This window comes from Phyllobates terribilis, unplaced genomic scaffold, assembly GCF_046119375.1.
Source record: "Phyllobates terribilis strain yellow unplaced genomic scaffold, ASM4611937v1 Scaffold_9__5_contigs__length_417890890, whole genome shotgun sequence".
Taxonomy (NCBI): domain Eukaryota; kingdom Metazoa; phylum Chordata; class Amphibia; order Anura; family Dendrobatidae; genus Phyllobates; species Phyllobates terribilis.
Genome location: NW_027362769.1, coordinates 130180021 through 130324199, shown reverse-complemented (window position 1 = coordinate 130324199; position 144179 = coordinate 130180021).

Sequence of the window (144179 nt, the reverse complement as noted above, 5' to 3'; positions counted from 1 at the left end):
ATCTTTATAGGGAGTCTCGCCGGCTCTGACAGCGGCTCTCCGCTCCGGCAGCTGCACGATCACCACCTAAACCCCACATGGTAAAGGATGGAACTTTCCAGAGACACAACGATTAATATTAATGATGTAAATGATTTATCACTTAGGTCACATATCATTAATTCTTCTATAGTTTTTAATAGTAAACTCTGCAACCAGTGAGTTAAATGTTCTATGGTGAAAAAAAAATACATGAGATACTCAATATATACAATATTCCCCATAATATGACAGAGTATATCATTAGTGTATGTTCAACATTGTCGCTTTTTCAGCATTAAGATTCTATCACAAGATTCCGTGATGACATCACTGATGATGGTCACCCATTATGACATCACGGCTCACAGTCCCTACTTATACAATGTACGCTGGGTCACGGGTGCCTTTGTTGGCTTCATAGTGATTGAGCGCACTTGCAGTTTCTCGCTATTTCATAGTGACTGATCGCACTTGCAGTTTCTAGCTATTCCATAGTGATTGAGCGCACTTGCAGTTTCTCGCTATTCCATAGTGACTGATCGCACTTGCAATTTATAGCTATGGCTGAATTACTTCTGGACAATCTTCAGGTACAAGCCCTATGGGGGATTGTTATCAATAATCGCCCTGACATTGAGCTTCTACCACCCGATGGCGTCCTTAGCTTCACTCACCAGCTGATGGTGGAGCTAGTAAGGGACTGCCTGTCCAAACACCGACAACGTCGTCTGACCTCAGACTATCTGACGGATTTACAATACAACATCAGGACATTACTACACCAGGTAAATGGCGGACACTCCGCACAAAACTTCTCGATAATAATAGATAATAATGGTGGGATAGAAGCTTTTTCTTTCCTCCAGTGTAAATTATGATGAATCCCCAGATATGTAGACATTGTATCTGCAGACACAGGAGCAGATGTCACATACAATGGCCGCCTCCATTGTGCCCTTTCTCATAAACTCAGGATTTTACTTTTTCTTTTTTTCTTTATAGGCTGAAGAAAAATCTCAAAATGGTGATTTGGCTTTTATAAAAGAGCTGGCCCAAGAAGTCCTGTCTGTACTGGAATGTACGGCCCCCTCATTGGAATGCCCGGTAAGTACCCATCCAGGGGCATGCATAGCAATCATGGGGCCCCATAACAGAAATCCCAATTGGCCCCCCAAAAATTTAAAAAACGGAATAATCAGAAGGGTCACATAAGAGCACAACCCACAACGGTGTAGCCCTTACATAATGATTTTCCTCCATTTGAAGCCCCTTAGTGTTCCTATGCATTAAGATACCACTTTCATGGCCCCCATAAAGTATGATGCCAACAAAAGTGCCCTCCAAACACAGTGTTATACCCCGCACAGTGAGATCTTTCACAGCAGCCTCTAGACGCATAGTTTGATGACCCTACATTACCCCGAATCCCGCAAAGTATGATACCCCCACAGTGACCCCAACACAGTATGATGGCCCCGACACAGCCCACGATACAGTATAAAATCCTCCATACAGTTTTATGACCCTTACTCCCCTCCACACAGTATGGTGGCCCCTACACAATCCTATACACAGTATGGTAGCCCAACACAACCCTCCACAATGTAAAATGGCCCCCACACTGTATAATGAACCACACTGGCTCTCCAAACTGTACAGTCACCCCACCAAGCCTTCCAAACAGTCTAATGGCCCCCACATAGCCCTCCAAATACTATAATGGCCCCCACATAGTCTTGCATGCAAACTGCATAATGGCGTCAACATTGCCCTCCAAATAGTATAATGGCCCACTCCCATCCATTACATTATAATGGCTCCATATAGCCTTCCAAACACTTTTAGGGCCCCCACACTGCTCTCCAAACAGTATAATGTCCCCATTGGTTTACAAATAAAAGAAAACGAAAATACTCACCGCTCCTTGTACCGCCGCTGCTCCGGTCTCCTCAGCGTGTGTGTCCCCCGAAATGTAATGACGACACAGCACCTTCTGCGCTGAGATGTCAGAGCTCAGACGCAGAGGGAGAATGATGGCGGAGAGATCGTCAGTTGATAGCTCCCTCTTCCATCATTGTTTTCAACTATATAGGCATCCTCTGCAACCGCAATCATTCCGCCCCTGGGTGTAAATGTCCCATCCAGCATTATCCCCCATATCACCATGAGATATCTCTATCCTAAGGGTAGATGACACTACTGTGTTACAAATTACAAATTAGGTTTTATATTAAAGGGAATCTGTCACCAGGATTTTGCTTCCCAATGTGAGAGCATTATTATGTAGTAGGGGCAGAGACCCTGTTTCCAGCAATGTGTCACTTACTTACTTACTACTGGTTGCAACAATTGTGATAAAATCACAGTTTTCTCTGCTGCAGATCTAGCAGTGCTTTGAATGCTGACCTCTGTATTACTCCGCCTACACCACTGATTGGCTGCTTTCTGTGTAAACTGTGCATAGACACAAACCAGCTAATCAGTGGTGGGGGTGGGGTTACACAGAACAATAGGACTATATGGCATAAGACAGCTAGTCCTTTAGTGACATTCTTCTGCTGATAAAACACTGATTTTATTGAAACAACAGCTCACAGCCTAGTAAGTGACACATCTCTGGACTGAGGGTCTCTGCCCCTACATCATGCAGCTCTTAGATTACATAGCAAAAACCTGCTGACAGATTCCTTTTAAGTTCTCCCCTGTGTGATCTTGCGTATTATCCAGCACTATACAATGATACCGGTGTATAGAGGATCCCCTTTATATTACATCCATGCGGAGCGTCCTGCTTGTATCGTCACCTACATCGGATCAGTGTAAATCAGCCGGGACATAATATAGGAGAGAGAAGATTTTACGTCCTGAGATGTTTTCCTGCAGCTTCTATATCTTAGTGTTATTTCTTATTCTTTTTTAGGACTTGATCAAATCATTGGTCCCGGCAGGAGAGCCGCACATGAGTGACTATGAGACATCTAAACTGATCAGCAGTGGAGCTTTTGGGTGAGATTTCTGCTACCATAATCCACATTTCTCAGGGTTCCCTATGACAATGCTTCTGCCTCTGTGCTCGGCCATTCAGTGTTATCATAGGGAAACGATATGAGTCCATATCACTGCCCACATCTAAATGTCACTATGCAGGTCTTCTATATAGAGATGACCAAACTGATGTGTAACAAATCAAACTGTTAAGGAAAGAGATGACAATAATACATTACCCTCGCCTGTCCGAGACCCTCATCTGTCCTTATGCTGCCCCCTCCATCAGAGCTTTCCGCTCCTCTGGCCGATCTTCACTTTTTTCGGGGCTCCATTATGAAGCTGATAAGACTGATTGGCTGGGGTGAGGGTCCCGGCAGACGTGGCATTGTGCCCACCTCCCATAGGTGATCTATATAGTGATATTTCATGGATTTCTAGATGTGGATTTCTAGTGACGGCCGGACTTCTAGTATTAAAGTATTAAACATTAGGACAGAAGATCATATAATGACTTCTATAGACGGACTGTTAATAAGGATTTATTATAACCCATGGATTCTCCTTCTCTCCAGTGCCGTCTACTTAGTGCGCCATAAAGACTCCCAACAGATCTTTGCTATGAAGAAATTGGCTAAGCAGAATCTGGATACTCCACAGAAAGTGGAATGGGCCTTTCAGGAGAGGGACATCTTAACATTCGCAGATTGTCCCTTCGTGGTCTCCATGCTCTGCTCATTCCCTACTAGATCTCACCTGTGTATGGTCATGGAGTATGCAGGAGGTAAGACACCTACATTGTATTATATTCAGCCCATGTCTGCTTTCTTCTTATCACCTCATATCATTAAGACTTGTCCATGTGAACAGTTACATCCCCACAGAGCATTTACTATAGGTGATCTAATACCCAGATGGCCGGAAAGTCATTGATCTGTGTGATCTCCTCTGTATGTCCGCACTGAGTATGTCCATATCTCCAGCTGTAGACGTCACATCACTTTATGTTATTAGTTACATGGAGGACATTTCACCATCACTTCAGACTAATATTATGACACTATACATTATATCTTTCTATATTCTCTCCTGCCCCAATGTCGCCGCTCACTTCTCATTATACATCATGGTGATCTGCTATATTAACCCCTCACCGGTCATATTTCCTTTCTTCTATAGGTGGAGACTGTGGGACCCTTCTAAGCACCAGGGGTCATTTATCTGTCCCCTTGGCCCGTTTGTACTTTGCAGAAGCGGTTCTTGCTTTGGAATACCTGCATAGTTACGGTGTGGTGCACAGAGACCTGAAGCCGGAGAAGTAAGTGCCCCCTGTATTATAATAAAGGGAGTAAAGTTATCACTTAATATCACATTGTGTGTGAGGCTAAAACCATCTTCTCTTTCACAGCCTCCTGATAACATCTTCGGGACACATTAAAGTCACCGATTTTGGGCTTTCAAAACTTGGTCTAATGATACCAAAAACCAACACCTATAAGGAATTAGCACAGGACATCAGCAGAGAGTTCCAGGATCGAGAGGTTGGTAACACTTACAAGAACTCAGCTTGTTCTTTACAAATGTCATTGTATTGTCTTCTCTCTACGTTCTTTATTTCTAGAGAACTTTTCCTCTGATTTCATTTTCTTTAAATTGCGATTTTATGGCGAGAACTTGTCATAATTATAGTTTCATCAATCTCATCCTTTTTCTATTGGTTTCCAGGTCTGTGGCACCTTGTATTACACAGCCCCAGAGGTCCTCCTGAAGCAAGGCTATGGAAGACCTGTTGACTGGTGGTCAATGGGCATAATCCTATATGAATTTCTTGTGGGATGTGTACCTTTTGATGGGGATTCCCTTAATAGGCTTTACAAAAATGTTGTCATTAGTAAGTAGAATTATTTGATCTTTACTTTGACTAGTTACATTGGTTTAGTTATTTCTTTTGCTTTATAGTACAGTCCATTAAAAACATGTTATTTTCTATACAACAGGAGACATAATTTGGGATAGTGATCCCGCTCCTCCCCAGGATGCTCAGAATCTCATCACTGAGCTGCTAAGAACAAATCCTGTGCATAGACTTGGGACAGGTAACATATATAATCTAATATATATAATTGTCTTATCCCATCGAGCGCCGCTCCCCGGTCCTCACTAATACGACGCTGATTGGCCGCGACCAATCAGCGATCTTGGCGCCAAATTTAAACACCGCTGTGCTGATTGCGCCTGGTCGGCCGCATACATGTTCTAGAATACCCGATGCGTTAGAATCGGACCACCATCTAGTAGTATTAATATTCCCTTATAACACCAAGGACATATCACTCATGTCCATGAGGACCAGCACTTCTCGATCAGCTTGTCCATTTCTAGTTCTCCATACTAAGACTTTCAGTCTATTTTCTTCATGTCGGCTCAGTTATATCTTGAGTTCAGATTAAGATATACTCGTCAGATATGGAGAAATCTCTGAAAATATCCACCTCACTTTTATTTTTATTTTTCCAGGAGGAGCATTTGAGATCAAGGGTCATCCATTCCTTAGTGACTTGGACTTTGACAACATTCTAAGTCAGAAGCCGGAGTACATTCCTCAGCTTGAGTCAAACGTGGACACCAGCTTTCTTATCAGTAAGTAAAATGAGACGTCATCTAGACTAAGCGACTGTTTGTCTCGTCTTCCCCAATATGTGATCATTGGTTCCCATTAATATTAGTGATAAATGGTGACTGTATTATACTGACAACCTCTAATAATCCTTCATTACGTATGTCTTGCAGATCACTCTAATATAAATAACCATCTGGTCTCAGAGGATAAGGAGGGCACAAGTGAGGACAGTGAGACCTTTGACATCCTAAATTTCACATCATCTTCTGAAAGGCTTCCTAAAGTATGTATGTGATCAATAAACCCAAGATATTCAGAAATAACCCCTCTAAAAGTAAAAAAAAAATAATAACTTGTTGTTGTCTGCATTTAGCTCTGTACCATCACAACCGGGATGATGAACAATGAGGATGCCAAGTCCCCTCCAGAGTCTACCCCAGCGTCAAGCACAAACATCTCAGAAATGTGAGTAGATTAAGGGGTCATTACTTGGCGCTCTAGGCTGATAGATGTGCACCAGACCAAATATAGGACATAAATACCATAATTTTAAATGCAGCATTCACTGCCCCATGATTATCGGCTATTTTGCTTTTGGCTTTAGAAATCACTGGTGCTTACAGACCATAAATATGGCCGGTCATGCATTTTTAATTCTGCCCACGGTGTAGGAGAGATGTAGTATTGAATGCCAGATATTCTTGGTGGTTGTTTTCTGCTCCGCTCTATAAAAGGTAGTTTTGAGCAGAAGACCTTCCCCACCACGACAGTCATATGTCCTATTAGCCCTTATAGTCAGTGTTATTATAGTGAGATAGCCCCTTTTATACTGCGTTTACTTGTGATTTACAAGTTTTTCTTCTTTGAAACAGGCAGGAAGAATCTATTCCTGTAACTAATACAGACGATGATATTACCATCTTGCCAACCTCGTCCTCATTATCAGGTATGTACAAGTCTTCAGCACCAACAATGTGAATGTTGAATTCAAGGCTCAAACATTTCCACATGGTTTTTCTGCAATAGGTCTCCTATGTTATCAATGATTCATGGATCCCAATTATGTTGACCAGGGGCCCATCCTCTATCCCTATTTCCCTAATTTTATACAGGAGTTTTTGTTATAGTATTCTGTGATTTATGTTGCAGCACCAAGTAATCTAGTGATAAATGGTGATTTTATTATACTGACAACCTCTAATAATACTTCATTACCTATGTCTTGTAGATCACTCTGATAAAATCAACCATCAGGTCTCAGAGGATGAGGAGGGCACAAGGGAGAACAATGAGAGCTTTTTCTCCCTAAAAATTACACCATCTTCTGAAGGGGTTTGTAAAGTAAGTATGTGATCAATAAATCTAAAATATGTAAAAAAAAAGACCTCTAAAAGGAAAAATAAATAATTCAAACCTTATTATTGCCCTCATTTAGCTCTGTACCAACACTACCGGGATGATGAGCGATGAGGATCCCACGTCCCCTCCAGAGTTTACCCCGGCCTCCAACACAAACACCTCAAAAATGTGAGTAGATTATGGGGTCATTACTGGGAGCTCCAGACTGATACATGTGCACAACACCAAACAAAGGACATAAAAACCATAATATCAAATGCAGCATCCACTGCCCCATGGTTAGCGGCCATTGTGCTTTTGGCTTTAGAAACCGCTGGTGATAACAGCCCACAATTGTGACCGGTCATTAATTTTTTACTGCTGCCCACGCTATAGTAGAGATGTAGTATTACATGCCAGATATTCTTGATAGTTATTTTCCACTTCGCTCTATAAAAGGTAGTTTGGAGCAGAAGACCTTCCCCACCACGACAGTCATATGTCCTATTAGACCTTTTAGTCGTTGTTCTTATTGTGAGACAACCCCTTTTTTTACTGTGATTATTTGTGATTTACACGTTTTTCTTTTTCTGAACAGGGAGGAAGAATCGGTTCCTGTATCTAATACAGACGATGATATTACCATCTTGCCACCCTCGTCCCCATTATTAGGTATGTACATGTCTACAGCACCAACAATGTGAGTGTTGACTTCAAGGCTCCAACATTTCCACATGGTTTTCTGCAATAGGTCTCCTATGTCATCCATGTTTCATGGATCCCAATTATGTTGACCATGAACCCGTACTGTGTCCCTATTTCCCTAATTTTGTACAGCAGTTTTTTGTTCATGGATTCTGTCAATTTCTTTGTAGTATCCAGTTACCTACGTTATCATAATGTAACATAATCTCCTATAGTAGAATATCGCTCATTAGGGATGCACCACATGGCGGCACACAAAGAGCTCACTGCTCTATATTAGTGACACATCTAATGCCCCTCAGATGAGGTCTTGTGTGGTATATAGGACTTATTATGCCCTATTATGATGTAATACCAGATTACCAGGACTATAGGAGACAGGACTAGAGCAATTTTACTATATACAGGAAAGATACAAAGCAGATCCCATAAGAATATATCATTAATGAGTTTTTTTTTTCACTTTCTGATCAGAATTTCCAGCTCAGGAAGAAGGAAAATCTGCAATAAATCTGAGTAAAGAGCAAAAAAAATCTGAAAATGTAGAAAAGGGGAAAAAGAGACGAGGTAAGTGTGAGAATCAGCTCCATGTTGTGTGATGTCAGTGAGAATAATTCATGTGGAGCAGATGTCATCTGTCAGTGATGTGATTGTCACATGTATGATGGCTGACAATGATCCCTGACCTCCGTATGATAAGATTCCTCTGCCGTCCGACCACAGTGACCGCATAGTAGCATCATGTAATATGGAGTCCCATCACTTACATTATATTTACTTCTCTTCTCATAGGTTCCATCTTCCACCGGATCTTATCATCCTGCCGGCGTGGATTATCCAGGGCTGCTCGTGCTTTTGCATGTTGTCACTGTTGCCCTAAAACCATCTAAAAGACAGGACACCTCCGCATCCAGCGCCCTGAAGTCCAGCAGATCCACCATCACTGCTGGACCAGTATAGAAGGACCTTCACCAACTAACTGTGGCCTTCAGACTGTTACATCTCTACCCGGACATGTATCACCTCTGTCACCAGGCTCCGCGGTATTCATACTGCTCGCCTGATGTGACTTTTACTATCACCTGGTATCTGGCCCTCATCCTTCTATCCTTTTTTTATTTTTTATTATTAAAAAACTATTGCAGCCATCACTTACAGCAATGAAATAAAACATCATATTATATCACTTCTGGATATGGCATGGACCCACATTATTAGCACATGAACCAAAACTACATGGCCTAATAGAAAACACAACACGTTATTTTTTTGGGTGTCAAACAAACAAAGGGGTGGGTGGGAAATTCTTCTGCCATCTCTTCTGGTAGGAAAAAGAGGAGGAGACAGTGAGACAAGAAGTTATATTTTTCCTAATCTCCTACCCCCCAACAGTAATAAGAAACCAGGCACACAACCGGACTCAATGTAAATATAGATAATAGAAGATCCAGAAGTTGAGGGTTCCCCCCTTTCTACAGTCATGTGTCACCTTTGAATAGTACTCTGGGGAGTTCAGTAACATTATATGGCATCAAGCAATTGGAACTACATTTGTCCCTCAAAAATATGATGAGGGATTTATAATATAAGTGAGGTTCTTTAACAAACTGATTAGTCTCGCTTGTTTTCTCTTTTTTAGGGAGAGTAAAAATCTAAAATAAAAATTAGAAGCAAGAGAGAGAGATGAGAGAGGAAGGAGAAAAAAACAAAGCGAAGGGAAGGAGTGGTAGGGGACTGTAATATGCAACCAATCAATAACAATTAAGAGGTTAAGTCAGGGAGAGGTGCCTGAGAGCGCTAGGTTTCCATATTCTGTGGAGCGTTGAAACTAAATCCACTTGTACCATGTTTTGCAAAAGGCATCATATCTGTTGTAAAGAGAAGCCGTCAGGTCCTCCATATACATTAAGCCACTGTCCTTGGAAATCCAGAGGGACATATTAGGAGGATTTGTTGTCTTTGAAAGTAGAAGAATGCAGGCTGTGGCAGCCATCACTAAGAATCTTAAGAATGGACGTTTAAAGGAGGAAGCAGGAGTCTCGCAGAGCTGAAGGAGAAACAGTTTAGGACCCATCTCTGAAGTGTAACCAGTGACTAGCCTAATTATGCTTTTAAAATCAGTCGAGAAGGGTTGTAGAACTGGGCAGGACCAAAAGATATAGCAAAAATTGCCCCATGAAGTCTACATCTCCAACACACAGGTTGGATCGAGGGGAACGTTTTATTTTATTTAGTTAGAACCTTATACCATCGGAACAAAATTTTATCATTCGATTCTTGAAGATGTGAGCTTATTGAAGATTTTTGAGCCAAGGAGGACAGTACCTTAACCCTTTGATCAGGTAAAAGAAGTGCCCAAATCATCCTCCCACTGGGGCAAGAATCCAAGAGGTGGCTGATCCATTGGATTAACAAGCAAGAAACAGACAATAGATAATGTATGGCGGATTATACCTTCTCCCACAAAGATGTTTTCAAATGCAGTTGTTTTACGTACATATTGAGCCTAATTTGGAAGAGAATGGCTCTGTTAAGCTTGGAGGAAACTCAGGAGAACCAACAATAGGAGAAAGAGGTGATGGGATGGGTAAGAGAAGTTTTCATATCTCTGAATTGGAGCAGCAATGGAAGGTGGTACTAATAGTAAGATGAGACTTCAATGAGGGAAAGTTAATGTTGGCTGGCGAAGACAAAGCTGATAAAGAGACTTCTGAAAAACTGTGCTCTATTTGCCCCCACGGCTTCAAGGAAGCATGTCTACACCAATCTAATACTCTTGACGCATGGGTAGACAGATTTTAGCCCCTTAATTCCAGAAGACCCAACCCGTCCCCTTTTTTAGGTCTACAAAAAAAATGTATAATCTGTAATCTGGCTGGTTTGTTTGCCTAAATAAAGCCAATAAATCCTATCTGCAGAGAATCAATGTATTTTAAAAAAGAATTTAGAGATTTTAAAAGGGCGAGTTTGGAGAAGATATAAAACGCAAGGGAGGGTATTTATTTTGAATATTTCACATCTCCCAAACCAAGTAAAGAAATGTTTAGACTATTTTGCACAATCTTCTCTAATAGCCTGGAGTAGAGGTAAAAAGTGAAGTCTAAAAGTGGAGCGTAGATCTGCAAGAAGGAAAATACCCAGGTATTTTAAAGACTGTGATGACCACCAAAATGTAAAAGTATGTTGTAATGAGGAAACGGTCTTATTTGGGAGATTAATATTCAGAGCTTCGGATTTGGATAAATTAATCTTAAAATATTCAAAGATGCATATCTTTTGAATTCCAACATTAGATTAGGAAGCCAGATGATCGGATTAGTGATATAAATAAAATAGCAAATTGCCAGCATAAGCAGCGATTTTATATGATTAATCTTGGATCTTTAAACCGAAATGTCAAGATTAGCTCTAATGGGACAGATGAAGGGTTCGAGGGTAAGAATAAAGATAAGAGGGCAAAGGGCACGACCTTGGCGGGTGCCATTTCCCACTGCCCCATATCGCTGCTCCCATTTGCCTCCAAACTACTTGAGCAACACGTTCACACTGAACTTTCCTCCCATTTCTCATCTAACTATCTCTTCGACAGCTGACAATCCGGTTTCCACCCCCACCATTCCACCGAAACTGCCCTTACCAAAATCACCAATGACTTACAGCCAAAGCTAACAGACAATTCTCTGTACTCCTTCTTCTTGACCTGTCCTCTGCTTTCGATACAGTTGACCACTGCCTCCTACTACAGATCCTCTCTTCCTTTGGCGTCAAAGACCTTGCCCTATCTTGGATCTCCTCATACCTTTCTAACCACACATTTATCTTTTCCCACTACCACATGACCTTCTCACCCCGCCCCCTCTCTGTTGGAGTCCCTCAAAGCTCTGTACTAGGACCCCTACTCTTCTCAATCTATACCCTTGGCCTGGGACAGCTCATAAAATCCCATGGCTTCCAGTACCATCTGTATGCTGATGACACCCAGATCTACCTCTCTGGCCCAGATGTCACCTCTCTGCTGTCCAGAATCCCAGCATGTCTAGCAGCTATATCCTCCTTCTTCTCCTCCCGCTTCCTCAAGCTCAATGTGGACAAAACTGAACTCATCATCTTTCCCCCATCTCACATATCTTCTCCATCTGATCTTTCTATCACAATAAATGACATCACACTTTCCCCTGTACTGGAAATCCACTGCTTTGGAGTAACTCTTGACTCTGCCCTGTCCTTCAAGCCCCACATCCAAGCCCTCGCCACCTCCTGTCGCCTGCAGCTCAAAAATATTTCCAGAATCCATCCTTTCCTCAACCCTGAATCTAGTAAACTGCTTGTGCATGCCCTCATCATCTCCTGCCTCGACTAGTGCAACATCCTCCTCTGTGGCCTTCCTGCTAACACTCTCGCACCCCTCCAGTCCATCCTTAACTCTGCTGCGTGACTGGTCTATCTCTCGCCTCACTACTCCTCTGCTAACCCCTTTGCAAATCCCTTCACTGGCTCCCAATTGCCCAGCGTATCCAGTTCAAACTACTAACACTGACCTACAAAGCCATCCATAACCTCTCAACTCCATACATCTCTGAACTAATCTCCCGAAACATTCCCTTACGTAATCCCCGGTTCTTCCAAGACCTACTTTTCTCCTCCACACTTATTCGTTCCTCGCCCAATTGCCTCCAAGATTTCTCCCGAATATCCCCCATCCTCTGGAATTCTGTGCCTCAACCAGTCCGATTATCTGCCACACTTGGATCCTTCAGACGGAACCTGAAAACCCATTTCTCCAAACAAGCTTACAGCCTGCCATGACCTTGCCCTCTGCCACCTCAACAACACCGGAGCTATCGCAACCCCCAACCTACTGTCTCCTTCCCCGTTCCTACAGAATGTAAGCCCGCAAGGGCAGGGTCACCTTCCCTCTGTACCAGTCTATCATTGTTAGTTTGTTTGCTGTAAGTGATATCTATATTTGGTATGTAACCCCTCCTTATGTAGAGCGCCATGGAATCAATGGCGCTATATAAATAAATAATAATAATAATAGGAAAGCCATCGGAAAGGAAACCATTTACCCGGACACAGGCTGTAGGTGAATTATAAAGGGACCCTTATCCATTTTAACACGGAACTCTGTAATCCAATTATCTTTAGTAATTCTTCCATGATACCCAATTAACTCTATCAAATACTTTTTCAACATCCGAGGAGTGCAGCATCAAAGCGGTATCATCTGATTTGGCTCTAGGAATAAGGTTCAGGGCTTTGGTAGTGTTATCTCTCGCCTCTTTGTCAGCCATGAAGCCAGCCTGGTCATGGTGAATGATGCCTCCTAGCGGAGGTGCCAATCTAGTTGCCAGGATCCTGGTATTAAGTTTAAGATATACATTAAGTAGAGAGATTTTGCAATAACTAGAGCATTGAGCAGGGCCTTTTCCTTCTTTGTGTATAACAGTAATATTGGTATTTAATGCGTTTTTAGGTAATGGTGACACCAATCAGGTAGTTATGTTATTGATGGCAGAGAGAAGGGGAGTAAGTAGTGATGAGCGAGCACTAAAATGCTCAGGTCGAGCACATTTGTAAGTGACGCGCCCCCTGGGCCAGTGCTGTTAGGGATACCCGGAGCCGGATCAGATGGGGGTTGTAGTCTCCGAGTGGCTGTGACCCGGTCCGTGCCCAGGGTGTCAAACTCAGTGTGTGGCAGTCCTTATAGATGTTACTAGATGTTCTTTTATGTCGACTACGCCACCCGTTGATTTGCGGTCACTACGGCCGCCGCTGCAGCAGGGTCCGCTGAGGCTGGTGGTGTGTGTGCAGCTTTGGGTAGTATAACCCCCAACGGGAGGGGTATAGCCTCAGGGGGTCAGCCGTGGAGGATGGTGGTTGTGAAGGTGCAGCAAAGAGACTCAGAGGCATAAAATGCAGTTCCTGGGTTTTACTTACTGGTGTTGCTCGGGTCACTGTGTACAGCAGTGACCACCCGAGCCGTGCTGCGTCCACCAGGTCCTGGACTCGGTCAACTCCCAGGCAACTCCGGAGTGTGGTCCTGAGCTCCTTTCTGACTCTCCCTTCTTCTGGCCGTTCCCACCAGGGATCCACCTAAGTCCGGCTCCCTCGGGCCTCTTGTTGGGAAACCCTTGTCTCTGGGTTCCCTGACCCTATTCTTGGTCTGCCTTCCGGGTGGATTTAGTGGGTGGTCGTGGCAGATCCTGCCCACGACCTCCGGTCTCTGGCTGAGGATTAGTGCTGTAGCCTCCACCAGCTTGGGATCCGGCACCCTGTCGCCGACCCCCCACCCTATCAGCTCTCTTATGGGCTCCTGGGGTCCCCTCTTCCTGCGCCTCTGGGTCCCTCTTCCTCCTCCTCTGCTCTGCTTCTCAGGCTCTCAGACAGACTGTCTGACTGACTGTGGCTGACTGACTGACTGTGGCTGACTGACTGACCCTGATCTAAGATGGTGCCCACCTTATATACTCCCTCTATGTGTGAGCTCAGGTGACCAGCACCCAATGAGCTCCTAGCTTTACCCAGGCTGCTCCCCCTATCTGCCCCTACACTACTGGGATGTTCCACCCCCCTCCCACTCCAGCCAGGAACAGACACTGTCGTACCTGCACATTTCTCTAGTGGGAGTACCATCGGTCTGTTCCCCGGAAATGGGATGTGTGTAGTGCATGCAGCTAACTGAGCTCAGTTCCACACTCCATCCTTACCCGGGAGTGGAATACCACACCTCTGGGTTAAGGTGCAATACCCCTGTAGCAGCCGAGTCCTCAGGGTGCTACATTCCCTCCTGGTAAATCACAGCACGTCCTCGGGCTGTAAGAGAATAAACATCCAAAAACATACAAATTTTTTTTTTTTTCATAAACATCAACATATAAAACATCATATATATTATCATCAGTAATAAACTTTTCATATAAAACTTTTCATAAATAACATTCTTGCTTCTGGTTCCTCCGGTCACTGTGCAACTTGTGACCGGGTAAAGTGCGACAGTCTCTCTTGGAAGAAAACAGTTTCCTATAAAACCGGTAGAGGGCGCTTTAAGAAGCGCAACTATATACAAATGGGATATGGCCGCTCTCAGTCCTCGACCAGTGGGATTAAGGACGGCTGTTCACAGTCCTCAGCCTGTTAAGGGATGGGGGCACACGGGTACAGTTCACTCTTTTGTCCCAACGGGGAACATATTTTAAGCAGCAACAGTTTTTTTTTTGGTACCCCTACGGGCAACTATATACAGTCTCTTCTCTACCGTACTCAACGACGGCGTCCTCCTCCTGCTCTTTCTTTGGATTCAGTATCTGTTTCAGACCCGTCCGGGTCCTCTTGCTCCTCCTCACACCGCAGCTCCTCCTCCGTCAGGCGATGCACATGGAGGGCGTAGGGTCCTTTGGCACACTTGTGCCGGGTGAAGGTGACCTCGTCCCCTAGATACAGGTCACGACCTCTGTGTCCCTCCGGCAGATGGCTTTCTACGTCTCTGCGGGTCACAAAGACGTCGCCGGGGGTATGATGGTCTCTAATGAAGCCCCACCCATGCTGCAGGTTGAACTTAATCACAGTCCCGATGGTGCGGGGACCATGAGCTGCACGGGGGTTCCTCCGGGTCCGGCTCTTCTGTTCAGCGCTCTGTATTTGCAGCCGCTGCTCACGGACCCGCCTCTCTCTCCTTTCCCTGTCAAAGACTTCCAACTGCTGGCGGCAGCACTCCGCACGCTCAGCTGCGGCTGCCCTTGTTTCCTGAGTGAACCCCATGAGGTCTCCTCCGATGGGGTCCCACTCGAACTGCGCTTCTTCCAGCGGGAGCGGGGTCATCTTGACAGGCGCCGGAGGCGGTATCAGGGGCTCATCCAGAGGCCGTTCCCTCCAGAGTCGGGGATTGACGAACTCCGGAGGCCACACAAAGGGCTGCCCATCCGGGCACGTATGCTGGGCGAACAGGTCTTCACCCAGGTGCGGCGCTCTAGAGGTTGAGGGCGCTGTGGTGGTAGCGGCGCCCAGGTTTACCAGGCCTTGCGACCAGGCTTGGGGCACCCTGAATGTGAAGGGCACCGTGAAGACGGCAGCGCCCGGGTGTTCCTGGCCTTTCGACCAGGCCGGCGGCTCGGCAGAGGTGGAGGGCGCTGTTGGTACTGCGGCGCCCGGGGGCACTCGGCCTTGCGACCAGGCCGGTGGCGTCTCCTGCTTGGCCGCGCTCTGGATTGAGGCGCGTGACGTAGCAGGGGGCGTGGCCGCGGCTCCGGCCGCTTGAGGCCTAGCTTGGAGCGATGACACAGCGGCTACGGGAACGGTGAGTGGGGCTTCAGGCTCTGCGACGGGGAGCTGGGGCAGGTTTACGGCTTCTGGGCACGGGATGCTGTCGTCCCCATTACCTGCCTTCATCTCTTCGGCTCCCTCCGCGGCGCCGTCTCCGGCCGTCGTCCCTCCTTCGCCGTCCTCAGAGGTGGACTTGCTCCCCGCTGCGGGTGGCATGCTTCGCTGGCGGGCTCCAGCCTGCTGGGCCATCTCTCGAGTCCACTCCGCCAGTGTTTCCTGCTGCACCCGGGCCATCCTCCGTGCGAGGCCCTCCAACGCGGTCTGTGCACGCTCCCGATCTCCGGGGAGCTGCGCCAGGATCTCCAGCAGGCCTTCTGGAGTGGCGACCTGCAACAGGCTCCTGACCACTGGGTCGGTGCTGCCTGACTCTCCCTCCATCTCCGGGTGTGTTCTCTCTGGACTCCCCTCCAGACTTCTTGTCTCCGGGTGCGCTCTCTCCAGACTGCTCCAGGCGACACCCATCTTTGTTCTCTTGTTCTGTCTCCGCCCACATTGAGGGTGGTCCCGGGGCAACTTAGTGATTGTCAGTTCCAGGGGCAGTTCTCTTACGCTGATGGACACTTCCAGCATCACAGTCTCTGTTGGTGGGCGCGGTTTCCGCTTTTGGCGCCATTCTTCGACCTGGCCCACGATGGGAGGTGGCCTTTTGCCACCCTCTGGCACGCCCATAATGGCGTCCGCTCCCCCAAGGCGGGAAATCCTTGGAAATGGCGGGAATCGTCTCCCAGTGGCGGGAAACTCCATGGATGGCGGGAAAAAGCTGCAAATGGCGGACAACCGGCGGGAAACGACCTGTGATGGGGTCCGTTGGCGGGGACCCTACGGAACCGGCGGGAGACTTCTTTTTGAGGTAACGGTGAACTTTTCTTCAGGCACGCAGTACCCGGTTGTTGCGGGCACGTTATCCTGCCGACTACGCCAAAGTTGACGCGCCCCCTGGGCCAGTGCTGTTAGGGATACCCGGAGCCGGATCAGATGGGGGTTGTAGTCTCCGAGTGGCTGTGACCCGGTCCGTGCCCAGGGTGTCAAACTCAGTGTGTGGCAGTCCTTATAGATGTTACTAGATGTTCTTTTATGTCGACTACGCCACCCGTTGATTTGCGGTCACTACGGCCGCCGCTGCAGCAGGGTCCGCTGAGGCTGGTGGTGTGTGTGCAGCTTTGGGTAGTATAACCCCCAACGGGAGGGGTATAGCCTCAGGGGGTCAGCCGTGGAGGATGGTGGTTGTGAAGGTGCAGCAAAGAGACTCAGAGGCATAAAATGCAGTTCCAGGGTTTTACTTACTGGTGTTGCTCGGGTCACTGTGTACAGCAGTGACCACCCGAGCCGTGCTGCGTCCACCAGGTCCTGGACTCGGTCAACTCCCAGGCAACTCCGGAGTGTGGTCCTGAGCTCCTTTCTGACTCTCCCTTCTTCTGGCCGTTCCCACCAGGGATCCACCTAAGTCCGGCTCCCTCGGGCCTCTTGTTGGGAAACCCTTGTCTCTGGGTTCCCTGACCCTATTCTTGGTCTGCCTTCCGGGTGGATTTAGTGGGTGGTCGTGGCAGATCCTGCCCACGACCTCCGGTCTCTGGCTGAGGATTAGTGCTGTAGCCTCCACCAGCTTGGGATCCGGCACCCTGTCGCCGACCCCCCACCCTATCAGCTCTCTTATGGGCTCCTGGGGTCCCCTCTTCCTGCGCCTCTGGGTCCCTCTTCCTCCTCCTCTGCTCTGCTTCTCAGGCTCTCAGACAGACTGTCTGACTGACTGTGGCTGACTGACTGACTGTGGCTGACTGACTGACCCTGATCTAAGATGGTGCCCACCTTATATACTCCCTCTATGTGTGAGCTCAGGTGACCAGCACCCAATGAGCTCCTAGCTTTACCCAGGCTGCTCCCCCTATCTGCCCCTACACTACTGGGATGTTCCACCCCCCTCCCACTCCAGCCAGGAACAGACACTGTCGTACCTGCACATTTCTCTAGTGGGAGTACCATCGGTCTGTTCCCCGGAAATGGGATGTGTGTAGTGCATGCAGCTAACTGAGCTCAGTTCCACACTCCATCCTTACCCGGGAGTGGAATACCACACCTCTGGGTTGAGGTGCAATACCCCTGTAGCAGCCGAGTCCTCAGGGTGCTACATAAGTCTATGGGAAACTCAAGCATTTTTCTGGTGGTCCCCCCCCGGCGGTCTGCAGAAGGCCAAAATTGCTCAAATCGATGGGAACGGTGCTCAATTAAACATCAGGCAGGCAGAATATATAGGCAGACAGGCAAGCAGGGTATATAGGAGGGTGCATGAAAAACATAGTAGGGCACTTGGAACACACTAGTGCCCTCCGATTTTCATGCACCCGTCTCTTTAAAGAAGCCGGCCGGCAATTCATCAGCGGCATACACCGGTACCCAACAATTTAGAACAGAAAGAATAGAGCATCACATATAGATTAGATAGATAGAAATATGTCAGTCACATATATAAGAAGTACAGTGACAGTATTGGTTACTGTACTTGTCATTTAGTGTTAAAGGATTTATTAAAAAAAATAAGTGTTTTCATGCACCGTCTCTTTAAAAAAGCAATTCAGCATCGGTACCAGACAATTTACAACAGAAAGAATAGAGCATCACACATAGATTAGATAGATAGAAACATGTCAGTCACATATACAGTGGTGGCCAAAAGTATTGGCACCCCTGCAATTCTGTCAGATAATACTCAGTTTCTTCCTGAAAATGATTGCAATCACAAATTCTTTGGTCTTATTATCTTCATTTAATTTGCTTGCAAGAAAAAAACACAAAAGAGAATGAAGCAAAAATCAAATCATTGATCATTTCACACAAAACTCCAAAAATGGGCCAGACAAAAGTATTGGCACCCTCAGCCTAATACTTGGTTGCACAACCTTTAGCCCAAAGAACTGCTTTCTCCAAACAGCCATTTTGAGATCTCTCCACAGGTGTTCTATGGGATTCAGGTCTGGACTCATTGCTGGCCACCTTAGAAGTCTCCAGTGCTTTCTCTCAAACCATTTTACAGTGCTTTTGGAAGTGTGTTTTGGGTCATTGTCCTGCTGGAAGACCCATGACCTCTGAGGGAGACCCAGCTTTCTTACACTGGGCCCTACATTATGCTGCAAAATTTGTTGGTAGTCTTCAGACTTCATAATGCCTTGCACACGGTCAAGCAGTCCAGTGCCAGAGGCAACAAAACAACCCCAAAACATCAGGGAACCTCTGTCATGTTTGACTGAAGGGACCGTGTTCTTTTCTTTGAATGCCTCTTTTTTTTCCTGTACACTCTATGTTGATGCTTTTTCCCAAAAAGCTCTATTTTTGTCTCATCTGACCAGAGAACATTCTTCCAAAACGTTTTAGGCTTTCTCAGGTAAGATTTGGCAAACTCCAGCCTGGCTTTTTTATGTCTCGGGGTAAGAAGTGGGGTCTTCCTGGGTATCCTACCATACAGTCCCTTTTCATTCAGACGCCGACGGATAGTACGGGTTGACACTGTTGTATCCTCGGACTGCAGGGCAGCTTGAACTTGTTTGGATGTTAGTCGAGGTTCTTTATCCACCATCCGCACAATCTTGTGTTGAAATCTCTCGTCAATTTTTCTTTTCCGTCCACATCTAGGGAGGTTAGCCACAGTGCCATGGGCTTTAAACTTCTTGATGACACTGCGCACGGTAGACACAGGAACATTCAGGTCTTTGGAGATGGACTTGTAGCCTTGAGATTGCTCATGCTTCCTCACAATTTGGTTTCTCAAGTCCTCAGACAGTTCTTTGGTCTTCTTTCTTTTCTCCATGCTCAATGTGGTACACACAAGGACACAGGACAGAGGTTGCAGTTCAAGTGAAGGTCTGGGGTGCTGGGTTTCTTTTTATACACTCCCACTAATTAACCGATCCTTTACTGAGCACTGGTGAGGATGTAAACTAGGATTGGGTGCATTATATGACCAGGCGACAAAACTTTTGTCTTGCCAAAATCTGACCATTCCGTGTTCATTAAATGATCAATATTTCAGCATTGATGGCAATTTATTTTCTTAACCTAAACCAAATTTGGGAGGGTTTCAGCTTTCAAAAGAGTAATTTATAAAACCAATGGATGAATTTAATGTAAGGTTATAAGCTTTTATTTACATAACATGGATAAGCGACATAACTTCTGTCAGGGAGTGTATAATAAGTACAGTGACAGTGTTGGCTACTGTACTTGTCATTTAGTGTTAAAATAAAGGATTTATTAAAAAAAAAAATTGGCGTGTGGTTCCCAGTAATTTTAGTCTCTAGCGGAGGTTAAGCAGACGGCTGGGGCAGATGTTTGAAGCCTGGGAAGGGGGTAATACCCACGGAGCTTCCAAGGCTACTAATATCAGCCCCCAGCTGAATACCTAGCCTTTACTAGATATTAAAATGGGGGACCCAAAAAAAATGACATGGGGTCCCCGCTATTTTAATAGCTAGCAAAGGCTAGGCAAACAGCTGGGGGCTGATATTAATAGCCCAGGAAGGGTGCCATGAATATTAGCCCCCTCCCAGGCTAGAAACACCAGCCGCCAGCCACCCCAGAAATAGCGCATCCATAGGATGCGCCAATTCTGGCACTTAGCCTCGCTCTTCCACTGCCCTGTAGAGGTGGCAGTGGGGTAATAGGGCTGGGGTTGATGTCATCTTATAATGCCAGCTGACTTCAAGCCCAGGTTAATAATGGAGAGGCTTCTATAAGACATCCCCATTACTAACCCCATAGTCAAAATTAACAAAAAAACACAAACACCCAGAATAAAGTCCTTTAATTGAAATAAACACACAATTCTTTATTGTTCTAAATTAAACCATACTTACCATCACGCCCATTCCAGCTGAAGCCAATGTCTTCTGCAATACAAGTAAAATAATAAACCAACATCATCCTTACCTCTCCATGGTTCCCAGGACGGCTCCAGCTCTGCAACATTCACATGACAGGCTGGATCGCAGCAGAACGCTGCCATCCAGTTTGCCATGCCGCAGACACTGAGAAGCGCAGGCATGCTTGCGCTCCTCAGTGTCTGGCTGTGACGGCATCCAGATGAGCCGAGTTCATGTCCAATGAACTCAGCTCACCTCATGCACGTCACTGACAGCGTGGGAGAATTCTCCTGCGCATGCGGTGAGCGCAGGGGAATTCTCCCACGCTGGGATGGCATTGAGATGACAGGCTGGATGGCAGCTGAGCGCTGCCATCCAGCATGCCATCCTTCATAGACACTGCAGAGCGCAGGCCTGCTTGTGCTCTGCAGTGTGTCTGAAGGATGACAAGCTGGATGGTAGCGCTCAGCTGCGATCCAGCCTGTCATCTCAATGCCATCCCAGCATGGGAGAATTCTCCTGCGCTTACGGCATGCGCAGGAGGATTCTCCCACGCTGTCAGTGACGTGCAAGAGGTGAGCTGAGTTCATTGGACATGAACTCGGCTCATCTGGATGCCGTCACAGCGAGACACTGAGGAAGCTCCCTGTTTAGTGGCTGAGGCTGATGTGAAAGAGGTCAAGGTGGCAGAGTCACTGTCACGTGCCCAAAAGCAACAGTGCAAAGAGTTGCTACAGCGAAATAAAGACCTGTTTTCGGAGTTGCCAGGACTCACTCAGGTCATAGAGCATGAGGTTCTCACAGAGCCTCATGTTCGCGTCAATCTAAAACCATAACGGATCCCCGAGGCCCGGAAAGAGGTGATCTCAAAAGAAGTGAGGCGGATGCTTAACCTGGGAGTCATTGAAGAGTCCAAAAGTGGATGGTCCAGTCCTTTAGTCTTAGTGCCGAAACCAGATGGGGAATGGCGGTTTTGCAACGACTATAGGAAGATGAACGAGGTCTCGAAGTTTGATGCCTACCCAATGCCTAGGGTAGATGAGCTTATCGAAAGGCTAGGACCCGCTCGGTACATCACCACTCTGGACCTCACCAAAGGATATTGGCAAATTCCCCTGTCCAAAGAGGCCAAGGAGAAGACAGCCTTCTCAACGCCAGACGGATGTTATCAATATGTCAGGATGTCGTCTGGGTTGCAGGGAGCTCCGGCCACCTTCCAGAGAGCCATGGACCGGATCTTAGCACCCCACAAAAAGTATGCAGCGGCCTACCTAGAGGACATCGTCATGTTCAGCCAGGACTGGGAAAGTCATCTGGACAAAGTTCAAGCGATACTTGATGCCCTCAGGAAGGCGGGCTTTACTATCAACCTGAAAAAATGTGCCATGGGGATGGAGGAAGTCAAGTACCTAGGGTATGTGGTTGGTAGGGGGGAAATAAAACCACAAATAAAACAGGTCGAGGCGATCTTGAACTGGCCACAGCCCCTCTCGAAGAAGCAGGTCAGGGCGTTTCTAGGCATTGTTGGCTACTATTGAAGATTTGTCCTTAACTTTGCCCTGATAGCAGCCCCACTGACGGATCTTCTGAAAGGGACAAAGTCGGCTATGGCCAAGTGGTCCCCGGAAGCAGAAGCATCCTTCCAGGAATTGAAACTGGTCCTCTGTAAACAGCCAGTCTTGGTGGCGCCCAACTTCTCCAAGGAGTTTGTGGTCCTGACGGATGCATCGGATGTCGGGCTGGGAGCAGTCTTGTTCCAGGAGATTAACGGAGAAGAACACCCTGTAATATACCTCAGTTGGAAGCTCTCCACTTGTAAGAAGAACTACTCCATTGTAGAAAAAGAATGTTTGGCCATTAAGGGGGCGTTAGACACTCTGAGGTATTACCTGTTAGGTAGAAGGTTCAGGTTAGTGTCGGACCATGCCCCACTGAGGCGGATGCGAGAAAAGAAGGGGAACAATGCCAGAGTGACTAGGTGGTTCCTGGCTCTACAAGATTTTAATTTCCGGGTAGAGCATAGGCCTGGGAAACAACATGGGAATGCTGATGCCTTGTCAAGGGTTTATTGTATGGTGACATAAGGTGCCAAGCCCCCAGGCTTTGGGCAGAGGGGGGGGGATATGTAAGGTGGCTGCTGGACAGTTCGTTGACGGGAGGCACGTGTCGCGCCCATTGGATGGGGAGGACTCGGCGCCCAGGCCTCGTTGTTAGTTTTGTAGGGGATGTCGCGGTTGTCGGCTCCCGGGCCCGTACCATGGGCCTCTCTTTTAAAAGGGATGGAAATGATGTGGAAGTTCGTGACGCCACCTGTGGTGTCTGGTGAGGACCACCAGCGCTGCGGCAGACCATTGAGGCCGGTGTTAAGGCAGCTTGGGTGGTATAGCACCCCACAGGCGGAGCTAGGCCTCAGGGCAGCATAGGAAAAGGGATGCAGGATGGAGGAGACCCAGCTGGGTCTGCAGAAGGATAGGCACACGCACAGTTCACTTCAGTACCTTTTATTGATGGAAGCTCAGGCACATCCCGGAGCACTGTAGGGTGAAGGGTGCATATCAGGATCCTCCCCAGTGAGCGGGTATAGGGCCTCCTGTTTCTTGCCTTTGTGTAGTAAGTTTCTGACCTGTTTTTCTGTTTTTGTTATTATGTATTATTAAAAATAACATGTATCACCTTTGCATAAACTGACTCCACAGTTTAGTTAATTCTCTGTGTTTTGAGACATATTGCTGTTTATATTAGAGATTCGGGAATGACAATTTTTTCTTGGTATACTCATTGATTTGGGTTGTGGTCACCTTGAGTGATGCTTTTTATAGGTTTATAAGTTTCTGACCTGCCTGGAGCTAGGCCTAACTTTGTCGCTATCCTGCACCGGCTGACTTTGTGGTAGGGCCTTCTCTTGGAGTACACGCTCCCAGCTTGCGGGGCCTCTGTGACTCCTGGCTCTGGTACGTATCAGCTCTTGGGTGATCCTGGGACCTGAAGTCTTCCAGGGGTCTCCGGTTGTCTCTACAGGGGGTATACGACTCTGTAGACACGGACCCAGTGTCCGGTATATGCTTTCTGGGGTGAGCTTGTACAGCTCCTCTGCCCCCAACGCTACTCACTCTTCTAGCCTTCGGCCTCGCTCGAGGCCCTCACTAAGCTATACACACTAGCGGCAGGTTGCCACGCTTCACCACTCTTATGGCGTGGGCACGCCTTTGGCTCACTAACCTGAGCTCAATGAGTCTAGCTGGCAGGAGCCTTGTGCTCCACTGCGGAACTCTTCTCAGACTCCAGACCAGACTCAACTGCCTAGCTCCACCTTCCCTATTTATATCCCTAACGGGCTCCCTCTGGTGGGCTGAGGTGGAAGGTGGAGGTGTGTGTGTGCTATGAGGGCCTCTTGTGGAGGAATCCGTCCATGCACCCCTCTAGGATCTGTGGCACCAAGCGCAGCAGGGCGCCACACATGTGTCCCCAAAGTGCCAAGCTTCGGTGATGTAGGTCCCGGAGAAGCAGGCTCCAGCACACATAGCGCTGAGAGGAATTTAAGGGCCCCGGATTATAGGGCCGGGTTTTACGAGCAGCTGAAGGAGCTGGGGGGGGGGGAGGGGGGACAGCTGCTCACTTACCTCCAGTCCAGGTCTTGGAAGGCTGATTTAAGACATATGCGCCTGTCTCTGGCAGTTTGTGTGTGTTGGGCAAGGTGAGCAGACCTTGCATGTGTTTCTCAGACTCTGCAGGAGGCAGAGGAAGGCACTCTGTTTAAACGGCTGAGGCCGTGCTGCATGGACTTGTTATTTTGAGCTTTGTTCTATTATTCCTTTTTGTGCCAGTAAAAGGCTGTTACTTTTGCTTCTTCACTGGTGTATGGACACTAAATAAACCACCAGTTTGTTTGAACCCGTGGACTGCATCACTGTGGGAACCTGTGCCTACCTTCAACGCTGCTCAGTGAGTACAAATCCCTACAATATATATATTTTTTTTTTTTCAAATTACTTTCTACATTTGAAAAAAAAAAAAAATAGAAATCTTGTAATTTTCACGCTAACAAAGAGGCTTAGTATTAGACTCATACTTCCTTTCTTTTCAGCAGCAGCCAGAGGCCTCGGCCCGGCCCCAGCCCCAACCAGATGCCCCGGCCTCAGCCCCAGCCAGAAGCCCCGGCCCCGGCCACAAGCCCCAGCACAGGAACCGGCCAGGCTAAGGGCCCAGCCAGGCACAGGCCCCCGGCCCGGCACAGGCTCCAAAGCTTCTCACCTCTTCTGCTGAAGCCGTCGGCTTTCTGATGGACTCTGCCTCCTGTGACCCTCGCTCCACCGCCCCCCAGGTTAGATACCGTACCTATTCAGACTATAACACGGGTCCCCATCTTATAGAAAATATTTATTTTCTATTTTCCACCTCAATATTTGGGGTGTGCCTTATGGTCCGAAAAATACAGTAGCCATTTCACAGCACTATATCCCTAAAAATGAAAACGTTGCAGGTCTTGAAAAATGGGGACAAAAGCAATTTTTTTTTCTTTACAAGTTTCTGAATTTTTTTCAGCACTTACTCGTACTCCACTGACCTGCAGAATCATACTGACCGGTCAGTTTCAACATATAGCGAATATGGTAAACAAAAAAACAAAAAACAATTGTGGATTTACACTTTTTTTTCAATTTCAAAGCACTTGGATTATTTTTCCCATTTTCCAGTACACTATGTGGTAAAATGAATGATGTCATTAAAAAGTACAACTCGCCTTGCAAAAAACAAGCCCTCATACGGCTATGTGGACGGAAAAATAAAAAAGTTATGTCTCTTTGAAGAAGGGGAGGAAAAAAAACTAAAAAAATGGAAAAATCACACGGCGGAGAAGAGGTTAAATAGAAAGGATAATAATGGTGCGATAAGAAATAACAGGGGGTAATGAGATATTCCAGATGGATGAAGGGGAGTGACAGTCTGTAGCAGAGAGAGGAAGACAGAGCAGAACCGACAGCTAAGGATCATGGCCCTGTGCTGTGAAGAACGTGTGACCCTGACCCCGCCAGCCAAGGATTTTATATAGTTTCATGCTCAAATTCAAGGTTATGACACAAATTTTACTACAGATTCCAAACTGAAAACCTTGTTAGCACAGATGACAATCTGCAAACTATGTATGTGAAGGAGTCTTTGGCAGTGAAATTCATATGGGATGGAAAATATTAGTTAGATAAAGCAGCATTTCTACAGAATCTGCACAGGAAAAGCAACTTGAAAAACCTGACACAAATTACCCCATTGATTGACCTGCGGCTGTTCAAATTGTGAACTGTGGTTCTTACGATATGATGCGCAAATCCGACATGTGGACGATAGTGGTTATGGCAGGAAAAAGGTCAGTAGCCGGCTGAAACGTCGCCATTATCGCACTTTATGTACTTTTAGGTGGAGACGCAATGAAAGGGCCATTTTAACATCACCCTATTTGAGCTTAATTTATTTGAGTGCTTGATTCAATCCCAGTGGAAGTGGAGCCCTGGACCACACTTGCAGAATCTACACAGCTTGGTGCTAGGGGATCTGACCACTTCTGCCAGCCTGCACCACCGGCCAGCAGATAACCACGTTGCTCCAGCCCAGTGGCCCCTGTGTAAATCCAGATTCCTACGCATTGGTTAAAGGGTGAAGGACAACCACTGGTATCTGGTAAATGGAGTGGTAGGCATATCCGAGGAAGCCATTTTTATAGCTGCCAGGTGACCACTTTATATTCATAAGTATACTTACCTCACAAACCAGCACTGCTTCTCTGCTCCAAGCCCTGTGTGCTACACCGATCTCATGACATTGTTTATGTCACGTGAGCGATGCAGTCAATCAGCAGCCGTTGATGGACTGCAGTGCTCACAGTTAGTCAGACGTAACTGCTCCATCTGCAAAAATGGGAACTTTGAAGGGTTACAGCACTTGTGTGACATAATAATACCATAAGATCACGGGGGGACACAGACCTCGGAGCGGAAAAGAGTCACCTATCCAGTAGACTTGTATGCGCTTTTTCTCCTTTAAATTACGAAAAGGAAAAACACTGGATAAAACAAAAGCACAAATAGGGTCTTATCTGGGTAACAAAATAAATAGAAATGCACAAAATGTGCTCAGCTGATTTGCTTGTGTGCACACAACCACTTATAGCGCTTAAGGCTGCTGCAGACCCACGAGGAGATGAATGCAGAAAAGAAGGAGCAAATGGGTTTTTCTGCACTGCTGTGAAAGAATGGAGGATGCCAATCCAGTATAAGTGGTTTATTAGTCCTAATTAGTCCTTAGACTAATAAACCTCTTACTACTGGATTGGCATCCTCCACTCTTTCATGGCAGAGCAGAACAACCCATTTGCTCCTTCTTTTTATGCATTCTCCTTTAAATTAAGTCCAGTGATGGCATTCAAAAGGAGATGTACATCAGTGAATAACCCCTTTAAAGGGGTTGTCTGGTCTAAATCGATAAGTCTACAGTCACTCTGTGTGACTGCAGTATCATGAATCCCCCCAGTGCATGCACTGTGCACTGCGGGGATTCGCCGGTTTCTGAGCTGGGACAGGAGGGTATGGATGCGTTATGCACACTCCCAGCCAGAGCCCGACTAGTGGACAACCATGTCACTAGACAGGGAGCAGCCTCGCTCCATACAAGTGTATACATAACCATACGTACCCGCCTGTCTCGGCACAGAAACTGGCGAATCCTCACTACGCACAGTGATTGCACTGGGGGGATTCATAAGTCTGCAGTCACACAGAATGACTGCAGACTTATCGATTTAGGCCGGACAATGCCATCAGTGGGCTTAATTTAAGAAGAATGCATAAAAAGAAGGAGAAAATTGGTTGTTCTGCGCTACAATCAAAGAGTGGAGGATGCCAATCCAGTAGTAAGAGGTTTATTAGTCTAAGGATTAATTAGGACCCATAAACCACTTACTACTGGATTGGCATCCTCCATTCTTCACGGCATCGCATACAAACACGGTGACTGATGGCTGCCAACATATATATTTTTCATGTCAAAGAGCAGAGTAATAACACACTGCAGAAGCAAGGAGACGCAAGTACTAATGACATACACGGTGGCCACCATTTCAAAAGACTGGGGGCCCTTGACCCGTTAAAAGGAGTCTGTCACCCCAAAAATGAAAATTAAACAATTAAGTAGAAGACTTAGCCCTTATAAAAATCATATGAGGAGTGTATATTTCATTGCTGTAATTACTTTTAAAACTCGTTTTACTCCATAAGCAAATGAGGGGGATTGACTGGACCCTTTCAGTGGCCAAGAGCTCACTTTTACACCCCTCAATTTCCATTTTGAGCAGTTCCCCTGACTCTGATTGGCATCACTCGCCTGCCCATAGAGAACGCTGCCTGAACCCCCACATCAGTGCTGTGTGTGCACACAGACTATGCAGGAGTCAGCGGAGGGCACACAGCAGCCACCACTCCATACACTGATGCACCCAGAAGTGTAGACAGCGGCTTCAGAGAGGAGGAGAGCGTCAGTTACGAGCTCCTCCTCCTGTCTTCAGTGCATCACACAATTGGTCAATGTCAGCGGTGATCCTGACCTATTCTGTGATGCACTGAAGACAGGATCCTCTCCTCCGCTCTGAAGCCGCTCGCTACATTTCTAGGTGTATCAGTGTAATGAGCGGAGGCCGCTATCAGGAGGCAATAATGAAAGGGGGGACCTGAACCTGTACTGGGTGAGTGCCGCTGACTCTTTCATGGGAGCCTCTTTAACTGTTTCTTTTGTGTACCATGATAACCAATGAGTTAATATAACTCTGCAGTCCTATGTAAAAATACCAAGGGACACATTCTTATACTTTAACAAAACAGCTTGTTTTGTGGCACAGCTTATGGCAATACATTTGCATCAGACTAAAAAAAGATAACTCTCAAACCACTTTTTATTGGAGTTATGTTTTACTTAAAAAAAATGAATAAAATAAATTAGAATAAAAGTGTCTCTCTATGATGAGTCTATGGGGTGGAAATAACTTCAGGGGAGGCCTTTAAATAATTGCGCTCCATGTTGCCAAGATAATCAAATTACCAGCCAATCAGCTACCAGCATTTAGTGGAAGATACCATATTTTACATCATAGGGGGAGGAGAATGTCTTCTATTTATTTAATTATGTAATACTTTGATGAAGAAACATGTGAAAGTCAATACATTCTTCATCAAATTATACAATATATCATTATTATATGTGACTGCATGCAAAAACAGTATTTAGAAGACAGGGGCACTTTAAATAAGAGGTGAATACGACCCTGCAGCAAGTAGTGGTGACCAGTGAGCGATGGCATCACAAACTGCCTCATGATGCAACAATCCAAACATTCCATCTCTATGGCAACCGGACATTCCGCCAGTAACCGCTTTACTGACACAGTGAAAACGCGACATTTCATATTCGCTTTCTGTGAAGTGAGAACCAAAATCGAGATTGTTATCCCCAATTATGACTGAAAGAAGGTCTACCAGAGCAAATAAAGGGGCCAGATACAAGGAATTTGTAGCTGATGGCCTGCTCAACTTTTTCTGGGAAAAGGAAAAACCATGTAAGTGTAAAATGAAGACCTAAAATAGCTGTACAATAAAGTTCCTTTAACAAGAACCCCGGTCATTAGATAAATACTTCCCGAACTATGGGCAGCATGAGTCTGAGCTTGGTGCACGACTGCAGCCAGGTATGTTTTTTTCTGAAATGCTCCAGTGGCTTTTCCCCGCACCACTCTAGTTGATTGATAGGACTCTCAAGTGTGAATATAGGGAGCGATCGGTCAATCAACAGCAGGGATAACCCAGGATGGTCACTGGACGGTGGCAGGGAGACGGACGACTCCTTAAATTATGTTTTCTCTGAAACACAACAGCATTTTTAGAGAAAAACATACCTGGCTGAAATCGTGTAACCAGGCTCTGATTTATGCTGTCCGTGGATTGGGCAGGATGAATTGAGTCACAGGTCCCCTTTAATATGGTATTAGAGCAGCCTGACAAGTGCTGGATTAACAGATATTTGCTGATATTTATTATCACCAATATCCATAGTAAAATAGATCTAAATTATTGATAAGGGGAGAAAACCTTCAGGAAGGAAGTTCAACGTAAAATTTAAACCCCAAATCGGCTGTTATCATTTCCTAAGGAGATAATTCTCCTAATAATCCCCATTTTCTCCAATAGTAGTTGTTCGTCGTCTTGAAACAGTATACCCAAGAAAGGGAAGAACACTAAAATACATCTTGGAACAGACCGCCGTACTCCCTGAGATCGGAGATCCCGATACAGAAGTAGACGGCAGACTGTACACAACGTAAGTCACCATTTGTATAGTACTGTACCTGCCGTGTCAGAGGGTCATTAACTTTTATGTCCATGTATCAGGGGTAGAAGGGGTCTTGTTTCTTTATACATTAAGTGCAAAATCTCACAGTTCTAAATGCATTCATTGTCTTCTCTAAATAGAGAGGAGATTGACGCATCGCTCGCTCTTGTGGAAATGTCAAGACAATTTGAGAAGAAGAGAATCCCTAACCAGTGAGTTACACTCAGCGATGGCCCCGGCCTCACTCTATAACGTCATCTGAACTTCTTATTTCTTCTCCGTTACACAGACTCACTGAGAAAGGGATAAAACGTAACTTATAATCATCATAGCATTAAACAACCCCAATAAATAACTACAATTAGAGCAGTAAAATATAACTCCTGATTCCCCCATATGTCACTCAGGAGATGACTGAGACATAAATATACAAAATACATACAAAAACCCGACGTCTCTTAAGCCTCATAGCTGGTGTACGTCAAAGCAGCAACTCTCTCCCATCAGACCCATGACTGAATGCGACTGGCTGCATCTGAGCCAAATGCACGGCTAACCCTAATGTATTCATTGTCTAATCTAAACAGAGAAGAGATTGATGCAGCGGTCGCTCTTATGGATTTATCAAGGAATTGGGAGGAGCGCAGAGCAACTGAGCAGTGAGTTACAGCGATGGCCCCGGCCTCACTCTATAACCTCATCTCAAGAGCTTATTTCTTCTCCGTTACACATGTAGAACGTCAGGACCTTATATTCATTTTCAGAGCTAAAAACACAAAAGAGGAAAAGAGCTCAAGGAAAACTCAAGGAAAACAGCAAAAAACTCAAAACTCAAGGAAAAGAGCTAATAAGACCAGCAAGCCGCCCCCCAAGAAAAGAGCAAAAAAGAATAGTGATGAGGTAAGGCAGAGCGCCGCTGCCTTCATTTCTCTGTGGGGGAAGGGAGAGGAGGACCGAGCGATTGGGAAACACATAAGATAATGACATGCAACATATTGTAACAAAGTCCGACACATCACAGTGGCCAGGAATGGTGAAAAGAACCATAATTATATGTTTGCTGCGACTGAAGATTTCACTAAACTTTGGTTTTCTTTTTGTTTCTTGTTCTAGGTGGTGACTGCATCACCAGCTATGACCACCAGCCACTCCAACCATACAAGAAAAGCTGCCACTAAATGCCAAGATCAACCGCCAGCTGCCACCATCATTTAGGATATTTCTATTATCTATTTTATTTATAGGACTAGTTTTTTCTTATTCATCCATTGATATTTTTAGATTTAATTAATGTTTGAGCATTTATTTTAATAGTTAATGATTTTTATATTTTTTATTTTATTTCTATTTTTGTATATTATATTTATTATAAATAAGAGATCTATATTTTTTATACCAAAGTGGCTAACATCCATCTGCCACCAACAACCAGCCAGTACCATCAATGCCGAACTACCACCAGTCAGTACCATCAACGCCTAATTACCACCAGTCAGTACCATCAACGCCTAATTACCACCAGTCAGTACCATCAATGCCTAACTATCACCTGCCAGTATCATCAACGCCTAACTATCACCTGCCAGTACCATCGGCTAACTACCACCTGCCAGTACCATCAATGTCTAACTACCACCTGCCAGTACCATCGGCTAACTACCACCTGCCAGTACCATCAACGCCTAACTACCACCTGCAAGTACCATCAATGTCTAACTACCACCAGCCTGTACCATTTAAGCCTATCTTGCGCCTGCCAGTACCATCTATGCATCATTTTCACCACCTATTGTTATTTTTACTGAGTTTTATATTTACTTTTATATTTTTACTCTATTGATATATTTTTTTATATTTTGTACATAGTGTAAATATTGTAAATAAGAGATATATATTTTTATACCAAAGCCCTGGTGTCGATTGTGTTCTTTATTCGTCTACAAAAATTCTCTGTTCTAAGAGATGATGAATTGATGATCCTTTACTTGCCTAAAACGTGTTCCCATTGTTAACACGACGGCTGACAGGTTAGGCTATTAATGTCGTGTGCCACGATGCATTACACAATTTGTGCAGTGTGGCCCCATACACCGATAGTGGTTTTCCACAGAAATTAATAATCCTGCCGATCCCTACTGATTCTGATCTCTATTGTTGCTTCCCTGCGCTGCTCTCAACACAACATAACAAAGCTCTTACACTAACTCCGGCAGGAGGAGAGAGCAAGAGAAAAAGGTATCAGAGGGTAAGATGGGGTTGTAGGAAATAACCAGAGGTGACAGGGGGCGATGGGGAATAACAGGGGGGTAATGAGAGATAAGAGATGGGAGTCACATACGGTGGCAAAGAAAAAAAATACGGAGCAGAACCAACGGCTAAGGACCACAGACCCTGGACTATGAATAAAGTGTGACCCTGACCCCCAACAGCCCAGAACATAAATAGTTTTTTTATAATTTTTTTTTGCAAATTACTTTCTACATTTGAAAAAAAAATAAATAGAAATCTTGTAATTTTCACACTGGCAACGAGGCTTAATATTAGACTCATATTTCCTTTCTTTTCAGCAGGAATAGACTGACTGACCCTATTGACCTGTATAGGAAAGCTTTCTATGCATGCTCTGACCTAGGCAAAGGTCATTGCGGAGGGAGGAGGAGTAGGTGAGCTGTAATATCACCTATTTAAATGGTGGGTTCTGAGTTATTTATCTTGCATCAAGGTGACATTTGTCATGTAACCCTGTCTGTGATGATAATGAGACTGCTGTGAAGTATTACAGAACAGAAAGGATGAGTCTGCTTTTAGGTTTAGCGGCCAATGTGAAAATTGAAAGAAGTTTTTTTAAACGTAGAAATTAGCAACATAGAAAATTTGAAGGAGGGAAAAAAATAGCTTTTTTAACACAGAAATAACACAAAATCAGGTTTTTCAGTTTATTGTGGCTCTTGAAAATGACTCTAGCAAAAATAAAAAAAATATATAAGTTGAATTTAAAGGAAAGAGCAGCCAGTATACAGCCGGCCGGTCTGAGCACCGACACCAGAAACAGTGCAGAGCGGTTTCTTCTCTTACCTCGGGAATATTTCCTTCTCTGCACAAGTAATGAATCCCCAACATCCTGATGGCTTCCAGGTTATGGCTGTCCTTGTGTAGTAACCTATGGGAGAAAAAAGACAATGTCAGATTTTTATACATTATCTGTCTGGGAATAGTTTATATTTTTTACCATCCATGTACAGAGACAGATATATTAGAAGAACTGTGCATGTGATCAGATGAAAGCAGCGGAGAACAGTAAACAGATCTGTCACCAGATTTCACAATATAAACTGCACACATTATTTAATCTTCGTCCTGATGAGGCTGATGTACTTACTTTGAAAAGCCACATCAGAATGGCTGTATAGTCCTGAGTACAAAATCAGTAGTTTATGAGTCCAGCCACAAAAAGAACTCATGAGTCCAAGTGTTTTCTGTCTCTGCCCAACCACTCAGTCAGCCTGAGAACTGCAGATTGTACTGAGTAGTGTAAAAATTCAGCAGCAGCATGCAGGAGGGACACTGAGGAGCTGTCAATCAGACCAGTTGGGCAGAGATTGAGTTTAGACTTTCAAAAAGTATTGTATACCATTCTGACGATTCTCAAAGTAAGTACACCAGCCTCATCGGGTTTAAGATCTATTGAAAAAATGTGTGCAACTTGTACTGTTAAAGCCGGTGACTGATTACATTTTATGTAAAAAAAAAACAAATAAGCAATGTCCTGTCAGCCAATGCTTCACAAATATCTCAGATAACGTGTGATGTAGCTACAGGACAGCTACATCCAACTTACTGTTCGGTGAGGGTCCGACAACTTATACCATCACTGATCAGCAAAACAGGGAATTTTATCCCTAATGGGGCATTTTACCCCCTTTACAAAATGGAGCAGCAGGTCGGACACCCAACTGACGATCAATTTACTCTCTATGGGGTTGGCGGAAAAAGCCGAGCAAAGCGCTTGTCAGCCCCAGAGAGGAGTTAACGGTCCCAGCGGTAGGACCCCATTGATCAATAAGTTATCACCTTACCTACGGATTGGTGATCAGGGGTTTCTTGGATGAACATAAGTTAAGATATACAGTGCATTGTGAAAGTATTTGGCCCCCTTGAACTTTTCTACCTTTTGCCACATTTATGGCTTCAAGCATAAAGATGTAAAATTCTATTTTTTTTGGGGGGGAAGAATCAACAACAAGTGGGACACAATCGTGAAGTGGAACGAAATTTATTAGATATTTTAAACTTTTTTAACAAATTAAAAACTGAAAAGTGGGGCGTGCAATATTATTCCGCCCCTTTACTTTCAGTGCAGAAGTTCAGTGAGGATCTCTGAAGGATCCAATGTCGTCCTAAATGACTGGTAATGATAAGTAGAATCCACCTGTGTGTAATCAGGTCTCGGTATAAATGCACCTGCTCTGTGATAGTCTCAGGGGTCTGTTTCAAGTGCAGAGAGCATCATGAAGACCAAGGAACACACCAGGCAGCGCCGAGATGCTGTTGTGCCGAAGTTTAAAGCCGGATTTAGATACAAAAAGATTTCCCAAGTTTTAAACATCTCAAGGAGCAGTGTGCAAGCGATCATATTGAAATGGAAGGAGTATCAGACCACTGCAAATCTACCAAGACCCGGCCGTCCCTCTAAACTTTCATCTCAAACAAGGAGAAGACTGATCAGAGATGCAGCCAAAAGGCCCATGATCACTCTGGATGAGCTGCAGAGATCTACAGCTGAGGTGGGAGAGTCGGTCCATAGGACAACAATCAGTCATACACTGCACAAATCTGGCCTTTATGGAAGAATGGCAAGAAGAAAGCCATTTCTCAAAGATATCCATAAAAAGTCTCATTTGAAGTTTGACACAAGCCACCTGGGAGACACCAAACATGTGGAATAAGGTGCTCTGGTCAGATGAAACCCAAATCGAACTTTTTGGCCACAATGCAAAACTATATGTTTGGTGTAAAAGCAACACAGCTCATCACCCTCAAAACACCATCCCCACAGTCAAACATGGTGGTGGCAGCATCATGGTTTGGGCCTGCTTTTCTTCAGCAGGGACAGGGAAGATGGTTAAAATTGATGGGAAGATGGACGGAGCCAAATACAGGACCATTCTGGAAGAAATACTGTTGGAGTCTGCAAAAGACCTGAGACTGGGACGGAGATTTATATTCCAACAAGACAATGATCCCAAACATAAAGCAAAATCTACAATGGAATGGCTCAAAAATAAACGTATCCAGGTGTTAGAATGGCCAAGTCAAAGTCCAGACCTGAATCCAATCGAGAATCTGTGGAAAGAGCTGAAAACTGCTGTTCACAATCGCCCTCCATCCAACCTCAATGAGCTCGAGCTGTTTTGCAAGGAAGAATTTGCAAGAATTTCAGCCTCTCGATGTGCAAAACTGATAGAGACATACCCCAAGCGACTTGCAGCTGTAATCGCAACAAAAAGTGGCGCTACAAAGTATTAACTCAAGGGGGCCGAATAATATTGCACGCCCCACTATTCAGCTTTTAATTTGTTAAAAAAGTTAAAAATATCCAATAAATTTCGCTCCACTTCACGATTGTGTCCCACTTGTTGTCGATTGTTCCCCAAAAAATTAGAATTTTATATCTTTATGTTTGAAGCCAGAAATGTGGCAAAAGGTAGAAAAGTTCAAGGGGGCAAATACTTTCACAATGCACTGTAACTAAAAAAAAAACTTTCAATAGAATAAAAATTCTGAAAATGTATAATATTACTGTTGGGTGGAAAATGCTTTACGTTACTCCATCTTCCCATGACACATTGCATGAGCATCATAAGAATAAGATGGTCTGGGTCACCCCAACACTGCAACTGTGACCTTCTTCACAGCATAACTGTCCAAATAAAGGAAAGAATGAACCTGATTCCTCCCACAGAGGAATAAAAAATAGCACAGGGTAATTAGATTCACATTGACTCTCAATACTGCCACATCTGTCACAGTGACAGGTAGATCCTATCATTTAATATGGGGTTGTTCTATAGATATTAGCAGGCGGGAGATGAATAGTGATGTTTGCATGTTATCATCCAGGAAGGTATAGAGTGTGCTGCCCATCTCATCCTGTGCACTGTATATACTATGACGCTGGATCTATATATCGCAGTGTCTGCATTGTTTATAGGGATGGAAGGAGTCAACAGAACATACAACACTGCCACCCAGTGGACAAGCATTGCCATGCAGCTATCAAAGTAGATCAGCTTTCGATATTTTTTATCTCTGCCGATTCTTTGTGTTGAATTGGGGACGGGATGGTATAAATGTTATATTTTTCAAATACATTTTTAATTAATTTTCCCTAGAAAACTTGAATCCGTGAGGAACTACTACAATAATCGACATCATAGGCGCACCAAGATGGAGGCGATAGGTTCCTTGTTAGCCCAGTGGCTACACTGACTACCCAACTGATCATTCAGCTACTAGAGATGAACAGTTGCATCCAAATAGTGAAACAGCAGCAACTGCAGCGTTCTCTGGTCGTTGCTTTAAAAGCAAGTATTGGCTGAAAAAAACAGTATATGGAGCAGGATCAGCTCCGGAGACCACCCATACACCCTCACCCGCCATAGGACGCCCATACAACCTCACCTGCCATAGGACGCCCATACAACCTCACCTGCCATAGGACGCCCATACACCCTCACCCACCATAGGACGCCCATACACCCTCACCTGCCATAGGACGCCCATACACCCTCACCCACCATAGGACGCCCATACACCCTCACCTGCCATAGGACGCCCATACACCCTCACCTGCCATAGGACGCCCATACACCCTCACCTGCCATAGGACGCCCATACACCCTCACCTGCCATAGGACGCCCATACAACCTCACCTGCCATAGGACGCCCATACACCCTCACCCGCCATAGGACGCCCATACAACCTCACCTGCCATAGGACGCCCATACAACCTCACCCGCCATAGGACGCCCATACACCCTCACCTGCCATAGGACGCCCATACACCCTCACCTGCCATAGGACGCCCATACACCCTCACCTGCCATAGGACGCCCATACACCCTCACCCGCCATAGGACGCCCATACACCCTCACCTGCCATAGGACGCCCATACAACCTCACCCGCCATAGGACGCCCATACACCCTCACCTGCCATAGGACGCCCATACACCCTCACCTGCCATAGGACGCCCATACACCCTCACCTGCCATAGGACGCCCATACACCCTCACCTGCCATAGGACGCCCATACACCCTCACCTGCCATAGGACGCCCATACACCCTCACCTGCCATAGGACGCCCATACACCCTCACCTGCCATAGGACGCCCATACAACCTCACCTGCCATAGGACGCCCATACACCCTCACCTGCCATAGGACGCCCATACACCCTCACCCGCCATAGGACGCCCATACAACCTCACCTGCCATAGGACGCCCATACACCCTCACCTGCCATAGGACGCCCATACACCCTCACCTGCCATAGGACGCCCATACACCCTCACCTGCCATAGGACGCCCATACACCCTCACCTGCCATAGGACGCCCATACAACCTCACCCGCCATAGGACACCCATACAACCTCACCCGCCATAGGACGCCCATACAACCTCACCTGCCATAGGACGCCCATACACCCTCACCTGCCATAGGACGCCCATACACCCTCACCTGCCATAGGACGCCCATACAACCTCACCCGCCATAGGACGCCCATACACCCTCACCTGCCATAGGACGCCCATACAACCTCACCCGCCATAGGATGCCCATACACCCTCACCTGCCATAGGACGCCCATACAACCTCACCCGCCATAGGACGCCCATACAACCTCACCCACCATAGGACGCCCATACAACCTCACCCGCCATAGGACGCCCATACAACCTCACCTGCCATAGGACGCCCATACACCCTCACATGCCATAGGACGCCCATACAACCTCACCTGCCATAGGACGCCCATACACCCTCACCTGCCATAGGACGCCCATACACCCTCACCTGCCATAGGACGCCCATACAACCTCACCCGCCATAGTACGCCCATACAACCTCACCTGCCATAGGACGCCCATACACCCTCACCTGCCATAGAAATCCCCATACACCCTCACCTGCCATAGGACGCCCATACAACCTCACCTGCCATAGGACGCCCATACAACCTCACCCGCCATAGGACGCCCATACAACCTCACCTAACATAGGACGCCCATACAACCTCACCTGCCATAGGACGCCCATACAACCTCACCTGACATAGGACGCCCATACATCCTCACCTGACATAGGACACCCATATAACCTCACCTGCCATAGGACACCGATACAACCTCACCTGACACAGGATGCCCATACAACCTCACCTGCCATAAGACGCCCATACAACCTCAACTGCCATAGGACGCCCATACAACCTCACCTGCCATAGGACGCCCATACAACCTCACCTGCCATAGGACGCCCATACAACCTCACCTGCCATAGGACGCCCATACAACCTCACCTGCCATAGGACGCCCATACAACCTCACCTGCCATAGGACACCGATAAAACCTCACCTGCCATAGGACGCCGATAAAACCTCACCTGCCATAGGACGACGGTACAACCTCACCTGACATAGGACGCCGATACAACCTCAACTGCCATAGGACGCCCATACAACCTCACCTGCCATAGGACGCCCATACAACCTCACCTGCCATAGGACGCCGATAAAACCTCACCTGACACAGGACGCCCATACAACCTCACCTGCCATAGGACGCCCATACAACCTCACCTGACATAGGACGCCCATACATCCTCACCTGACATAGGACACCCATATAACCTCACCTGCCATAGGACGCCGATACAACCTCACCTGACACAGGATGCCCATACACCCTCACCTGCCATAGGACGCCCATACACCCTCACCTGCCATAGGACGCCCAAACAACCTCACCCGCCATAGTACGCCCATACAACCTCACCTGCCATAGGACGCCCATACACCCTCACCTGCCATAGAAATCCCCATACACTCTCACCAGCCATAGGACGCCCATACAACCTCACCTGCCATAGGACGCCCATACAACCTCACCCGCCATAGGACGCCCATACAACCTCACCTAACATAGGACGCCCATACAACCTCACCTGCCATAGGACGCCCATACAACCTCACCTGACATAGGACGCCCATACATCCTCACCTGACATAGGACGCCGATACAACCTCACCTGACACAGGATGCCAATACAACCTCACCTGCCATAGGACGCCCATACAACCTCAACTGCCATAGGACGCCCATACAACCTCACCTGCCATAGGACGCCCATACAACCTCACCTGCCATAGGACGCCCATACAACCTCACCTGCCATAGGACGCCCATACAACCTCACCTGCCATAGGACGCCCATACAACCTCACCTGCCATAGGACGCCCATACAACCTCACCTGCCATAGGACGCCGATAAAACCTCACCTGCCATAGGACGCCCATACAACCTCACCTGCCATACGACTACGATACAACCTCACCTGCCATAGGACTACGATACAACCTCACCTGCCATAGGATGCCCATACAACCTCACCTGCCATAGGACGCCGATAAAACCTCACCTGACACAGGACACCCATACATCCTCACCTAACATAGGACGCCCATACAACCTCACCTGCCATAGGACGCCCATACAACCTCACCTGCCATAGGACGCCCATACAACCTCACCTGCCATAGGACGCCCATACAACCTCACCTGCTATAGGACGCCCATACATCCTCACCTGACATAGGACGCCCATACAACCTCACCTGACATAGGACACCCATATAACCTCACCTGCCATAGGACGCCGATACAACCTCACCTGACACAGGATGCCCATACAACCTCACCTGCCATAGGACGCCCATACATTCTCACCTGACATAGGATGCCCATACAACCTCACCAGCCATAGGACCCCCATACAACCTCACCTGCCATAGGAAGCCCATACAACCTCACCTGCCATAGGACGCCGATACAACCTCACCTGCCATAGGACGCCGATACAACCTCACCTGCCATAGAACGCCCATACAACCTCACCTGCCATAGGACGCCCATACAACCTCACCTGCCATAGGACGCCGATACAACCTCACCTGCCATAGAACGCTCATACAACCTCACCTGCCATAGGACGCCCATACAACCTCACCTGCCATAGGACGCCCATACAACCTCACCTGCCATAGGACGCCCATACAACCTCACCTGACATAGGACGCCCATACCTCACCTGACATAGGACGCCCACACATCCTCACCTGACATAGTACACCCATACAACCTCACCTGACATAGGACGCCCATACATCCTCACCTGACATAGGACACCCATATAACCTCACCTGACATAGGACGCCCATACAACCTCACCTGACATAGGACGCCCATACAACCTCACCTGACATAGGACGCCCATACAACCTCACCTGACATAGGACGCCCATACAACCTCACCTGACATAGGACACCCATACAACCTCACCTGACATAGGACACCCAAACAACCTCACCTGACATAGGACGTCCTGGTTCTGATATTGAGATGAAAAGTTTATTGTTCCAGATATAATGTGAAACCTCATGGATCCAAGTAAATTCAGTCACTACCCACCCAACTTGACTAACAGCTGCAACTTGTTCTGAGCAGGGTGAGATCTCAGCAGGGGAGAGGGACAGTGAGGAGTTGTCAATCAGGCACATTGAGATAAAATTTCATGAAAGATTATACTGCTATTCAGCTATAGATATACAAAAGAAGCACACCAGCCACATCAGTCTCAGGGCCAATAATAATGTATGCAGTTTGCATTGTGAATTCTGGTGACAGATCTGCTTTAAATGTAGTACACTGACAGGAGCAAGTGCTCTTAAGGAGACGGTGACAATAGATAGCGATGTTTTTATATGCAACTCGCACACAATCTACAAGGTTTCCGGTAAAAAAAATGTTTAAACTACTGATGACTGTCAGATTCAGCCATTTACTTCCATAATTGCTTCTTCTCTGTTTTCCTAGCAGCTGAAATGCCGGCAGCCCACACAATTCCCAATATCTGTAACGCTCTGCTGGCGGTGCGAGCGCTGCGTACTGAACCTTAGTGCCGTCTCCACTGTCTGGTCCCAGTCCTGCAGAGCGAGCTGGAGACTCATTTCGTTAATGAGAGCCGGGGTGAAGCCCGGATGGCTGGCCAGGATTTTGTTCACGACTTCCAAGGCTCCGGAATAATTCTGTCGTAACTCGTAATAGTGAGCCTAAAATAAAGCCATGTGCATGCATTAAATGCTCTATGTAGCAAAAGCCGTATACTGCTTCTGAATAGTAATTGTGAGAAAAGCATACATTGGACGAGCACTTATGGTCTCTTACAGGGGCAGGAAATTAGATATTGATCACCTATCCTAAGGAAAGGCCGTGAATATGTAATCAGTGGGGTCTGACACCCGGCGTCCCACCGATCAGCTGCATGCGGCTCCCATGGAGGTCAGATTTGCAGTGTGATCAGTGCAGCGCCGTACACGTGTAGTGGCCGTACTTGGTACTGCACCTTGGGCACTATTGAAGTGAGCTGCTTCACCCAAGAACAGCCACTCCACAGAGCCACTGTGGGATCCACGGGTGACAGACCACCTCCGGTATGATACGTCATCAATATACAAGTCCTGGACAACTGCTCCCATTTACCTGGTCATAAAGGTTCTCAAGTATTAGATAGACTGAACAGTCAGTGCTAATAGCGGCATTTTCCATGTTATGAACGATTCTTCTCATGGACAATAATGAGTCTTTTTACATTGCTATCTGTGTATATTTTTCAAGGGAGGTTTTCCAGCTGACAACAAGATCTAGATCTGATAACTGGACCGGTGTGATCACGTCATGAACAGAACAGATCACATTCCCTTGAAATACACCGTGACAGCAAGCAGAGATCTCAAGAAGCATGAAGAATTCCTACAGAAAGTCAATTCTAAAATGGCAAAACGTTTAACTGCACAAAGAATTAGGTTTGTGGGAATATTCCCCAGAGACGACCAGTCAACTGCAATAAATGTATATGTGATATTTTATCCTGGTGTCAATCCTGCAATGCTCCTGAATTTATTTTTTATTTATTTTACTCACTTATATGGCGCCATTAATTCCACAGCGCTTCACAGACATCATCACTGTCCCCATTGGGGCTCACAATCAGTCACTGGGCTATACCGGTGGGGGGGGGGGGTCACTGGGCTATACCAGGAGGGGGAGGGGGTCACTGGGCTATACCAGGAGGGGGAGGGGGTCACTGGGCTATACCAGGAGGGGGAGGGGGTCACTGGGCTATACCAGGAGGGGGAGGGGGTCACTGGGCTATACCAGGAGGGGCAGGGGGTCACTGGGCTATACCAGGAGGGGGAGGGGGTCACTGGGCTGTACCGGCGGGGGGTCACTGGGGGTTGGGGAGGAAGTCATTGGGCTATACCGGGGAGGAAGGTCACTGGGCTATACCAGGGGGGAAGATCACTGGGCTATACCGGGGAGGAAGATCACTGGGCTATACCGGGGAGGAGGAAGATCACTGGGCTATACCGGGGAGGAAGATCACCGGGCTATACCGGGGAGGAAGTCACCGGGCTATACCGGGGAGGAAGTCACCGGGCTATACCGGGGAGGAAGTCACCGGGCTATACCGGGGAGGAAGGTCACTGGGCTATACCGGGGAGGAAGTCACCGGGCTATACCGGAGAGGGAGTCACCGGGATATACCGGAGAGGAAGTCACCGGGTTATACCAGGAGGTGCAGGGGTCACTGGACTACACCGGGATGGGGGGGGTCACTGGGCTAAACCGAGGGGTAAGCCACTGGGCTATACAGGGGGGAGGGGGTCAATGGGATATACCAAGGGGGGGGGGGAGTCACTGGGTTATACCAGGGGAGGGGGGTCACTGGGCTATATCATTCCCTGACTCCCGTTTACTTCTATGAGAGTTCTGGAACTACAATAGTAAAGCTCATCTCCGTTCACTCTTGCGGCAGGACGTGGCCAGGGATCATTGTTCTAGGGATAAGTGGGACCACATCTATGAGACATTTATGGGCCGTCCTATGAGCATGGGAAAGCCTCTTTAAGTAGGATTTAATGACGTTTCATAAGGATCTACTTATAACTTAGACGGTTTCACATGTCCAGCATTCACGGTCTGAGTATGGACCGCTATGTCTGGACCGGCCGCGGGTCTCCTGACGCCACTTTACAGACTCCTAGACATATATAAGGCTCTTAAGTTCATACATGGAGACTGCGTCCAGCCCGGGTACTGCGGTTGGTGCTCGGACCGTTAATGTCGGACGTGTGAAACCACCTACGCTGTAAGTAGATCCTATGTGAAGCGTCAGAGAAGCCTACATTTATAGTACTGGTACTCATTTATGTAGAAGGACTGATGGGGCCTTTCAGCATCGCCAATATGAATGCTGCTGCCCAATATTCAGTAATGCACCTACATCGGTGAGGATCGGTCGGTCAGCTGTTTGTAGCTGCAGCCAGCTGTATAGGAGCAGAGGAGCACAGCTCTATGCGCTGCTTTATGACCACTCTCGGGTGCGGAAGCTCCTATAGAAGTGAATAGGAGCGGAGCTGCAGCATCCAAAGATGGTCACTACACTGTGCACATCTGTCAGTGAAGAGGACAACAACTGATCGAAGGGTGCACTGAGGAACAGACCCCCACACATCCAATATTGATCGATAGGTCATCAATATACAAGCCCCCCTTAACTCCCCTCCTTTCTGGATGCTCCTAATAAACTTTACCTTTATGACCAGATTATCTACAAGATTATCCAGATGTAAGTTAAAGGGGTTTTCCCACTAACAAAGTTAATTTTAAAGTTGATTTTAATCAATAAATCTTGGAATAACAATAATTTCCACAATTGGATGTGTTTAAATAAAATGTTCCTGTGCTGAGATAATCTTATAAATGTGCCCCTGCTGTGTACTGTGTAATGGCTGTGTCTGACCATGCGGGAACATGGTCTGATCATACCACAGCTCCTGGGCAGGGGAGGAAGCAAAAGAGTATACAGACATTACAGCACGGGATCACACCTGATTCTTTCTGTGAGATAAAATATTTCTCTGCATCTTTTTAAAAAATGTTTTATCTCACAGAAAGAATCAGCTGTGATCCCCTGCTGTAATGTCTGTATACAACTTTGTTTGTGGAAAAACCCCTTTAACCCCTTAAACCCCGAGGGTGGTTTGCACGTTAATGACCAGGCCAATTTTTACAATTCTGACCACTGTCACTTTATGAGGTAATTACTCTGGAACACTTCAACGGATCCCCCTGATTCTGAGACTGTTTTTTCGTGACATATTGTACTTCATGATTGTGGTAAAATTTCTTCGATATCACTTGCGTTTATTTGTGAAAAAAACGGAAATTTGGCGAAAATTTAGAAAATTTTGCAATTTTCAAAATTTGAATTTTCATGCCCTTAAATCAGAGCGATATGTCACACAAAAGAGTTAATAAATAACATTTCCCACATGTCTACTTTACATCAGCACAATTTTGGAATCTAATTTTTTTTTTGTTAGGGAGCTATAAGGGTTAAAAGTTGACCAGCGATTTCTAATTTTTCCAACAAAATTTACAAAACCATTTTTTTAGGGACCACATCACATTTGAAGTCACTTTGAGGGGTCTTTATGACAGAAAATACCCAAAAGTGACACCATTCTAAAAACTGCACCCCTCGAGGTGCTCAAAACCACATTCAAGAACTTTATTAACCCTTCAGGTGCTTCACAGGAATTTTTGGAATGTGGAAGAAAAAAATGAACATTTAACTTTTTTCACAAAAATGTTACTTTAGACCCAATTTTTTTTATTTTCACAGAGGTAACAAGAAAAAATGGACCGCAAAATTTGTTTTGCAATTTTCCCTGGGCACGCAGATACCCAATATGTGGAGAAAAAACACTGTTTGGGCGCACGGCAGGGCTCGGAAGGGAAGGAGCGCCATTTGACTTTTTGATTGTAAAATTTGCTTGAATAATTAGCGGATGCCATGTTGTATTTGGAGAGCCCCTGTGTGCCCAAACTTTGGAGCTCCCCCACAAGTGACCCCATTTTGGAAACTAGACCCCCAAAGGCACCTATCTAGATGCATAGTGAGCACTTGGAACCCCCAGGTGCTTCACAAATTGATTCGTAAAAATGAAAAAGTGAAAAAAACAACACTTTTTCATATTTATGAATCAATTTGTGAAACACCTGGGGGTTCCAAGTGCTCACTATGCATCTAGATAGGTGCCTTGGGGGGTCTAGTTTCCAAAATGGGGTCACTTGTGGGGGAGCTCCAATGTTTGGGCACACAGTGTCTCTCCAAACGCAACATGATGTCCGCTAACAATTTGAGCCGACAATTTGTTAGCGGATACCATGTTACACGCAGTAGCTCTCCAAACGCAACATGGCGTCCGCTAACAATTTGAGCCGATTTTCCATTCAGTTTGTTAGCGGACACCATGTCGCGTTTGGAGAGCCCGTGATGTGCCTAAACAGTGGAGCTCCCCCACAAGTGACCCCATTTTGGAAACTATACCCCTCAAGGATTTTATTAAGGTGTATAGTGAACATTTTGAACCCAGAGGTACGACACAGAATTTGTTTACATTAGGTCATCATATTGAATAAGTTGTCATTAGTCTTGAGCGCAAGTGCTCGCTACTTGAGTTTGCATCGGGTACTCAGGTATGCACCATGTACAGCGTGTGCTCGAGTGACATGCTCGAGTCCCTGCTCCGCATGTTTCACGGTTATTAGACACCCAAAAAAAAACATGCGGGGATCGCTCGTGCATGGCAGGCAATCCCCGTAAAGTTTTTTTGGCCGCGAGCATGTCACTCAAATACCCACGATACTCAATGCATACCAGAGCACCCGATGCAAACTCAAGTAGCGAGCACTTGCGCTCAACACTAGTCGCCATATCGTCATCTTTTTTCTTACTTTTGAAAAAAATCCCAACCCCATCACAACCCTAACCCCAACCCCAGCCCTAACCGTAGCACAACCCTAACCGTAGCACAACCCTAACCGTAGCACAACCCTAACCGTAGCACAACCCTAACCCCAAACCCAGCCCTAACCCTAGCCCAATCCTAACCCAAGAGTTTATTTTTTGCGCCTTTCCTCGTGCGGTATAAGTGATTAGATGACTTTATTCTTCGGGTCGGTGCGATTACAGTGATACCAGAATCATATCGGGTTTTTATGACCGACAGCTGTCACACACAAAAAGACGCATTTTTTGTAAAATCTAGTTTTTGCATCGCCATATTTTGAGAGCTATAATTTTTCCAGATTTTGGCAGACAGTCATGTGACGGCTCGTTTTTTGCGGGATGAGTTGACGTTGTTATTGGTGCCATTTTCAGGCACGTGACATTTTTTGATCGCCTTCTATTCCGATTTTTGGGAGGCAGAATAAACAAAAACCAACAATTCAGGAATTGTTTTTTTTTTTTTTATTCTGTTCCGCGTGTGGTAAAAGTGATAAGGCAGCTTTATTCTTTGAGTCAGTACGTTTACAGCGGTACCACATTTATATCGTTTTTCTATGTTTTGCAATTTTACATAATAAGAGCAATTTTATAGAAAAAAATATTTTTTAGCATAGCTTTATTCTGAGAGCTATAACTTTTTTATTTTTCGGCTGATGGAGCTGTATGTCGGCTTGCTTTTTGCGGGACGAGATGACGTTTTCAGCGGTACCATTTTTATTTATATTTGTCTTTTTGATCGCGTGTTATTCCATTTTTTATTTGGCGGTATGGTGATAAAGCATTGTTTTTTGCTTCGTTTTTTTTTTTTTTTTACCGTGTTCACTGAAGGGGTTAACTAGTGGGACAGTTTTATAGGTCAGGTTGTTCCGGACGCGGCGATACCAAATATGTGTACTTTTATTGTTTTTTTTGTTTTTTTTTTATAATAATATTTATTGATGGGTACATTATATTTTTATTTTTGGTGGATTATTTTATAGTTTTTTTTTTATATATTTTTGCAATTTTTTTTTTTTTTTCACTTACTGACAGTTTTTATACTTTATTACTTTGTCCCACTCTGGGACTTTCACTTTTTTTTCTCTGATCGCCTGCATGGCACAGGAATGCAGCACCATCCCTGTGTCATACAGGCTATCAGCGCTGCACAGTGAGAAGATTGTTTGGAGATGCACTGCGCATGTCCAAACAATCTTCCTGCTGTCTGGTGACCCGGATGCTGTCATGACGACATCGGGTCGTCATGGCAACACCCGGGAAGCCTTTGCAGACAGCGCTGGAAGCCGGAAGAGGAGGTGAGTATCTGCACATAGTACCGGGTGTCAGCTGTGACAATCAGCTGACACCCGACGGCGATCGCGCCCGCACAGCCTGTGTGCGCGCGCGATCGCGATGACATACTAATACGGGTCTGGCTCTTAAGTCCCAGGGCACAGACGCGTATTAGTACGTCAGATGTTATTAAGGGGTTAAGTAAAACTGCATCGATAGCAAGACATTTACTAGAACAATGAACTCGGCATTCACGCCACCATTTTTGATGATCTTACCCTTCCCATCATTGTGAACACGTCCGCGTCATCGCTCTGTCCGTCCTCAAAGTACTTCAGAGCCTTTTTAGCATTGGCTTCCCTCCCGCAGGTCAGATCCAGCCACCCTTTCAAAACCAATCCCTGCAAGACCAGAGCTCGACATTTCATTTCATCTTGTCAGACAATAAAACAAGGCGTCCATGCTGTTCAGGACTAACGTGATGACGGTGCTCGGCTTCAGAGAACCATCTCTCCGTCTTTACCCACCACCCACCCTGTAAATACCTGGATAAGCCAAAGCTGGGAAAATTACTTAAGGCATAAAACACAAGATTTGATTTATATAGATGCAAAACGTTTGGTTATAAATGTTGTACTCGTGCGCTCTCTGTGTACAAAGTCCATAGACAGAGAGCTGCTTATCACAGGAGGGGGCATTGCCGGACTAGTGTAGTCCCAATGTTAATCCCTTAGTGATAAATCCTTCACAGTTAGTAGACAACAGCACGCACTTTGTCAAGTGACACATCCCTGAATTCTGTGTTTCAGCCTCTATCTCTTGCATAGTAAAAACCTGCTGACAGTTTCCCTTTAACACTTTCCCATTTTTTTGCTTTTAAGTTTTTCTTCCTTTTCTTCCAAAAGCAAAATTATTTATTTCTCTGACCACTTGGCCACATGAAGGCTTGAAGTATAGGGGGGCGAGCTGTAGTTTTGAATGTCGCCATTTTTCTACCATTCAATGTGCAAGAAAACAAGAAAAACAAGATTTCAAGTGCGGTGAAATTGCGCAAGTAGAAAAGAAAAAAAAAAAAGATGCAGGTTCAGCTCCTGAGCCAGCATACAAGAAGGTGACTTGTCAGATGTCGCACTCGTATGTCAGATGTCGCACTCAGGCAGTGCGACCTTATATCTCCACGGAGCACGCTGCTGGTTCAGTTTCTGTAAGTAACATGATATGTTGCGGAGGACTGTAGATTGTGAAAACTGGTAAACTGATGTATAAAAAAGAAAAACATAAGGGCCGATTCATCAAAGCTTTTACGGCAGAAAAGTGACGTAATAAATTCAGCCCCTTCTACTGCAGTAAGACTAGCATGGGCTACTCCAGTCTTGATGAACCGGACCCATTATTTTGCAGGTTGCAGTGCACCATAATGGCGCACAACCTCATTCAAGCTATTAGGAGAATATATCAGTCTGAGTGGCAACGAGCATAACCCTGAATATAAGTTTGGATGGGGCTGGCTATAGTTCCTTGCATATCGGCGGACGGCAGGAAAAACTTAGAAGGGGACTCAGTGGTAACGTGGTCTCTTCATTCTCTGGAAATCCCACAGAGGTCGCACCTTCACTGATCATAAGGTGATACCAATCCCCACTTTATGGCACGGCATACTGCCCAGTGAGTGTATGAGGGTATTGTTGTATTATGGCGCTGTGTTACTTACATCTCGGTCTCCGTTTGATATCTTAATCATCCTGTCGACATACTCCCGCGCTTTGTCATGACGCTCCACGTGCCACAGGAACAGCCCGGCGTAGTATAAGGCTCTGGGCGCCGCAGTCTTTCGCTGCTCTTTCATCCTCGTTTCCAGATCCTGAATCGCTTCTCTGTCTGCACAAAAGTAAAAGGAACTTTATTGTCTTTAGACACAGAAATATAATTAACCGTTTAAAATAAGAAAAGAAAGAGAATATTGATATAATGTCAGGGGTCTCTATATGTATGTTATAGATTCCCAAAATATCCATGTCCTAGTGAGGCTGTGTCCCAGAGGACCAGGCTGCTACACAAAAATAAACGTCCATCCTAATTATCTGTCATCTCAGTGGGGACGATATTGGACTGACTACATGACCTGTAGGAAAATTATACAGGTGTATTCAGTCTCTGCCCACCCAGCCTGACTGACAGCTGCAGCTTGTACTGAGCAGTGTGAGATCTCAGTAGGGAGGAGGGACAGTGAGGAGCTGTCAATCAGGCCAGGTGGGCGGAGATTGAGCTAAACTTCATGGAGGATTATACAGCCATTCTGACATGGATTTTCAATGTAAATACCGTACAGCAACCTTATAAGGTCACATAGTGTTGCATATATTTCTGATATTAAAGAAATCAGAACAACAATGTATAAGCCTGACGTCAGTATAACAATATTAAGGGAAAAATAAAATATTAAAATTATTAATGCATTTAATTTAAAACAAATAAATGTAAAAATTATGGCAAATGTTGTGAATGGATTAAAATGTTTTTCCAGCATTTGGAGGGAGAGAGAAGACGAGAGAGAGAGAGAGAGAGAAGGCGAGAGAGAGAAGACGAGAGAGAGAGAGAAGGCGAGAGAGAGAAGACGAGAGAGAGAGAGAGAAGACGAGAGAGAGAGAGAGAAGACGAGAGAGAGAGAGAAGACGAGAGAGAGAAGACGAGAGAGAGAGAGAGAAGACGAGAGAGAGAGAGAGAAGACGAGAGAGAGAGAGAAGACGAGAGAGAGAAGACGAGAGAGAGAAGACGAGAGAGAGAGAGAAGACGAGAGAGAGAGAGAGAAGACGAGAGAGAGAGAGAGAAGACGAGAGAGAGAGAGAGAAGACGAGAGAGAGAGAAGACGAGAGAGAGAGAAGACGAGAGAGAGAGAAGACGAGAGAGAGAGAGAAGACAAGAGAGAGAGAAGACGAGAGAGAGAAAACGAGAGAGAGAGAAGACGAGAGAGAGAGAGAAGACGAGAGAGAGAAGACAAGAGAGAGAGAAGACGAGAGAGAGAGAGAGAAGACGAGAGAGAGAGAGAAGACGAGAGAGAGAGAGAGAAGACGAGAGAGAGAGAGAAGACGAGAGAGAGAGAGAAGACGAGAGAGAGAGAGAAGACGAGAGAGAGAGAGAAGATGAGAGAGAGAGAAGACGAGAGAGAGAGAGAAGACGAGAGAGAGAGAGAAGACGAGAGAGAGAGAGAAGACGAGAGAGAGAGAGAAGACGAGAGAGAGAGAGAAAACGAGAGAGAAGACGAGAGAGAGAGAAGACGAGAGAGAGAGAAGACGAGAGAGAGAGAGAGAAGACGAGAGAGAGAGAGAAGACGAGAGAGAGAGAGAAGACGAGAGAGAGAAGACGAGAGAGAGAAGACGAGAGAGAGAGAGAAGACGAGAGAGAGAGAAGACGAGAGAGAGAAAGAAGACGAGAGAGAGAGAGAAGACGAGAGAGAGAGAGAAGGAGAGAAGACGAGAGAGAGAGAAGACGAGAGAGAAGACGAGAGAGAAGACAAGAGAGAGAAGACGAGAGAGAGAGAAGACGAGAGAGAGAAGACGAGAGAGAGAAGACGAGAGAGAGAGAAGACGAGAGAGAGAGAGAGAAGACGAGAGAGAGAGAAGACGAGAGAGAAGACGAGAGAGAAGACGAGAGAGAAGACGAGAGAGAGAGAGAAGACGAGAGAGAGAGAGAAGACGAGAGAGAGAGAAGACGAGAGAGAGAGAAGACGAGAGAGAGAGAGTAGACGAGAGAGAGAGAGAGAAGACGAGAGAGAGAAGACGAGAGAGAGAGAGAAGACGAGAGAGAGAAGACGAGAGAGAGAAGACGAGAGAGAGAGAAGACGAGAGAGAGAAGACGAGAGAGAGAGAAGACGAGAGAGAGAAGACGAGAGAGAGAAGACGAGAAAGAAGACGAGAGAGAAGACGAGAAAGAAGACGAGAAAGAAGACGAGAGAGAAGACCAGAGAGAGAGAGAAGACGAGAGGGAGAGAAGACGAGAGGGAGAGAAGACAAGAGAGAAGACGAGAGAGAGAAGACGAGAGAGAGAGAAAAGACGAGAGAGAGAAGACGAGAGAGAGAAGACGAGAGAGAGAAGACGAGAGAGAGAAGACGAGAGAGAGAGAGAAGACGAGAGAGAGAAGACGAGAGAGAGAGAGAAGACGAGAGAGAGAGAGAAGACGAGAGAGAAGACGAGAGAGAAGAGAGAGAAGAGAAGAGAGAAAAGAGAAGAGAGAAAAGAGAAGAGAGAAAAGAGAAGAGAGAAAAGAGAAGAGAGAAAAGAGAAGAGAGAAAAGAGAAGAGAGAAAAGAGAAGAGAGAGAAGAGAAAAGAGAGAAGAGAAAAGAGAGAAGAGAAAAGAGAAAAGAGAGAAGAGAAAAGAGAGAAGAGAAAAGAGAGAAGAGAAAAGAGAGAAGAGAAAAGAGAAAAGAGAGAAGAGAAAAGAGAAGATCGAGAAGAGAGAGAAGAGAAAGAGAAAGAAAATATCTAATTGTATCTAATAAGCCATCGACCTTGGTATTTCAGCCCAGATTAATTCACTTGGGGAAAGGGCTGTGGAGTCGGTAAGTCAAACCTTCGACTCCTCAATTTCCATGACACCGACTCCACGACTCCAACTCCCTCATACATGGCTCATGTTTAAGTGATAAATTTACTGTATCACAGGTTCATCTCCACTAAAAGTCTAGACCCTTAGATCAGGAATAGGACAGACATTTATAGGACATTACATAACTTTCTCAAATTCTTTTGAAAAAATATTCCCCACAAACTGCATTGAACTACTGTACCCAATTTATTATATGTTTTAGGAGTTGAAGTCGGTCCATTTTATACCAACTCCAACTTCACCAAAATGGACACCGACTCCACCTCCACAGCCCTGCTTGGGGATCAGCTGCAATACTGCACACATCCTATGACCAAGAGTGGTGCTGTTTTCTTTTTAAAAGTCCAAATCTTACATATTCAGTAAGTTGCTTATTCACTTTCCACAGTATGACCACTAATAAGACTATTCATTCTGGGCGAGGATTACCAGGGTGTGAGCTCTTCTTGTGCGCATAGATCAAGGCCATTACAGCACACAGAGACACATCCGCCTTGTCTTTCAGCGTTTCCAGTTCCTGGATGGACTCGGACACTTGATCTGCGGATAAAGAGAATAAAGCAAACATGGGTTAAAAGGAGGGTTCAAATGGAAAGGGTTAACCGGGAGTTTCAGCTAAAATCCATTACCTTCCATTAACATCCCAAAGGCCCGGAAAAAGAAGAACACCGGATCATTCCCATATTCCTTCAGCCCCTCATTAGCGGCTGCCTGCACGTGATGAAAGTACTTTTCCTGGCAGTAGTAATTGATTAATGCCTGAAAAGAGGAAAGAATTACAATTGTAGGCGCTTTCTAGAAATCCCCAAAGAACATTTCCATGAACGGTCATGAAAAACACAATGTTGACTCTTAGGATTCTGGAGAAACACAGGCTAAAAGGAAAGGTGTGAGAAGATCTGCAGGCTGCATCCAGCACAAGATCGATGGCCATTACTGCTCTTCTGGTGATCTGCATTCTCTCTCTCCGCCAGGTGATGGCGTCCTATGGCTACACCTCTGTAGGGACCACCCTGGCACAGCAGAAGTGCCGCCTAGGCTTCTGCAGTAGTGATGAGCGAGTATGTTTTGTTAACCCTTTCGGCGAGTATGCTCGGGCCGAGCACAGAGTATTTATAGCGTTCTCGGTGATATGTTTGAATCACTCCCGTGTGCATGATTTGTGACTTTTTGACAGCTATGATACATGCGAGGAATGTCTGCTTCTTACACATTCCTCACATGTATTAAAGCTGTCAAACAGTCGCAAATCATGCACACGGGAGTGATTCAAACATATCACCGAGCACGCTATAAATACTCAGTGCTCGGCCGAGCATACTCGGCGAAAGGGTTAAGAAAACATACTCGCTCATCACTATTCTGCAGACTTCTACAAATTTCTGCTAGAAGCCACAGGAACATGCGCAGAGGCAAATCCAGACAAAATCATATGGATTTTGGAATAGATTTAGAATAAGCAATATAAAAAGAAAAGTAATCACTGGTAACAGCCTGTAGAGTTGGCGCGTATTGATTGGCAGGAACCTGTCCATTGGCCAGTGATCTGTGGCTGCTAGACGGTAGCCCTGAGAACAGCCTCTTACATAATGGCATCGGCGGCTCTTCTTTTGGCGTGATGTCATATGTGTTTCACACCGCGATGATAATGTCACGCCAGGTCGGCTAATCAGATGAAGAGCGGCAGATGCTGTCAGGTAAGAGGCAGGTCCCAGGGTTCCTGTCGTGGCCATCAGACTGCGTCCTGTGGGGCGATTTGCACCACCTCTACTAGCCTAGTCTCTTGAGTTGTCATCGCAGCAGACTGCGCTATAGAGACCGGCAGGGAACCAGGGGAGTTTTACCAGGGGAGTTGAGTACAGAATATTTGTTTTTATCTTCGACTTACTGAAAAGTGATTTTCCTTTTTATTTTGTACATTTTTTATTTTTAAGAAGTTGTGGATTTTCAGTAATCTACAAAAAATGGGATCTGTTGATATATTTTTATTTCAATGGGAAAAAAATCAGCAAGTGAGACAGGCAGCAGCTCCATGAGTCATTACTGACCCTAATGGATTTTGTTTTACTCCCATATCATCCACTATGCTTCTTAGACCACATTCACAAATTCAGTATTTGATCAGTATTTTACACCAGTATTTGGAAGCCAAAGCCAGAAGCCAACGTTCGCCGTCGGCCCCCCCTCCCCCGACGTTCGCCGTCAGCCCTCCCCCGACGTTCGCCATCAGATCCCCCGATGTTCGCCGTCAGGCCCCCCATCGTTCGCTGTCAGCCCCCCCCCGACATTCGCTGTCAGTCCTCCCCGACGTTCGCCGTCAGCCCTCCCCCGATGTTCGCCGTCAGGCCCCCCATCGTTCGCTGTCAGCCCCCCCCCGACATTCGCTGTCAGTCCTCCCCGACATTCGCCGTCAGCCAATAGTGAACTATAAAAGACGATACAATCTATTCTGAGGCATTCTCCGATCCCTGGTACATTTTTGGGTCCTTTTGCTTTGGGAATGGGGTTTTGCTTTTTTCTGCCATTTCCACATACGTGCAAAAAAAATTATGAATAAAATGAACAAAAAAAAATACTATACAAGTGAAAACTGCAAGAAAAAAATCACAAACACCTAAGTGTGAAGGAGGGAGCAGAGCTCGACCCCCTCTGACTTATATGTGACAGACCGAGGGCTGATAATAAACGCATATTCGCTCTTATTCAGTCGCCATCTACACTATAGCACAGCCAGTAAGTCGCAGCCGCTCCCACCTGAGCACTGGAGGCGGCAGCATCTGCAGCCATGTTCCCGGAATGCCCGGATGCTGCCTCTCTCCACAGCGGACACCGCTGACACTAAGGACCAGTCCTGTAACCCCGCCCACCGGAAGTACAAGGCCGGTGCGGCTCCAAGTTCTCGGAGTCCTTAGTAGACAATATTTACGTGATGACGTCACCAGCGCTTTACGTTCTCTCATAGTCAGTGTAATCATTCCTGAACACTAGAGGGAAAGCAAAGTATAAACTGCACGTTATAATATGTCGGCCTTTGTGGTGTGACGGAAGTGTTAACCAGTTATATGCCGCTGTCGATCGCTGATGACAGCGGCATTTAAATGAGAGTCGCGCATGTGATCGAGAGCACCAGCTCCCGTCTGCTCCCCCGCAAGGCGATCGTGGGGCACCGATGGCTTACAATGACGGGGGGAGGGGCAGCTCAGAAAAAGAGACAAAAAGAGCTACAACTCATTCTGCAGCGAGCAATTAGGGAAAAAAAGCAGTAATGGTGGACAACCCGTTAACCCTTTAAAGATTTAGTATTTTTTTTTATTTTTGCGTTGTTGTTTAGGCCCAACTATTTTCATTTAAAGGGAATCTGTCACCTGAAAAGGTTCACAATGCTATTAACCTGCAGATCAACCCCATGTCTGCCAGTTAATCTAATTTTTTTCAGGTGACAGGTTCCCTTTAAATAATAATAAAATGTCCCCAAAAGAGGAAAACCCCTTTAAGGGCCAATTTTTTTAACTTAAAGGTGTTGTCCTATGAAATACAGTTTTTTTGACTTATGAAAAAGGCTACATGGTACGTGTATTATTGCTGGCGGTCCAGCTGCTGAGACCCCGACCAATCCGGAGAACAGGGGGCTCCTATAGTCAGTGAGTGGAGCTACAGCCACAGAGGGAGCTAAGTGACGGAGGGGACGTTTTCATTTCTGCCTCCTCATTTTGCATCAGCTATATATTTTTTTTACTTTAAGGCTTTGTAGCTACTTAGGGACTTTATTTTTTTGGGAAAGGCTTTATATTGTAAAAGCTGCAAAAAAATATGTATTTTATGGCATCCACTAAGGGGTATTTCAGGCAAAAGTATTGGTTGCCTCCCCACTGGCAGGTGATAAATGGTGGGACCTGATCTCCGCGATCAGTGCAGTGCACTGGAGTTTACATGGCCTTATGTAGGAATCTGGCTGTCAGTCACTGGTGCCCTACTGATCGTACAGGCAGCTGATCCGGATAATGCTCATCTATAGCACGATGCAGGAATTATCTTCCGTATTGCTGATCATATTGTCAGGCTACTCTTGTGTTATTGATGAGGAACAACAGTTTTGATGCAATTGATTTTTTTTTTCTGCAAAGACCTTTCAGTGACTGCGTCGGTCAGGGGGTTCATTGACCATTTATTTTAACATTTGACTTGGTGCCGGGTCAGAAGTTTAAAGTGGATCTGTCACCAGACTTCACAATACAAGCAGCATACAATACTAAATAGATCTTTTACACCTGATGAGGCTGGTGTATTTACTTAGAAAAATCCAAGTCCTTTGTTTCCCTCCTTAATATTAAAGTGAGCATTTTAGGAGTCCAGATCTCAGCAGGACTCATAAAATGGACATTTTACTATCCGGATTATATAGCCGTTCTGACAAGGATTTTCATTGTAAATATACCAGCCTCATCGGGTCTAACAGATTTAATTTGTATATTCAGTTTTTATTTTGCATTCTGGTGACAGATCCTCTTTAACCCCTTACCGACATGTGATGTGTCAATTGCCCCTGTCTATGGCGGGGGTTCAGGATCTGAACGTGCACCATACCTGGGAGAGTGAAAATTTGAATCACCCCCTTTTTCCATAATTAATAATATTGAAATACTGGCAGATACTTTTCCATCAGCGAGGCGTCTGATTAGCCCTTAATTTATTCTGCAGCCGGACAATGACCCCCAAACATACAGCCAATGTCATTAAGAGCTATCTTCAGCATAAAGAAGAACAAGGAATGATGATTTGGCCCCACAGAGCCCTGATCTCACATCGTCCAGTCTGTCTGGGATCACATGAAGAGACAGAAGGATTTACACAATCAACATCCACAGAAGATCTGTGGTTAGTTCTCCAAGATGTTTGGAACAACCTCCCTGCCGAGGTCCTTCAAAAACTGTGTGCAAGTACCTAGAAGAAGTGATGAAGGCACAGGGCGGTTACACCAAATATTGATGGGATTTAGATTTCTCTTTTGTTCATTCACTTTGCATTTTGTTAATTGATCAAAATAAACTATTAACTCTGATATTTTTAAAGCATTCTTACTTTCCAGCATTTTCCCACACTTGCCTAAAACTTTTGCACAGTACTGTATATGTCAGGTGTATTTCCCGATGACATGCACTGCAAACCTACTGTGAATTCAACTTTGCCAATACTTTTAAGAAATATAAAAAAAGACATAGAATAAGGTGTAAATCACATGAAAGTAACATGTGAACATGTGGTCAGGTGGCCACAGTCTTGAAGAACTCAACTAGTGACCCCTATGAAGGTCTGTTACACAGTTCTTCTGCACAATGGCACTTCTGGTCACCTATTGTCACCATCAGGAAACTGAACACGGCTCCAGAGCTTATTTTAAAAGGGGACGTCACCACTTTGAGACATGTAGATCAGGAGAGCAGACTGTCAGTCATTACATGTCTCTTTCATTTATAATAAGTTCTGGAGGCAGATTCTTGGGGAGATCTGTGTCCGGCTCATAGATCTTAACAGCTCATTTACATAGTAAAAAAAAAGGTGGATTTCTCTAGAATAAGATATCAGATCATCGATATCAAGGTATCATTTTATTCAGCTTCCTATGACCTACTCGAGGTGGGCACACTTGGGGAGGAGAAAGTGACATTGCTGAATGCCTGTGGTATCTTCCCCTAGCCACAGGCATTCAGCACAGTGACAGCCGTGGCGCAGGCACACAGAGGAGCAGTGTCCGTCAATGACACTTCTCGCCCCTCTCTCTGCCTGTGCACCAGCCATTTTTCCCTTCCTGCACTCACGTCTGTCAGACATGCATACAATTGATGTCGGCACTGCCCGGAACAGGAGCAGAGGAGCTGTAATCAGCCCCTTGCTCCTCCGGGACCTCCACCTGAACACAGGCCACTTCCGGCCTGCGCACTGAAGGAGATGGCGCACACAGGGGACGGCGCGATGCTGTGACATCATCACGCCTTTCAGCGTCCACTTCTGCACGAGACAGAAGAGGAGACAGATTAGGTGAGTATAAGCTTTTTTTTACATTTTTCTTATTAGTTTGCCAATGAATGGGGGACATAGCAAGAGAGGCTGGCTGTGGGGATCTACATGGAGCTAGCTGTGGAGCTGGCTGTGGGGACCAATGTGAGGCTTGCTGTGGGGAAATACGTGGTGCTGGCTTTTGGGACCTACGTGGTGCTGACTTTGGGAACATAACAAGAGGGGCTGTGGGGGACATCATATTATATGGGAAACAATATACGGGGAGCTGTGGGGACATTATACCTAGGCTGTGGTTACATCATACTCTGTAGGATATGTGGGGAGGCATAATACTGTATAGGGGGCCAAGGGGGACATTATACTGGGGCTGTGGAGACATCATACTGTATTGGGGGTTTTGGTGACCATACTGTATAGGGGGCCGTTGAGGACATTATTTTGTATATGGGGCTGTGGTGGACATCATACTGTATATTGGGGGGTTCTGGTAAACATCATGGTGTATATTGGGGGACTGTTGTGGATATATCACATGGGCCGCTGTGGTGTCTATCATACCATGTAGGGCAGTGTTCCTCAATTCTACTATATACAGTATGATCCCCCATTTAGCCTCCTATATACAATATGAGCCCCCACATAGCCTCTTAAATACAGTATGAGACCCCACATAGCCTTCGATGTACAGTATGACCCACACACAGCCCCTCTACATACAGTATGAGCCCCCACATAGCCTCCTATATACATGTAAAGTCCCCATACACATATGAAAAAAACCCGACATACTCGCCTCACTCCCGTTCCCCCGCTGCTCTGCTCCGGTGCACTCACTCTCGGCACAGCAGATGCGATTAAGTGACGTCATCGTGTCAGCTGTCTCACATGGTGATTGGTGAAAAAGGAGCCGGCAACCCTTCCTCCACCAATGTATTCACCGCTGTCTACCCCTACGTCCTGATGATGCGGATAGCAGTGACAGCGGGTGGCTGAGGGCATGGTGCGGCCGGTGGGCCACTGTTCCAGCCCTTTGGCTGTCTCGGTTCGTGGGCCGGACTGGGACAGCCAGAGTGCCGGATGTGGCCACAGTTTGACCAGCTCTGCTCTAGTGGCTGCAGTAATAGAATCATCTCACTTGATTCTTCATATTGGATCTCTGAAAAATAAAAATGTAGCTTTGCATACTAGAGAAATCTTATACCGAGTAATGGTGTTCACGGGTGTTTTTTGCCACCTTATATCACTAATTTCCTTGCTAAGATAGCATTCTCTGGAACGTTTTCATTATCCTGACGCCTCTGTTATCAGTGCTGGCACATTACGGGTGCTATAAGCAATAAACCCCTCACTTTTGTGGCTTAAAAGTAGTTTACTGGATGAGTGGTGAATGGAAGACCCCTGTAACAAATGCATGAGAGACACGCGGCGAACATTTCCCTGTACGTCACCTGTAGCAGCCGATATAGAGCTTCTTATCTTTCCTGTGCTGGAGATATACCTCAGCCATTTTCTCCTTGGTCTGGACAAAATATGGCTGCTCTGGAGAAACATTTCGGAGCATGGACAAAGCTTGTTCCACGTCCCCGTGAGACAGGGTCAGCTCAGCGTTGGGTATCATGAGGCGCAGCTCCTCCGCTGTCCCGGAGAATTCATTGATTGCATCTTGTAAGACTTTGGCAGCTTCGTGCTGTAGACATAAAAGGGAAAGTGGAAAAGATTTATTATAAGAGGCAGGACAGATGCAACACACTCGCTAGAAGAAAAATATTCTGGAAATTAAAGGTGGTTGTCTCCTAAGAAAAAACAGCTTTCAGAGTGCAGCTCCTGGGGGAGATCTGATAATCCGGCACCCGTGGCCACAGTCGGCTGACTGCAAGGCAATAATAATGACCACTATGAGCAAGATATGGGGGTCCGACCTCTGGCACCATCACAGAAGACTGTGAATGAGAATGAAGAGGCCATTTCCCCGTTCTCTGGATGAGTGGGGGGTACTAACGGTTGGACCCTCAGCAATCAATATGTTACTCTAAACAGTGGTGGCCAGTTTCAGCGGTGCAGGGAAAGAGTTTAGAGGGACTGCAGAGCTGAAACACTTTCTCCATTTTTATGATCTATGATTGTGGGGATCTTACATTTAAAGTGTAAAGAAACTTTTGTAAATTTTTTATACATATTTTACGCCCTTTAAATCTGAGCAGATAGGTGGGGGTCCAGGTCCTGAAACCCCCCGCCAATTGCTTAAAAAAACTTTTAAGAGTGTGCAGCTCAGGTGACAGGAGAGCAAGTGCACAGCAGAGTATGGATTAATTAAAAAGTCATAGGAGCACAGAACTACTGCCAGATCGTAACCCCCCCCACCCCCCCGGCTGAGCGCACAACCCCCTGACTGAGCACACAACCCTATTGAATGATGTGTGGGGGTCTCAGGACTCAGTCCCTCACCAATCTGCTCAGAATTAAAAGGCCTAAAACATATACATTTTATTTTTTACTCTTTAAATGTGCCAATAAATCCTTTTTTACTAATACTCTGCAGGTATACAGTTCTTATTACCGGATTACAGAGAGGAGTGATGTTTTCTATGCAATTGCAAACCTGACATGTAACTGTAAAGGCGGCTTTATACGTCCGTATGTAAATGATAGCAAAGTATATTTCTTACAAACAAGATACCAAGTTCTCTAGTAGTGATGGGACCGGAGTGAGTGGACGCTTTCCCTCCGTTACCTGCTCCCCGTTCATGCTATGACAATCGACGAGCTCCAGGAAGATGGACACTCGGTCACTTGCTCCGATTTCTACTTTTCTTCCTTTTGCCTTTAGAGAAGATCCGGCCTTTTTCATTCCCGGTAAGCTCATTGCCATCTGTAGTGTTTTAATGGCCTCCTGAATTTCTCCCATTCGTTTCTGGGTCTGCGCTTTCAGGAGATTGTACAATGGATATTCACTAGTGTTGAGCGAGCATGCTCGACACTGCTCGGTACTCGCCCGAGCATCTCACTACTCGGGATGTTCGGCGAGCACCGAGCATTTCTGGGTTACTCGGGCGGGAGCTCCGGTCTCCGCTCTGCATGTTTGGCGCTCTTTACAGAGCCAATGAACATGCAGGGATTGCCAGCCAGTCACTGTAATGCCGCAGCCATGTTGTGGGCATTACAGTGATTGGCTGGACGCACAGCGTCACCTCGAGTATTTAAAACCGTGCGCCGCCATCTTGGACACAGTCGCCCGGGATCAGACAGTGTAGGATCAGTGCTGCTGAGTTAGGGAGAGATATATAGTGCAAAATAGGTAGTGTAGGGTCTATAAAGCCTGCCAAATCAAACAAACAGTCCTTCTGAGGACTAATATCCATCCCAGATATCAAGCAGGCAGGCTGTATAGGAGACGCAATGGTTATACCAACAAACACTGCATTACAGTCCTGTGTGCTGCTGCTGGTCAAATTACTAGACTTAGCTCCCGGTCTCCGGGGCCAGGAAAAATCCTTTTTTTTTCATCTAAATCCTCTTTTTTTTCTCTCTCAGTCAGACTGTACAAATACCCGTCTCATTAACCTTTTGGTATTCTCCCCCCCCAAAAAAAAAAATAAAATTGAGTGTGTCTGTGAGTGTTCAGACACAAATATATCTGTTTAAACGAGTCTGGATTCGGCTGGATAACTAGAACTGTGGTTTTGCAGTTCCACGGTTCAAATTTCTGTATTACCCACTTTTTTGCCTTTTTTACATAAAAAAACAGTTTGAGTGTCTCGCTGACTGTTCAGACACAAATATATCTGTTTAAAAGATTCCGGTGTAGGCCAGAGAACTAGAACTGTGGTTTTCCTCTTCCACGGTTCTAATCTCCTTTTTATTACCCTTTTGCCATTGATAGTGCGAGTGTAAGCTATTTTAGTTAATTTACAATGGGCAAGGCACGTGGCAAGGGACGTGGAACTGGACGTTCTGGTGACGGTGTGTGCAGAGGACGGGGCCGTGGCCAAGGTGAAAATGTGCCGCAACCAACAGCCACATCTTCTCGCTCCCAGTTCTTGACCGAATTACTAGGGAAGCACTGTCAGGCAAAATGTATTTTTGTCCTAGTTTTAAAAATGAGAGATGTCCTAAATTTCCACCCCTCTGTCCATTTGTAAGACATAGGACTCACTGTAGCTTCCCCCAACCCTCAGGAATTTTTATGACGCCATAAAACCTCAGCCCAGAGCAAGTATACTGGTATACCCTGGATCTTTCCCTCCAAAAATCCTATTGTTTAAAAGTTTGTACAATTAATGTAGAATTTAATAAGGCACATGACTGTCATAAACCCAGGGACCACATTTTTGGAATGCTCACTTTTTTCCGGTTACAATGGTATATCTTGCATGGCTGGGAAACCGCCGGAAACGTGGGAAATGGTTTCTTAGCTTCTGAGCGTCATAGAGATATCATATTTGATAGCCATCCGCATGAATATTAGTGACGGCAAACATGATGTCTCCATCTTGGATGTGGGACCCCCCCACACCAAGATATGAAAGATGGAGGATTTTTATGTCTTATGCAGCTGGGTGGGTTCACAAAACCGAGCCCCCGTGTGAGGTAAGCGATATGGGTGTCTCCTGGTGTTTAGGCCCCATACTAAAAACCAGAACGGCCATAAACCAGCAGATTCTTCTCAGGGACGTCAGACGCATGCCCTACACGCTGCGTGGAAGAATCACATCTAATTTCCGGGGAGCCGTCCCCCCCACAGAATCTGAGACCATCACCTTGTGAAGCAGGTTTTGCTATTACTTATCCCTTTTATTTTAATAACTGTTTTATGCATATATGTAAATTGTCTCTTTTATAATATCTTGTATATATTTTGTAAACACTGCCCCCCTTTCGGGAGTAAATCATTATTATTTACCAGTTTCGTTCTTCTTGTCCTATGTCGAGCAAACACGTTCCTCACCCGCTAATTCACGTTACCTAACGGGTACCCGATCCACCTGTTAAGAGATCGGTGGTGGCAGTATACCAGTATTTATGTGATATTGTGGTTTGAGGGTGGCTGGTCGGAGGTATATATACGTTCCTGGAAGGAACTGGTGGTATATATATGTCCTGTCACATCACGTGACGCAATAGTCGACATAAATTAGAGCAGCTGCACCCGTGCTTATCCTCGGTCAATACCGTGTTTGACCAGCAGGATAAGGGGGCGATAGAGAGCGGCAAGGTCTGACCCAAAAGTGGGTGTTGTTTCCTGACAAGCACATAACAACACCAGTATTGCGAACTGATCAGTGTGAACAGGTTATTAATTGGATAGCAGATAATACTTCCAATCACCTGGGCACCACCACCTCCGGTCTGTCTTCCACACGGTCAAGTGTTAGTAGCTTTGAGTTTCGACCGCATACTCCTCCTCACCCTGATGCTCCTTCCTCCCACCATGCCGAGTGTCGTCAGACAGCAACTGATCCCACACTTGGACACTCTGAAGAGCTGTTCACTGGTCCATTTCCATATTTGGGCCCCTCGCCTGCTCCGCTTGAAGTGGTGGAAGAGGAGATTCCATGTAGCGATGGCCAAATATTTGAACAGCCACGGCCACAGGAAGGCGACGCTGGCAATTTGTCACAAGAGGTGGACGATGACGAGACACAATTGCCACGAAGTGAGGAGGAGGACCGTGGTGCGGAAGTGGAAGAGGAGGAGGTGGTGGATGATCTAGTAACTGACCCAACGTGGCAGGAGGACACGCAGAGCGAGGCCAGCAGCACACAGGGGGAGGGAGGCAGAGTACCCCAACAGGCTGGAAGAAGCAGTGTGGTGGCCGCAGACAGAAGGCGGGCAACCGTTCCCCATAACACCAACACGAGGGACGTTGCCAGTACAACCGGTAGGTCTTCCAGAGTCTGGAATTTTTTTAAAGACTCTGCTGATAACCACAAAAAGGCCATTTGTACCACCTGCCAGGCCAGCATCAGCAGGGGTGACAAAACTACCAGCCTGACCACCACCAGCATGATCAGGCACATGTCAGCAAAGCACCCGACTTTGTGGGGCGAACCCCAGGGTCCATGACCAGTGTCAGCGGGTGTCACCACTGCTTCTTCCGCTGTTGTGCATGTAAGAGAAACCCCTGTTGTGCGTGCAAGGCAATCCCCTGTCCATACTGCATGCAAAGATGCCCCCTCCTCTCAGTCTTCACTTGTTATGGCAGTTTCTCAAGAAACAGCATCAACGTCCACGTCCACGTCCCACCGCAGCGTTCAATTGTCCATATCGCAGACCTTTGAATGAAAGCGCAAATTCGCAGCCAACGCCCCACAGACCCCTAAATTCGCACATTTCACGACTGCTTGCGTTGGAAATGCTGCCTTTTAGGCAGCTCCTGTGCATCCTCCTCCTCCTCCTCATGTTCAGCCTCCATCTCAGATATCACCACATCAGTTACAAGCTGGAAGCACTGCAGTACTGCCTCAGCCAAGCGGCAACAGGCTGTGCTGAAACTCATAAGCTTAGGTGATAAGCCTCACACTGCTTATGAGTTGTGGACAGCTATGAAAGAGCAGGCAGATCTGTGGCTGAGACCGCTGAACCTACATCCAGGCATGGTCGTGTGTGACAATGGCCGCAACCTGGTGGCGGCTCTGAGGCGAGGCGAGATCACACACGTACCATGGCTGGCTCATGTGCTTAACCTCGTGGTTCAGTGGTTTCTTAAATCGTACCCCGAGTTGCCAGATCTGCTCATCAAAGTACGCCGCCTGTCAGCTCATTTTCGGAAGTCAGCTACAGCTTCCGCCGCCCTTCCTGTGTTGCAGCAGCGTTTGCAGCTTCCGTCACACCGACTGGTTTGTGATGTCCCCACACGTTGGAACTCTACCCTCCACATGTTGCAAAGGATTTGTGAGCAGAAGAGAGCATTGTGGAGTACCAGCATCAACAATGCCATCGGTATTCAGTTCAGACTCCACACATAAGACCTCAGGAGTGGACCTGGATGTCTGACATATGTACCATCCTGACAAACTTTGAGGAGTCCACCAAGATGGTGAGTGGCGATGACGCCATCATTAGCATCAGCATTCCACTTGTCTGTCTTTTGCAACGCTCTCTGCAGAGAATTAAAGAGGAGGCATTGCAGCCAGAGTATGATGAGATGGATCAAGAAGCCGTAGCGGGCGATTACACACAGCCCAGCCTCATCTCATCCCAACGTGCATTGGGGGACAATCAGGGAGAGGAGGAGGAGGAGGAAGAACAGGAGCTTGTATCATGCACTGTAGACGGTAGTACCTGTACAACTGTCATACCGTCGGTTCAGCATGGCTGGCCTGAGGACAGGTGGGAGGAGGACGGAGGACAGCATGGTGAGGACACGGAAGTCTTGCCCATTACCAGTCTGGTACGCATGGCTGACTTTATGTTACATTGCCTTAACCGTGACCCTCGCGTTGTCAAAATGTTGGGTGACAGTCATTACTGGTTGGTGACACTTTTAGACCCCCGCTCCAAGGAGAACTTTCACTCTCTTATTCCTGAGGTGGAGAGGTCTACAAAAATGGGGCAGTACCAGAAGGCCCTTGCTGTAGAACTGTTAAAAAAATTCCCATCTGAACACGCTAGCGGCAGAGGTCACAGTTCGTTGCCCAACCAAGGTGTACAGGAGAGTCGCAACTCCAATCCAGCAGAGGCAGGGGAACACTGTCAACGTTCTGGAACAGTTTTCTCAGACCCTCCCTTCGGACAGACCCTGAGGCGTGGGGTACTCTCACAAGGAGTGGAAAGTTTCAAAAGATGGTGAGGGAGTACTTTGCCGACCGTACCAGCATCCTTCGTGATTCCTCTGTGCCTTTTAATTATTGGGTATCCAAGCTGGACACTTGGAATGAACTTGCTCTGTACGCCTTGGAGGTCCTGGCCTGCCCTGCCGCTAGCGTGTTATCGGAGCATGTTTTTAGTGCCGCTGGGGGAATTATAACTGATAAGCGAACTCGCCTGTCAACTGACAATGCTGACAAGCTGACCCTTATCAAAATGAACAAGGGCTGGATTGGGCCAGACTTCTCATCACCACCAAATGACAGCAGAGTAACATAAAGTCAAATCCACTGTGTTATTTCGGGAGGTGTATTCACATGCACCGCTTCACACCCACACATGGGTATACGCTTCCTCATTTTGGCTGTTTTATGTTCTTCTCCTTATCCTCAGCCTCCACCACCACTATACCACCAGGGTGACCGTGGTCCGTGTTGCCATTATTGAAAGTTCCTCCGTCCTTATTTTTGTCAGCTTTTGCTTGGAAGGCATAAGCAAAGACAGTGGGAGACCCACTCCCCAATAATGGGAATAATATTTTTAAGATGCGTCTTGTTAAGCTACTGCGACCTCCACGTCTCTTCCGAGGGGCAATAAAACTGTCTTGTTAAGCTACTGCGACCTCCACGTCTCTTCCGAGGGGCATTAAAACCATCTTGTTAAGCTACTGTGACCTCCACCACTTTTCCAAGGGGCATTAAAACTGTCTTGCTAAGCAACTGCGACCTCCACCACTTTTCCAAAGGGCATTAAAACCGTCTTGTTAAGTTACTGCGACCTCCACGTCTCTTCCGAGGGGCATTAAAACCGTCTTGTTAAGCTACTGCGACCTCCACGTCTCTTCCGAGGGGCATTAAAACCGTCTTGTTAAGCTACTGTGACCTCCACCACTTTTCCAAGGGGCATTAAAACCGTCTTGTTAAGCTACTGCGACTTCCACGTCTCTTCCCAGGGGCACTAAAACCGTCTTGTTGTAACATCCCTGGTGGCATGCTTGCATGGTGCACCACCTCCCAACATGCAAGACCGCAATCTTACCCATCAGTCCAGCCTGTAAGCCGTGCTCCAGTTCTTGCCGTGTGCATGCCTCTTGACTGTCTGCTTAGGGCGGCGGCCCAGTTACTTCCTGGTTCTTATAGCTGCTGTGGGCACACCCCTAATGTGTCTCCAGCCTATTGCTATGAGTCACTGGATATTTAAACCCCCTCCACCCAGTAGGAGGTGACTGAACAACACTTACATTCAGTGTGCTCCTTTACTCTGAAGTTGCCAGGTCCAGTCTGCTTCTTGCCTGTTTCCACCATCTCCGGGGGCTGTATACCCAGACCTGTTTTCTGTGACTTCTAGTCCGTCTCCGCCACTCTGGGGAATGCCTTCCCAGACCTGTTATCTGTGACTTCTAGTCCTTTCCGCCATCCCTGGGGGCCGTATACCCAGGCCTGTTCTTGTATCTCTTGCAGTAGCAGTTCCTATCTGAACTGTATCCTAGCCTGTTATCTGTTTGTCTCTATGTTCGTACCTTCCCTTTTCCTGCAGTGTCTGAACCAGCAACTAACTCCTACTCGTTGTCTCTGTACTTCTGTTTGTGAGTTTTGTGTCCACTCGCTACTTCAGTGTAAGTACCTTGTGTGTATTTGGTTCTGCTTGTCCCTTTTCCCTTCTTCCGTATCTACCTCCTGTGTCCTAGCCATCTTTCTGTATCCTTCAGTCTGTTCCATGTGAACAGAGCCCTGTCCTCTCTGCCTGCACCGTCAGCCCTGTTCTGCTCTGCCTTGCTCACCGCTCCGGCGGTTCCCCTCTGCTCTGCCTTGCTCACCGCTCCGGCGGTTCCTCTCTGCTCTGCCTTGTTCACCGCACCTGCGGTTTAGTTCTGCTCTGCCTTGTTCCCCGCACCTGCGGTCCCTCTCTGCTCTGCCTCACTCACCGCTCCGGCGGTTCTTCTCTGCTCTGCCTTGCTCACCGATCCGGCGGTTCCTCTCTGCTCTGCCTTGTTCACCGCACCTACGGTTTAGTTCCGCTCTGCTTGCTCACCGCTCCAGCTTTTCCTCTCTGCTCTGCTTTGCTCACCGCTCCAGCGGTTCCTCTCTGCTCTGCCTTGTTCTCCGCACCTGCTGTTTAGTTCTGCTCTGCTGGCTCACTACTCCGGCGGTTTCCCTCTGCTCTGCCTTGCTCACCGCTCCGGCGGTTCCTCTCTGTTCTGCCTTGTCCACCGCTCCAGCGGTTTCGCTTTACTCCGCTTGTCTACCGCATCTGTGGCTCTGTTCCTGTCTCCAAGTCTGTACTGGACTCTATCCAGCAAGCGCTCCAACTTGCCAGTATTTCCCTGTCTGCACTCCAGCCGTGCTTGTCAGCACCCACCAGTCTGTACACCAGCCGTGCTTACCAGTACCCCCCTGTCTGCATACAAGCCGTGCCTGCCAATACCCACCTGTCTGTGTGCCAGCCTAACCTGCCTGTTCCTGCATTCCCCGGTGTGGGTCAACAGCTGTGACCGGGGTCTGACCTGGTGTAGCACCTGGTCCCTCTGCTCGGTTCCTCCTTGGTTCACGGAGTCGTTAGCTGCCATGCGACTTAGTTACACCTCTCCAGGCACTCCTCGGTTCATGGTACAGTGGGATCACTAATCACGCTCACGCCAGTCAGTCCGGGCGCAAGCGTAACACTTGTTAAGCTACTGTGACCTCCACCACTTTTCCAAGGGGCATTAAAACCGTCTTGTTAAGCTACTGTGACCTCCACCACTTTTCCAAGGGGCATTAAAACCGTCTTGTTAAGCTACTGTGACCTCCACCACTTTTCCAAGGGGCATTAAAACCGTCTTGTTAAGCTACTGTGACCTCCACGTCTCTTCAAAGGGGCATTAAAAGTGTCTTCTTAAACCACTCTGAACTCCACAGCTCTTCCAAGTGGCATTGAAATGTTGTTTTTAATTACCTCTAACCTCCACGACTCTTCCAACGGTCATTGCATTTCCTTCTAATTTTAGTCAGCTTTTGCTTTTCAATGCAAAGGCGAAAACTAAGGGAGACCCACTCCCCAATAATGGGTAGAAGGTTTTTAGTATGCTGTAATCTACGTCTGTTTCAAGGGGCATTGCAGTTCCTCATAATTTTTGGAAAGCCTTCCATTCACTGCTTAAGCCAACAGTGTACAGGAGACCCAGTTGCTATAAATGGAAAAAACGGTTTAGTTAAGGCCCTCTGACCTCCATGTCATTTCCAAGGGGCATTGGAGTGCCTCAAAATTTTTGGTAGGCATTGCATTCACTGAATGCTCTATAACTGTGTAGCCGAACCGCTCCTTTTGTTACAGAAAGATATCCTACAAGACATATGTGGTTGACTGGCCTGATATTGATGTGAATGGTCCCTGTTCCTCCTGCTCTTTCTCCTTTGCCACCACCTCATCCATCATTTATCACCTGAAGCTTTGTTTTAACGGGAGTCATAGAACTGGGATAGTAGCAGGAAAACATCCAGCAATCCTCGGAGGAGGTAGGATATGCGCCAAAACGCTGACCACCTCAGGCCTAGCCACTACTACATACAGTTAGGTCCATATATATTTGGACAGAGACAACATTTTTCTAATTTTGGTTCTAGACATTACCACAATGAATTTTAAACAAAAGAATTCAGATGCAGTTGAAGTTCAGACTTTCAGCTTTCATTTGAGGGTATCCACATTAAAATTGGATGAAGGGTTTAGGAGTTTCAGCTCCTTAACATATGCCACCCTGTTTTTAAAGGGACCAAAAGTAATTGGACAGATTAAATAATTGTAAACAAAATGTTCATTTCTAGTACTTGGTTGAAAACCCTTTGTTGGCAATGACTGCCTGAAGTCTTGAACTCATGGACATCACCAGACGCTGTGTTTCCTCCTTTTTGATGCTCTGCCAGGCCTTCACTGCGGTGGTTTTCAGTTGCTGTTTGTTTGTGGGCCTTTCTGTCTGAAGTTTAGTCTTTAACAAGTGAAATGCATGCTCAATTGGGTTGAGATCAGGTGACTGACTTGGCCATTCAAGAATATTCCACTTCTTTGCTTGAATATTCCAGGGTTGCTTTGGCTTCATATTTTGGGTCATTGTCCATCTGTAGTATGAAACGACGACCAATCAGTTTGGCTGCATTTGGCTGGATCTGAGCACACAGTATGGCTCTGAATACATCAGAATTCATTCGGCTGCTTCTGTCCTGTGCCACATCATCAATAAACACTAGTGACCCAGTGCTACTGGCAGCCATGCATGCCCAAGCCATCACACTGCCTCAGCAGTGTTTTACAGATGATGTGGTATGCTTTGGATCATGAGCTGTACCACGCCTTTGCCATACTTTTCTCTTTCCATCATTCTTGTAGAGGTTGATCTTGGGTTCATCTGTCCAAAGAATGTTCTTCCAGAACTGTGCTGGCTTTTTTAGATGTTTTTTTAGCAAAGTCCAGTTTAGCCTTTTTATTCTTGATGCTTATGAGTGGCTTGCACCATGCAGTGAACCCTCTGTATTTAATTTCATGCAGTCTTCTCTTTATGGTAGATTTGGATATTGATACGCCTACCTCCTGGAGAGTGTTGTTCACTTGGTTGGCTGTTGTGAAGGGGTTTCTCTTCATCATGGAGATTATTCTGCAATCATCCACCACTGATGTCTTCCGTGGGTGTCCAGGTCTTTTTGCATTGATGAGTTCACCAGTGCTTTCTTTCTTTCTCAGGATGTACCAAACTTAAGATTTTTCCACTCCTAATATTGTAGAAATTTCTCTGATGTTTTTTTTCTGTTTTTGCAGCTTAAGGATGGCTTGTTTCACCTGCATGGAGAGCTCCTTTGACCGCATGTTTACTTCATAGCAAAACCTTCCAAATGCAAGCACCACACCTCAAATCAACTCCAGGCCTTTTATCTGTTTAATTGAGAATGACATAACGAAGGGATTGCCCACATCTGTCCATGAAATAGCCTTGGAGTCAATTGTCCCATTAATTTTGGTCCCTTTAAAAACAGGGTGACACATGTTAAGAAGCTGAAACTCCTAAACCCTTCATCCAATTTTAATGTGGATACCCTCAAATGAAAGCTGAAAGTCTGAACTTCAACTGTATCTGAATTGTTTCGTTTAAAATTCATTGTGGTAATGTCTAGAACCAAAATTAGAAAAATGTTGTCTCTGTCCAAATATATACTGTATATACACTGCTCAAAAAAATAAAGGGAACACTTAAACAACACAATGTAACTCCAAGTCAATAACACTTCTGTGAAATCTACCTGTCCAGTTATGAAGCAACACTGATTGTGAATCAATTTCTCCTGCTGTTGTGCAAATGGAACAGACAACTGGTAGAAATGATAGGCAAATATCAAGATACCACCTATAAAGGAGTGGTTCTGCAGGTGGTGACCACAGACCATTTCTCTGTTCTCATCCTTTTTGGCTGATGTTTTGGTCACTTTTTCATTTTGCCATTGCTCTCACCCCTAGACGTACAGTAGCATGAGGCGGTGTCTACAGTACAACCCACAGAAGTTGCTCAGGTAGTGCAGTTCATCCAGGATGGCACATCAGTGCGAGCTGTGGCAAGAAGGGTAGCTGTGTCTGTCAGCACAGTGTCCAGAGCATGGAGCAGATACCAGGAGATGTGGAGGGAGCCATAGGAGGACAACAACCCAGCAGCAGGACCGTTACCTCCTCCTTTGTGCAAGGAGGAACAGGAGGAGCACTGCCAGAGCCCTGCAAAATGACCTCTAGCAGGCCACAAATGTGCATGTGTCTGCACAAACGGTTAGAAACCAACTCCATGAGGTTGGTATGAGGGCCCGACGTCCACAGATGGGGGTTGTGCTCACAGCCCAACACCGTGCAGGACGCTTGGCATTTGCCACAGAACACCAGGATTGGCAAAGTTGCCACTAGCGCCCTGTGCTCTTCACAGATGAAAGCAGGTTCACACTGAGCACATGTGACAGACGTTACAGAGTCTGGAGATGCCATGGAGAGCGATCTGCTGCCTGCAACATTCTTCAGTATGATCGATTTGGCAGTGGGTCAGTAATGGTGTCGGGTGGCATTTCTTTGGAGGGCCGCACAGCCCTCCATGTGCTCGCCAGAGGTAGCCTGACTGCCATTAGGTACCAAGATGAGATCCTCAGACCCCTTGTGAGACCACATGCTGGTGCGGATGGCCCTGGGTTCCTCCTAATGCAGGACAATGCCAGACCTCATGTGGCTGGAGTGTGTCAGCAGCTCCTGCAAGATGAAGGCATTGAAGCTATGCACTGGCCCGCCCATTCCCCAGACCTGAGTCTGATTGAGCACATCTGGGACATCATGTCTCGCTCCATCCACCAACGTCATGTTGCACCACAGACTGTCCAGGAGTTGGCGGATATCCCACAGGAGACCATCCGCAACCTCATCAGGAGCATGCCCAGGAGTTGTAGGGAGGTCATACAGGCACGTGGTGGCCACACACGGTACTGAGCCTCAATTGTTTTAAGGACATTACATCAAAGTTGGATCAGCCTGTAGTGTGTTTTTCCACTTTAATTTTGGGGGTGACTTCAAATCCAGGCCTCCATTGGTTAATGAATTTGATTTCCATTGATGATTTTTGTGTGATTTTGTTGTCAGCACATTCAACTCTGTACAGAACAAAATATTCAATGAGAATATTTCATTCATTCAGATCTAGGATGTGTTATTTGAGTGTTCCCTTTATTTTTTTGAGCAGTGTATATCTCCGTTAGGATTCGGTTCTGCTGGTTCCAGCACAATCATACTTGCAGTCAAGTGACAGCTAGTGTCAGTGACTAGAACACTGTAGGACGTGGCTGACTCTCTAGTTGGCACATGACAGCAAGTGTGCAAAGTGCATCCTCGTGGTTACGTGATTAATGATGGAACTGGCAGAGCCTAATCAAGTATATATTATATTATATTACATTATATGTCTGGTATCGATACCATCTTGTATCTGGTCGAATTCTACAAATTAAAGTATGGAATATTGTAGTACGCTGCATTATTCCATACAATGGTATCCTGTAAAACTCGTACTTAAAAGATTGACATTTTTTTTAACAGTGGATGTTGAAACCACTGTATGGCAGGTGGGAGTGGATGGGTGTCACGGGTGTGTCAGATGCAGCAGACAGTCGTTCCGCAGCTGGTTGCAGAAGGTTACTTTGTTTGTTTATATTATAATAAATATATCACTTTGTGTCGTGCATTTTTCGTCTTTTTCTGATTTGATTGTCAGTCCTCTGTAATAAACCATCTTTATAGGGAGTCTGGCCGGCTCTGACAGCGGCTCTCCGCTCCGGCAGCTGCACGATCACCACCTAAACCCCACATGGTAAAGGATGGAACTTTCCAGAGACACAACGATTAATATTAATGATGTAAATGATTTATCACTTAGGTCACATATCATTAATTCTTCTATAGTTTTTAATAGTAAACTATGCAACCAGTGAGTTAAATGTTCTATGGTGAAAAAAAAATACATGAGATACTAAATATATACAATATTCCCCATAATATGACAGAGTATATCATTAGTGTATGTTCAACATTGTCGCTTTTTCAGCATTAAGATTCTATCACAAGATTCCGTGATGACATCACTGATGATGGTCACCCATTATGACATCACGGCTCACAGTCCCTACTTATACAATGTACGCTGGGTCACGGGTGCCTTTGTTGGCATCATAGTGATTGAGCGCACTTGCAGTTTCTCGCTATTTCATAGTGACTGATCGCACTTGCAATTTCTAGCTATGGCTGAATTACTTCTGGACAATCTTCAGGTACAAGCCCTATGGGGGATTGTTATCAATAATCGCCCTGACATTGAGCTTCTACCACCCGATGGCGTCCTTAGCTTCACTCACCAGCTGATGGTGGAGCTAGTAAGGGACTGCCTGTCCAAACACCGACAACGTCGTCTGACCTCAGACTATCTGACGGATTTACAATACAACATCAGGACATTACTACACCAGGTAAATGGCGGACACTCCGCACAAAACTTCTCGATAATAATAGATAATAATGGTGGGAGAGAAGCTTTTTCTTTCCTCCAGTGTAAATTATGATGAATCCCCAGATATGTAGACATTGTATCTGCAGACACAGGAGCAGATGTCACATACAATGGCCACCTCCATTGTGCCCTTTCTCATAAACTCAGGATTTTACTTTTTCTTTTTTTCTTTATAGGCTGAAGAAAAATCTCAAAATGGTGATTTGGCTTTTATAAAAGAGCTGGCCCAAGAAGTCCTGTCTGTACTGGAATGTACGGCCCCCTCATTGGAATGCCCGGTAAGTACCCATCCAGGGGCATGCATAGCAATCATGGGGCCCCATAGCAGAAATCCCAATTGGCCCCCCAAAAATTAAAAAAACAATAATCAGAAGGGTCACAGAAGAGCACAACCCACAACGGTGTAGCCCTTACATAATAATTTTCCTCCAGTTGAAGCCCCTTAGTGTTCCTATGCATTAAGATACCATTTTCATGGCCCCCATAAAGTATGATGCCAACAAAAGTGCCCTCCAAACACAGTGTTATACCCCCCACAGTGAGATCTTTCACAGCAGCCTCTAGACGCATAGTTTGATGACCCTACATTACCCCGAATCCCGCAAAGTATAATACCCCCACAGTGACCCCAACACAGTATGATGGCCCCGACATAGCCCTCGATACAGTATAAAATCCTCCATACAGTTTTATGACCCGTACTCCCCTCCACACAGTATGGTGGCCCCTACACAATCCTATACACAGTATGGTAGCCCAACACAACCCTCCACAATGTAAAATGGCCCCCACACTGTATAATGAACCACACTAGCTCTCCAAACTGTATAGTCACCCCACATAGCCCTGCAAACAGTATAATTGCCCCCACATAGCTCCAAATAGTGTATTGGCTCCCACATAGTGCCCAAACAGTATATTTACTCCCACATAGCCCTCCAAACACTATAATTGCCCCCACATATCCCTGCAAACAGAATAATGGCCCCATATAGCGCCCAAACAGTGTAATGACCCTATCTATATAGCCCTCCAAATAGTATATTAACTCCCACATAGCCCTCCAAATAGTCTAATGGCCCCCATATAGCCCCCTGAATACTATAATGGCCCCCACATAGTCTTGCATGCAAACTGCATAATGGCGCCAACATTGCCCTCCAAATAGTATAATGGCCCACTCCCATCCATGCAAACATTATAATGGCTCCATATAGCCCTCCAAACTCTTTTAGGGCCCCCACACTGCTCTCCAAACAGTATAATGTCCCCATTGGTTTACAAAAAAAGAAAACAAAAATACTCACCGCTCCTTGTACCGCCGCTGCTCCAGTCTCCTCAGCGTGTGTGTCCCCCGCAATGTAATGACGACATAGCACCTGCTGCGCTGAGATGTCAGAGCTCAGACGCAGAGGGAGAATGATGGCGGAGAGATCGTCAGCTGATAGCTCCCTCTTCCATCATTGTTTTCAACTATATAGGCATCCTCTGCAACCGCAATCGTTACGCCCCTGGGTGTAAATGTCCCGTCCAGCATTATCCCCCATATGACCATGAGATATCTCTATCCTAAGGGTATAAGACACTACTGTGTTACAAATTACAAATTAGGTTTTATATTAAAGGGAATCTGTCACCAGGATTTTGCTTCCCAATGTGAGAGCATTATTATGTAGTAGGGGCAGAGACCCTGTTTCCAGCAATGTGTCACTTACTTACTTACTACTGGTTGCAACAATTGTGATAAAATCACAGTTTTCTCTGCTGCAGATCTAGCAGTGCTCTGAATGCTGACCTCTGTATAACTCCGCCTACACCACTGATTGGCTGTTTTCTGTGTAAACTGTGCATAGACACAAACCTGCTAATCAGTGGTGGGGACGGGGTTACACAGAACAATAGGACTATATGGCACAAGACAGCTAGTCCTTTAGTGACATTCTTCTGCTGATAAAACACTGATTTTATTGAAACAACAGCTCACAGCCTAGTAAGTGACACATCTCTGGACTCAGGGTCTCTGCCCCTACATCATGCAGCTCTTAGATTACATAGCAAAAGCCTGCTGACAGATTCCTTTTAAGTTCTCCCCTGTGTGATCTTGCGTATTATCCAGCACTATACAATGATACCGGTGTATAGAGGATCCCCTTTATATTACTTCCATGCGGAGCGTCCTGCTTGTATCGTCACCTACATCGGATCAGTGTAAATCAGCCGGGACATAATATAGGAGAGAGAAGATTTTACGTCCTGAGATGTTTTCCTGCAGCTTCTATATCTTAGTGTTATTTCTTATTCTTTTTTAGGACTTGATCAAATCATTGGTCCCGGCAGGAGAGCCGCACATGAGCGACTATGAGACATCTAAACTGATCAGCAGTGGAGCTTTTGGGTGAGATTTCTGCTACCATAATCCACATTTCTCAGGGTTCCCTATGACAATGCTTCTGCCTCTGTGCTCTGCTATTCAGTGTTATCATAGGGAAACGATATGAGTCCACATCACTGTCCACATCTAAATGTCACTATGCAGGTCTTTTATATAGAGATGACCAAACTGATCTGTAACAAATCAAACTGTTAAGGAAAGAGATGACAATAACACATTACCCTCGCCTGTCCGAGACCCTCATCTGTCCTTATCCTGCCCCCTCCATCAGAGCTTTCCGCTCCTCTGGCCGTTCTTCACTTTTTTCGGGGCTCCATTATGAAGCTGATAAGACTGATTGACTGGGGTGAGGGTCCCGGCAGACGTGGCATTGTGCCCACCTCCCATAGGTGATCTATATAGTGATATTTCATGGATTTCTAGATGTGGATTTCTAGTGACGGCCGGACTTCTAGTATTAAAGTATTAAACATTAGGACAGAAGATCATATAATGACTTCTATAGACGGACTGTTAATAAGGATTTATTATAACCCATGGATTCTCCTTCTCTCCAGTGCCGTCTACTTAGTGCGCCATAAAGACTCCCAACAGATCTTTGCTATGAAGAAATTGGCTAAGCAGAATCTGGATACTCCACAGAAAGTGGAATGGGCCTTTCAGGAGAGGGACATCTTAACATTCGCAGATTGTCCCTTCGTGGTCTCCATGCTCTGCTCATTCCCTACTAGATCTCACCTGTGTATGGTCATGGAGTATGCAGGAGGTAAGACACCTACATTGTATTATATTCAGCCCATGTCTGCTTTCTTCTTATCACCTCATATCATTAGGACTTGTCCATGTGAACGGTTACATCCCCACAGAGCATTTACTATAGGTGATCTAATACCAAGATGGCCGGAAAGTCATTGATCTGTGTGATCTCCTCTGTATGTCCGCACTGAGTATGTCCATATCTCCAGCTGTAGATGTCACATCACTTTATGTTATTAGTTACATGGAGGACATTTCACCATCACTTCAGACTAATATTATGACACTATACATTATATCTTTCTATATTCTCTCCTGCCCCAATGTCTCCGCTCACTTCTCATTATACATCATGGTGATCTGCTGTATTAACCCCTCACCGGTCATATTTCCTTTCTTCTATAGGTGGAGACTGTGGGACCCTTCTAAGCACCAGGGGTCATTTATCTGTCCCCTTGGCCCGTTTGTACTTTGCAGAAGCGGTTCTTGCTTTGGAATACCTGCATAGTTACGGTGTGGTGCACAGAGACCTGAAGCCGGAGAAGTAAGTGCCCCCTGTATTATAGTAAAGGGAGTAAAGTTATCACTTAATATCACATTGTGTGTGAGGCTAAAACCATCTTCTCTTTCACAGCCTCCTGATAACATCTTCGGGACACATTAAAGTCACCGATTTTGGGCTTTCAAAACTTGGTCTAATGATACCAAAAACCAACACCTATAAGGAATTAGCACAGGACATCAGCAGAGAGTTCCAGGATCGAGAGGTTGGTAACACTTACAAGAACTCAGCTTGTTCTTCACAAATGTCATTGTATTGTCTTCTCTCTACGTTCTTTATTTCTAGAGAACTTTTCCTCTGATTTCATTTTCTTTAAATTGCGATTTTATGGCGAGAACTTGTCATAATTATAGTTTCATCAATCTCATCCTTTTTCTATTGGTTTCCAGGTCTGTGGCACCCTGTATTACACAGCCCCAGAGGTCCTCCTGAAGCAAGGCTATGGAAGACCTGTTGACTGGTGGTCAATGGGCATAATCCTATATGAATTTCTTGTGGGATGTGTACCTTTTGATGGGGATTCCCTTAATAGGCTTTACAAAAATGTTGTCATTAGTAAGTAGAATTATTTGATCTTTACTTTGACTGGTTACATTGGTTTAGTTATTTCTTTTGCTTTATAGTACAGTCCATTAAAAACATGTTATTTTCTATACAACAGGAGACATAATTTGGGATAGTGATCCCGCTCCTCCCCCGGATGCTCAGAATCTCATCACTGAGCTGCTAAGAACAAATCCTGTGCATAGACTTGGGACAGGTAACATATATAATCTAATATATATAATTGTCTTATCCCGTCTGTCTGTCTGTCCTTCTGTCCAGGAAATCTCGCGTGGCTGATTGGTCCGGCCGCGGCCAATCAGCGACGCGGGATTTCAGAAAAAAAATGGCGGCCCTTAGCGGCTCATCTGCCGCACGGAGGTCAGCGGTGATGCAGCCGGGAGATGAGCGGCGCTAGCCGGTCATCTCCCGGCAGCTCGCAGCAGAACCACCCTGACCGGCGGCGATGCTGACCTCCATGCAGCTACCATCGGGAGATCAGCAGCTAGGACCGCTGATCTCCCGACGGCAAGTGTGAACGGAGGACAGGGGAGCGGCGCCGCCGGTCGGGATGATTCTGCTGCGAGCAGCCACTCATCTCCCAGCTGCTCGCAGCGGAAGTACCCACACAGGCAGCGCCGCTCCCCGGTCCTCACTAATACGACGCTGATTGGCCGCGACCAATCAGCGATCTTGGCGCCAGATTTAAACACCGCTGTGCTGATTGCGCCTGGTCGGCCGCATACATGTTCTAGAATACCACATGCGTTAGAATCGGACCACCATCTAGTAGTATTAATATTCCCTTATAACACCAAGGACATATCACTCATGTCCATGAGGACCAGCACTTCTCTATCAGCTTGTCCATTTCTAGTTCTCCATATTAAGACTTTCAGTCTATTTTCTTCATGTCGGCTCAGTTATATCTTGAGTTCAGATTAAGATATACTCATCAGATATGGAGAAATCTCTGAAAATATCCACCTCACTTTTATTTTTATTTTTCCAGGAGGAGCATTTGAGATCAAGGGTCATCCATTCCTTAGTGACTTGGACTTTGACAACATTCTAAGTCAGAAGCCGGAGTACATTCCTCAGCTTGAGTCAAACGTGGACACCAGCTTTCTTATCAGTAAGTAAAATGAGACGTCATCTAGACTAAGCGACTGTTTGTCTTGTCTTCCCCAATATGTGATCATTGGTTCCCATTAATATTAGTGATAAATGGTGACTGTATTATACTGACAACCTCTAATAATCCTTCATTACGTATGTCTTGCAGATCACTCTGATATAAATAACCATCTGGTCTCAGAGGATAAGGAGGGCACAAGTGAGGACAGTGAGAGCTTTGACTTCCTAAATTTCACATCATCTTCTGAAAGGCTTCCTAAAGTACGTATGTGATCAATAAACCCAAGATATTCAGAAATAACCCCTCTAAAAGTAAAAAAAAAAAAAAAACTTGTTGTTGTCTGCATTTAGCTCTGTACCATCACAACCGGGATGATGAACAATGAGGATGCCAAGTCCCCTCCAGAGTCTACCCCAGCGTCAAGCACAAACATCTCAGAAATGTGAGTAGATTAAGGGGTCATTACTTGGCTCTAGGCTGATAGATGTGCACCAGACCAAATATAGGACATAAATACCATAATTTTAAATGCAGCATTCACTGCCCCATGATTATCGGCTATTTTGCTTTTGGCTTTAGAAATCACTGGTGCTTACAGACCATAAATATGGCCGGTCATGCATTTTTAATTCTGCCCACGGTGTAGGAGAGATGTAGTATTGAATGCCAGATATTCTTGGTGGTTGTTTTCTGCTCCGCTCTATAAAAGGTAGTTTTGAGCAGAAGACCTTCCCCACCACGACAGTCATATGTCCTATTAGGCTTTATAGTCAGTGTTATTATAGTGAGATAGCCCCTTTTATACTGCGTTTACTTGTGATTTACAAGTTTTTCTTCTTTGAAACAGGCAGGAAGAATCTATTCCTGTAACTAATACAGACGATGATATTACCATCTTGCCAACCTCGTCCTCATTATCAGGTATGTACATGTCTTCAGCACCAACAATGTGAATGTTGAATTCAAGGCTCAAACATTTCCACATGTTTTTTCTGCAATAGGTCTCCTATGTTATCAATGATTCATGGATCCGAAGTATGTTGACCATGGGCCCATCCTCTATCCCTATTTCCCTAATTTTATACAGGAGTTTTTGTTATAGCATTCTGTGATTTATGTTGTAACATCCAGTAATCTAGTGATAAATGGTGATTTTGTTATACTGACAACCTCTAATAATACTTCATTAACTATGTCTTGTAGATCACTCTGATAAAATCAACCATCAGGTCTCAGAGGATGAGGAGGGCGCAAGGGAGAACAATGAGAGCTTTTTCTCCCTAAAAATCACACCATCTTCTGAAGGGGTTTGTAAAGTAAGTATGTGATCAATAAATCTAAAATATGTAAAAAAAAAGACCTCTAAACGGAAAAATAAATAATTCAAACCTTATTATTGCCCTCATTTAGCTCTGTACCAACACTACCGGGATGATGAGCGATGAGGATCCCACGTCCCCTCCAGAGTTTACCCCGGCCTCAAACACAAACACCTCAAAAATGTGAGTAGATTATGGGGTCATTACTGGGAGCTCCAGGCTGATACATGTGCACAACACCAAACAAAGGACATAAAAACCATAATATCAAATGCAGCATCCACTGCCCCATGGTTAGCGGCCATTGTGCTTTTGGCTTTAGAAACCGCTGGTGATAACAGCCCACAATTGTGACTGGTCATGAATTTTTTACTGCTGCCCACGCTATAGTAGTGATGTAGTATTACATGCCAGATATTCTTGATAGTTATTTTCCACTTCGCTCTATAAAAGGTAGTTTGGAGCAGAAGACCTTCCCCACCACGACAGTCATATGTCCTATTAGACCTTTTAGTCGTTGTTCTTATTGTGAGACAACCCCTTTTTTTACTGTGATTACTTGTGATTTACACATTTTTCTTTTTCTGAACAGGGAGGAAGAATCGGTTCCTGTATCTAATACAGACGATGATATTACCATCTTGCCACCCTCGTCCCCATTATCAGGTATGTACATGTCTACAGCACCAACAATGTGAGTGCTGACTTCAAGGCTCCAACATTTCCACATGGTTTTCTGCAATAGGTCTCCTATGTCATCCATGTTTCATGGATCCCAATTATGTTGACCATGAACCCGTACTGTGTCCCTATTTCCCTAATTTTGTACAGCAGTTTTTTGTTCATGGATTCTGTCAATTTCTTTGTAGTATCCAGTTACCTACGTTATCATAATGTAACATAATCTCCTATAGTAGAATATCGCTCATTAGGGATGCACCACATGGCGGCACACAAAGAGCTCACTGCTCTATATTAGTGACACATCTAATGCCCCTCAGATGAGGTCTTGTGTGGTATATAGGACTTATTATGCCCTATTATGATGTAATACCAGAATACCAGGACTATAGGAGACAGGACTAGAGCAATTTTACTATATACAGGAAAGATACAAAGCAGATCCCATAAGAATATATCATTAATGAGGTTTTTTTTCACTTTCTGATCAGAATTTCCAGCTCAGGAAGAAGGAAAATCTGCAATAAATCTGAGTAAAGAGCAAAAAAAATCAGAAAATGTAGAAAAGGGGAAAAAGAGACGAGGTAAGTGTGAGAATCAGCTCCATGTTGTGTGATGTCAGTGAGAATAATTCATGTGGAGCAGATGTCATCTGTCAGTGATGTGATTGTCACATGTATGATGGCTGACAATGATCCCTGACCTCCGTATGATAAGATTCCTCTGCCGTCCGACCACAGTGACCGCACAGTAGCATCATGTAATATGGAGTCCCATCACTTACATTATATTTACTTCTCTTCTCATAGGTTCCATCTTCCACCGGATCTTATCATCCTGCCGGCGTGGATTATCCAGGGCTGCTCGTGCTTTTGCATGTTGTCACTGTTGCCCTAAAACCATCTAAAAGACAGGACACCTCCGCATCCAGCGCCCTGAATCCAGCAGATCCACCATCACTGCTGGACCAGTATAGAAGGACCTTCACCAACTAACTGTGGCCTTCAGACTGTTACATCTCTACCCGGACATGTATCACCTCTGTCACCAGGCTCCGCGGTATTCATACTGCTCGCCTGATGTGGCTTTTACTATCACCTGGTATCTGGCCCTCATCCTTCTATTCTTTTTTTATTTTTTATTATTAAAAAACTATTGCAACCATCACTTACAGCAATGAAATAAAACATCATATTATATCACTTCTGGATATGGCATGGACCCTCATTATTAGCGCATGAACCAAAACTACATGGCCTAATAGAAAACACAACATGTTATTTTTTGGGTGTCAAACAAACAAAGGGGTGGGTGGGAAATTCTTCTGCCATCTCTTCTGGTAGGAAAAAGAGGAGGAGACAGTGAGACAAGAAGTTATATTTTTCCTAATCTCCTGCCCCCCAACAGTAATAAGAAACCAGGCACACAACCGGACTCAATGTAAATATAGATAATAGAAGATCCAGAAGTTGAGGGTTCCCCCCTTTCTACAGTCATGTGTCACCTTTGAATAGTACTCTGGGGAGTTCAGTAACATTATATGGCATCAAGCAATTGGAAGTACATTTGTCCCTTAAAAATATGATGAGGGATTTATAATATAAGTGAGGTTCTTTAACAAACTGATTAGTGTCGCTTATTTTCTCTTTTTTAGGGAGAGTAAAAATCTAAAATAAAAATTAGAAGCAAGAGAGAGAGATGAGAGAGGAAGGAGAAAAAAACAAAGTGAAGGGAAGGAGTTGTAGGGGACTGTAATATGCAACCAATCAATAACAATTAAGAGGTTAAGTCAGGGAGAGGTGCCTGAGAGCGCTAGGTTTCCATATTCTGTGGAGCGTTGAAACTAAATCCACTTGTACCATGTTTTGCAAAAGGCATCATATCTGTTGTAAAGAGAAGCCGTCAGGTCCTCCATATACATTAAGCCACTGTCCTTGGAAATCCAGAGGGACATATTAGGAGGATTTGTTGTCTTTGAAAGTAGAAGAATGCAGGCTGTGGCAGCCATCACCAAGAATCTTAAGAATGGACGTTTAAAGGAGGAAGCAGGAGTCTCGCAGAGCTGAAGGAGAAACAGTTTAGGACCCATCTCTGAAGTGTAACCAGTGACTAGCCTAATTATGCTTTTAAAATCAGTCGAGAAGGGTTGTAGAACTGGGCAGGACCAAAAGATATAGCAAAAATTGCCCCATGAAGTCTACATCTCCAACACACAGGATCGATCGAGGGGAACGTTTAATTTTATTTAGTTAGAACCTTATACCATCGGAACAAAATTTTATAGTTCGATTCTTGAAGATGTGTGCTTACTGAAGATTTTTGAGCCAAGGAGGACAGTACCTTAACCCTTTGATCAGGTAAAAGAAGTGCCCAAATCATCCTCCCACTGGGGCAAGAATCCAAGAGGTGGCTGATCCATTGGATTAACAAGCAAGGAACAGACAATAGATAATGTATGGCGGATTATACCTTCTCCCACAAAGATGTTTTCAAATGCAGTTGTTTTACGTACATATTGAGCCTAATTTGGAAGAGAATGGCTCTGTTAAGCTTGGAGGAAACTCAGGAGAACCAACAATAGGAGAAAGAGGTGATGGATGGGTAAGAGAAGTTTTCATATCTCTGAATTGGAGCAGCAATGGAAGGTGGTACTAATAGTAAGATGAGACTTCAATGAGGGAAAGTTAATGTTGGCTGGCAAAAGACAAAGCTGATAAAGAGACTTCTAAAAAACTGTGCTCTATTTGCCCCCACGGCTTCAAGGAAGCATGTCTACACCAATCTAATACTCTTGACGCATGGGTAGACAGATTTTAGCCCCTTAATTCCAGAAGACCCAACCCGTCCCCTTTTTTAGGTCTACAAAAAAAATGTATAATCTGTAATCTGGCTGGTTTGTTTGCCTAAATAAAGCCAATAAATCCTATCTGCAGAGAATCAATGTATTTTAAAAAAGAATTAAGGGATTTTAAAAGGGAGAGTTTGGAGAAGATATAAAACGCAAGGGAGGGTATTTATTTTGAATATTTTACATCTCCCAAACCAAGTAAAGAAATGTTTAGACTATTTTGCACAATCTTCTCTAATAACTTTTTACCTCTACTCCAGGCTAAGTCTAAAAGTGGAGTGTAGATCTGCAAGAAGGAAAATGCCCAGGTATTTTAAAGACTGTGATGACCACCAAAATGTAAACGTATGTTGTAATGAGGAAACGGTCTTATTTAGGAGCTTAATATTCAGAACTTCGGATTTGGATAAATTAATCTTAAAATATTCAAAGATGCATATCTTTTGAATTCCAACATTAGATTAGGAAGGCAGATGATCGGATTAGTGATATAAATAAAATAGCAAATTGCCAGCATAAGCAGCGATTTTATATGATTAATCTTGGATCTTTAAACTCGAAATGTCAAGATTAGCTCTAATGGGACAGATGAAGGGTTCGAGGGTAAGAATAAAGATAAGAGGGCAAAGGGCACGACCTTGGCGCGTGCCATTTCCCACTGCCCCATATCGCTGCTCCCATTTGCCTCCAAACTACTTGAGCAACACGTTCACACTGAACTTTCCTCCCATTTCTCATCTAACTATCTCTTCGACAGCTCACAATCCGGTTTCCACCCCCACCATTCCACCGAAACTGCCCTTACCAAAATCACCAATGACTTACAGCCAAAGCTAACAGACAATTCTCTGTACTCCTTCTTCTTGACCTGTCCTCTGCTTTCGATACAGTTGACCACGGCCTCCTACTACAGATCCTCTCTTCCTTTGGCGTCAAAGACGTTGCCCTATCTTGGATCTCCTCATACCTTTCTAACCACACATTTATATTTTCCCACTACCACATGACCTCCTCACCCGCCCCCTCTCTGTTGGAGTCCCTCAAAGCTCTGTACTAGGACCCCTACTCTTCTCAATCTATACCCTTGGCCTGGGACAGCTCATAAAATCCCATGGCTTCCAGTACCATCTGTATGCTGATGACACCCAGATCTACCTCTCTGGCCCAGATGTCACCTCTCTGCTGTCCAGAATCCCAGCATGCCTAGCAGCTATATCCTCCTTCTTCTCCTCCCGCTTCCTCAAGCTCAATGTGGACAAAACTGAACTCATCATCTTTCCCCCATCTCACATATCTTCTCCATCTGATCTTTCTATCACAATAAATGGCATCACACTTTCCCCTGTACTGGAAATCCACTGCTTTGGAGTAGCTCTTGACTCTGCCCTGTCCTTCAAGCCCCACATCCAAGCCCTCGCCACCTCCTGTCGCCTGCAGCTCAAAAATATTTCCAGAATCCATCCTTTCCTCAACCCTGAATCTAGTAAACTGCTTGTGCATTCCCTCATCATCTCCTGCCTCGACTAATGCAACATCCTCCTCTGTGGCCTTCCTGCTAACACTCTCGCACCCCTCCAGTCCATCCTTAACTCTGCTGCGCGACTGGTCTATCTCTCGCCTCACTACTCCTCTGCTAAACCCTTTGCAAATCCCTTCACTGACTCCCAATTGCCCAGCGTATCCAGTTCAAACTACGAACACTGACCTACGAAGCCATCCATAACCTCTCTACTCCATACATCTCTGAACTAATCTCCCGATACATTCCCTTACGTAATCCCCGGTCCTTCCAAGACCTACTTTTCTCCTCCACACTTATTCGTTCCTCGCCCTATTGCCTCCAAGATTTCTCCCGAATATCCCCCATCCTCTGGAATTCTGTGCCTCAACCAGTCCGATTATCTGCCACACTTGGATCCTTCAGACCGAACCTGAAAACCCATCTCTTCAAACAAGCTTACAGCCTGCCATGACCTTGCCCTCTGCCACCTCAACAACACCGGAGCTATCGCAACCCCCAACCTACTGTCTCCTTCCCCGTTACTGCAGAATGTTAGCCCGCAAGGGCAGGGTCACCTTCCCTCTGTACCAGTCTATCATTGTTAGTTTGTTTACGGTAAGTGATATCTATATTTGGTATGTAACCCCTCCTTATGTACTGTGCCATGGATTCAATGGCGCTATATAAATAAATAATAATAATAGGAAAGCCATCGGAAAGGAAACCATTTACCCGGACACAGGCTGTAGGTGAATTATAAAGGGACCCTTATCCATTTTAACACGGAACTCTGTAATCCAATTATCTTTAGTAATTCTTCCATGATACCCAATTAACTCTATCAAATACTTTTTCAACATCCGAGGAGTGCAGCATCAAAGCGGTATCATCTGATTTGGCTCTAGGAATAAGGTTCAGGGCTTTGGTAGTGTTATCTCTCGCCTCTTTGCCAGCCATGAAGCCAGCCTGGTCATGGTGAATGATGCCTCCTAGCGGAGGTGCCAATCTAGTTGCCAGGATCCTGGTATTAAGTTTAAGATCTACATTAAGTAGAGAGATTTTGCAATAACTAGAGCATTGAGCAGGGCCTTTTCCTTCTTTGTGTATAACAGTTATATTGGTATTTAATGCGTTTTTAGGTAATGGTGACACCAATCAGGTAGTTATGTTATTGATGGCAGAGAGAAGGGGAGTAAGTAGTGATGAGCGAGCACTAAAATGCTCGGGTGCTCGAAGCTCGGGTCGAGCACATTTGTAAGTCTATGGGAAACTCAAGCATTTTTCTGGTGGTCCCCCCCCGGCGGTCTGCAGAAGGCCAAAATTGCTCAAATCGATGGGAACGGTGCTCAATTAAACATCAGGCAGGCAGAATATATAGGCAGACAGGCAAGCAGGGTATATAGGAGGGTGCATGAAAAACATAGTAGGGCACTTGGAACACACTAGTGCCCTCCGATTTTCATGCACCCGTCTCTTTAAAGAAGCCGGCCGGCAATTCATCAGCGGCATACACCGGTACCCAACAATTTAGAACAGAAAGAATAGAGCATCACACATAGATTAGATAGATAGAAACATGTCAGTCACATATATAAGAAGTACAGTGACAGTATTGGTTACTGTACTTGTCATTTAGTGTTAAAGGATTTATTAAAAAAAATGTTTTCATGCACCGTCTCTTTAAAAAAGCCGGCCGGCAATTCAGCATCGGTACCCGACAATTTACAACAGAAAGAATAGAGCATCACACATAGATTAGATAGATAGAAACATGTCAGTCACATATACAGTGGTGGCCAAAAGTATTGGCACCCCTGCAATTCTGTCTGATAATACTCAGTTTCTTCCTGAAAATGATTGCAATCACAAATTCTTTGGTCTTATTATCTTCATTTAATTTGCTTGCAAGGAAAAAACACAAAAGAGAATGAAGCAAAAATCAAATCATTGATCATTTCACACAAAACTCCAAAAATGGGTCAGACAAAAGTATTGGCACCCTCAGCCTAATACTTGGTTGCACAACCTTTAGCCCAAAGAACTGCTTTCTCCAAACTGCCATTTTGAGATCTCTCCACAGGTGTTCTATGGGATTCAGGTCTGGACTCATTGCTGGCCACCTTAGAAGTCTCCAGTGCTTTCTCTCAAACCATTTTATAGTGCTTTTGGAAGTGTGTTTTGGGTCATTGTCCTGCTGGAAGACCCATGAACTCTGAGGGAGACCCAGCTTTCTTACACTGGGCCCTACATTATGCTGCAAAATTTGTTGGTAGTCTTCAGACTTCATAATGCCATGCACACGGTCAAGCAGTCCAGTGCCAGAGGCAGCAAAACAACCCCAAAACATCAGGGAACCTCCGCCATGTTTGACTGTAGGGAACGTGTTCTTTTCTTTGAATGCCTCTTTTTTTTCCTGTACACTCTATCTTGATGCTTTTTCCCAAAAAGCTCTATTTTTGTCTCATCTGACCAGAGAACATTCTTCCAAAACGTTTTAGGCTTTCTCAGGTAAGTTTTGGCAAACTCCAGCCTGGCTTTTTTATGTCTCGGCGTAAGAAGTGGGGTCTTCCTGGGTATCCTACCATACAGTCCCTTTTCATTCAGACGCCGACGGATAGTACGGGTTGACACTGTTGTACCCTTGGACTGCAGGGCAGCTTGAACTTGTTTGGATGTTAGTCGAGGTTCTTTATCCACCATCCACACAATCTTGTGTTGAAATCTCTCGTCAATTTTTCTTTTCCGTCCACATCTAGGGAGGTTAGCCACAGTGCCATGGGCTTTAAACTTCTTGATGACACTGCGCACGGAAGACACAGGAACATTCAGGTCTTTGGAGATGGACTTGTAGCCTTGAGATTGCTCATGCTTCCTCACAATTTGGTTTCTCAAGTCCTCAGACAGTTCTTTGGTCTTCTTTCTTTTCTCCATGCTCAATGTGGTACAAGCAAGGACACAGGACAGAGGTTGCAGTTCAAGTGAAGGTCTGGGGTGCTGGGTTTCTTTTTATACACTCCCACTAATTAACCGATCCTTTACTGAGCACTGGTGAGGATGTAAACTAGGATTGGGTGCATTATATGACCAGGCGACAAAACTTTTGTCTTGCCAAAATCTGACCATTCTGTGTTCATTAAATGATCAATATTTCAGCATTGATGGCAATTTATTTTCTTAACCTAAACCAAATTTGGGAGGGTTTCAGCTTTCAAAAGAGTAATTTATAAAACCAATGGATGAATTTAACGTAAGGTTATAAGCTTTTATTTACATAACATGGATAAGCGACATAACTTCTGTCAGGGAGTGTATAATAAGTACAGTGACAGTGTTGGCTACTGTACTTGTCATTTAGTGTTAAAATAAAGGATTTATTAAAAAAAAAATTGGCGTGTGGTTCCCCGTAATTTTAGTCTCTAGCGGAGGTTAAGCAGACGGCTGGGGCAGATGTTTGAAGCCTGGGAAGGGGGTAATACCCACGGAGATTCCCAGGCTACTAATATCAGCCCCCAGCTGAATACCTAGCCTTTACTAGATATTAAAATGGGGGACCCAAAAAAAAAATGACGTGGGGTCCCCGCTATTTTAATAGCTAGCAAAGGCTAGGCAAACAGCTGGGGGCTGATATTAATAGCCCAGGAAGGGTGCCATGAATATTGGCCCCCTCCCAGGCTAGAAAAACCAGCCGCCAGCCACCCCAGAAATAGCGCATCCATAGGATGCGCCAATTCTGGCACTTAGCCTCGCTCTTCCCACTGCCCTGTAGCGGTGGCAGTGGCAGTGGGGTAATAGGGCTGGGGTTGATGTCAGCTTATAATGCCAGCTGACATCAAGCCCAGGTTAATAATGGAGAGGCGTCTATAAGACATCCCCATTACTAACCCCATAGTCAAAATTAACAAAAAAACACAAACACCCAGAATAAAGTCCTTTAACCACTTCGTGCCAGAGCCTGTTTTTGCCTTCGTGACCGGGCCAATTTTTTCAATTCTGACCACTGTCACTTTATGAAGCAATTACTCTGGAACGCTTCAACGGATTCCCCTGATTCTGAGACTGTTTTTTCGTGACATATTGTACTTCATGATAGTGGTAAAATTTCTTTGAGATCACTTGCGTTTATTTGTGAAAAAATCGGAAATTTGGCGAAAATGTTGAAAATTTTGCAATTTTCAAACTTTGAATTTTCATGCCCTTAAATCAGAGAGATATGTCACACAAAATAGTTAATAAATAACATTTCCCACATGTCTACTTTACATCAGCACAATTTTGGAACCAACATTTTTTTTTGTTAGGGAGCTATAAGGGTTAAAAGTTGACCAGCGATTTCTCATTTTTCCAACAAAATTTACAAAAACATTTTTTTAGGGACCACATCATATTTGAAGTCACTTTGAGGGGTCTTTATGACAGAAAATACCCAAAAGTGACACCATTCTAAAAACTGCACCCTCAAGGTGCTCAAAACCACATTCAAGAACTTTATTAACCCTTCAGGTGCTTCACAGGAATTTTTGGAATGTGGAAGAAAAAAAATAACATTTAACTTTTTTCACAAAAATGTTACTTTAGACCCAATTTTTTTTATTTTCACAGGGGTAACAGGAAAAAATGGACCCCAAAATTTTTTGTGCAATTTCTCTTGAGCGAGCTGATACCCCATATGTGAGGGACAACCACTGTTTGGGCACACTGCAGGGTTCGGAAGGGAAGGAGCGCCATTAGACTTTTTGAATGTAAAATTTGTCTGAATAATTAGCAGACGCCATGTTGCGTTTGGAGAGCCCCTGATGTTCCTAAACAGTGGAAACCCCCCACAAGTGACACCATTTTGGAAACTAGACCCCTTAGGGAACATATCTAGATGTGTGGTGAGCACCGTGAACCCCAAGGTGCTTCACAGAAGTTTATAATATTGAGCTGTAAAAATACAATTTTCACATTTTTCCCACAAAAACGTTTTTCATCCCTTAATTTTGCATTATCATAAGGGTAATAGGATAAATTGCACCATGAAGTTTGTTGTGCAATTTCTCCTGAACACGCTGATACCCCATATGTGGAGGCGAACCACTGTTTGGGCGCACGGCAGGGTTCGGAAGGGAAGGAGCGCCATTTGACTTTTTGAATGTAAAATTTGTTTGAATAATTAGCGGACGCCATGTTGCATTTGGGGGGCCCCTAATGTGCCTAAACAGTGGAAACCCCCCACAAGTGACACCATTTTGGAAACTAGACCCATGAGGGAACTTATCTAGATGTGTGGTGAGCACCTTGAACCTCAAGGTGCTTCACAGAAGTTTATAATAATCAGCTGTAAAAATAAAATTTTCACATTTTTCCCACAAAAACGTTTTTCATCCCTTAATTTTGCATTATCATAAGGGTAATAGGATAAATTGCACCATGAAATTTGTTGTGCAATTTCTCCTGAACACGCCGATACCCCATATGTGGGGGAAAACCACTGTTTGGGCGCACGGCAGGGTTTGGAAGGGAAGGAGCGCCATTTGACTTTTTGAATGTAAAATTTGTCTGAATAATTAGCAGACGCCATGTTGCGTTTGGAGAGCCCCTGATGTTCCTAAACAGTGGAAACCCCCCACAAGTGACACCATTTTGGAAACTAGACCCCTTAGGGAACTTATCTAGATGTGTGGTGAGCACCTTGCACCCCTAGCTGCTTCACAGAAGTTTATAATATTGAGCCATAAAAATAAAATTTTCACATTTTTCCCACAAAAAATGTTTTTCATTCCCTGATTTTGCATTATCATAAGGGTAACAGGATAAATTGCACCATGAAATTTGTTGTGCAATTTCTCCTGAACACGCCAATACCCCATATGTGGGTGAAAATCACTGCTTTGGTGTACGGCAGGGTTCGGAAGAGAAAGGAGCGCTATGTTGGCTGGGATAGGCAGCAGACACCATGTTACATTTGAAGAGTCGCTGACATGCCGAAACCCCCACAAGTGACCCCATTTTGTAAACTACACCTCTCAAGGAATTCATCTAGGGAAGTAGTGAGTATTTTTTAATTTTTAAATTTATACCATTGGGCAGTGAAAAAAGCATAATTATATTTTTACCACAAAAAAATGTTTTACCCTCAGATTTTACATTTTCACACAGGGCAATGGGTAAAAATGGTGCCGAAATGTGTCACACAATTTCTTCTAAAAGTGGCAATACCCCATATGTGGCTGTATCGTACCGCTTAGCCATACGGCGAGATCTGGGAGGGACGGAGCGCTATTTGACAATTGGAGAACAAATTATTGTAGAATAGGCATTTGGATTTGGGAGCACAAAATTTTCTGAATTTCTTTTGGGGGGCAAGGGCCATTTCGCTTTTCCAGAGCCTTTCTGCTACCAGTAACTTGGAAGTCCCTTATATTTTTAACAGATGACGGACCTGAGTTGGGACTAGCTTTTTTTGAGGACTGAGTTGAAGCTTTTATTGGGAACATTTTACGTAACATTTATCCGGCGCTCTAGGCTGAGCACTTACATCGGGGTTTCCATCTAAATTTCCAAGTGATGTAATTCAGATGAAACCCCTGCGGGATCCATTCACTGTAATGAGGCAGCAGAGTTACTCTGGACTCCGTCTGGCCTCTGTTTAGCGGTGTCCTTTTTTTCAGAAGTGCACAAAACTGTGGCCAACCGCACTTTTATGCACGCCTAAAACAAATGACACCGTGGGATCACAGGCCAGACGGCATCCACAGTGGCCTATATCTGCCTCATTACAGGGAATCTTCCGTCATGGGTTCCGGCTGAATCACATATTTCAGAGATTTACACGGAAACTCTGGCGTAAGTGCTCAGCGCAGAGCGCAGGATAAATGTGAGCAGAGCCTTACTGCGATCTTTGGGAGACATAATAAACAAATCAGTAGCAGGTGAAGAATTGGTTTTATTTATTTTTTTACGCCGTTCCTCGTGCGGTATAAGTGATGAGATTACTTTATTCTTCGGGTCGGTGCGATTACAGAGATACCAGATTTATATCGGGTTTTTATGACTGACAGCTGTCACACACTAAGAGATGCTTTTTTTTGCAAAATCTAGTTTTTGCATCGCCATATTTTGAGAGCTATAATTTTTCCATATTTCGGCCGACAGAGTCATGTGACGGCTTGTTTTTTGCGGGACGAGTTGACATTTTTATTGGTATCATTTTTGGGTACCTGACATTTTTTGATCGCTTTCTATTCCGTTTTTTGGGAGGTAAAATTAACAAAAACCAACAATTCAGGAATTGTTTTTTGAGGTTTTTTTTTATGCCGTTCTGTGTGTGGTAAAAGTGATAAGGCAGCATTATTCTTCGGGTCAGTACATTTACAGCGATACTACACGTACTGTATATTTTTTTATGTTTTGGCGCTTTTACACAATAAAACAATTTTATAGAAAAAAATATTTTTTTTGCATTGCTTTATTCTGAGAGGTATAACTTTTTTATTTTTCGGCTGATGGAGCTGTATGGCAGCTTGTTTTTTGCGGAACAAGATGACGTTTTCAGTGGTAACATTTTTATTTCCATTTTGCTTTTTGATCGCATTTTTTTCCACTTTTTGTTTGGCGATATGAGGAAAAAGCAGTTTTTTGCTCCTTTTTTATTTACTTTTATTACGGTGTGCACAGAAGGAGTTAATTACTGTGACAGTTTTATAGCTCGGGTTGTTTCGGACGCGGCAATACCAAATATGTGTACTTTTTTTATTTTTGCAAAAATATATGGATTTATCGGTTTAATATTTTATTTATTTATTTTAATTTATTTTGTATTTTTTTTTTAACAGTTTCAAAACATTTTTTTAACTTTTTTTTACATTTTTACTTAGTCCCTGTATGGGACATTAATTTTTATTTTTCTGATCCCTAATCTCATGTAATGTAATAGACAGGCAGGACACCATATATGGCAGAGCTGGAGGCGGTCATGTGACCTCCAGCTGCCATAGCAACCCAAGGTCCTGAAAGGAATCAGGGGTCGTCGGAGAGGTAAGTGGACGACCCCCTCTCCTCCTGCTGTCTTCTATATGCCGCGATCACTATAGATCGCGGTATATAGAAGACAGCAAAGGGTTAACATCACTGGGACCTGATCTAATCAGGTCCCGATGATGTTCCCTGTCAGAGCTATCGCTCTGCACCACTCCCACAGCGCTTGCAGGACCCTGGGGGTCCTGAGCGCTGCGAGACCACCCACCGTTTTTAAACGTCCACGCTGCACAGAGCCCAGGCAGCGCGGACGTTTATCTACAGTGGGCGGCCGGGAAGCAGTTAATTGAAATAAACACACAATTCTTTATTGTTCTAAATTAAACCATACTTACCATCACGCCCATTCCAGCTGAAGCCAATGTCTTCTGCAATACAAGTAAAATAATAAACCAACATCATTCTTACCTTTCCATGGTTCCCAGGACGGCTCCAGCTCTGCTACATTCACATGACAGGCTGGATCGCAGCAGAACGCTGCCATCCAGCTTGCCATGCCGCAGACACTGAGAAGCGCAGGCATGCTTGCGCTCCTCAGTGTCTGGCTGTGACGGCATCCAGATGAGCCGATTTCATGTCCAATGAACTCAGCTCACCTCATGCACGTCACTGACAGCGTGGGAGAATTCTCCTGCGCATGCGGTGAGCGCAGGGGAATTCTCCCACGCTGGGATGGCATTGAGATGACAGGCTGGATGGCAGCTGAGCGCTGCCATCCAGCATGCCATCCTTCATAGACACTGCAGAGCGCAGGCCTGCTTGCGCTCTGCAGTGTCTATGAAGGATGACAAGCTGGATGGCAGCGCTCAGCTGCGATCCAGCCTGTCATCTCAATGCCATCCCAGCGTGGGAGAATTCTCCTGAGCTTACAGCATGCGCAGGAGGATTCTCCCACGCTGTCAGTGACGTGCAAGAGGTGAGCTGAGTTCATTGGACATGAACTCGGCTCATCTGGATGCCGTCACAGCGAGACACTGAGGAAGTTCCCTGTTTAGTGGCTGAGGCCGATGTGAAAGAGGTCAAGGTGGCAGAGTCACTGTCACGTGCCCAAAAGCAACAGTGCAAAGAGTTGCTACAGCGAAATCAAGACCTGTTTTCGGAGTTGCCAGGACTCACTCAGGTCATAGACCATGAGGTTCTCACAGAGCCTCATGTTCGCGTCAATCTAAAACCATAACGGATCCCCGAGGCCCGGAAAGAGGTGATCTCAAAAGAAGTGAGGCGGATGCTTAAACTGGGAGTCATTGAAGAGTCCAAAAGTGGATGGTCCAGTCCTTTAGTCTTAGTGCCGAAACCAGATGGGGAATGGCGGTTTTGCAACGACTATGGGAAGATGAACGAGGTCTCGAAGTTCGATGCCTACCCAATGCCTAGGGTAGATGAGCTTATCGAAAGGCTAGGACCCGCTCGGTACATCACCACTCTGGACCTCACCAAAGGATATTGGCAAATTCCCCTGTCCAAAGAGGCCAAGGAGAAGACAGCCTTCTCGACGCCAGACGGATGTTATCAATACGTCAGGATGTCGTCTGGGTTGCAGGGAGCTCCGGCCACCTTCCAGAGAGCCATGGACCGGATCTTAGCACCCCACAAAAAGTATGCAGCGGCCTACCTAGAGGACATCGTCATGTTCAGCCAGGACTGGGAAAGTCATCTGGACAAAGTTCAAGCGATACTTGATGCCCTAAGGAAGGCGGGCTTTACTATCAACCTGAAAAAATGTGCCATGGGGATGGAGGAAGTCAAGTACCTAGGGTATGTGGTTGGTAGAGGGGAAATAAAACCACAAATAAAACAGGTCGAGGCGATCTTGAACTGGCCACAGCCCCTCTCGAAGAAGCAGGTCAGGGCGTTTCTAGGCATTTTTGGCTACTATCGAAGATTTGTCCTTAACTTTGCCCTGATAGCAGCCCCACTGACGGATCTTCTGAAAGGGACAAAGTCGGCTATGGCCAAGTGGTCCCCGGAAGCAGAAGCATCCTTCCAGGAATTGAAACTGGTCCTCTGTAAACAGCCAGTCTTGGTGGCGCCCAACTTCTGAAAGGAGTTTGTGGTCCTGACGGATGCATCGGATGTCGGGCTGGGAGCAGTCTTGTTCCAGGAGATTAACGGAGAAGAACACCCTGTAATATACCTCAGTTGGAAGCTCTCCACTTGTAAGAAGAACTACTCCATTGTAGAAAAAGAATGTTTGGCCATTAAGGGGGCGTTAGACACTCTGAGGTATTACCTGTTAGGTAGAAGGTTCAGGTTAGTGTCGGACCATGCCCCACTGAGGCGGATGCGAGAAAAGAAGGGGAACAATGCCAGAGTGACTAGGTGGTTCCTGGCTCTACAAGATTTTAATTTCCGGGTAGAGCATAGGCCTGGGAAACAACATGGGAATGCTGATGCCTTGTCAAGGGTTTATTGTATGGTGACATAAGGTGCCAAGCCCCCAGGCTTTGGGCAGAGGGGGGGGGATATGTAAGGTGGCTGCTGGACAGTTCGTTGACGGGAGGCACGTGTCGCGCCCATTGGATGGGGAGGACTCGGCGCCCAGGCCTCGTTGTTAGTTTTGTAGGGGATGTCGTGGTTGTCGGCTCCCGGGCCCGTACCATGGGCCTCTCTTTTAAAAGGGATGGAAATGATGTGGAAGTTCGTGACGCCACCTGTGGTGTCTGGTGAGGATCACCAGCGCTGCGGCAGCCCATTGAGGCCGGTGTTAAGGCAGCTTGGGTGGTATAGCTCCCCACAGGCGGAGCTAGGCCTCAGGGCAGCATAGGAAAAGGGATGCAGGACGGAGGAGACCCAGCTGGGTCTGCAGAAGGATAGGCAAACGCACAGTTCACTTCAGTACCTTTTATTGATGGAAGCTCAGGCACATCCTGGAGCACTGTAGGGTGAATGGTGCATATCAGGATCCTCCCCAGTGAGCGGGTATAGGGCCTCCAGTTTCTTGCCTTTGTGTAGTAAGTTTCTGACCTGTTTTTCTGTTTTTGTTATTATGTATTATTAAAAATAAAATGTATCACCTTTGCATAAACTGACTCCACAGTTTAGTTAATTCTCTGTGTTTTGAGACATATTGCTGTTTATATTAGAGATTCGGGAATGACAATTTTTTCTTGGTATACTCATTGATTTGGGTTGTGGTCACCTTGAGTGATGCTTTTTATAGGTTTATAAGTTTCTGACCTGCCTGGAGCTAGGCCTAACTTTGTCGCTATCCTGCACCGGCTGACTTTGTGGTAGGGCCTTCTCTTGGAGTACACGCTCCCAGCTTGCGGGGCCTCTGTGACTCCTGGCTCTGGTACGTATCAGCTCTTGGGTGATCCTGGGACCTGAAGTCTTCCAGGGGTCTCCGGTTGTCTCTACAGGGGGTATACGACTCTGTAGACACGGACCCGGTGTCCGGTATATGCTTTCAGGGGTGAGCTTGTACAGCTCCTCTGCCCCCAACGCTACTCACTCCTCTAGCCTTCGGCCTCGCTCGAGGCCCTCACTAGGCTATACACACTAGCGGCAGGTTGCCACGCTTCACCACTCTTATGGCGTGGGCACGCCTTTGGCTCACTAACCTGAGCTCAATGAGTCTAGCTGGCAGGAGCCTCGTGCTCCACTGCGGAACTCTTCTCAGACTCCAGACCAGACTCAACTGCCTAGCTCCACCTTCCCTATTTATATCCCTAACGGGCTCCCTCTGGTGGGCTGAGGTGGAAGGTGGAGGTGTGTGTGTGCTATGAGGGCCTCTTGTGGAGGAATCCGTCTATGCACCCCTCTAGGATCTGTGGCACCAAGCGCAGCAGGGCGCCACACATGTGTCCCCAAAGTGCCAAGCTTCGGTGATGTAGGTCCCGGAGAAGCAGGCTCCAGCAGACATAGCGCTGAGAGGAATTTAAGGGCCCCGGATTATAGGGCCGGGTTTTACGAGCAGCTGAAGGAGCTGGGGGGGGAGGGGGGACAGCTGCTCACTTACCTCCAGTCCAGGTCTTGGAAGGCTGATTTAAGACATATACGCCTGTCTCTGGCAGTTTGTGTGTGTTGGGCAAGGTGAGCAGACCTTGCATGTGTTTCTCAGACTCTGCAGGAGGCAGAGGAAGGCACTCTGTTTAAACGGCTGAGGCCGTGCTGCATGGACTTGTTATTTTGAGCTTTGTTCTATTATTCCTTTTTGTGCCAGTAAAAGGCTGTTACTTTTGCTTCTTCACTGGTGTATGGACACTAAATAAACCACCAGTTTGTTTGAACCCGTGGACTGCATCACTGTGGGAACCTGTGCCTACCTTCAACGCTGCTCAGTGAGTACAAATCCCTACAATATATATATATATTTTTTTTCAAATTACTTTCTACATTTGAAAAAAAAAAAAAATAGAAATCTTGTAATTTTCACGCTGACAAAGAGGCTTAGTATTAGACTCATACTTCCTTTCTTTTCAGCAGCAGCCAGAGGCCTCGGCCCGGCCCCAGCCCCAGCCAGATGCCCCGGCCTCAGCCCCAGCCAGAAGCCCCGGCCCCAAGCCCCAGCCCCAGCCAGATGCCCCGGCCTCAGCCCCAGCCAGAGGCCCCGGCCCCGGCCACAAGCCCCAGCACAGGAACCGGCCAGGCTAAGGGCCCAGCCAGGCACAGGCCCCGGCCCGGCACAGGCTCCAAAGCTTCTCACCTCTTCTGCTGAAGCCGTCGGCTTTCTGATGGACTCTGCCTCCTGTGACCCTCGCTCCACCGCCCCCCCAGGTTAGATACCGTACCTATTCAGACTATAACACGGGTCCCCATCTTATAGAAAATATTTTTTTTCTATTTTCCACCTCAATATTTGGGGTGTGCCTTATGGTCCGAAAAATACAGTAGCCATTTCACAGCACTATATCCCTAAAAATGAAAACGTTGCAGGTCTTGAAAAATGGGGACAAAAGCAATTTTTTTTTCTTTACAAGTTTCTGAATTTTTTTCAGCACTTACTCGTACTCACACTGACCTGCAGAATCATACTGACCGGTCAGTTTCAACATATAGCGAATATGGTAAACAAAAAAACAATTGTGGATTTACACTTTTTTTTCAATTTCAAAGCACTTGGATTATTTTTCCCATTTTCCAGTACACTATGTGGTAAAATGAATGATGTCATTAAAAAGTACAACTCGCCAGCAAAAAACAAGCCCTCATACGGCTATGTGGACGGAAAAATAAAAAAGTTATGTCTCTTTGAAGAAGGGGAGGAAAAAAAACTAAAAAAATGGAAAAATCACACGGCGGAGAAGAGGTTAAATAGAAAGGATAATAATGGGGCGATAAGAAATAACAGGGGGTAATGAGATATTCCAGATGGATGAAGGGGAGCGACAGTCTGTAGCAGAGAGAGGAAGACAGAGCAGAACCGACAGCTAAGGATCATGGCCCTGTGCTGTGAAGAACGTGTGACCCTGACCCCGCCAGCCAAGGATTTTATATAGTTTCATGCTCAAATTCAAGGTTATGACACAAATTTTACTACAGATTCCAAACTGAAAACCTTGTTAGCACAGATGACAATCTGCAAACTATGTATGTGAAGGAGTCTTTGGCAGTGAAATTCATATGGGATGGAAAATATTAGTTAGATAAAGCAGCATTTCTACAGAATCTGCACAGGAAAAGCAACTTGAAAAACCTGACACAAATTACCCCATTGATTGACCTGCGGCTGTTCAAATTGTGAACTGTGGTTCTTACGATATGATGCGCAAATCCGACATGTGGACGATAGTGGTTATGGCAGAAAAAAGGTCAGTAGCCGGCTGAAACGTCGCCATTATCGCACTTTATGTACTTTTAGGTGGAGACGCAATGAAAGGGCCATTTTAACATCACCCTATTTGAGCTTAATTTATTTGAGTGCTTGATTCAATCCCAGTGGAAGTGGAGCCCTGGACCACACTTGCAGAATCTACACAGCTTGGTGCTAGGGGATCTGACCACTTCTGCCAGCCTGCACCACCGGCCAGCAGATAACCACGTTGCTCCAGCCCAGTGGCCCCTGTGTAAATCCAGATTCCTACGCATTGGTTAAAGGGTGAAGGACAACCACTGGTATCTGGTAAATGGAGTGGTAGGCATATCCGAGGAAGCCATTTTTATAGCTGCCAGGTGACCACTTTATATTCATAAGTATACTTACCTCACAAACCAGCACTGCTTCTCTGCTCCAAGACCTGTGTGCTACACCGATCTCATGACATTGTTTATGTCACGTGAGCGATGCAGTCAATCAGCAGCCGTTGATGGACTGCAGTGCTCACAGTTAGTCAGACGTAACTGCTCCATCTGCAAAAATGGGAACTTTGAAGGGTTACAGCACTTGTGTGACATAATAATACCATAAGATCACGGGGGGACACAGACCTCGGAGCGGAAAAGAGTCACCTATCCAGTAGACTTGTATGCGCTTTTTCTCCTTTAAATTACGAAAAGGAAAAACACTGGAAAAAACAAAAGCACAAATAGGGTCTTATCTGGGTAATAAAATAAATAGAAATGCACAAAATGTGCTCAGCTGATTTGCTTGTGTGCACACAACCACTTATAGCGCTTAAGGCTGCTGCAGACCCACGAGGAGATGAATGCAGAAAAGAAGGAGCAAATGGGTTTTTCTGCACTGCTGTGAAAGAATGGAGGATGCCAATCCAGTATAAGTGGTTTATTAGTCCTAATTAGTCCTTAGACTAATAAACCTCTTACTACTGGATTGGCATCCTCCACTCTTTCATGGCAGAGCAGAACAACCCATTTGCTCCTTCTTTTTATGCATTCTCCTTTAAATTAAGTCCAGTGATGGCATTCAAAAGGAGATGTACATCAGTGAATAACCCCTTTAAAGGGGTTGTCTGGTCTAAATCGATAAGTCTACAGTCACTCTGTGTGACAGCAGTATCATGAATCCCCCCAGTGCATGCACTGTGCACTGCGGGGATTCGCCGGTTTCTGAGCTGGGACAGGAGGGTATGGATGCGTTATGCACACTCCCAGCCAGAGCCCGACTAGTGGACAACCACGTCACTAGACAGGGAGCAGCCTCGCTCCATACAAGTGTATACATAACCATACGTACCCGCCTGTCTCGGCAAAGAAATTGGCGAATCCTCACTATGCACAGTGATTGCACTGGGGGGATTCATAAGTCTGCAGTCACACAGAATGACTGCAGACTTATCGATTTAGGCCGGACAATGCCATCAGTGGGCTTAATTTAAGAAGAATGCATAAAAAGAAGGAGAAAATTGGTTGTTCTGCGCTACAATCAAAGAGTGGAGGATGCCAATCCAGTAGTAAGAGGTTTATTAGTCTAAGGATTAATTAGGACCCATAAACCACTTACTACTGGATTGGCATCCTCCATTCTTCACGGCATCGCATACAAACACGGTGACTGTTGGCTGCCAACATATATATTTTTCATGTCAAAGAGCAGAGTAATAACACACTGCAGAAGCAAGGAGACGCAAGTACTAATGACATACACGGTGGCCACCATTTCAAAAGACTGGGGGCCTTTGACCCGTTAAAAGGAGTTTGTCACCCCAAAAATCAAAATTAAACAATTAAGTAGGAGACTTAGCCATTATAAAAATCATATGAGGAGTGTATATTTCATTGCTGTAATTACTTTTAAAACTCGTTTTACTCCATAAGCAAATGAGGGGGATTGACTGGACCCTTTCAGTGGCCAAAAGCTCACTTTTACACCCCTCAATTTCCATTTTGAGCAGTTCCCCTGACTCTGATTGGCATCACTCGCCTGCCCATAGAGAACGCTGCCTGAACCCCCACATCAGTGCTGTGTGTGCACACAGACTATGCAGGAGTCAGCGGAGGGCACACAGCAGCCACCACTCCATACACTGATGCACCCAGAAGTGTAGACAGCGGCTTCAGAGAGGAGGAGAGGGTCAGTTACGAGTTCCTCCTCCTGTCTTCAGTGCATCACACAATAGGTCAATGTCAGCGGTGATCCTGACCTATTCTGTGATGCACTGAAGACAGGATCCTCTCCTCCGCTCTGAAGCCGCTCGCTACATTTCTAGGTGTATCAGTGTAATGAGCGGAGGCCGCTATAAGCAATAATGAAAGGGGGGACCTGAACCTGTACTGGGTGAGTGCCGCTGACTCTTTCATGGGAGCCTCTTTAACTGTTTCTTTTGTGTACCATGATAACCAATGAGTTAATATAACTCTGCAGTCCTATGTAAAAATACCAAGGGACACATTCTTATACTTTAACAAAACAGCTTGTTTTCTGGCACAGCTTATGGCAATACATTTGCATCAGACTAAAAAAAGAGACTCTCAACCACTTTTTATTGGAGTTATGTTTTACTTAAAAAAAAAAAATGAATAAAATAAATTAGAATAAAAGTGTCTCTCTATGATGAGTCTATGGGGTGGAAATAACTTCAGGGGAGGCCTTTAAATAATTGCGCTCCATGTTGCCAAGATAATCAAATTACCAGCCAATCAGCTACCAGCATTTAGTGGAAGATACCATATTTTACATCATAGGGGGAGGAGAATGTCTTCTATTTATTTAATTATGTAATACTTTGATGAAGAAACATGTGAAAGTCAATACATTCTTCATCAAATTATACAATATATCATTATTATATGTGACTGCATGCAAAAACAGTATTTAGAAGACAGGGGCACTTTAAATAAGAGGTGAATACGACCCTGCAGCAAGTAGTGGTGACCAGTGAGCGATGGCATCACAAACTGCCTCATGATGCAACAATCCAAACATTCCATCTCTATGGCAACCGGACATTCCGCCAGTAACCGCTTTACTGACACAGTGAAAACGCGACATTTCATATTCGCTTTCTGTGAAGTGAGAACCAAAATCGAGATTGTTATCCCCAATTATGACTGAAAGAAGGTCTACCAGAGCAAATAAAGGGGCCAGATACAAGGAATTTGTAGCTGATGGCCTGCTCAACTTTTTCTGGGAAAAGGAAAAACCATGTAAGTGTAAAATGAAGACCTAAAATAGCTGTACAATAAAGTTCCTTTAACAGGAACCCCGGTCATTAGATAAATACTTCCCGAACTATGGGCAGCATGAGTCTGAGCTTGGTGCACGACTGCAGCCAGGTATGTTTTTTTCTGAAATGCTCCAGTGGCTTTTCCCCGCACCACTCTAGTTGATTGATAGGTCTCTCAAGTGTGAATATAGGGAGCGATCGGTCAATCAACAGCAGGGATAACCCAGGATGGTTACTGGACGGTGGCAGGGAGACGGACGACTCCTTAAATTATGTTTTCTCTGAAACACAACAGCATTTTTAGAGAAAAACATACCTGGCTGAAATCGTGTAACCAGGCTCTGATTTATGCTGTCCGTGGATTGGGCAGGATGAATTGAGTCACAGGTCCCCTTTAATATGGTATTAGAGCAGCCTGACAAGTGCTGGATTAACAGATATTTGCTGATATTTATTATCACCAATATCCATAGTAAAATAGATCTAAATTATTGATAAGGGGAGAAAACCTTCAGGAAGGAAGTTCAACGTAAAATTTAAACCCCAAATCGGCTGCTATCATTTCCTAAGGAGATAATTCTCCTAATAATCCCCATTTTCTCCAATAGTAGTTGTTCGTCGTCTTGAAACAGTATACCCAAGAAAGGGAAGAACACTAAAATACATCTTGGAACAGACCGCCGTACTCCCTGAGATCGGAGATCCCGATACAGAAGCAGACGGCAGACTGTACACAACGTAAGTCACCATTTGTATAGTACTGTACCTGCCGTGTCAGAGGGTCATTAACTTTTATGTCCATGTATCAGGGGTAGAAGGGGTCTTGTTTCTTTATACATTAAGTGCAAAATCTCACAGTTCTAAATGCATTCATTGTCTTCTCTAAATAGAGAGGAGATTGACGCATCGCTCGCTCTTGTGGAAATGTCAAGACAATTTGAGAAGAAGAGAATCCCTAACCAGTGAGTTACACTCAGCGATGGCCCCGGCCTCACTCTATAACTTCATCTGAACTTCTTATTTCTTCTCCGTTACACAGACTCACTGAGAAAGGGATAAAACGTAACTTATAATCATCATAGCATTAAACAACCCCAATAAATAACTACAATTAGAGCAGTAAAATATAACTCCTGATTCCCCCATATGTCACTCAGGAGATGACTGAGACATAAATATACAAAATACATACAAATACCCGACGTCTCTTAAGCCTCATAGCTGGTGTACGTCAAAGCAGCAACTCTCTCCCATCAGACCCATGACTGAATGCGACTGGCTGCATCTGAGCCAAATGCACGGCTAACCCTAATGTATTCATTGTCTAATCTAAACAGAGAAGAGATTGATGCAGCGGTCGCTCTTATGGATTTATCAAGGAATTGGGAGGAGCGCAGAGCAACTGAGCAGTGAGTTACAGCGATGGCCCCGGCCTCACTCTATAACCTCATTTCAAGAGCTTATTTCTTCTCCGTTACACATGTAGAACGTCAGGACCTTATATTCATTTTCAGAGCTAAAAATACAAAAGAGGAAAAGAGCTCAAGGAAAACTCAAGGAAAAGAGCAAAAAACTCAAAACTCAAGGAAAAGAGCTAATAAGACCAGCAAGCCGCCCCCCAAGAAAAGAGCAAAAAAGAATAGTGATGAGGTAAGGCAGAGCGCCGCTGCCTTCATTTCTCTGTGGGGGAAGGGAGAGGAGGACCGAGCGATTGGGAAACACATAAGATAATGACATGCAACATATTGTAACAAAGTCCGACATATCACAGTGGCCAGGAATGGTGAAAAGAACCATAATTATATGTTTGCTGCGAATGAAGATTTCACTAAACTTTGGTTTTCTTTTTGTTTCTTGTTCTAGGTGGTGACTGCATCACCAGCTATGACCACCAGCCACTCCAACCATACAAGAAAAGCTGCCACTAAATGCCAAGATCAACCGCCAGCTGCCACCATCATTTAGGATATTTCTATTATCTATTTTATTTATAGGACTAGTTTTTTCTTATTCATCCATTGATATTTTTAGATTTAATTAATGTTTGAGCATTTATTTTAATAGTTAATGATTTTTATATTTTTTATTCTATTTCTATTTTTGTATATTATATTTATTATAAATAAGAGATCTATATTTTTTATACCAAAGTGGCTAACATCCATCTGCCACCAACAACTATGCCTAATTACTACCAGCCAGTACCATCAATGCCGAACTACCACCAGCCAGTACCATCAACGCCTAATTACAACCAGTCAGTACCATCAATGCCTAATTACCACCTGCCAGTACCATCAACGCCTAACTACCACCTGCCAGTACCATCAACGCCTAACTACCACCTGCAAGTACCATCAATGTCTAACTACCACCTGCCAGTACCATCGGCTAACTACCACCTGCCAGTACCATCAACGCCTAACTACCACCTGCAAGTACCATCAATGTCTAACTACCACCTGCCAGTACCATCGGCTAACTACCACCTGCCAGTACCATCAACGCCTAACTACCACCTGCAAGTACCATCAATGTCTAACTACCACCTGCCAGTACCATCGGCTAATTATCACCTGCCAGTACCATCGGCTAACTACCACCTGCCAGTATCATCAACGCCTAACTACCACCTGCAAGTACCATCAATGTCTAACTACCACCTGCCAGTACCATCAACGCCTAACTACCACCTGCAAGTACCATCAATGTCTAACTACCACCTGCCAGTACCATCGGCTAACTATCACCTGCCAGTACCATCAACGCCTAACTACCACCTGCAAGTACCATCAATGTCTAACTACCACCAGCCTGTACCATTTAAGCCTATCTTGCGTCTGCCAGTACCATCTATGCATCATTTTCACCACCTATTGTTATTTTTACTGAGTTTTATATTTACTTTTATATTTTTACTCTATTGATATATTTTTTTATATTTTGTACATAGTGTAAATATTGTAAATAAGAGATATATATTTTTATACCAAAGCCCTGGTGTCAATTGTGTTCTTTATTCGTCTACAAAAATTCTCTGTTCTAAGAGATGATGAATTGATGATCCTTTACTTGCCTAAAACGTGTTCCCATTGTTAACACGACGGCTGACAGGTTAGGCTATTAATGTCGTGTGCCACGATGCATTACACAATTTGTGCAGTGTGGCCCCATACACCGATAGTGGTTTTCCACAGAAATTAATAATCCTGCCGATCCCTACTGATTCTGATCTCTATTGTTGCTTCCCTGCGCTGCTCTCAACACAACATAACAAAGCTCTTACACTAACTCCGGCAGGAGGAGAGAGCAAGAGAAAAAGGTATCAGAGGGTAAGATGGGGTTGTAGGAAATAACCAGAGGTGACAGGGGGCGATGGGGAATAACAGGGGGGTAATGAGAGATAAGAGATGGGAGTCACATACGGTGGCAAAGAAAAAAAATACGGAGCAGAACCAACGGCTAAGGACCACAGACCCTGGACTATGAATAAAGTGTGACCCTGACCCCCGACAGCCCAGAACATAAATAGTTTTTTTATAATTTTTTTTTGCAAATTACTTTCTACATTTGAAAAAAAAATAAATAGAAATCTTGTAATTTTCACACTGGCAACAAGGCTTAATATTAGACTCATATTTCCTTTCTTTTCAGCAGGAATAGACTGACTGACCCTATTGACCTGTATAGGAAAGCTTTCGATGCATGCTCTGACCTAGGCAAAGGTCATTGCGGAGGGAGGAGGAGTAGGTGAGCTGTAATATCACCTATTTAAATGGTGGGTTCTGAGTTATTTATCTTGCATCAAGGTGACATTTGTCATGTAACCCTGTCTGTGATGATAATGAGACTGCTGTGAAGTATTACAGAACAGAAAGGATGAGTCTGCTTTTAGGTTTAGCGGCCAATGTGAAAATTGAAAGAAGTTTTTTTAAACGTAGAAATTAGCAACATAGAAAATTTGATGGAGGGAAAAAAAATTGCTTTTTTAACACAGAAATAACACAAAATCAGGTTTTTCAGTTTATTGTGGCTCTTGAAAATGACTCTAGCAAAAATAAAAAAAATATATAAGTTGAATTTAAAGGAAAGAGCAGCCAGTATACAGCCGGCCGGTCTGAGCACCGACACCAGAAACAGTGCAGAGCGGTTTCTTCTCTTACCTCGGGAATATTTCCTTCTCTGCACAAGTAATGAATCCCCAACATCCTGATGGCTTCCAGGTTATGGCTGTCCTTGTGTAGTAACCTATGGGAGAAAAAAGACAATGTCAGATTTTTATACATTATCTGTCTGGGAATAGTTTATATTTTTTTACCATCCATGTACAGAGACAGATATATTAGAAGAACTGTGCATGTGATCAGATGAAAGCAGCGGAGAACAGTAAACAGATCTGTCACCAGATTTCACAATATAAACTGCACACATTATTTAATCTTCGTCCTGATGAGGCTGATGTACTTACTTTGAAAAGCCACATCAGAATGGCTGTATAGTCCTGAGTACAAAATCAGTAGTTTATGAGTCCAGCCACAAAAAGAACTCATGAGTCCAAGTGTTTTCTGTCTCTGCCCACCCACTCAGTCAGCCTGAGAACTGCAGATTGTACTGAGCAGTGTAAGAATTCAGCAGCAGCATGCAGGAGGGACACTGAGGAGCTGTCAATCAGACCAGTTGGGCAGAGATTGAGTTTAGACTTTCAAAAAGTATTGTATACCATTCTGACGATGATTCTCAAAGTAAGTACACCAGCCTCATCGGGTTTAAGATCTATTGAAAAAATGTGTGCAACTTGTACTGTTAAAGCCGGTGACTGATTACATTTTATGTAAAAAAACAAACAAATAAGCAATGTCCTGTCAGCCAATGCTTCACAAATATCTCAGATAACGTGTGATGTAGCTACAGGACAGCTACATCCAACTTACTGTTCGGTGAGGGTCCGACAACTTATACCATCACTGATCAGCAAAACAGGGAATTTTATCCCTAATGGGGCATTTTACCCCCTTTACAAAATGGAGCAGCAGGTCGGACACCCAACTGACGATCAATTTACTCTCTATGGGGTTGGCGGAAAAAGCCGAGCAAAGCACTTGTCAGCCCCAGAGAGGAGTTAACGGTCCCAGCGGTAGGACCCCATTGATCAATAAGTTATCACCTTACCTACGGATTGGTGATCAGGGGTTTCTTGGATGAACATAAGTTAAGATATACAGTGCATTGTGAAAGTATTTGGTCCCCTTGAACTTTTCTACCTTTTGCCACATTTCTGGGTTCAGACATAAAGATATAAAATTCTATTTTTTTGGGGGAAGAATCAACAAGTGGGACATAATCGTGAAGTGGAGCGAAATTTATTGGATATTTTAAACTTTTTTAACAAATTAAAAACTGAAAAGTGGGGCGTGCAATATTATTCCGCCCCTTTACTTTCAGTGCAGAAGTTCAGTGAGGATCTCTGAAGGATCCAATGTCGTCCTAAATGACTGGTAATGATAAGTAGAATCCACCTGTGTGTAATCAGGTCTCGGTATAAATGCACCTGCTCTGTGATAGTCTCAGGGGTCTGTTTCAAGTGCAGAGAGCATCATGAAGACCAAGGAACACACCAGGCAGCGCCGAGATACTGTTGTGGCAAAGTTTAAAGCCGGATTTGGATACAAAAAGATTTCCCAAGTTTTAAACATCTCAAGGAGCAGTGTGCAAGCGATCATATTGAAATGGAAGGAGTATCAGACCACTGCAAATCTACCAAGACCCGGCCGTCCCTCTAAACTTTCATCTCGAACAAGGAGAAGACTGATCAGAGATGCAGCCAAAAGGCCCATGATCACTCTGGATGAACTGCAGAGATCTACAGCTGAGGTGGGAGAGTCGGTACATAGGACAACAATCAGTCATACACTGCACAAATCTGGCCTTTATGGAAGAATGGCAAGAAGAAAGCCATTTCTCAAAGATATCCATAAAAAGTCTCGTTAGAAGTTTGCCACAAGCCACCTGGGAAACACCAAACATGTGGAATAAGGAGCTCTGGTCAGATGAAACCCAAATCGAACTTTTTGGCCAAAATGCAAAACTATATGTTTGGTGTAAAAGCAACACAGCTCATCACCCTCAAAACACCATCCCCACAGTCAAACATGGTGGTGGCAGCATCATGGTTTGGGCCTGCTTTTCTTCAGCAGGGACAGGGAAGATGGTTAAAATTGATGGGAAGATGGACGGAGCCAAATACAGGAGCATTCAGGAAGAAATACTGTTGGAGTCTGCAAAAGACCTGAGACTGGGACGGAGATTTATCTTCCAACAAGACAATGATCTGAAACATAAAGCAAAATCTACAATGGAATGGCTCAAAAATAAACGTATCCAGGTGTTAGAATGGCCAAGTCAAAGTCCAGACCTGAATCCAATCGAGAATCTGTGGAAAGAGCTGAAAACTGCTGTTCACAATCACCCTCCATCCAACCTCAATGAGCTCGAGCTGTTTTGCAAGGAAGAATTTGCAAGAATTTCAGCCTCTCGATGTGCAAAACTGATAGAGACATACCCCAAGCGACTTGCAGCTGTAATCGCAGCAAAAGGTGGCGCTACAAAGTATTAACTCAAGGGGGCCGAATAATATTGCACGCCCCACTTTTCAGTTTTTAATTTGTTAAAAAAGTTAAAAATATCCAATAAATTTCGCTCCACTTCACGATTGTGTCCCACTTGTTGTCGATTCTTCCCCAAAAAATTAGAATTTTATATCTTTATGTTTGAAGCCAGAAATGTGGCAAAAGGTAGAAAAGTTCAAGGGGGCAAATACTTTCACAATGCACTGTAACTAAAAAAAAAACTTTCAATAGAATAAAAATTCTGAAAATGTATAATATTACTGTTGGGTGGAAAATGCTTTACGTTACTCCATCTTCCCATGACACATTGCATGAGCATCATAAGAATAAGATGGTCTGGGTCACCCCAACACTGCAACTGTGACCTTCTTCACAGCATAACTGTCCAAATAAAGGAAAGAATGAACCTGATTCCTCCCACAGAGGAATAAAAAATAGCACAGGGTAATTAGATTCACATTGACTCTCAATACTGCCACATCTGTCACAGTGACAGGTAGATCCTATCATTTAATATTGGGTTGTTCTATAGATATTAGCAGGCGGGAGATGAATAGTGACGTTTGCATGTTATCATCCAGGAAGGTATAGAGTGTGCTGCCCATCTCATCCTGTGCACTGTATATACTATGACGCTGGATCTATATATCGCAGTGTCTGCATTGTAGATACGAATGGAAGGAGTCAACAGAACATACAACACTGCCACCCAGTGGACAAGCATTGCCATGCAGCTATCAAAGTAGATCAGATTTCGATATTTTTTCTCTCTGCTGATTGTTTGTGTTGAATTGTGGACGGGATGGTATAAATGTTATGTTTTTCAAATAAATTTTTAATTAATTTTTCCTAGAAAACTTGAATCCGTGAGGAACTACTACAATAAATCGACATCATAGGCGCACCAAGATGGAGGCGATAGGTTCCTTGTTAGCCCAGTGGCTACACTGACTACCCAACTGATCATTCAGCTACTAGAGATGAACAGTTGCATCCAAATAGTGAAACAGCAACGACTGGAGCGTTCTCTGGTCGTTGCTTTAAAAAGCAAGTATTTGGCTGAAAAAAACAGTATATGGAGCAGGATCAGCTCCGGAGACCACCCATACACCCTCACCTGCCATAGGACGCCCATACAACCTCACCCGCCATAGGACGCCCATACAACCTCACCTGCCATAGGACGCCCATACACCCTCGCCTGCCATAGGACGCCCATACAACCTCACCTGCCATAGGACGCCCATACAACCTCACCCGCCATAAGACGCCCATACAACCTCACCCGCCATAGGACGCCCATACAACCTCACCTGCCATAGGACGCCCATACACCCTCACCCGCCATAGGACGCCCATACAACCTCACCTGCATTAGGACGCCCATACAACCTCACCTGCCATAGGACGCCCATACAACCTCACCCGCCATAGGACGCCCATACAACCTCACCCGCCATAGGACGCCCATACAACCTCACCCGCCATAGGACGCCCATACAACCTCACCCGCCATAGGACGCCCATACAACCTCACCTGCCATAAGACGCCCATACATCCTCACCTGACACAGGACGCCCATACAACCTCACCTGCCATAGGACGCCCATACAACCTCACCTGCCATAGGACGCCCATACAACCTCACCTGACACAGGACGCCCATACAACCTCACCTGCCATAGGACGCCCATACAACCTCACCTGCCATAGAACGCCCATACAACCTCACCTGCCATAGAACGCCCATACAACCTCACCTGCTATAGGATGCCGATACAACCTCACCTGTCATAGGACGCCGATACAACCTTACATGCCATAGGACGCCCATACAACCTCACCTGCCATAGGACGCCCATACAACCTCACCTGCCATAGGACGCCCATACAACCTCACCTGCCATAGGACGCCCATACAACCTCACCTGCCATAGGACGCCCATACATCCTCACCTGACACAGGACTCCCATACAACCTCACCTGCCATAGGACGCCCATACATCCTCACCTGACATAGGACACCGATACAACCTCACCTGCCATAGGACGCCGATACAACCTCACCTGCCATAGGACGCCGATACAACCTCACCTGCTATAGGACGCAGATACAACCTCACCTGACATAGGAAGCCCATACAACCTCACCTGCCATAGGAAGCCCATACAACCTCACCTGCCATAGAACGCCCATACAACCTCACCTGCCATAGGACGCCCATACAACCTCACCTGGCATGGGACGCCCATACAACCTGACCTGACATAGGACGCCCATACAACTTCACCTGCCATAGAACGCCCATACAACCTCACCTGCCATAGAACGCCCATACAACCTCACCTGCCATAGAACGCCCATACAACCTTACCAGCCATAGGATGCCCATACAACCTCACCTGCCATAGGACGCCCATACAACCTCACCTGCCATAGGACGCCGATACAACCTCACCTGACACAGGATGCCCATACAACCTCACCCGCCATATGACTCCGATACAACCTCACCTGCTATAGGACGCCGATACAACCTCACCTGCCATAGGACGCCCATACAACCTCACCCGCCATAGGACGCCTATACACCCTCACCTGCCATAGTACGCCCATACAACCTCACCCGCCATAGGATGCCCATACAACCTCACCTGCCATAGGACTCCGATACAACCTCACCTGCCATAGGATGCCGATACAACCTCACCTGACACAGGATGCCCATACAACCTCACCCGCCATATGACTCCGATACAACCTCACCTGCTATAGGACGCCCATACAACCTCACCTGCTATAGGACGCCCATACAACCTCACCTGCTATAGGACGCCCATACAACCTCACCTGCCATAGGACGCCCATACAACCTCACCTGCCATAGGACACCGATACAACCTCACCTGCTATAGGACGCCCATACAACCTCACCTGCCATAGGACGCCGTTACAACCTCACCTGCTATAGGACGCCCATACAACCTCACCTGCCATAGGACGCCGATACAACCTCACCTGATATAGGACGCCCATACAACCTCACCTGCCATAGGACGCCCATACAACCTCACCTGCTATAGGACGCAGATACAACCTCACCTGATATAGGACGCCCATACAACCTCACCTGCCATAGGACTCCGAAACAACCTCAACTGCCATAGGACGCCGATACAACCTCACCTGCTATAGGACGCAGATACAACCTCACCTGCCATAGGACGCCAATACAACCTCACCTGACACAGGATGCCCATACAACCTCACCTGCCATAGGACTCCGATACAACCTCACCTGCTATAGGATGCCGATACAACCTCACCTGACACAGGATGCCCATACAACCTCACCCGCCATATGACTCCGATACAACCTCACCTGCTATAGGACGCCCATACAACCTCACCTGCTATAGGACGCCCATACAACCTCACCTGCCATAGGACGCCCATACAACCTCACCTGCCATAGGACGCCCATACAACCTCACCTGCCATAGGACGCCCATACAACCTCACCTGCCATAGGACGCCCATACAACCTCACCTGCCATAGGACGCCCATACAACCTCACCTGCCATAGGACGCCCATACAACCTCACCTGCCATAGGACGCCCATACAACCTCACCTGCCATAGGACGCCCATACAACCTCAACTGCCATAGGACTCCGATACAACCTCACCTGCTATAGGATGCCGATACAACCTCACCTGCTATAGGACGCCCATACAACCTCACCTGATATAGGACGCCGATACAACCTCACCTGATATAGGACGCTAATACAACCTCACCTGCCATAGGACTCCGATACAACCCCAACTGCCATAGGACTCCGATACAACCTCACCTGCTATAGGACGCCCATACAACCTCACCTGCCATAGGACGCCGATACAACCTCACCTGATATAGGACGCCCATACAACCTCACCTGCCATAGGACTCCGATACAACCTCAACTGCCATAGGACGCCGATACAACCTCACCTGCTATAGGACGCAGATACAACCTCACCTGATATAGGACGCCCATACAACCTCACCTGATATTGGATGCCCATACAACCTCACCTGCCATAGGACGCCCATACAACCTCACCTGACATAGGACGCCCATACAACCTCACCTGACACAGGATGCCCATACAACCTCACCTGCCATAGGACTCCGATACAACCTCACCTGCTATAGGATGCCGATACAACCTCACCTGACACAGGATGCCCATACAACCTCACCCGCCATATGACTCCGATACAACCTCACCTGCTATAGGACGCCCATACAACCTCACCTGCTATAGGACGCCCATACAACCTCACCTGCCATAGGACGCCCATACAACCTCACCTGCCATAGGACGCCCATACAACCTCACCTGCCATAGGACGCCGATACAACCTCACCTGCTATAGGACGCCCATACAACCTCACCTGCCATAGGACGCCGATACAACCTCACCTGCTATAGGACGCCCATACAAAGTCACCTGCCATAGGACGCCGATACAACCTCACCTGATATAGGACGCCCATACAACCTCACCTGCCATAGGACTCCGATACAACCTCAACTGCCATAGGACGCCGATACAACCTCACTTGCCATAGGACGCCGATACAACCTCACTCGCCATAGGACGCCCATACAACCTCACCTGCCATAGGACGCCCATACAACCTCACCTGCCATAGGACGCCCATACAACCTCACTTGCCATAGGACGCCGATACAACCTCACTCGCCATAGGACGCCCATACAACCTCACCTGCCATAGGACGCCCATACAACCTCACCTGCTATAGGACGCAGATACAACCTCACCTGCTATAGGACGCAGATACAACCTCACCTGCCATAGGACGCCCATACAACCTCACCTGCCATAGGACGCCGATACAACCTCACCTGACACAGGACACCCATACAACCTCACCTGCCATAGGACGCCGATACAACCTCACCTGACACAGGACACCCATACAACCTCACCTGCCATAGGACGCCGATATAACCTCACCTGCCATAGGATGCCGATACAACCTCACCTGCCATAGGACGCAGATACAACCTCACCTGCCATAGGATGCCGATACAACCTCACCTGCTATAGGACGCAGATACAACCTCACCTGACATAGGATGCCGATACAACCTCACCTGACACAGGACGCCCATACAACCTCACCTGACACAGGACGCCCATACAACCTCACCTGCCATAGGACGCCCATACAACGTCACCTGCTATAGGATGCCGATACAACCTCACCTGACATAGGACGCCGATACAACCTTACCTGCCATAGGACGCCCATACAACCTCACCTGCCATAGGACGCCGATACAACCTCACCTGCCATACGACGCCCATACAACCTCACCTGCCATAGGACGCCCATACATCCTCACCTGACACAGGACGCCCATACAACCTCACCTGCCATAGGACGCCCATACAACCTCACCTGCCATAGGACGCCCATACAACCTCACCTGCCACAGGACGCCCATACAACCTCACCTGCCATAGGACGCCCATACAACCTCACCTGACACAGGACGCCCATACAACCTCACCTGCCATAGGACGTCCATACAACCTCACCTGCTATAGGATGCCGATACAACCTCACCTGACATAGGACGCCGATACAACCTTACCTGCCATAGGACACCCATACAACCTCACCTGCCATAGGACGCCCATACAACCTCACCTGCCATAGGACGCCCATACATCCTCACCTGACACAGGACGCCAATACAACCTCACCTGCCATAGGACGCCCATACAACCTCACCTGCCATAGGACGCCGATACAACCTCACCTGACACAGGACGCCCATACAACCTCACCTGCCATAGGACGCCCATACATCCTCACCTGACACAGGACGCCCATACAACCTCACGTGCCATAGGACGCCGATACAACCTCACCTGCCATAGGACGCCGATAAAACATCACCTGCCATAGGACGCAGATACAACCTCACCTGACATAGGACGCCGATACGACCTCACCTGCCATAGGACGCCGATACAACCTCACCTGACACAGGACGCCCATACAACCTCACCTGCCATAGGACGCCGATACAACCTCACCTGCTATAGGACGCAGATACAACCTCACCTGACATAGGAAGCCCATACAACCTCACATGCCATAGGAAGCCCATACAACCTCACCTGCCATAGGAAGCCCATACAACCTCACCTGCCATAGGACGCCCATACAACCTCACCTGCCATAGGACGCCCATACAACCTCACCTGCTATAGGACGCCCATACAACCTCACCTGACACAGGACGCCCATACAACCTCACCTACCATAGGACGCCCATACAACCTCACCTGCCATAGGACGCCCATACATCCTCACCTGACACAGGACGCCCATACAACCTCACCTGCCATAGGACGCCGATACAACCTCACCTGCTAAAGGACGCAGATACAACCTCACCTGACATAGGACACCGATACAACCTCACCTGACATAGGACGCCGATACAACCTCACCTGACACAGGATGCCCATACAACCTCACCTGCCATAGGACTCCGATACAACCTCACCTGCTATAGGATGCCGATACAACCTCACCTGACAAAGGATGCCCATACAACCTCACCCGCCATATGACTCCGATACAACCTCACCCGCTATAGGACGCCCATACAACCTCACCTGCTATAGGACGCCCATACAACCTCACCTGCTATAGGACGCCCATACAACCTCACCTGCCATAGGACGCCCATACAACCTCACCTGCCATAGGACGCCGATACAACCTCACCTGCTATAGGACGCCCATACAACCTCACCTGCCATAGGACTCCGATACAACCTCACCTGCTATAGGACGCCATACAACCTCACCTGCCATAGGACGCCGATACAACCTCACCTGATATAGGACGCCCATACAACCTCACCTGCCATAGGACTCCGATACAACCTCAACTGCCATAGGACGCCGATACAACCTCACCTGCTATAGGACGCAGATACAACCTCACCTGATATAGGACGCCCATACAACCTCCCCTAACATAGGACGCCCATACAACCTCACCTGCCATAGGATGCCCATACAACCTCACCTGCCATAGGACGCCCATACAACCTCACCTGCCATAGGACGCCCATACAACCTCACCTGCCATAGGATGCCGATACAACCTCACCCGCCATAGGACGCCCATACAACCTCACCTGCCATAGGACGCCCATACAACCTCATCTGCTATAGGACGCAGATACAACCTCACCTGCTATAGGACGCAGATACAACCTCACCTGCCATAGGACGCCCATACAACCTCACCTGCCATAGGAAGCCGATACAACCTCACCTGACACAGGATGCCCATACAACCTCACCTGCCATAGGACTCCGATACAACCTCACCTGCTATAGGACGCCCATACAACCTCACCTGCTATAGGACGCCCATACAACCTCACCTGCTATAGGACGCCCATACAGCCTCACCTGCCATAGGACGCCCATACAACCTCACCTGCCATAGGACGCCGATACAACCTCACCTGCTATAGGACGCCCATACAACCTCACCTGCCATAGGACTCCGATACAACCTCACCTGCCATAGGACGCCTATACAACCTCACCTGACACAGGACGCCGATACAACCTCACCTGCTATAGGACGCCGATACAACCTCACCTGCCATAGCACGCCGATACAACCTTACCTGCCATAGGACACCGATAAAACATCACCTGCTATAGGACGCAGATACAACCTCACCTGACATAGGACACCGATACAACCTCACCTGCCATAGGACGCCGATACAACCTCACCTGACACAGGACGCCCATACAACCTCACCTGCCATAGGACGCCGATACAACCTCACCTGCTATAGGACGCAGATACAACCTCACCTGACATAGGAAGCCCATACAACCTCACATGCCATAGGAAGCCCATACAACCTCACCTGCCATAGGAAGCCCATACAACCTCACCTGCCATAGGACGCCCATACAACCTCACCTGCTATAGGACGCCCATACAACCTCACCTGACACAGGACGCCCATACAACCTCACCTACCATAGGACGCCCATACATCCTCACCTGACAGAGGACGCCCATACAACCTCACCTGACATAGGACGCCCATACATCCTCACCTGACAGAGGACGCCCATACATCCTCACCTGACACAGGACACCCATACAACCTCACCTGCCATAGGACGCCGATACAACCTCACCTGACACAGGACACCCATACAACCTCACCTGCCATAGGACGCCGATATAACCTCACCTGCCATAGGACGCCGATACAACCTCACCTGCCATAGGACGCAGATACAACCTCACCTGCCATAGGATGCCGATACAACCTCACCTGCTATAGGACGCAGATACAACCTCACCTGACATAGGACGCAGATACAACCTCACCTGACATAGGACGCAGATACAACCTCACCTGACATAGGACGCAGATACAACCTCACCTGACATAGGACGCAGATACAACCTCACCTGACATAGGACGCAGATACAACCTCACCTGACACAGGACGCCCATACAACCTCACCTGACACAGGACGCCCATACAACCTCACCTGCTATAGGATGCCGATACAACCTCACCTGACATAGGACGCCGATACAACCTTACCTGCCATAGGACGCCCATACAACCTCACCTGCCATAGGAGGCCGATACAACCTCACCTGCCATACGAAGCCCATACAAACTCACCTGCCATAAGACGCCCATACATCCTCACCTGACACAGGACGCCCATACAACCTCACCTGACACAGGACGTCCATACAACCTCACCTGCCATAGGACGCCCATACAACCTCACCTGACACAGGACGCCCATACAACCTCACCTGCCATAGGACGCCCATACAACCTCACCTGCCATAGGATGCCGATACAACCTCACCTGACATAGGACGCCGATACAACCTTACCTGCCATAGGACACCCATACAACCTCACCTGCCATAGGACGCCCATACAACCTCACCTGCCATAGGATGCCCATACAACCTCACCTGCCATAGGACGCCCATACAACCTCACCTGCCATAGGACGCCCATACAACCTCACCTGCCATAGGACGCCCATACATCCTCACCTGACACAGGACGCCCATACAACCTCACCTGCCATAGGACGCCCATACATCCTCACCTGACACAGGACGCCCATACAACCTCACGTGCCATAGGACGCCGATACAACCTCACCTGCCATAGGACGCCGATAAAACATCACCTGCCATAGGACGCAGATACGACCTCACCTGACATAGGACACCGATACGACCTCACCTGCCATAGGACGCCGATACAACCTCACCTGACACAGGACGCCCATACAACCTCACCTGCCATAGGACGCCGATACAACCTCACCTGCTATAGGACGCAGATACAACCTCACCTGACATAGGAAGCCCATACAACCTCACATGCCATAGGAAGCCCATACAACCTCACCTGCCATAGGAAGCCCATACAACCTCACCTGCCATAGGACGCCCATACAACCTCACCTGCTATAGGACGCCCATACAACCTCACCTGACACAGGACGCCCATACAACCTCACCTACCATAGGACGCCCATACATCCTCACCTGACAGAGGACGCCCATACAACCTCACCTGCCATAGGACGCCCATACATCCTCACCTGACACAGGACGCCCATACAACCTCACCTGCCATAGGACGCCGATACAACCTCACCTGCTATAGGACGCAGATACAACCTCACCTGACATAGGACACCGATACAACCTCACCTGACATAGGACGCCGATACAACCTCACCTGACACAGGATGCCCATACAACCTCACCTGCCATAGGACTCCGATACAACCTCACCTGCTATAGGATGCCGATACAACCTCACCTGACACAGGATGCCCATACAACCTCACCCGCCATATGACTCCGATACAACCTCACCTGCTATAGGACGCCCATACAACCTCACCTGCTATAGGACGCCCATACAACCTCACCTGCTATAGGACGCCCATACAACCTCACCTGCCATAGGACGCCCATACAACCTCACCTGCCATAGGACGCCCATACAACCTCACCTGCCATAGGACGCCCATACAACCTCACCTGCCATAGGACTCCGATACAACCTCACCTGCTATAGGACGCCCATACAACCTCACCTGCCATAGGACGCCGATACAACCTCACCTGATATAGGACGCCCATACAACCTCACCTGCCATAGGACTCCGATACAACCTCAACTGCCATAGGACGCCGATACAACCTCACCTGCTATAGGACGCAGATACAACCTCACCTGATATAGGACGCCCATACAACCTCCCCTAACATAGGAAGCCCATACAACCTCACCTGCCATAGGACGCCCATACAACCTCACCTGCCATAGGACGCCCATACAACCTCACCTGCCATAGGATGCCGATACAGCCTCACCCGCCATAGGACGCCCATACAACCTCACCTGCCATAGGACGCCCATACAACCTCACCTGCTATAGGACGCAGATACAACCTCACCTGCTATAGGACGCAGATACAACCTCACCTGCCATAGGACGCCGATACAACCTCACCTGATATAGGACGCCGATACAACCTCACCTGACACAGGATGCCCATACAACCTCACCTGCCATAGGACTCCGATACAACCTCACCTGCTATAGGACGCCCATACAACCTCACCTGCTATAGGACGCCCATACAACCTCACCTGCTATAGGACGCCCATACAACCTCACCTGCCATAGGACGCCCATACAACCTCACCTGCCATAGGACGCCCATACAACCTCACCTGCTATAGGACGCCCATACAACCTCACCTGCCATAGGACTCCGATACAACCTCACCTGCTATAGGACGCCCATACAACCTCACCTGCCATAGGACGCCGATACAACCTCACCTGATATAGGACGCCCATACAACCTCACCTGCCATAGGACTCCGATACAACCTCAACTGCCATAGGACGCCGATACAACCTCACCTGCTATAGGACGCAGATACAACCTCACCTGATATAGGACGCCCATACAACCTGACCTGACATAGGACGCCCATACAACCTCACCTACCATAGGACGCCCATACAACCTCACCTGACATAGGACGCCCATACAACCTCACCTGCCATAGGATGCCGATACAACCTCACCCGCCATAGGACGCCCATACAACCTCACTTGCCATAGGACGCCCATACAACCTCACCTGCTATAGGACGCAGATACAACCTCACCTGCCATAGGACGCAGATACAACCTCACCTGCCATAGGACGCCCATACAACCTCACCTGCCATAGGACGCCGATACAACCTCACCTGACACAGGACACCCATACAACCTCACCTGCCATAGGACGCCGATACAACCTCAGCTGCCATAGGACGCCGATACAACCTCACCTGCTATAGGACGCAGATACAACCTCACCTGCCATAGGATGCCGATACAACCTCACCTGCTATAGGACGCAGATACAACCTCACCTGACATAGGATGCCGATACAACCTCACCTGACATAGGACGCCGATGCAACCTCACCTGACATAGGACGCAGATACAACCTCACCTGCCATAGGACGCCCATACAACCTCACCTGCTATAGGATGCCGATACAACCTCACCTGACACAGGACGCCCATACAACCTCACCTGACACAGGACGCCCATACAACCTCACCTGCCATAGGACGCCCATACAACCTCACCTGCCATAGGACGCCCATACAACCTCACCTGCTATAGGACGCCGATACAACCTCACCTGACATAGGACGCCGATACAACCTTACCTGCCATAGGACACCGATACAACCTCACCTGCCATAGGACGCCCATACAACCTCACCTGCCATAGGACGCCCATACAACCTCACCTGCCATAGGACGCCCATACAACCTCACCTGCCATAGGACGCCCATACAACCTCACCTGCCATAGGACGCCCATACAACCTCACCTGCCATAGGACGCCCATACATCCTCACTTGACACAGGACGCCCATACAACCTCACCTGCCATAGGACGCCCATACATCCTCACCTGACACAGGACGCCCATACAACCTCACCTGCCATAGGACGCCCATACATCCTCACCTGACACAGGACGCCCATACAACCTCACGTGCCATAGGACGCCGATACAACCTCACCTGCCATAGGACGCCGATAAAACATCACCTGCTATAGGACGCAGATACAACCTCACCTGACATAGGACACCGATACAACCTCACCTGCCATAGGACGCCGATACAACCTCACCTGACACAGGACGCCCATACAACCTCACCTGCCATAGGACGCCGATACAACCTCACCTGCTATAGGACGCAGATACAACCTCACCTGACATAGGACACCGATACAACCTCACCTGACATAGGACGCCGATACAACCTCACCTGACATAGGAAACCCATACAACCTCTCCGGCCATAGGACGCCCATACATCCTCACCTGACATAGGACGCCGATGCAACCTCACCTGACATAGGACGCCGATGCAACCTCACCTGACATAGGACGTCCTGGTTCTGATATTGAGATGAAAAGTTTTTTGGTCCAGATATAATGTGAGACCTCATGGATCCAAGTAAATTCAGTCACTACCCACCCAACTTGACTAACAGCTGCAACTTGTTCTGAGCAGGGTGAGATCTCAGCAGGGGAGAGGGACAGTGATGAGTTGTCAATCAGGCACATTGAGATAAAATTTCATGAAAGATTATACTGCTATTCAGCTATAGATATACAAAAGAAGCACACCAGCCACATCAGTCTCAGGGCCAATAATAATGTATGCAGTTTGCATTGTGAATTCTGGTGACAGATCTGCTTTAAATGTAGTACACTGACAGGAGCAAGTGCTCTTAAGGAGACGGTGACAATAGATAGCGATGTTTTTATATGCAACTCGCACACAATCTACAAGGTTTCCGGTAAAAAAAATGTTTAAACTACTGATGACTGTCAGATTCAGCCATTTACTTCCATAATTGCTTCTTCTCTGTTTTCCTAGCAGCTGAAATGCCGGCAGCCCACACAATTCCCAATATCTGTAACGCTCTGCTGGCGGTGCGAGCGCTGCGTACTGAACCTTAGTGCCGTCTCCACTGTCTTGTCCCAGTCCTGCAGAGCGAGCTGGAGACTCATTTCGTTAATGAGAGCCGGGGTGAAGCCCGGATGGCTGGCCAGGATTTTGTTCACGACTTCCAAGGCTCCGGAATAATTCTGTCGTAACTCGTAATAGTGAGCCTAAAATAAAGCCAAGTGCATGCATTAAATGCTCTATGTAGCAAAAGCCGTATACTGCTTCTGAATAGTAATTGTGAGAAAAGCATACATTGGACGAGCACTTATGGTCTCTTACAGTGGCAGGAAATTAGATATTGATCACCTATCCTAAGGAAAGGCCGTGAATATGTAATCAGTGGGGTCTGACACCCGGCGTCCCACCGATCAGCTGCATGCGGCTCCCATGGAGGTCAGATTTGCAGTGTGATCAGTGCAGCGCCGTACACGTGTAGTGGCCGTACTTGGTACTGCACCTTAGGCACTATTGAAGTGAGCTGCTTCACCCAAGAACAGCCACTCCACAGAGCCACTGTGGGATCCACGGGTGACAGACCACCTCCGGTATGATACGTCATCAATATACAAGTTCTGGACAACTGCTCCCATTTACCTGGTCATAAAGGTTCTCAAGTATTAGATAGACTGAACAGTCAGTGCTAATAGCGGCATTTTCCATGTTATGAACGATTCTTCTCATGGACAATAATGAGTCTTTTTACATTGCTATCTGTGTATATTTTTCAAGGGAGGTTTTCCAGCTGACAACAAGATCTAGATCTGATAACTGGACCGGTGTGATCACGTCATGAACAGAACAGATCACATTCCCTTGAAATACACCGTGACAGCAAGCAGAGATCTCAAGAAGCATGAAGAATTCCTACAGAAAGTCAATTCTAAAATGGCAAAACGTTTAACTGCACAAAGAATTAGGTTTGTGGGAATATTCCCCAGAGACGACCAGTCAACTGCAATAAATGTATATAAGATAAGATAAGATAAGATATACTTTATTTATCCCGGAGGAAATTGCGGTATCACAGCAGCAGAACACAGATCTCGAACATGACACATATGATAACATAACATTTGGAATGCTTTAGACATTGCTTTTCAGACATTTGTTAAACACCCCCATAGCTGTTGGAACAAACATATTTGATATTTTATCCTGGTGTCAATCCTGCAATGCTCCTGAATTTATTTTTTATTTATTTTACTCACTTATATGGCGCCATTAATTCCACAGCGCTTCACAGACATCATCACTGTCCCCATTGGGGCTCACAATCAGTCACTGGGCTATACCGGGGGGGAGAAGGTCACTGGGCTATACCGGTGAGGAAGTCACTGGGCTATGCCGGGGAGGAAGGTCACTGGGCTATACCGGTGAGGAAGTCACTGGGCTATACCGGTGAGGAAGGTCACTGGGCTATGCCGGGGAGGAAGTCACTGGGCTATGCCGGGGAGGAAGTCACCGGGCTATGTCGGGGAGGAAGTCACTGGGCTATACCGGGGAGGAAGGTCACTGGGCTATACCAGGGGGGAGGAAGGTCACTGGGCTATACCGGGGGGGAGGAAGGTCACTGGGCTATACCGGGGGGGAGGAAGGTCACTGGGCTATACCGGGGGGGAGAAGGTCACTGGGCTATACCAGGCGGGAGGAAGTCACTGGGCTATACCAGGGGGGAGGAAGTCACTGGGCTATACCAGGGAGGAAGGTCACTGGGCTATACCAGGGGGGAGAAGGTCACTGGGCTATACCGGGGAGGAAGGTCACTGGGCTATACCGGGGAGGAAGGTCACTGGGCTATACCGGGGAGGAAGGTCACCGGGCTATACCGGGGAGGAAGGTCACCGGGCTATACCGGGGAGGAAGGTCACTGGGCTATACCGGGGAGGAAGGTCACTGGGCTATACCGGGGAGGAAGGTCACTGGGCTATACCGGGGAGGAAGTCACCGGGCTATACCGGGGAGGAAGGTCACCGGGCTATACCGGGGAGGAAGGTCACTGGGCTATACCGGGGAGGAAGGTCACTGGGCTATACCGGGGAGGAAGGTCACTGGGCTATACCGGGGAGGAAGGTCACTGGGCTATACCGGGGAGGAAGGTCACTGGGCTATACCGGAGAGGAAGTCACTGGGCTATACTGGAGAGGAAGTCACCGGGCTATACCAAGAGGTGCAGGGGTCACTGGACTACACCGGGATGGGGGGGGGTCACTGGGCTAAACCAAGGGGTAAGCCACTGGGCTATACAGGGGGGAGTCACTGGGTTATACCAAGGGGGGGGGGGGGGGGAGTCACTGGGTTATACCAGGGGAGGGGGGTCACTGGGCTATACAGGGGGTCCACTGGGCTACACCGGGGGGGAAGTCGCTGGGCTATATCATTCCCTGACTCACGTTTACTTCTATGGGAGTTCTGGAACTACAATAGTAAAGCTCATCTCCGTTCACTCTTGCGGCAGGACGTGGCCAGGGATCATTGTTCTAGGGATAAGTGGGACCACATCTATGAGACATTTATGGGCCGTCCTATGAGCATGGGAAAGCCTCTTTAAGTAGGATTTAATGACGTTTCATAAGGATCTACTTATAACTTAGACGGTTTCACATGTCCAGCATTCACGGTCTGAGTATGGACCGCTATGTCTGGACCGGCCGCGGGTCTCCTGACTCCACTTTACAGACTCCTAGACATATATAAGGCTCTTAATTTCATACATGGAGACTGCGTCCAGCCCGGGTACTGCGGTTGGTGCTCGGACCGTTAATGTCGGACGTGTGAAACCACCTACGTTGTAAGTAGATCCTATGTGAAGCGTCAAAGAAGCCTACATTTATAGTACTGGTACTCATTTATGTAGAAGGACTGATGGGGCCTTTCAGCATCGCCAATATGAATGCTGCTGCCCAATATTCAGTAATGCACCTACATCGGTGAGGATCGGTCGGTCAGCTGTTTGTAGCTGCAGCCAGCTGTATAGGAGCAGAGGAGCACAGCTCTATGCGCTGCTTTATGACCACTCTCGGGTGCGGAAGCTCCTATAGAAGTGAATAGGAGCGGAACTGCAGCATCCAAAGATGGTCACTACACTGTGCACATCTGTCAGTGAAGAGGGCAACAACTGATCGAAGGGTGCACTGAGGAACAGACCCCCACACATCCAATATTGATCGATAGGTCATCAATATACAAGCCCCCCTTAACTCCCCTCCTTTCTGGATGCTCCTAATAAACTTTACCTTTATGACCAGATTATCTACAAGATTATCCAGATGTAAGTTAAAGGGGTTTTCCCACTAACAAAGTTAATTTTAAAGTTGATTTTAATCAATAAATCTTGGAATAACAATAATTTCCACAATTGGATGTGTTTAAATAAAATGTTCCTGTGCTGAGATAATCTTATAAATGTGCCCCTGCTGTGTACTGTGTAATGGCTGTGTCTGACCATGCGGGAACATGGTCTGATCATACCACAGCTCCTGGGCAGGGGAGGAAGCAAAAGAGTATACAGACATTACAGCACGGGATCACACCTGATTCTTTCTGTGAGATAAAATATTTCTCTGCATCTTTTTAAAAAATGTTTTATCTCACAGAAAGAATCAGCTGTGATCCCCTGCTGTAATGTCTGTATACTCTTTTGCTTCCTCCCCTGCCCAGGAGCTGTGGTATGATCAGACCATGTTCCCGCATGGTCAGACACAGCCATTACACAGTACACAGCAGGGGCACATTTATAAGATTATCTCAGCACAGGAACATTTTATTTAAACACATCCGATTGTGGAAATTATTATTATTCCAAGATTTATTGATTAAAATCAACTTTGTTTGTGGAAAAACCCCTTTAAGTAAAACTGCATCGATAGCAAGACATTTACTAGAACAATGAACTCGGCATTCACGCCACCATTTTTGATGATCTTACCCTTCCCATCATTGCGAACACGTCCGTGTCATCGCTCTGTCCGTCCTCAAAGTACTTCAGAGCCTTTTTAGCATTGGCTTCCCTCCCGCAGGTCAGATCCAGCCACCCTTTCAAAACCAATCCCTGCAAGACCAGAGCTCGACATTTCATTTCATCTTGTCAGACAATAAAACAAGGCATCCATGCTGTTCAGGACTAACGTGATGACGGTGCTCGGCTTCAGAGAACCATCTCTCCGTCTTTACCCACCACCCACCCTGTAAATACCTGGATAAGCCAAAGCTGGGAAAATTACTTAAGGCATAAAACACAAGATTTGATTTATATAGATGCAAAACGTTTGGTTATAAATGTTGTACTCGTGCGCTCTCTGTGTACAAAGTCCATAGACAGAGAGCTGCTTATCACAGGAGGGGGCATTGCCGGACTAGTGTAGTCCCAATGTTAATCCCTTAGTGATAAATCCTTCAGTTAGTAGACAACAGCACGCACTTTGTCAAGTGACACATCCCTGAATTCTGTGTTTCAGCCTCTATCTCTTGCATAGTAAAAACCTGCTGACAGATTCCCTTTAACACTTTCCCATTTTTTTGCTTTTAAGTTTTTCTTCCTTTTCTTCCAAAAGCAAAATTATTTATTTCTCTGACCACTTGAAGGCTTGAAGTATAGGGGGACGAGCTGTAGTTTTGAATGTCGCCATTTTTCTACCATTCAATGTGCAAGAAAACAAGGAAAACAAGATTTCAAGTGCGGTGAAATTGTGCAAGTAGAAAAGAAAAAAAAAAGATGCAGGTTCAGCTCCTGAGCCAGCATACAAGAAGGTGACTTCTCAGATGTCGCACTCAGGCTGCGCGACCTTATATCTCCACGGAGCACGCTGCTGGTTCAGTTTCTGTAAGTAACATGATATGTTGCGGAGGACTGTAGATTGTGAAAACTTGTAAACTGATGTATAAAAAAGAAAAACATAAGGGCCGATTCATCAAAGCTTTTACGGCAGAAAAGTGAAGTAAAAGCTTTAAAAAGTCATAACATTTTTGCACAATGGGGTGTTGCGTAAAAACGTTGAGATTTTGGACATTTTGACACTAGTCTGAATCAACTCTACCGGAATGGTCAAAGCTGGTGAGACGAGGTGTGCCTATACCCGCCCACCAAATTCCTCAAATGTACCGGCCTCTTAGAAGAGGTGTCAAATTCATTAAAGTGACGTAATAAATTCAGCACCTTCTACTCCAGTAAGACTAGCATGGACTACTCCAGTCTTGATGAACCGGACCCATGATTTTGCAGGTTGCAGTGCACCATAATGGCGCACAACCTCAGTCAAGCTATTAGGAGAATATATCAGTCTGAGTGGCAACGAGCATAACCCTGAATATAAGTTTGGATGGGGCTGGCTATAGTTCCTTGCATATCGGCGGACGGCAGGAAAAACTTAGAAGGGGACTCAGTGGTAACGTGGTCTCTTCATTCTCTGGAAATCCCACAGAGGTCGCACCTTCACTGATCATAAAGTGATACCAATCCCCACTTTATGGCACGGCATACTGCCCAGTGAGTGTATGAGGGTATTGTTGTATTATGGCGCTGTGTTACTTACATCTCGGTCTCCGTTTGATATCTTAATCATCCAGTCGACATACTCCCGCGCTTTGTCATGACGCTGCACGTGCCACAGGAACAGCCCGGCGTAGTATAAGGCTCTGGGCGCCGCAGTCTTTCGCTGCTCTTTCATCCTCGTTTCCAGATCCTGAATCGCTTCTCTGTCTGCACAAAAGTAAAAGGAACTTTATTGTCTTTAGACACAGAAATATAATTAACCATTTAAAATAAGAAAAGAAAGAGAATATTGATATAATGTCAGGGGTCTCTATGTGTATGTTATAGATTCCCAAAATATCCATGTCCTAGTGAGGCTGTGTCCCAGAGGACCAGGCTGCTACACAAAAATAAACGTCCATCCTAATTATCTGTCATCTCAGTGGGGACGATATTGGACTGACTACATGACCTGTAGGAAAATTATACAGGTGTATTCAGTTTCTGCCCACCCAACCTGACTGACAGCAGCAGCTTGTACTGAGCAGTGTGAGATCTCAGTAGGGAGGAGGGACAGTGAGGAGCTGTCAATCAGGCCAGGTGGGCGGAGATTGAGCTAAACTTCATAGAGGATTATACAGCCATTCTGACATGGTTTTTCAAAGTAAATACCGTACAGCAACCTTATAAGGTCACATAGTGTTGCATATATTTCTGATATTAAAGAAATCAGAACGACAATGTATAAGCCTGACGTCAGTATAACAATATTAAGGGAAAAATAAAATATTAAAATTATTAATGCATTTAATTTAAAACAAATACCGTATATTCCGGCGTATAAGACGACTTTTGAAGACTGAAAAATCTTCTGTCTAGTCTGGGGTCGTCTTATACGCCAGTAATGCTTTTGAACTTTCAGAAATTGACATGCGGGGATACTCTGGGGGTGTTAATAAGCTGCCGTGGCCGTATCCCTGCCATGTCGGAGTTAATATAAGGTGGAGGGAGTTAAAATACGGCGGCGGTAGGTCCAGACAGTCAGCGCTTCTGTGCTGAAACTGACACATCGCTGCGTATTCCCAGCTCCGGACACAGCGCAGGGCTTCTGTGCCGACAGCTTTCACTTGTCACAGAAGCGCTGCGCTGTGTCCGGAGCAGGGAAGTTCGCATCGCTTCTGTGACAATATATGAAAAGCCGGCAATTCAGCAGCGGCATAAGCCGGCACCCGACAATTTAGAATAGAAAGAATAGAGCTTCACACATAGATTAGATAGATAGAAACATGTCAGTCACATATATATGAAGTACAGTGACAGTGTTGCTTACTGTACTTGTCATTTAGTGTAAAGGATTTATTTAAAAAAATATTAGTATTTTCATGCACCGTCTCTTTAAAAAAGCCGGCCGGCAATTCAGCAGCGGTACCCGACAATTTAGAATAGAAAGATAGAGCATCACACATAGATTAGATAGATAGAAACATGTCAGTCACATATATATGAAGTACTGTGACAGTGCTGGTTACTGTACTTGTCATCCAGTGTTAAAATAACGGATTTATTTTAAAAAAAATTGGCGTGGGGTTCCCCTTAATTTTAGTCTCTAGCGGAGGTTAAGCAGACAGCTGGGGCAGATGTTTGAAGCCTGGGAAGGGGGTAATACCCACGGAGCTTCCCAGGCTACTAATATCAGCCCCCCGCTGAATACCTAGCCTTTACTAGCTATTAAAATGGGGGATCCCAAAAAAATGACGTGGGGTCCCCCATATTTTAATAGCTAGCAAAGGCTAGGCAGACAGCTGGGGGCTGGTATTAATAGCCCAGGAAGGGTGCCATGAATATTGGCCCCCTCCCAGGCTAGAAACACCAGCCGTCAGCCGCCCCAGAAATGGCGCATCCATAGGATGCGCCAATTCTGGCACTTAGCCTCGCTCTTCCCACTGCCCTGTAGCGGTGGCAGTGGGGTAATAGGGCTGGGGTTGATGTCAGCTTATAATGCCAGCTGACATCAAGCCCAGGTTAGTAATGGAGAGGTGTCTATAAGACACCCCCATTACTAACCCCATAGTCAAAGTTAAAAGAAAACACAAACACCCAGATTAAAGTCCTTTAATTGAAATAAACACACAATTTTTTAATGTTCTAAATTAAACCATACTTACCATCACGCCCATTCCAGCTGAAGCCAACGATCTCCTGCAATAAAAGTAAAATAATAAAGCAACCTCATCCTTACCTTTCCATGGTTCCCAGGACAGCTTCAGCTCTGCTAAATCGAGATGACAGGCTGGACCGCAGCAGAACGCTGCCATCCAGCCTGTCATTCCGCAGACACTGAGAAGCGCAGGCATGCTTGCGCTCCTCAGTGTCTGACTGTGACGGCATCCAGATGAGCCGACAATGAACTCAGCTCACCTCCTGGACGTCCGTCACTGACAGCGTGGGAAACTTCTACTGCGCATGCGGGGAGCAGGAGAATTTTCCCACGCTGTCAGTGACGTGCATGAGGTGAGCCGAGTTCATTGGACATGATCTCGGCTCATCTGGATGCCGTCACAGTCAGACACTGAGGAGCACAAGCATGCCTGCGCTTCTCAGTGTCTGCCGCATGGCAAGCTGAACGGCAGCGTTCTGCTGCGGTGCAGCCTGTCATGTGAATGTAGCAGAGCTGGACCGGTCCTGGGAACCATGGAGAGGTAAGGATGAGGTTGCTTTATTATTTTTCTTTTATTGCAGGAGATCGTTGGCTTCAGCTGGAATGGGCGTGATGGTAAGTATGGTTTAATTTAGAACATTAAAAAATTGTGTGTTTATTTCAATTAAAGGACTTTATTCTGGGTGTTTGTGTTTTTTTTAATTACTTTACTAGAAATTCATGGCGGTCATGTCTAATATTGGCGTGACCCCATGAATTTCGGGCTTAGGGCCAGCTGATAATGCCAAGCTGGCCCTAACCCCTTTATTACCCAGTGAGCCACCGCACCAGGGCCCTGGATGAGTTGGGTACAGCGCCAGAAGATGGCGCTTCTATGAACGCGCCATTTTCCGGGGTGGCTGCGGACTGCAATTTGCAGCGGGGGGGGAGGCAGAAAGCTTGGGCCTCCCTGCGCTGCAGATTCCAGCCCCCAGCTGCCTAGTTGTACCTGGCTGGACACAAAAATAGGGCGAAGCCCCACGTCTTTTTTTTTTAAATTATTTCATGAAATTCATGGAATAATTAAGAAAAAAAGGGCTTCCCTATATTGTTGTGTCCGGCCAGGTACAAATAGGCAGCTGGTGGTTGGGGGCAGCCCGTTCCTGCCTGCTGTACCTGGCTGGACACAAAAATATGGCGAAGCCCCACGTCAACATTTTTGGGAAAAATTAATTACAAAATTAATAATAATTTAGGGACTGCATCTTAATTAACCCCTCAATTGTCATTTAGTGTTAAAATAAAGGATTTTTTAAAAAGAAAATTGGCGTGGGATCCACCATCATTATAGTCTCTAGCGGAGGTTAAGCAGACGGCTGGGGCAGATGTTTGAAGTCTGGGAAGGGGGTAATACCCACGGAGCTTCCCAGGCTACTAATATCAGCCCCCAGCTGAATACCTAGCCTTTACTAGCTATTAGAATGGGGGACCCCCCAAAAAAATGACGTGGGGTCCCCCCTATTTTAATATGTTTATGAGTGACAGTTTTCCTGCTATATACCTGCATGTCATAAGAATTTAAATTAAAAAAGGACCATGTTAAATTCAAATCTGTTTTTTTTTAATTTTTACCGGTGTTTGGTATGCGTTGGAAAAGGGGTAGTCTTATACGGTGAATATATCCTAAACTCTATATTTTAACAGGAAAGTAGGGGGGTCGTCTTATACACCAGGTCGTCCTATACGCCGGAATATACGGTACATTTAAAAAATATGGCAAATGTTGTGAATGGATTAAAATGTTTTTCCAGCATTTGGAGGGAGAGAGAAGACGAGAGAGAGAGAGAGAGAGAGAGAAGACGAGAGAGAGAGAGAGAAGACGAGAGAGAGAGAGAGAGAAGACGAGAGAGAGAGAGAGAGAGAGAGAAGACGAGAGAGAGAGAAGAAGAGAGAGAGAGAGAGAAGAAGAGAGAGAGAGAGAAGAAGAGAGAGAGAGAAGACGAGAGAGAGAGAGAGAAGACGAGAGAGAGAGAAGACGAGAGAGAGAGAGAAGACGAGAGAGAGAGAGAAGACGAGAGAGAGAGAGAGAGAAGACGAGAGAGAGAGAAGACGAGAGAGAGAGAGAGAAGACGAGAGAGAGAGAGAGAAGACGAGAGAGAGAGAGAAGACGAGAGAGAGAGAGAAGACGAGAGAGAGAGAGAAGACGAGAGAGAGAGAAGACGAGAGAGAGAAGACGAGAGAGAGGACGAGAGAGAGAGAGAGGACGAGAGAGAGAGAGAGAGAAGACGAGAGAGAGAGAGAGAGAAGACGAGAGAGAGAGAAGACGAGAGAGAGAGAGAGAAGACGAGAGAGAGAGAAGACGAGAGAGAGAGAAGACGAGAGAGAGAGAGAGAAGACGAGAGAGAGAGAGAGAAGACGAGAGAGAGAGAGAGAAGACGAGAGAGAGAGAGAAGACGAGAGAGAGAGAGAAGACGAGAGAGAGAGAGAAGACGAGAGAGAGAGAGAAGACGAGAGAGAAGACGAGAGAGAAGACGAGAGAGAAGACGAGAGAGAAGACGAGAGAGAGAGAGAAGACGAGAGAGAGAGAGAAGACGAGAGAGAGAGAAGACGAGAGAGAGAGAAGACGAGAGAGAGAGAAGACGAGAGAGAGAAGACGAGAGAGAGAAGACGAGAGAGAGAAGACGAGAGAGAGATGACGAGAGAGAAGACGAGAGAGAGGGAAGACGAGAGAAGACGAGAGAGAGAGAAGAGAAGAGAGAGAAGACGAGAGAGAGAGAGAGAGAAGACGAGCTTCCCAGGCTACTAATATCAGCCCCCAGCTGAATACCTAGCCTTTACTAGCTATTAGAATGGGGGACCCCCCAAAAAAATGACGTGGGGTCCCCCCTATTTTAATATGTTTATGAGTGACAGTTTTCCTGCTATATACCTGCATGTCATAAGAATTTAAATTAAAAAAGGACCATGTTAAATTCAAATCTGTTTTTTTTTTATTTTTACCGGTGTTTGGTATGCGTTGGAAAAGGGGTAGTCTTATACGGTGAATATATCCTAAACTCTATATTTTAACAGGAAAGTAGGGGGGTCGTCTTATACACCAGGTCGTCCTATACGCCGGAATATACGGTACATTTAAAAAATATGGCAAATGTTGTGAATGGATTAAAATGTTTTTCCAGCATTTGGAGGGAGAGAGAAGACGAGAGAGAGAGAGAGAGAGAGAGAGAAGACGAGAGAAAGAGAAGACGAGAGAGAGAGAGAGAGAGAGAGAAGACGAGAGAGAGAGAGAGAAGACGAGAGAGAGAGAGAAGACGAGAGAGAGAGAGAGAGAAGACGAGAGAGAGAGAGAGAAGACGAGAGAGAGAGAAGACGAGAGAGAGAGAGAGAAGACGAGAGAGAGAGAGAGAGAAGACAGAGAGAGAGAGAGAGAGAGAGAAGACGAGAGAGAGAGAAGACGAGAGAGAGAGAGAGAGAAGACGAGAGAGAGAGAGAGAAGACGAGAGAGAGAGAAGACGAGAGAGAGAGAGAGAAGACGAGAGAGAGAGAGAGAGAAGACGAGAGAGAGAGAGAGAGAAGACGAGAGAGAGAGAGAGAGAAGACGAGAGAGAGAGAGAGAAGAAGAGAGAGAGAGAGAGAAGAAGAGAGAGAGAGAGAAGAAGAGAGAGAGAGAGAGAGAGAAGAAGAGAGAGAGAGAGAGAAGAGAGAGAGAGAGAGAAGACGAGAGAGAGAGAGAGAAGACGAGAGAGAAGACGAGAGAGAAGACGAGAGAGAAGACGAGAGAGAAGACGAGAGAGAGAGAGAAGACGAGAGAGAGAGAGAGAGAAGACGAGAGAGAGAGAGAAGACGAGAGAGAGAGAGAAGACGAGAGAAAGAGAAGACGAGAGAGAGAAGACGAGAGAGAGAAGACGAGAGAGAGAAGACGAGAGAGAGAAGACGAGAGAGAGATGACGAGAGAGAAGACGAGAGAGAGGGAAGACGAGAGAAGACGAGAGAGAGAGAGAAGACGAGAGAGAGAGAAGAGAAGAGAGAGAAGACGAGAGAGAGAGAGAGAGAAGACGAGAGAGAGAGAGAGAAGACGAGAGAGAGAGAGAAGACGAGAGAGAGAGAGAGAAGACGAGAGAGAGAGAGAGAAGACGAGAGAGAAGACGAGAGAGAAGACGAGAGAGAAGAGAAGAGAGAGAAAATAGAGAAGAGAAAAGAGAGAAGAGAAAAGAGAAGATCGAGAAGAGAGAGGAGAAGAGAAAGAGAAAGAAAACATCTAATTGTATCTATTAAGCCATCGACCTTGGTATTTCAGCCCAGATTAATTCACTTGGGGAAAGGGCTGTGGAGTCGGTAAGTCAAACCTTCGACTCCTCAATTTCCATGACACCGACTCCACGACTCCCTCATACATGGCTCATGTTTAAGTGATAAATTTACTGTATCACAGGTTCATCTCCGCTAAAAGTCTAGACCCTTAGATCAGGAATAGGACAGACATTTATAGGACATTACATAACTTTCTCAAATTCTTTTGAAAAAATATTCCCCACAAACTGCATTGAACTACTGTACCCAATTTATTATATGTTTTAGGAGTTGAAGTCGGTCCATTTTATAACAACTCCAACTTCACCAAAATGGACACCGACTCCAACTCCACAGCCCTGCTTGGGGATCAGCTGCAATACTGCACACATCCTATGACCAAGAGTGGTGCTGTTTTCTTTTTAAAAGTCTAAATCTTACATATTCAGTAAGTTGCTTATTCATTTTCCACAGTATGACCACTAATAAGACTATTCATTCTGGGCGAGGATTACCAGGGTGTGAGCTCTTCTTGTGCGCATAGATCAAGGCCATTACAGCACACAGAGACACATCCGCCTTGTCTTTCAGCGTTTCCAGTTCCTGGATGGACTCGGACACTTGATCTGCGGATAAAGAGAATAAAGCAAACATGGGTTAAAAGGAGTGTTCAAATGGAAAAGGTTAACCGGGAGTTTCAGCTAAAATCCATTACCTTCCATTAACATCCCAAAGGCCCGGAAAAAGAAGAACACCGGATCATTCCCATACTCCTTCAGCCCCTCATTAGCGGCTGCCTGCACGTGATGAAAGTACTTTTCCTGGCAGTAGTAATTGATTAATGCCAGAAAAGAGGAAAGAATTACAATTGTAGGCGCTTTCTAGAAATCCCCAAAGAACATTTCCATGAACGGTCATGAAAAACACAATGTTGACTCTTAGGATTCTGGAGAAACACAGGCTAAAAGGAAAGGTGTGAGAAGATCTGTAGGCTGCATCCTGCACAAGATCGATGGCCATTACTGCTCTTCTGGTGATCTGCACTCTCTCTCTCCGACAGATGATGGCGTCCTATGGCTACACCTCTGTAGGGACCACCCTGGCACAGCAGAAGTGCCGCCTAGGCTTCTGCAGTAGTGATGAGCGAGTATGTTTTGTTAACCCTTTCGGCGAGTATGCTCGGGCCGAGCACCGAGTATTTATAGCGTGCTCGGTGATATGTTTGTGTGCATGATTTGTGACTTTTTGACAGCTTTGATACATGTGAGGAATGTCTGCTTCTTACACATTCCTCACATGTATTAAAGCTGTCAAACAGTCGCAAATCATGCACACGGGAGTGATTCAAACATATCACCGAGCACGCTATAAATACTCAGTGCTCGGCCGAGCATACTCGGCGAAAGGGTTAAGAAAACATACTCGCTCATCACTATTCTGCAGACTTCTACAAATTTCTGCTAGAAGCCACAGGAACATGCGCAGAGGCAAATCCAGACAAAATCATATGGATTTTGGAATAGATTTAGAATAAGCAATATAAAAAGAAAAGTAATCACTGGTAACAGCCTGTAGAGTTGGCGCGTATTGATTGGCAGGAACCTGTCCATTGGCCAGTGATCTGTGGCTGCTAGACGGTAGCCCTGAGAACAGCCTCTTACATAGCGGCATCGGCGGCTCTTCTTTTGGCGTGATGTCATATGTGTTTCACACCGCGATGATAATGTCACGCCAGGTCGGCTAATCAGATGAAGAGCGGCAGATGCTGTCAGGTAAGAGGCAGGTCCCAGGGTTCCTGTCGTGGCCATCAGACTGCGTCCTGTGGGGCGATTTGCACCACCTCTACTAGCCTGGTCTCTTGAGTTGTCATCGCAGCAGACTGCGCTATATTGACCGGCAGGGAACCAGGGGAGTTTTACCAGGGGAGTTGAGTACAGAATATTTGTTTTTATCTTCGACTTACTGAAAAGTGATTTTCCTTTTTATTTTGTACATTTTTTATTTTTAAGAAGTTGTGGATTTTCAGTAATCAACAAAAAATGGGATCTGTTGATATATTTTTATTTCAATGGGAAAAAAATCGGCAAGTGAGACAGGCAGCAGCTCCATGAGTCATTACTGACCCTAATGGGTTTTGTTTTACTCCCATATCATCCACTATGCTTCTTAGACCACATTCACAAATTCAGTATTTGATCAGTATTTTACACCAGTATTTGGAAGCCAAAGCCAGAAGCCGACGTTCGCCGTCAGCCCCCTCCCCGACGTTCGCCGTCAGCCCACCCCTCCCCCGACGTTCGCCGTCAGCCCCCCCTCCCCCGACGTTCGCCATCAGATCCCCAGATGTTTGCCGTTAGGCCCCGCCCCCCATCGTTGGCCGTCAGCCCTCCCCCGACGTTCGCCGTCAGCCCTCCCCCGACGTTCGCCATCAGATCTCCAGATGTTTGCCATTAGGCCCCGCCCCCCATCGTTCGCTGTCAGTCCTCCCCGATGTTCGCCGTCAGCCCCCCCTCCCCCGACGTTCGCCGTCAGCCCCCCCTCCCCCGACGTTCGCCGTCAGCCCCCCCTCCCCCGACGTTCGCCATCAGATCCCCAGATGTTTGCCATTAGGCCCTGCCCCCCATCGTTCGCCGTCAGCCCACCCCCGATGTTCGCCGTCAGGCCCCCCCCATCGTTCGCTGTCAGCCCCCCCCGACGTTCGCCGTCAGCCGCCCCTCCCCCGACGTTCGCCGTCAGCCCCCCCTCCCCTGACGTTCGCCATCAGATCCCCAGATGTTTGCCGTTAGGCCCTGCCCCCCATCGTTCGCCGTCAGCCCTCCCCCGATGTTCGCCGTCAGGCCCCCCCCATCGTTCGCTGTCAGCCCCCCCCGACATTCGCCGTCAGGCCCCCCATCGTTCGCTGTCAGCCAATAGTGAACTATAAAAGACGATACAATCTATTCTGAGGCATTCTCCGGTCCCTGGTACATTTTTGGGTCCTTTTGCTTTGGGAATGGGGTTTTGCTTTTTTCTGCCATTTCCACATACGTGCAAAAAAAATTATGAATAAAATGAACAAAAAAAAATACTATACTAGTGAAAACTGCAAGAAAAAAATCACAAACACCTAAGTGTGAAGGAGGGAGCAGAGCTCGACCCCCTCTGACTTATATGTGACAGACCGAGGGCTGATAATAAACGCATATTCGCTCTTATTCAGTCGCCATCTACACTATAGCACAGCCAGTAAGTCGCAGCCGCTCCCACCTGAGCACTGGAGGCGGCAGCATCTGCAGCCATGTTCCCGGAATGCCCGGATGCTGCCTCTCTCCACAGCGGACACCGCTGACACTAAGGACCAGTCCTGTAACCCCGCCCACCGGAAGTACAAGGCCGGTGCGGCTCCAAGTTCTCGGAGTCCTTAGGAGACAATATTTACGTGATGACGTCACCAGCGCTTTACGTTCTCTCATAGTCAGTGTAATCATTCCTGAACACTAGAGGGAAAGCAAAGTATACACTGCACGTTATAATATGTCGGCCTTTGTGGTGTGACGGAAGTGTTAACCAGTTATATGCCGCTGTCGATCGCTGATGACAGCGGCATTTAAATGAGAGTCGCGCATGTGATCGAGAGCACCAGCTCCCGTCTGCTCCCCCGCAAGGCGATCGTGGGGCACCGGTGGCTTACAATGACGGGGGGAGGGGCAGCTCACAAAAAGAGACAAAAAGAGCTACAACTCATTCAGCAGCGAGCAATTAGGGAAAAAAAGCAGTAATGTTGGACAACCCGTTAACCCTTTAAAGATTTAGTATTTTTTTTTATTTTTGCGTTGTTGTTTAGGCCCAACTATTTTCATTTAAAGGGAAACTGTCACCTGAAAAGGTTCACAATGCTATTAACCTGCAGATTAACCCCATGTCTGTCAGTTAATCAATTTTTTTTCAGGTGACAAGTTCCCTTTAAATAATAATAAAATGTCCCCAAAAGAGGAAAACCCCTTTAAGGGCCAATTTTTTTAACTTAAAGGTGTTGTCCTATGAAATACAGTTTTTTTGACTTATGAAAAAGGCTACATGGTACGTGTATTATTGCTGGCGGTCCAGCTGCTGAGACCCCGACCAATCCGGAGAACAGGGGGCTCCTATAGTCAGTGAGTGGAGCTACAGCCACAGAGGGAGCTAAGTGACGGAGGGGACGTTTTCATTTCTGCCTCCTCATTTTGCATCAGCTATATTTTTTTTTTTTACTTTAAGGCTTTGTAGCTACTTAGGGACTTTATTTTTTTGGGAAAGGCTTTATATTGTAAAAGCTGCAAAAAAATATGTATTTTATGGCATCCACTAAGGGGTATTTCAGGCAAAAGTATTGGTTGCCTCCCCACTGGCAGGTGATAAATGGTGGGACCTGATCTCCGCGATCAGTGCAGTGCACTGGAGTTTACATGGCCTTATGTAGGAATCTGGCTGTCAGTCACTGGTGCCCTACTGATCGTACAGGCAGCTGATCCCGATAATGCTCATCTATAGCACGATGCAGGAATTATCTTCCGTATTGCTGATCATATTGTCAGGCTACTCTTGTGTTATTGATGAGGAACAACAGTTTTGATGCAATTGATTTTTTTTTTTCTGCAAAGACCTTTCAGTGACTGCGTCGGTCAGGGGGTTCATTGACCCTTTATTTTAACATTTGACTTGGTGCCGGGTCAGAAGTTTAAAGCGGATCTGTCACCAGACTTCACAATTCAAGCAGCATACAATACTAAATAGATCTCTTACACCTGATGAGGCTGGTGTATTTACTTAGAAAAATCCAAGTCCTTTGTTTCCCTCCCTAATATTAAAGTGAGCATTTTATGAGTCCAGATCTCAGCAGGACTCATAAAATGGACATTTTACTATCCGGATTATATAGCCGTTCTGACAAGGATTTTCATTGTAAATATACCAGCCTCATCGGGTCTAACAGATTTAATTTGTATATTCAGTTTTTATTTTGCAATCTGGTGACAGATCCTCTTTAACCCCTTACCGACATGTGATGTGTCAATTGCCCCTGTCTATGGAGGGGGTTCAGGATCTGAACGTGCACCATACCTGGGAGAGTGAAAATTTGAATCACCCCCTTTTTCCATAATTAATAATATTGAAATACTGGCAGATACTTTTCCATCAGCGAGGCGTCTGATTAGCCCTTAATTTATTCTGCAGCCGGACAATGACCCCCAAACATACAGCCAATGTCATTAAGAGCTATCTTCAGCATAAAGAAGAACAAGGAATGATGATTTGGCCCCACAGAGCCCTGATCTCACATCGTCCAGTCTGTCTGGGATCACATGAAGAGACAGAAGGATTTACACAATCAACATCCTCAGAAGATCTGTGGTTAGTTCTCCAAGATGTTTGGAACAACCTCCCTGCCGAGGTCCTTCAAAAACTGTGTGCAAGTACCTAGAAGAAGTGATGAAGGCAAAGGGCGGTTACACCAAATATTGATGGGATTTAGATTTCTCTTTTGTTCATTCACTTTGCATTTTGTTAATTGATCAAAATAAACTATTAACTCTGATATTTTTAAAGCATTCTTACTTTCCAGCATTTTCCCACATTTTAAGAAATATAAAAAAAGACATAGAATAAGGTGTAAATCACATGAAAGTAACATGTGAACATGTGGTCAGGTGGCCACAGTCTTGAAGAACTCAACTAGTGACCCCTATGAAGGTCTGTTACACAGTTCTTCTGCACAATGGCACTTCTGGTCACCTATTGTCACCATCAGGAAACTGAACACGGCTCCAGAGCTTATTTTAAAAGGGGACGTCACCACTTTGAGACATGTAGATCAGGAGAGCAGACTGTCAGTCATTACATGTCTCTTTCATTTATAATAAGTTCTGGAGGCAGATTCTTGGTGAGATCTGTGTCCGGCTCATAGATCTTAACAGCTCATTTACATAGTAAAAAAAAAGTGTATTTCTCTAGAATAAGATATCAGATCATCGATATCAAGGTATCATTTTATTCAGCTTCCTATGACCTACTCGAGGTGGGCACACTTGGGGAGGAGAAAGTGACATTGCTGAATGCCTGTGGTATCTTCCCCTAGCCACAGGCATTCAGCACAGTGACAGCCGTGGCGCAGGCACACAGAGGAGCAGTGTCCGTCAATGACACTTCTCGCCCCTCTCTCTGCCTGTGCACCAGCCATTTTTCCCTTCCTGCACTCACGTCTGTCAGACATGCATACAATTGATGTCGGCACTGCCCGGAACAGGAGCAGAGGAGCTGTAATCAGCCCCTTGCTCCTCCGGGACCTCCACCTGAACACAGGCCACTTCCGGCCTGCGCACTGAAGGAGATGGCGCACACAGGGGACGGCGCGATGCTGTGACGTCATCACGCCTTTCAGCGTCCACTTCTGCACGAGACAGATTAGGTGAGTATAAGCTTTTTTTTACATTTTTCTTATTAGTTTGCCAATGAATGGGGGACATAGCAAGAGAGGCTGGCTGTGGGGATCTACATGGAGCTAGCTGTGGAGCTGGCTGTGGGGACCAATGTGAGGCTTGCTGTGGGGAAATACGTGGTGCTGGCTTTTGGGACCTACGTGGTGCTGACTTTGGGAACATAACAAGAGGGGCTGTTGGGGACATCATATTATATGGGAAACAATATACGGGGAGCTGTGGGGACATTATACCTAGGCTGTGGTTACATCATACTCTGTAGGATATGTGGGGAGGCATAATACTGTATAGGGGGCCAAGGGGGACATTATACTGGGGCTGTGGAGACATCATCCTGTATCGGGTTGTGGTGACCATACTGTATAGGGTGCCGTTGAGGACATTATTTTGTATATGGGGCTGTGGTGGACATCATACTGTATATTGGGGGGTTCTGGTAAACATCATGGTGTATATTGGGGGACTGTTGTGGATATATCGCATGGGCCGCTGTGGTGTCTATCATACCATGTAGGGCAGTGTTCCTCAACTCTACTATATACAGTATGATCCCCCATTTAGCCTCCTATATACAATATGAGCCCCCACATAGCCTCTTAAATACAGTATGAGGCCCCACATAGCCTCCGATGTACAGTATGACCCACACACAGCCCCTCTACATACAGTATGAGCCCCCACATAGCCTCCTATATACATGTAAAGTCCCCATACACATATGAAAAAAACCCGACATACTCGCCTCACTCCCGTTCCCCCGCTGCTCTGCTCCGGTGCACTCACTCTCGGCACAGCAGATGCGATTAAGTGACGTCATCGTGTCAGCTGTCTCACATGTTGACTGGTGAAAAAGGAGCCGGCAACCCTTCCTCCACCAATGTATTCACCGCTGTCTACCCCTACGTCCTGATGATGCGGACAGCAGTGACAGCGGGTGGCTGAGGGCATGGTGCGGCCGGTGGGCCACTGTTCCAGCCCTTTGGCTGTCTCGGTTAGTGGGCCGGACTGGGACAGCCAGAGGGCCGGATGTGGCCACAGTTTGACCAGCTCTGCTCTAGTGGCTGCAGTAATAGAATCATCTCACTTGATTCTTCATATTGGATCTCTGAAAAATAAAAATGTAGCTTTGCATACTAGAGAAATCTTATACCGAGTAATGGTGTTCACGGGTGTTTTTTGCCACCTTATATCACTAATTTCCTTGCTAAGATAACATTCTCTGGAACGTTTTCATTATCCTGACGCCTCTGTTATCAGTGCTGGCACATTACGGGTGCTATAAGCAATAAACCCCTCACTTTTGTGGCTTAAAAGTAGTTTACTGGATGAGTGGTGAATGGAAGACCCCTGTAACAAATGCATGAGAGACACGCGGCGAACATTTTCCTGTACGTCACCTGTAGCAGCCGATATAGAGCTTCTTATCTTTCCTGTGCTGGAGATATATCTCAGCCATTTTCTCCTTGGTCTGGACAAAATACGGCTGCTCTGGAGAAACATTTCGGGGCATGGACAAAGCTTGTTCCACGTCCCCGTGAGACAGGGCCAGCTCAGCGTTGGGTATCATGAGGCGCAGCTCCTCCGCTGTCCCGGAGAATTCATTGATTGCATCTTGTAAGACTTTGGCAGCTTTGTGCTGTAGATATAAAAGGGAAAGTGGAAAAGATTTATTATAAGAGGCAGGACAGATGCAACACACTCGCTAGAAGAAAAATATTCTGGAAATTAAAGGTGGTTGTCTCCTAAGAAAAAACAGCTTTCAGAGTGCAGCTCCTGGGGGAGATCTGATAATCCGGCACCCGTGGCCACAGCCAGCCGACTGCAAGGCAATAATAATGACCACTATGAGCAAGATATGGGGGTCCGACCTCTGGCACCATCATAGAAGACTGTGAATGAGAATGAAGAGGCCATTTCCCCGTTCTCTGGATGAGTGGGGGGTACTAACGGTTGGACCCTCAGCAATCAATGTTATGTTCTGCTACCAAAGCTAAGGAAAGAGAGGAGATCTGTCCCTACTATAGGACTCAGCTGAATCCCTACGATGTAACAGGGAACCTGATCCTGCGATCAGACCTGCTAAAGTCCTAATCTAGTCTGTACGGAGACCTATAGATGTGGGGAGGGAATCCCTACAAGTACTAAGGACTGGGAGGAATATGGGACACCTCCTAACAGAAATAGTAGCAGACAGACGAACAAACAAAATAGATAGAACATAGAGGTCCGTAGACCAAGCAAACTAACAGAGTTAGATACAGAGCACAGGCTAGCTAGAAAGTAGATATACAATGAAGTCCAGCAAAGCCAGAAGGGCGGAGCAGGATTAAATAGGCCAACAAGGTCATGTGACCAGCAAAGGAAAAAAAACCTAACAGCAAGGTTCTAACAGTACCCCCTCTTCTAAGAGGATCCTCCGGATCCCCTAGGACCAGGCTTATCAGGAAATCTCCTGTGAAACGCTCTGATAAGTCTGGACGCGGAAACATCATCTGACCTCACCCAAGAGTTATCCTCGGGTCCGAAACCTTTCCAGGCCACAAGATACTGCAAACTACCTCTATACCGTCTAGAGTCAAGGATGCGAGAAATTTCATATTCCCCGTCCTCCACCACCGGAGGAACAGAGGCAGAGGCGTCACCATCCGACACAACAGCTTTTTTTAACAGAGAGACATGAAAGACCGGATTAATTCTCCAGGAGGTAGGAACCTCCAACCTAACAGCAGATTGGTTGACAACCTGAAGCACCTTAAAGGGCCCTACAAACTTGGGACCCAATTTCTTAGAAGGAATCCTCAACCGCAGATTCCTAGAGGACAACCAAACCATGTCACCAACAGCGAACAAAACCTCCTGTCGTTTCCTATCAAAGTAGTCTTTAGATTTTCTGTTGGCCTCCTGAAGATTACCACGCACATCCGTCCAAACTCTTTCCAAATCACCGGAAAAATTCTCCTCCTCAGGCACGGCAGATCCCAACTTGGAGAACGACCCAAACGACGGATGTCTCCCAGAACAACAAAAAAAAGGCGAACAACCAGCAGAAGAAGATGTATGATTGTTCAGAGCAAATTCGGCAAG